Source organism: Ammodytes marinus (assembly GCF_949987685.1).
Source record: "Ammodytes marinus genome assembly, chromosome: 4".
NCBI classification, from domain to species: domain Eukaryota; kingdom Metazoa; phylum Chordata; class Actinopteri; order Uranoscopiformes; family Ammodytidae; genus Ammodytes; species Ammodytes marinus.
This window is the reverse complement of record NC_137233.1, coordinates 13,509,668-13,627,573: the sequence shown is the minus strand read 5'-3', so window position 1 is coordinate 13,627,573 and position 117,906 is coordinate 13,509,668. Positions and strand designations below refer to the sequence as shown.

At 41.3% G+C, this 117,906-nt stretch overlaps 3 protein-coding genes across 3 annotated transcripts in view; 1 reads left to right on the top strand and 2 right to left on the bottom strand.

Moving 5' to 3' along the window:
- The window catches only part of pnp4a (purine nucleoside phosphorylase 4a), a gene marked incomplete at both ends in the record, with an annotated part of 13,385 nt that extends 2,655 nt beyond the window's left edge, over positions 1-10,730 (bottom strand). Inside the window, 5 exons of the mRNA XM_080025457.1 lie at positions 1,259-1,449; positions 1,689-1,864; positions 6,149-6,252; positions 8,832-8,995; positions 10,708-10,730. Coding sequence (XP_079881583.1) covers positions 1,259-1,449; positions 1,689-1,864; positions 6,149-6,252; positions 8,832-8,995; positions 10,708-10,730 — 658 coding nt within the window. The remainder of the gene's footprint in view (positions 1-1,258; positions 1,450-1,688; positions 1,865-6,148; positions 6,253-8,831; positions 8,996-10,707) is intronic.
- Positions 10,731-72,618: 61,888 nt separating this feature from the next.
- trib3 (tribbles pseudokinase 3) lies at positions 72,619-79,019 on the top strand. Its single transcript, XM_080025387.1, has 4 exons — positions 72,619-73,113; positions 75,917-76,192; positions 76,321-76,613; positions 77,141-79,019. The coding sequence occupies exons 2-4, from the start codon at positions 75,917-75,919 to the stop codon at positions 77,628-77,630; spliced, it is 1,059 nt and encodes a 352-aa protein (XP_079881513.1). The 5' UTR covers positions 72,619-73,113; the 3' UTR covers positions 77,631-79,019.
- Positions 79,020-79,406: 387 nt separating this feature from the next.
- atrip (ATR interacting protein) lies at positions 79,407-98,600 on the bottom strand. Its single transcript, XM_080026739.1, has 17 exons — positions 98,327-98,600; positions 97,087-97,433; positions 96,256-96,341; positions 95,503-95,673; positions 95,306-95,418; positions 94,597-94,832; positions 93,698-93,803; positions 93,020-93,205; positions 88,507-88,765; positions 88,218-88,271; positions 87,782-87,963; positions 85,651-85,787; positions 85,396-85,487; positions 82,452-82,538; positions 80,730-80,808; positions 80,446-80,643; positions 79,407-79,941 (listed from the first exon to the last, which is right to left on the bottom strand). Exons 2-17 carry the CDS (start codon positions 97,430-97,432, stop codon positions 79,868-79,870), a joined length of 2,406 nt encoding a protein of 801 aa, XP_079882865.1. The 5' UTR covers position 97,433; positions 98,327-98,600; the 3' UTR covers positions 79,407-79,867.
- Positions 98,601-117,906: the final 19,306 nt, after the last annotated feature.

Here is a 117,906-nt window from a genome sequence, read left to right as displayed (position 1 = left end):
ATTTCTACTGTAAGGAACGTTGTCAGGGAATGGAAGGACACAGGCACAGTTGCAGTTAAACCCAGGTCTAGCAGACCAAGAAAAGTACAAGAGCGGCATATGCGGCGGATTGTGAGAATGGTTGCAGACAACCCACAGATCACCTCCAAAGACCTGCAAGAACATCTGGCTGCAGATTGTGTATCTGTACATGGTTCTACAATTCAGTGCAATTTGCACCAAAACATCTGTATGGCCGGGTGATGAGAAGGAAGCCCTTTCTGCGCCCACGCCACAGATACAGTTGCATGGAGTATGCTAAAGATCATTTAGAAAAGCCAGTTTCATATTGGAAGAAAATGCTTTGGACTGATGAGACAAAAATTAAGTTATTTGGTCTTTATAAAAAGCAGGTGTTTTGGTGCAAATTGCGCTGAATTGTTGAAGGATGTACACATACACAATCTGCAGCCAGATGTTCTTGTAGGTCTTTGGAGGTGATCTGTGGGTTGTGTGCAACCATTCTCACAATCTTCCACCTATGCCGCTCCTGTTTTTTTCTTGGTCTGCCATGCCTGGGTTTAACTGCCACTATGCCTGTGTCCTTCCATTTCCTGACAACGTTCCCTACAGTCGAAATTGACAATTGAAACCTTTGGGAAAGCTTCTTGTAGCCTTCCCCTAAACCATGACAATGAACAATCTTTGTTTTTCAGATCTTTTGGGAGCTGTTTTGATGATCCCATTCTGTTTCACTTCAGCAGAGAGTCAAAGAGAAGTGCAACTTGCATTTATGCACCTAAAATACATTTTCCCATGATTAAACAGACAATTATATGAGGTTCAAGGCTTAACAACATAATCCAACCAACTTTGCGTTTAAAGTCATCAGTTTTACATGCTGTTACAGGCATTAAAATCAACAAAACCACAAGGGTACCCATATTTTTGCACAGCCAGTTTTTCACATTTTATTTTATTTCATACAACCAAATACTGCTTTTCAAAAAATCTTTGTTTGGAAAACATCCCAGTACTTAGCTGTTCCTGGTAAATTAAAGACATACCACTTTTGTCTTTTTTTTGTGAAAGCAGAGTCAATTATAATGCCGGCTGAGAGGGGTTCCCAAACTTTTTCATATGACTGTAAACTCTGCACAGGGGAACAGAGGCTAAGGTGACTGGACCATGGAGAAACCCCAGCATTTAAAGACAACATTATTATAGTTCAGAAAAGATTTTATTGACAAAGGACTTGGTTTCACTGTGTATCGCTTACCGACAGCGTCCACCCCCAGTCTGTGCAGCAGCTTGGCTTCAGCAATGGATTCAAAGTTTGGCCCGCCCACCATGGCATAAACACCCTCCTGCACCAGGTCGGACACGCCCAGCTGTTTGGTGATCTCCATTGCTTGGCAAAGCAGGGCTTTGTCATAGCAACTTGACATGGCCGGGAAACGAGGCCCGAACCTGTAAACAAACGATAAACAATATCTGAAACAAAAACCTCCAAAAACAACACAACAGACTTTAATATTCTGTTGCTATGATTAATGAGTTAACAGAAGTAACATTAGCATTTGAACACAATCATCAACAGTGTTACGAAGAGAAAACAATTTATAGAAAAAAAATTAAATAAGACAGCTAGCTTCATTGTAAACAATGACAAACAACACATAGGCAGGTACTGTATAAGGCCGAGTTACTTGTCATCGTTGGGTCCAGTCAGTGGATTCAGACCGACCAACCCGGGGAAGTTGACATGATCTTTGATGAGCATGATGTTACCAGGTCGGAGACTGTCGGACAATGAGCCGGCAGCGTTCGTTACAATCAGAGTGTCCACGCCCAAAAGCTTGAAGACTCGGACTGGAAATGTTGTCTAATAAACAAGCACCACAGACAGACAAATGTCATTTCCTTTTCATATTAATTTGCCTCATAAACAAAATAAGCTCTATGTTTTGGTTTGTTGACAGTGCTTTCTTTTTCATTAATCTTCAAACTTCTTGGTTTTCAGTCGGTGTCTCTTGACAATATACATTATATCTATCAATTAGATATTGTGTTTTCGGATAAAAAAAAAATTCTGATGTGTAGGACCAAGAATAAATTGTACAAGTCACTTCACAATTGCAAACACAAGTCAAAAATAAGGTTTTGAAGGAGCCTCAATAGAGCGTCCACTAGAGGACAGTCAGGCATTATCAGCATGACACACACAAGGGAGAGAGAGAGAGAGAGAGAGTAAGAGAGTGAGTGAGTGTGTGTGTGTGTGTGTGTGTGTGTGTGTGTGTGTGAGTGTGTGAGTGTGTGAGTGTGTGAGTGTGTGAGTGTGTGTGTGTGTGTGTGTGTGTGTGTGTGTGTGTGTGTGTGTGTGTGTGTGTGTGTGTGTGTGTGTGTGTGTGTGTGTGTGTGTGTGTGTGCGCTAGTAGGGAACAAAAGCAGCATTGAACAGTCTGCTAAAAGGGTTTCATGTGACCGTACCCTTGCATGACATTAGTCTGGCTCTCAAATTTGAGCAAGCACACACACACACACACACACACACACACACAGACAGGTCATGTTACAGGTTCAGTCTCATGCTGCTGATTATAGATATATTTGAGTTATACCAGGGTTGCGTGACTGAGCTGCTTTAGTTAGCTGTTTGTGAGTGTGTGTGTGCGTGTAGTACTGTTTCGCCTATGCAGCATGTCTTTGTGTTTATTTGTATTAATGCTGTGTGCATTAGTTATGAGTAAATGCAGATAAACATGTGCACTGGAATAGTGCGTTCATGTCCATTAGTTTGGTCTGGGAAAATGTGACAGTTGTAACATATGTTCACAGAAACAATAAATCCTCCGCATTAAGAAACACTGACTCAGCAGAACTGTTAACGGGGGAATGAACTTACCTGGCTCAGTTCAACGGTTACAAAATCCCCTTCCCAGTAGCTTTTAAGCTTATTGATTAACACAAAGGGTGGGATCCACTAAGAATAGATTGCATGCACTTATAGCTCCATGATTTGCGTTTAACACCGTATCCATGAAGGAATTTACAGTAAGTATATGCCGGTGTTTGCCCTCGTTTTGCGCTTACATTACTAAGCGGATTTCTTCCTAGCGGACGATAGGCCAGGATTTGATAGTGAAGAATGTTCTATAGTCTGCTTCAGATCCACACAGGCTGGCTGTTACACACAGATCACAGGTTTATGGTGACATTGTTTGTTATAAAGCAGCATTTATTGAATAATCCTGACCGTTTTTTTCTTCTTCTTTTTAATTTTGGAAAACCTATATAAGTAGGCTACACAACGCACTTACCCCCATCCTGTAGCTTTCCCCCATAATAGAACTCAATATCAATTCAATACTAGAACTGCAAGCAGTTGTGAACGGGGGCCAAGCCTCCCACGCGACTCGGGATCGGGCGTCGTCGTCCGCGGCGCCGGCCCCTCGCTTCACGGAATCCGGAGATGTAAAGTTTTTGAATGTGCGATGTTCGGTGTGGGAGTTATAGCCCAAAACGCGTTTTCTTTGCTTTTTGTGGTTTTGGTGCCCCCTATGGATGACATTCGCAAAACTGTGTTATATAGAAAGATGCAGCTCAATGTACCGAACAAGTGGATGTCAAGTTTTTGAATGTGTGATGTTTGGTGTGGGAGTTATAGCCCCACACGCGTTTTCTTTGCTTTTTGTGGTTTTGGCGCCCCCTATGGATGACATCCGCCAAACTATGTTAGATGGAAAGATGCAGCTTAATGTACCGAACAAGTGGATGTCAAGTTTTTGAATGTGGGATGTTCGGTTTGGGAGTTATAGACCAAAAGGCAAAACAATTGCAGAGAAAGATGCTCAAGTGGATAAGGAGATGTATACTTTTTGTGTTTTTGGCGCCCCCTTTTGGCGAAATTTTTCAATTTTTTTTGACGATGTTCATTAGGACAGTACGACCATATTTCTAAAATATTGTCTTGATACGATGTATAGTTTTGGATTTATGATCACTTACGTACAAGGTATTACAAGGAAGCTAATCGGTGAATCTTTAAAGCGCTACCGTTTGGTCTTCCGATGGTCGTAGAAAAATTATTTGACCAACTTTTGCTCGTGGGAGTCATTAGAGCATAATGCTTTTGGTTTCGTCCAAATCGGGCGAAAACTGTAGGAGGAGTATGTTTTGGTGACTGACACAGTTTTTGCGACGTAGCAAAAAATCTTATCGTATCGCAAATGGGCGTGGCCTATCTCAAAAGATGCAGCTGACTTGTGGGCATCTGTGGATATAAAGTTTTTGACTGTCGGACGTTCTGTGGGGGAGTTAAAGCCTCAAACGCGTTTTCCGTTGTTGTAGCGCCACCTAGTGGCCGGGATGTCTGAATTTTTTCGTCTGTGTACCAGGCACGGACCTGGATCTAGTCATGCAAGTGGCATGTCCCAGCCCTTTACGGTTTGGGCTGCAGCACCATTTTAAATAAAAAGAAGAAGAAATGTTCCATATCGAAAAATCGAATCTTTAAAGCGCTAGCGTTTGGTCTTCCGATAGTCGTAGAAAAATTATTTGACCAAATTTTGCTCGTGGGAGTCAGTAGAGCATAATGCTTTTAGTTTCGTCCAAATCGGGCGAAAACTGTAGGAGGAGTATGTTTTGGTGACTGACACAGTTTTTGCGATGTAGCGAAAAATCTATATATACGCAAATGGGCGTGGCCTATCTCAAAAGATTCAGCTGACTTGTGGGCATCTGTGGATATAAAGTTTTTGACTGTCGGACTTTCGGTGTGGAAGTTATACACGTTTTCTTTTTTTTGTAGCGCCACCTAGTGGCCGGCATGTCTGAATTTTTTTGTCTGCGTACCAGGCACGGACCTGGATCTAGTCATGCAAGTGGCATGTCCCTACCCTTTACGGTTTGGGCTGCAGCACCAGTTTTACGTAAGGAATAATAATCCCTACAAGAACAATAGGGTTCCCTGCCCCGCAGGGCTTGGGAACCGCGTTGCTCTGCAAAACCTTCTCGGGCTTGGCCCCCTAATAATGAAAAGTTCAATAGCTTTAAAGAGAGAGAGAGAGACGGCCAGAGACATACAGTAGAGAGAAAGAGAGAGAGAAATGGCTTCATTTTAGTACAAGCCTCTTTGAGAATTCTTTGCAAATTAGGTGCTATTTGCAACAAGGGTTATTTGCAAGGCGGCAATTTTGAATATTCCATGATTTACATACTGTACATGCATATGCAGTTTGCTTACATTTCCTCCTTTGAACGTGCTCTGTGAATTGGACCCTTTCTTTTTCTCTCATTTGCACAGGTTTAGTGCCCGCAAAAGCGGCAATATCCTTTAGTGGATCTGGCCCATAGTATTTAGTTTGTTTAATCCACACAACATTCTTGCATAAAGATCATATTTTTTATATTACAGAGGGCTATGGAACACGCTATTTCCTAGGCCCTACCAATCATTTCCTGGAGTTCTGGCCAAGGAATAGTTTGTAATATAACCTCTTTGTAATTGCTGTTTGTTTTTAAACTTGATAAAATGGAACACTGTTTAAAATGTATTTTCAACAGCAATGTGACAATAACTTTACCTATCGAGCCATTTTTTTCTCTAAATCGCAAGTATCTTTCAAGTCTTCATAGCAACTCTTTTCATTGCTGCTTATGATTTTTCTCTTATGATCCGAGTAGTGGTGGAGTTTAAAAACACCTCATTCTCATACCATGTGTTTTTCTGTAGAAACTGCTGATGCTGTTGTGCATGCTCTTTCTTTTTTTACGGAATAAACAAATGCGACAGTGTGTTGACTATTAAGCTTTAGAGGAGCTGTATGTGGATTTTCTAAAGCTGTTTCAGTCAGTTTGCTGTGGACACATGAAAGTCACATTAATCTTCTCATCTGACGCTCTGCAAAAAGGGGAATAAGTGCATTTCCCATTCCTTTAAAGTTAGGGATACCAACGTGAGTGTGTGTGTGTAAAATAAACACAAAGACATGCTGCATAGGGGAAACAGTACTACACACACACACACACTCACACACACACTCACAAACAGCTAATTAAAGCAGCTCAGTCACACAAACCTGGTATAACTCAAATATAGTGTGTGTGTGTGTGTGTGTGTGTGTGTGTGTGTGTGTGTGTGTGTGTGTGTGTGTGTGTGTGTGTGTACCTTGCAGAGTGAGTGTCCTTCATACATGTGGAAGCGTCCCTGCATGCACACACATGTCTTCCCCTTCAGCTCCCCGAAAACCAGCCGACCTGCATGACCCTGCACTGTAACAGAGTCAGGATCACTGTGAGAGACTGGTAAAGTGTGATACATAAGCCACATAAATGTGACTTGTTAAAGTAGAAGTAAATGAAATTTTGTTGTTAATATACGTGTTAAATCACTCTATTTTCATACAGCAATCACTTAAACAGTATACACAGTTCATTCAGTTTATTTTAAAAAGATAATACAGTAATTAAAACATACTTATGAATATTGTCAATGGATGATGTTTTAAATATCTTCAATAACTTAAATAACAGACAGATAGGGGAGAACGGGGTAATGTGAGACACTTTTTACATACCCCAGCTGTGGGGTAAACTGAGACAGAACAGAGAAATCAAGGGGGTAAACTGATCCACTTATTCCAAATATTCCAAAATTTATGTCGGAATAGTAACAGAATCATGGAGTTTGGTCAATTAAGAAAAACATTTTCTAAACACTTGAAAGTAACTCTGATCAAATACACCATATAATTCATATTCAATAATTAACACTCAAATGACAGATAGAACCAGTTAGATTAAAACACAGTCTGGGGGTCAGAACACAGGACCCTTAGAGCCAGCTAGTGTCTGGGGGTCAGAGCAAAGACAATCAGAACCAGCTTGAACAGCCTGGGACTCAGAACACAGGACTAGACCCAGCTGTCATTTTCCATCTTTTGAGTCTTTGATTAATATTTTTCTGCATTTGTTTTATTGGGATCATTCATTGAATAAATACATATTACTTAGAGTCTATTGATGTTAAGGGTCACTCTCCTGTCCCCCACATACATACGTGCCAAACCATGCCCTTGCTGACACCCCTTCAACCATTCAACCCCCACCTCCAGCCCACATTGTCTTCTGTCTTATTCAAACTACTCCTTGCTACATCAAATATAATGGATTCATTAAAAGAGGGCACAAACACTGTCTCACTTTACCCCACAGCATTTGACTCACTTTACCCCACTGCCACAATTTGAGAAAAAACTAACTCTCGTGGCAATTCAGGCTAATCTTTAGCTTGCATCATCACATGGTTTCATATGTTGGTAGTTCATCAACGTGTATGATAGAAGTTTTTCTACCTGATACCTAGGGGGCAAAACCCCTTTTTTTGGAAAAACAGACATGGAGCGTTGTAAAAGGTTGTTCACCAGAAATGATATCCAGGACCTTCCAGGATCCCAACCTGGGTGGACAACCTGGTCAACTAGCTGCTGGAAAGCTGCAGGGGGCCGACATAGAGCAAATCAGAACCACTTGGGGATGGGCTAATAGGGATTTTTTTAAACTTATAGATATCATTATGAAACTTTGCAAGTTGATTACTGACATTAAAACAACAACTTTTTGTATTACAGTATTTTCCAAAAAGTTTGAATAAATATGAAAAATCATCAATATCTTACTAATGATGCGTACATTTGCATATCTGCAAAGCCCCAAAATCTAGATGTTGGACAAAAGCAGAGTCAATTTGTTTTTAAATTTTTAAAACAAAACAAGTGTCCAATTGCCTGAAGCTTTTCCTAATCACAGTTCAAATTTGATCAATAACCCATTGAAAATGAATTGTTTACACTGTTTTTTCCAAGGGAATGTCTAGCCGTTTCCTAAAATACCAGCTGGAGACTCCAAAAGGACACTTTTGGTCCATAGCACATGAAATGTAACTGTGTAAAAAATTTATTTTCTATGGGTTATTGATCAAATTTGAACTGTGATTAGGAAAGGCTTCAGGCAGTTGGACACTTGTTTTGTTTTCAAAATTTAAAAACAAATTGACTTGGTTTTCTTCCAACATCTAGATTTTGGGGCTTTGCAGATATGCAAATGTACGCATCATTAGTAAGATATTGATGATTTTTCATATTTATTTAAACATTTTGGAAAATACTGTAATACAAAAAGTTGTTGTTTTAATGTCAGTAATCAACTGGCAAAGTTTCATAATGATATCTATAAGTTAAAAAAATTCCCCATTAGCCCATCCCCATTCACCCCCATTCACTTAAACAGTGGTTCTGATTTGCTATGTCGGCCCGCTGTAGCTTTCCAGCAGCTTGTTGACAAGGTTGTCCACCCAGGTTGTGATCGTGGAAGGTCCTGGATGTCATTTTTGGTGAACAACCTTTTACAACGCTCCATGTCCATAAAATCACTTTGCCCCCTGGGTATGAATCAATTTGTTTTGGCACAAAAATCAATAAAAAATGTACTTTTACATGCAAAAAAGACATTTTTGTGAAAAAAACATGCTTACAACATCACCATAAGGTCCTCTCTTTTATGGCCACGCGGAAATGGGAAGGGCTTGAAAACGTATATCTCACATGACCAAAAATGTGTTCGATTGCCTAGATACAGGGGGTGTCTCACATTACCCGATGGCTCACATTCCCCCGTTCTCCCCTACTGTATTAATATGTATAGCAGTTAATCCAAGTGTAAAATATACAGTATATGATATATGAATAAACATGTGATGAACAGCTCTATAGTGTTTAATAGAACTTAAATCAGTCAGTAATCAATCCAACATATTATTTAATTCTGGTGGTATTAAAATGACGGTATCCCACCTGTGCTCTGTGGGAAGCCCGGTATGTCAGAATAAGCGAAGGAGTCCTGACACTTGAGGGCGTCAGCGAGCATGCCCAGTCCAGACCCGCAGATGATCGCCACCTGGGGGCGGTGCTTAGTCTGTGACATCAACCAATCAGCTGTCTTCTGGTATTCGTCATGACTGCAGACAAGAAGAAGAGGAATTCATTTATTGTAACTATCTCTGATTTAGCATCCTATTTTGGCGATTCTGACCCACAATCCAGTGCAGACCTGAAGTGACGTCACATCGACGGAGCCTCCATATGAAAACAAACAGGGATGCGACGGATATAAAAGCAAGAGGCAAGATCAAGGCGCAATCTTATGATGAAATGAATAAGTAAAAGTATGTCCTAAGTGTATGCCTACTGCATCCTAACTACGTTTTTTTTATGTCCAGAAGTGGTATGTAGAATAGAAAAAAGAAAGAGTATGCGATTTGGAACGCAGGGTATGACTTCACTTTGCCACCAGGCCAGACAGTCAGATCTGACCCTGCTTTTTATTTAAATGGAAATTAATTTATGCATGTTGGGTTCAGGTCTAAATACCCTTCACTGTGAGCTGTAGTATTGACCAAAATACTGCAGGTTTAATGTTAATTTAGGGTAAAAGAAACAGTGAAATGAAATGTTTCACAATAGTGAATGACTCACTTCTACTGAACGACTTTGATCAGCATGAAACTCTTATCAGTCCAAACGTTCAACAACTACGTTATGAAAAATGTTGGTCTTTCATAACAAGCTTGCAAGCTAAATACGACACCCAAGATGCATCATGGCAATAAACAATCTATAATTTTTTTTAAAATCCTTCTACTATCTATCTTTTAAGATTGATATTTCTGCCCAAGCCAATTCACTTTTACTTCATGGGTATATTTGGATAGAATCAAACAGGTGCCACATTTTGACGATTCAAATTTTCTAGCTCTGACTAATTTTCTTCTCAATAGCAACAGCACCGATCGCTAGTGTAGTTTGTTAGAGCTCTCCACTATGACAAATGGAGGAAACATGGTTTTCCAGAAACAAAAACGAAATTATTGAAACTTCAGGTCTTTAAAAATTAGAATTACAGCAACAAGAAAACACGCAGCCTGTCCCACTTCACTTTATAGTTCACATCATGTTTTACAGTGTGCTCTTGTTGTAGGAATGAAATACCTACTGGTTCACACTGAAGAAGAAAACACAACTATGGGCTACAAGGGAGTAAGAATTTGACTTCACTAAGAATAAATAAATAATCTCTCTTATCTTTTTTTCTTTGAGCTTTCTACTCAAAAACTACTTTGCTGAACCTCAGTATTGGTGAGTTCCTTTGACAACACTTACATTTTGTAATTTTATATGTTTTACAGAAACCACTTCATCCTCATCAGAGTTTCAAAGGACTTTCCTAAAGCCTCTTCTTGTTTCCACACTATATTGTTCACATATTCTAACTATGAAATGCGCTACACAATAATACCTTTATGGGTTATGCAGAATATCTACAGAATAACTGTGTTTCAGTTAGTTTCCCTGTACTGCAACCAGTAAGAAGTAGTGTTAATAAAGATACTAAGAGTATAATTTATTTCAACTTTACTGTGGAATGGTTGGTTCTTGGTTCGCCATATATGCTGATTCACATCGTTTTATAAAGTATTATCAAGTAAGATGAACAGGTAAAAAAAAAGAATTCTAACGATTTCCAGACTTTTCAGACACAATGTTGAGGGGCCCAAAACCAAACGATTTAGTAAACAATAGTCTTAATTAAAGTTACAAAACAACAGCCCAACCAAATTTACATTTGTTATAAACAAAAGACACAATAGATATTTTCAAGGTTTTTTCTTACCTGATCTGTTCTTTGCTGTGCATGATGAAACGGATGACTAATGTGTGTGTGTGTTGTGGTTAACAGCCTCTGTCACTGTGTGTGTTTGTGTGTGTGTGTGTGTTTGTTAGTAAGTGTGTGGGAAATGAAGTTGCAGTTAGAGTGAAGCCTGCTAGTGCCGATCGGCCTACATATTTACTGGTCACATGCTCCTGATTGGTCAACAACTCATCCATTTATCAGCAGCAGCCAATGGGAATACATTGTTGTAGATGTGTGTGGGTTTGGTCTCTGAATTAAGAATTCTGATTGTGTAAGCAATGGTTTTGCGTCACGTCCCCGCTGACAGTAACTTGCACTTTCTTTCATGATAACTCACACTAACTCTGACCCTGAGGCTCCACACAATCTCACACACATACCCACACACACACACACACACACACGCACACACACACACACACACACACACACACACACACACACACACACACACACACACACACACACAGTAAGTGACTGAATCTTACATCAATATCAACTCTTAGTCTTTAAACAGAAAATGTTTGTCTTCATAATTTGCCTCTTGTACAATTAGCAGGTAATCATTATCAATCAGCTTTTTAGTTTATCGGCGTATTTGAAGAATTTGTCATTTAGTGATTCATAGTCACATTAAATGTTCCAAGTATCTAGCTAGCTCTTCAGTTAGCATGTTAGAGATTGAAAGTTTACTTAGCACCTAATAAGATAAGATAAGACTTTATTGTCTGTTTGCACGGAAATTTGTCCTGCATCACAAATTCCAACAATTATACATTTATACAGGACAGCAAGCAAATGAACGTGTTGGAAGCTGTTGAGCTTTGAATGAGGCATAGTATTAATTAATGTGATTTACATTTAACTTTATTCGCCTATCATGTAGCTTGATCTCTACATCAGTTAAGATGAATTGTCTGCCTTAACTACCAATGGTTAAACCCGAGCTGGATTCAGCCAATCAGAGACAAGATGCTTAACGAGCAGCAGCTCGTCGGTCAGTTCTGCCTCAATTAAAACTCCACATCAAGTCTCATGACCGCTTACACACCTCACATGTTCCCTGCTGATCAGCTGCTGCTAATGAAGCTCATGCGGGACTGATAGACGAGGGCCAAACCAGGACTAGAACCAAAACTTAACCGGATATAGAGAGAGAGAACAGATAAACCCACAGGAACTCTGCCTTCGTTGACCAGTCTGTGTGGTCAGACGAAATGTTTTTTATTTTTTTTATTTAATAAGATAGATTTGGAGAGACAGAGTTGAAAATGGGGCAAAGAGGGGAAGACATGCAGAGAACTGACCCGGGCGGGATTCGACCCCGGGTTTGCTGCGGGGCCTGGGTCCGGGTGGGGAGGGGGTGGGGTGGGGAATGCTCTACCCACTGCCCCATGAGCGCCCCCATTTTAAATGTTTTTAAAGTTCTGGACAAACCATTTCTTCTGATGGACGAACATATGTCGGCACCAGAAACAAACCTAAAATATAACAAAAATCTGTTGAAAATTACAAATCTGAATGAAGAACTGAAAGGTCACAAAAATTAAGTGTGTGTGTGTGTGTGTTTTAACATGAGCCATGGGGATGCTGGTTAGCATGTTAATGAACAGGGCACAGCTGGCGGTTAGAAACAAAGACAGAAAGACTGACTGATTTTATGCTACATTTAGTAGGGGAGAGTGGGGGGAGTTGTGCCAGTTGTTGCAAGGCAAGGCAAGGCAAGGCAAGGCAAGGCAAGGCAAGGCAAGGCAAGGCAAGTTTATTTATATAGCACAATTCAGACACAAGGCCACTCAAAGTGCTTTACAGGGGCAAGATTAGAATACATAAAACACATTATAAAACATTTAAAAGCAAATAAAAGAAGCAAATAAAATAAAAATTGCAGGTTAAAATGGAAACAAAAAAGTCTTCAGACTCGATTTAAAAGAACTGAGAGTTGCAGCAGAGTTTTCTGGGAGTTTGTTCCAGATTTTTGGTGCATAATAACTAAAAGCTGCTTCTCCTTGTTTAGTCCTAACTCTAGGGACTGTAAGTAGACCTGTCCCAGACGACCTAAGGGCTCTGGACGGTTCATAACGTATCAGCATATCAGTAATGTATTTTGGCCCTAAACCATTTAGTGCTTTATAAACCAACATCAGTATTTTGAAATCAATTCTTTGAGTGACAGGAAGCCAGTGTAAAGACCTCAGAACTGGGATAATGTGATCCACTTTTTTGGTCCTAGTGAGGACTCGAGCAGCAGCGTTCTGAATTAGCTGAAGCTGTCTGATATATTTTTTTGGAAGGCCAGCAAGGACACTGTTACAGTAGTCAAGTCTACTAAAGATAAATGCATGGATAAGTTTTTCTAAATCTTGCTGAGACATAAGCCCTTTAACTCTTGATATATTTTTTAGGTGGTAGTAGGCTGATTTATTAATTGATTTAATGTGTTTCTTGAAATTCAAGTCGGAGTCTACGACAACACCAAGATTTCTGGCTTGGGGTGTGGTTTCTAACATAATGGATGTAAGCTGTGCGCTGACTTTTAATTGTTCATCTTTGGCACCAAAGACAATTACTTCAGTTTTGTCGTTGTTTAATTGAAGGAAATTTTGGCACATCCAATCATTGATTTGTTCAATGCACTTACTCAGTGCCTGTATCGGACTGTAGTCTCCTGGTGATATGGTTATGTAAATTTGTGTGTCGTCTGCATAATTATGGTAGCATAATTTGTTCTTATTCATAATCTGAGCTAGTGGGAGCATGTAGATGTTAAACAGAAGAGGCCCAAGAATGGAACCTTGGGGGACTCCGCATTCAATATTTGTCCGCTCAGATGTGAAATTGCCTATTGACACATAGTAGTCTCTATCCTTTAAGTAGGATTCAAACCAGCTTAGTACAGTTCCAGAAAGTCCAACCCAGTTTGCTAGTCGAGCTAGTAATATGCTGTGGTCAACTGTGTCAAAAGCGGCACTGAGATCCAGTAAAACTAAGACAGAACTTTTGCCACTGTCTGTGTTTAAATGGATGTCATTGAGGACCTTGACCAGAGCAGTCTCAGTGCTGTGGTGTTGTCGAAATCCTGACTGGAAAACATCAAAGCAGTTGTTCTTTGCTAAGTAGTTATTTAGCTGTTGATAAACAGCTTTTTCAATGATTTTACTTAAAAATGGTAGGTTAGATATGGGCCTATAATTTTTCATGAGTGATGTATCTAGATTGTTCTTTTTTAGGAGTGGCTTGATGACTGCTGTTTTCAGGGCATGTGGGAATACACCTGTCTGAAGGGACATGTTGACAATTTGTAGAACATCTGATGCCATACAGCTGTGGTGGCGGATTTTGCATATGATGTATGTCTGGACTCAAATGTTAGAATGCTTATTAATGAAATAGGAAACATTTGCTACAGGCCTGTATAGGCATACATTGACTGTGTTTTAGTGTAAACTGATTAACTTAAATGTAGGTTCAACCATCCCCCTCAATCTCCCGTGTGGAGCCAGCCTGACTATACATTTGAAAGAAGACAATGTTCCTGCAGACAGCCTCCTGCTGTTCTGGGTCAGCCTGCCCCACCCACGATTATAATATGAATGTATATCTCAAAACCTGTCTGCCTCCCAACCTGCCTTCCCCTCCTTCCCCCCACCCAGCCTTACCTGTCTACCCGCCTCCCACCATGTCCTTAAATAGTCCATGATTTTGAGTGAACATTGTCACTCTTTGCTGCACGTTACATGTGTTGGAACTAGTGACCTCTCCGCGGAGAATTCTTGCTATTCTTGATTGAAAATAAACCTGATGCTATACACTATATCACCGTTTGCTTGACTTTTCTTACGACACAGCTAAAAACTGTTTTAAAGAAGCCTGTGGGCAGAATGTCAAGGCAGCAGGATGAGGAGTTCAGGTGTTGTATAATGTCCTCCAGGTTTTTGTGGTTTATAAGATACAATTCTGTCATTGAATTTGAATTGGTTTTAAGAGGGAACACATATGTTGAACTTGGTATTGATGCAGTGACAGCTTGTCTAATTTTGTGAATTTTCTCAGTAAAGAAGGAGGCAAATTCATTGCAGGCTCTCGTGGAGAGATGTTCAGACGCTACTGACACAGGAGGGTTTGTTAATCTGTCGACTGTAGCAAACAGGGCACGTGCATTGTTGTTGTTTTTGGTGATGTTGTCAGAAAAGAAAGACTGCCTTGCATTTCTCAGTTCTGAGTTAAACGTGTACAGTTTCTCTTTGAAGATGTCATAATGAACCTGGAGATTTGTTTTTCGCCACCTGCGTTCTGCTTTACGGCACTCTCTTCTTTCTATTCTGACCTGCGGGGCATTTCTCCAAGGAGATCTTTTCTTACCAGAGACAACCTTCATCTTAGTGGCCGCAATAGCATCTATAATACTTGTAAGTTTGCCGTTAAAGTTGTCTAAGAGCTCCTTTACTGAGTTACAGGGGAGGGGTGGTATTGAAGAAAATGCTTGAATGAATGTTTCACTGGTATTTTCTGCAATATACCGTTTTTTGATTACTTTTGATTGATCAATTGTGTGCACAGACATTTTACTCTCAAAAAATAAACAGGAATGGTCTGAGAGGGGACCTACAGTATATCTGCCACTGTTAAGTCTGAAATGTTCATTCCTCTGGAAATGATAAGGTCCAGCGTGTGCCCTTTGTTATGAGTTGGTTTGTCAACATGCTGATTTAGTCCAAAGTTGTCAAGGACACAGCACAGTTCTTTCGCACATCTGTCCTCTGGTTTGTCAGTATGAATATTGAAATCTCCGACGATTAATACACAGTCAAACTCAGTACGGATTACAGACAGCAGTTCAGCAAGGTCATCAAAAAAGCTTGTATTGTATTGTGGTGGCCGGTAGATATTGATGAAAATAGCTCTAGAGGCTGAATTTAACTGGAGAGCCACATACTCAAATGAATCAATATTTCCATAAGACATCTTTTTGCATTGTAGAGATTCTTTAAACAGAATAGCAACCCCCCCTCCTTTTTATGCACTCTGGATTCACTCACAAAATTGTAATTTGGGGGGGGCGGACTCTATGAGAACAGCTGAGCTTTTATCTTGGTCTAACCAAGTTTCAGTTAAAAACATAAAAAGTTTGTGCTTGGTAATAAGATCATTAATTAAAAATGTTCATCATTAATTAAAAATGTTTTACCTGCCAAGGATCTGATGTTTAATAAAGCAAAATTTAGTGGGTTCGAAGCATTGTCAGCCTGATTTATTTCAGCACACTGTGGCTGAAGAGGAATGCTTATCAAATTTGATACATTTACAGGATTTAAGAGTTTCCTGTTACTTGAGATACACTTTGAGAAACAGGGCCCCGGCTTATCCTGTGAGTCGAAGGCGATACCTGTGTAGCCGCGGCCCGGCACATATCAACAAGTGCTGACATCATCAAGGCAAGGCAAGGCAAGTTTATCTACAAAGCTCGATTCAGACACACAGCCGTTCAAAGTCTCCCAAGCCTGATGATGATGACGTATCAGAGGGGGTGTGCGTGGAGGGATGACGAGCCAGGCGCTGTGGCTAAGATTGCGCGGTGGGATCAGAGGGGGTGTGCGTGGAGGGGTGACGAGCCGGGCGCTGCGGCTAAGATTGACAAGTAAAGGGGAAGTGGATTGACGTTGAGGACGGGGAGTACATACGATTTCCATGAACTCCAGCTCAGAAGAGGATGGAGAAAGGGTGGTTGTAGGAGAGAAAGGAGCATTTGACTCATCCTGTAGAGAAGGGAGACACATGGAATAAGATATAAGCGCATTTAAGCTAAAAAAAACAGTTTTCCGCCTTTCAAAGTAAAATTTCCATGTTCAAGGTTTTTTGATTATTGTGTCTGAACAATTATTGACATGTTTGAAAACATTTATTATTGACACATGTTTTAGTGCTCAAGTATGCTACACTTTGAGTCTATACAGTTAGCACGATGTCAGCCCTAAACTGCTGCGTCATGCTAATTATCCAAAATTCTTGGGTTGGGTAGGCTGGCATTCCCAGACCTGCCACTAGGCGCTGGCAAATTAAATTTGCTGCGCCTGTTGGTCTGGACACGCTCTGTTGAAGCTTTATCAAGAAGACCAGAAATCTGGGCTCACGTTTCAATTGGTTCTATCTAATAGAGGCGCGCCAGAGCCCTTTATATGGTACTCTGGGGAGGACGTAACCGGATGACGACAGTGACGTGCATGCGACGTCGAAGCCGTGATAGTAAACATCAAAGATGGCTGCGGATATGTTGTGTGAGTTTGAGACTGCTTTGGCCTCGACCCTTAACGATTTGGAAGACGGCACTCAAATCTTTCATTAGCAAGTAAGTGGAATGTTCTGTTTTGCCGACCGACAACGGCAAACGTTTAATTTAACAGTTTAACAGCTGTTCGCTAAACGAACGGGGCTTACGTCACCTTGTGCATCGCTCTGATTGGTTGTAGTCAGGCCCGGCCCTGGGCATAGGCAGTATAGGCAAATGCAAGGGGCGCATCCATCCGCAGGGGGCGCCGCTACAAAAAAAAGAAAAAAAAGAAATGGGCTACCAAAACTTTATTTGAATTTTTTTTACTAATACTGTTAATACTATAATTTCAAAATATGAGTTAAGCTTAAAATGTGACAACTACTGAGGATAGACAAACTATAAAAAAAAATTGAAGCGCCCTCCCCCTCTCCTCCGATAGACTCTTCCAGATTTCTGGCGATCAGCCAGGTATCTGAACGGTAACTTCACCGGTCGGAACCGGAAGGAAAGAGCGCACACCATGTCAAAAAGACAAAAGCGCTCTCGTGCCATGGGAAGACTGAAAAGGAAAAGAAGAGGAGGAAAAACGTGACAAAGACAGAGGTAGGCCTACAGTGACGTTAATGTGATGAATGAATAGTGTGCTGCATTGTTTTAGCCGTTGTAGGAGCAGTGTGTTAACTTGCTAGCTTACTTTTGGAAGATGGGTAACGTTACTCCCAGCTTAAATTCATCAGAGGCATTTAGAAATATTTTTCAGGTAGCCTACATCCCCTGTCATAATTTGCCAAAGTTTGCACTGCTTGTAATGGTTATTAGAAAGCTATTCCTTTTCCACTATAATTAATGGTTGTCAACCTTGGGTTTATTGTGTTAGTTTACATCAGTGTTAAAAGTGCACAGTACAATAACTGTTAATATTGCATACCTGAGGGAAGTCAAGTTTATTTGTGAGGCACTTTTCAACACAAGGTAAATCAAAGTGCTATACATAAAGCCATGAGATATCATCAGAAGGCTTGATCCTGATTTAATAAAAAGCAGGGGCAAACTTTTCCGTTTGATTGTACCTTACCTATAGCTTTCCATTAGTTACTGCTTCTCTTCACTCTGGTTGGATGCTAAACTGCATTTCATTTTAATGACAAGAGTTTAATCTTATCTAATTTCCATTTTAAAGCTTTTCACCATGTATAAATAATGTAACAACATGTATACTTCTCTTTTCTCTTCAGGTTTTCATTTGAAATACTTTGAGCCACCTGTCCTGCAGACATCTTCTCCACCTTAGCACAGCCCAGTGATGCAGCATGAGGAATAAAGGCTTCACCAATAGACCCAAAGGCAAGAGTAGTCAGACTGTAGCAAGGTGAGGTGAGCTTGTTGAGATATGAAGATGAGGTCTTAACATATAAATGTACACAACTCTCTGTTGGAATTAAGTTAAATAGCAGTTCAGACCAGAGGTCTCTGTCATTTAATTTTGTAATATAGCTTTTGTGTGGAATTATATTCAATGCAAAGTTATGATTTATTGAAACTATACCTGTAATAGATTATAATTTTAAATGTTAACGTCTGCATTTTTTTGTGCAAATCGTAATATTGTATTCATTTTTTAATGTTATGTCACTTGTTTTGTAATATGTTTTTTTTATTTTGTGGGTTATTTTCTATCTAAAATAAAATGAAATGTCAAAGACAAAGCTATCCAGTTCTGTGTGAGTGTATGAACAGTGGTGGACCTGACTGCAATGCAATGGGGGGCGCCAGCTAAAATCTTGCCTAGGGCACCAAATTGGTCAGGGCCGGCCCTGGTTGTAGTGCTATCCAACTGTGTGCAGTGGCATTTGAAATGCACGAGTAGGAGCCGCCCCTTGAGTTGGAAATTACTATTGATCGTGGCCAGACCCTCTATCGTTCAAGATATCAGGGTCTGGATTTCCAGGCTATGGGTTGGGGTGATCTGTGCCAGAAATTTGACCTTCAATCTTTGTAAAATATTTACTTTATTTACTTTAAATACACCTTAAATAAGTAATTGTCTAATGGATTTGTCTCGCATTACAGTTTATGAGATATATATAAATGGCGCAATTTACCCCGCACTGGAGGCAAGTTGAGCCACAAGACAACTTTTTTTCTGAAAGCTATATTTCTCCAACAGTTTATTTCAGATCCAAAGTTATTGTTGCAGGGGATGCACCACATCCTGAAATATACGTACATATTTTAGTTGGAGACATTACTGTCAAGGCCTCACTTTTATGTTTAAATTATGAAAAATTAATACATTCATCCAATTATGTGTTTGATATTGTCATAATTTGCTTTGGAAACAATTGTTTAGCCATGCTAGCAGTGTGGTGAGTCTGCTATCCAGACTGAAATATCAAGTTCAAGATCCTTTATATATATATAAATATATATATATATGTATGCACAACAATTATGGTGGAGGTTCAAAATGGCTTATGCAAAAAACTAAAGTGGATTAATATGTTTGTGTGCAATATATTGATTCTCCTCTGCTCGGTATTGTGATATTGTAGGCTGCTAAATCTAGGTTCCTTTTTTTTTTTTAAAGCGTCACAGTACCTAACAGACAAAAACAAATAAGCAACCGGTCTCTATGGGTTCATGGATCATGCCCAGAAGATGAAAATAACAATTGCCACCCGCAAATTGAAGACGTGATACCATATTTTCTCCTTTTTTAGCGATTTAAAATTCTGATTTCCACCACATCCGTGTAGGACGGAGGGCCATATATTTTCTGATTGCCAAATAGTATTGCAAATAGTCAAATTCTTGTATTAAACTGGGATTTCCAATTTGGAAAAAATTACTCTATGTGTGCCATAACCGTGTGCTTTATAAGTTAATTTACTAATGCTTGAAATGTGTTGTGTATATAGCAATAGCGGAGTTTCAGATGAAAAATCTACTAACTAACCCTCTAACAATTTCTGTTCTAAAGAATCGGATTATTCTAAAGAATCGGATCATCTTCCTGAAATGTAACAGCACTTGTGAATGAGCTACTGCAGATCTTGTTGTACATACTGTGCCCGAGGGTGGATATTTGTTGCCATGCAGGGACCAAACATTTTAATGTCCTGCTTTCGTCCACCATTATAACTTACGTTCTGCCAAATTACATGCGAACACAGCATAACTGTTGCATTGTCACATCATGACATTTATTTATTTTTCATCAAACAATGTTGTTCTACAGATAGCTAAATCAATTATAAAACACTTTGAGGAATCATCATTGAGGTACAAAAAATAAATAAAAATGTATGTTTAATTTGAAGAACTTCTGGCTTTGTTTTATTGAGGGACTGGAACTACTTCACAAATTATTGAATTTGACATTTTGAAAGGTAAATAAGGTCTTTTAGGCGGCTAAGGTGATCGGGAGGTGACTTCGAAAAATCAAGTTTAAATTAGGATTAACTAGTAGACCATCAGAAATGTTATCGGATTTTAAATAAAATTAAAGTCAGCACTTTTGCTGTATAACAGATAAATTTGTGTCATTTGACTTTTAGCTTTTACTGTCACATGTTGAATTAATGGATATATCCTGTGCTCCTCTGTGCTCTGGATGCTGCTGCCTCTGTGTGTTTAATGCTCAGCTGAACGTTCAACATTACTGCGTTCTTCCACCACAGTCAAAATGCGAAAAATGTGACTGCCTCCATTAAAATGTCATTGTCATTTGGATATTTTACATTCTTGCTCAGCTCAGTAGACACTTCACACAACAATGGAGTAGTAAATATCTGTTAATTTGAACTAAACTTTTTGAACAGTTTACATTGGATTCTAATTTGACACAAGTCAAAACTATGGCTTTTTAAATTCTCTAATGTGAAGATCTGAGAACATGATGTCAGGCACATAATGCCCAGTCAGACGTGCGTGTCTGGAACTATAGCACTTGGATTGTCATAGAGGAGGACTACTTAAGTATTATCTTAGATGCCGCACAAAGTCCCAATAAAAAACCCAGAGTCTGTAGGGTCCAATAAGGTAATCATTTACAGGAAAATGTAATAAAAATTGCACTTAACCTGAATGAAATGTTACTAAAAAAACTATCATGTAATATGTTTACACATATATACAAACAATATTTGGTGTGTAAATAATATTAGTTCAATTGACTTAATGAGGAACACGCAGGAAGACAATATTGATTTTCATCAAGCACACAGTCAGTGTAATGCAGTCGTAAAAGATGTCTACTGAGAACTGGAGGATGATTAGAAGTTACACAATAACCGTTTATGACCATGTGAATTTCAACTGTTATGTATGTTTATGTCAGGTCGCAGGTGACATGCCATGTGAAGCTTTTGTAGAGTGTTATAAACAGGGATGTGCAGAAGATGTTAAAGGGGCAGGGGCCTAATTTCATAAAATGCCCTTTTTTCTAAATAAATCAAATAGTTACCTTTCTGAAATGACTACAGATGAACAGATATTAAGATATATGCATTGTAAACAAACTCATGACTGAGGTAAGCTCAAATACTGCTACAGTTGATTAATAATACACGTGAAGAAATAAAGTGTAAATTCTGCTCACATGGTAAGCAGCCCAACTCATTCCCAGCCCTCAGTAATGTGGACAGCCAACACTAATCAGAGAGACGCTGCTGGAAAACCATGTGACAAGTCAGAGAGGACTGGTTAGTAAGTGCATTGGACGGAGGACTCAAGAAGTCATTCCAGGAGAAGATTAGTTGGATAGTAAAGATGATGAGACCACCAGACTCTAATAAATAAGGATACATCAGAATCGTAATGGCGTTTGGCACTGGCCCACGGTGCAATAGGAACGATAAAAAAAAAAAATATATAGAGTAGAATAAGATAAACATAACCTAAACTATTTTTACGTGAGATAAATTCTAAATACTAAGTAATGCAAAGGAATTTTTTCTACAATATAAAACAGTATGTATACAATAGAATAGAAAGTAAAAAGTAGATAAGTTAAATTGAAATGTGCAATGTGCAATGTGATGAACAATATTTACAATATGTGCACTATGCAGTCAACTGGATGTTCATTTTAAGGCATTTTGATGTGTAGTCTGAGTATTAAGAGTTCTTGGTTCAGAGTTCTTAGTCCAGAGTTCTTGGGGGCAATGGGAAGGGGGTTCCGAGTCCAATGTTCGTGGGAGCAGAGGGAAGAGAAGGAAGAGAGGGGAGAGAGTTAAGCTTCCTGACAGCTTAATGGAAAAAGCTGTTACCCAGTCTGGTGGAGCCGGCCTGCAGGCTGCGGTACCGTCTCCCCGATGGCAGGAGGCAGAAGAGGCTGTGAGAGGGGTGGCTGGGGTCACCCACAATGCTGGTTGCTTTGCGGGTGAGGCGGGTTGCGTAAAGGTCCAGAAGAGAGGGGAGGGGAGAGGGGAGACAGCAAGCTGGCTACCTCAAATACTCTGATGACACTGCCATCCTCGCTCTTCTATCAGACATTATACAGTATGTATCAGACTACCTTAACACTGTCGCACATTTCTCATAATGGTACAAACACATAACTTCCTCCATATCAATGTAACTAAAACAAAACAAAATAACAATAGGTACCCCTTCACCCCAGCTCCCCACCCTCATCAACAACGAAACAGTTGAAAACAGTTTTCAGCTTCAAATACCTCAGACTCACACTACTACTGTCAAACACCGGGTCAAACTCACACGTGTAGCTGCAAATAAATTGGTCTCCCCGCACCCACACTGTCAGATCTCAATCTCAAGGCCATCTCATGCATCACATTTACAATAGTACAGGACAACACATACCCAGTCAACTACAATTTCACCATTATGCCCTCTGGACTCAGGTACAGGTCCCTGTTGTGCAGGAAGGCTCACTATGGCAAAAGCCTGGTGCCCACAGCCATATCAGACCTCAACAAAAGGCCAAGGTAAAATCAATATAGTCTCACACTGTCTATTTTGTCTGCATGTTATTTTGTTGTGTTTGTCCCTCTGTCATTATCTGTTAGCGTGCTGTCCATAACTGTACTGTGCTGTGAAAAAGAATGTCCCCTTGGGGACAATACAGTATAATGTCTTACTAATACATACAACAGTATGAACATAATTTGTTAGCCCTGCATTGTATATGGAACATATGTGGGTATAATCAGGAAAATGTAAATGTCCGATGTGACTGTCCTATTTCCATATTAGGTAACGCTTTATATTAAGGTTCTTGTTATAAGCCTTAGTTAATAGGTAATAAGGACCTTATAAGATGCTTATTAACATTATAAGATGCTTATTAACATCAGTTTGTGTTAATAAGAATATATTTAAGTGTTAATAATAACACAATAAACATGTTTACTGTGTGATTATAAGACTTTTATAAGCACTTATAAGAATCTTCTTAACTATTTATTGATTGCTTAATAGCATTAATAAAAGCCCTATGAGTTTCTGATAGCTGTTAATAAAAGCATTACAAATCCATCTATTGAGTCTTACTAACTTACCTATTATGTCATAGTTAAACCTTTACTAAGGATTGTTTGTTGCTTTATGAAGGTGAACACACCTTTATTATTTGTTTATTAGCAGTTAACTATGTTCTAAGAACGATGCTTATTAAGGTTAATAAGTCCTTTATTAAACAGGTAATAATGCATTTCTATGCTCTAAGAACAATGCTTATTAAGTCCAATAAGTTCTTTATTAAACAGGTAATAATGCATTTTGAAGGTACCTGATCTAAAGCGAGAACAATGCTTATTAAGTCCAATAAGTCCTTTATTAAACAGGTAATAATGCATTTTGAAGGTACCTGATCTAAAGCGAGAACAATGCTTATTAAGGTTAAAACGTCCTTTATTAAACAGGTAATAATGCATTTTGAAGGTACTGGATCTAAAGCGAGAACAATGCTTATTAAGGTTAATAAGTCCTTTATTAAACAGGTAATAATGCATTTTGAAGGTACTGGATCTAAAGCGAGAACAATGCTTATTAAGGTTAATAAATCCTTTAATATACACTTTTTAACAGTTAATAAGTACTATATCTTGTCAAGGTGGATACAATGTGAATTAAAAAAACTACATGTAAATACAATGATACAGAGGTGAAGCACAAAAACTTACTTTTAAAGAAAAAAAAACACTTAACAACTGTGCAATTGTAAACATGTTTGTTTGTTTCCCAGAACTTTCATGAACAACATTTTACTAAATGTAAAAAAATAAATACCTTTGTAAAATAAAAATGCTGCCTTACATCAATTCAAGTGTCCAATGATTAAGACTATTAATTTAAAATATTAAATGAATAAGAACAACAAAACAATTAAACGAGTAGAGCAAAAAAAAACTTTCATCAAACAATATTAAAAAAAAACTCTGTTGTAGGTAAAACAATATAAAACGACGTGGGGTTGTATGAGTTGCTTCTGCATATTGAATCTGTAACCTTATGGAGATGGCAATCCTCACTATAAGAATTTGGGCGAAACGTTGCTGTATCAGAAGTCAGCATTATACTGTTGCAGATAGGACAAGCAGAAAACCACATACAACTAATAGATGCTAACCCAGTGGTTCTCAAACTTTTTTTGTCATTCCCCACTTTGGAGGTGGGAATATTTTCAAGTCCCACCGTTCCCCGATTGTGTCAACAAAATAGTAAGAAAATTGGTCAGGCTTAAATGTTTAAAATGTATTGAAATAAAATCAAGTAATACAATTCAAAAATAGATCATTTTATATACAGTATGTGGTAAAAAAAAAAAAAAGCCTTCTTCTGCTGGCCCCCTCTGCAACAGTACAATGCTGACTTCTGCTATACTTCCTCTTCCTCTTCCCATCGTCTGAGGAGGGGTCAGAGGAGTCAGAAGACAACGGACTTGACTCTGAGTCGGGCTTTTCCTTAGCCTCAGGGGAAGGTTGAGTCAGGCTGGTCTTTCTTGTTACTGTATAAAGACAACACAAAGAAACATTGATCACAATTAGACAGATAGCAGACAGGTTACACTAAGCATTTAAGCCATTTGGACATGGAATCTGCAAAAAGGGGTGCAGTATCAAAGTAAATATAGTCTGTAATGGTGAAAATTGTTCGAAAAAAGTAAATATTTTCTTTCATTCAGATAGTTGTCCCTTCAAGAAATAATTCTCTCTCCGTTGTCAGGTCTTTTATTTTTACATCCTGGCATTCTAATTTAAACCTGGCCAGCTCATGTTTATATTTCTGTAGACCCAGTTTGGCAGTTGGGACAATTTGGGCAGTATCTGGGTCAGCACATAAATAACCATTTAGCATTACTTAGCCCCTTCCTGACAAGCTAGCATGACACAACTGTTAATAGATAGTTTGGTTGCAGTTTTTATGATAGTGTAAGCTAAACGTTAGCTCAAAAAGGAAGCTCACCAAAGCTTCTGAAAGAAAGTAATGTAAGCTAGGCAAACAACTAGCAAGCTAGAACCAGCTAACGTTACTATTGTGGCGTGTAAAGACAGGAGTCGGAGGCGGAGTGTCAAAAGACGGAGCTAACTGCTTTAATGACATTAATGCACTTGTCAAGTAACAACAACGGAGCAGACAGTAAACTCCTGATAGTCTCAAAACGCCAACAAGACAAAACAGGAAATTCCCCCAGTATAACAGTTCCCCCGGAACCCCGGAACTTCAGTTCGATAGGTGAATTATGTAAGATCACTACACAAGCCCCCCCAGAATTCACCCATAGTCAAAGTCCCCGCGCCGGAAAGGCACGATGGCCCGGCCGCGACTAGAACGAGTGGCAGGGGCCGAAGAGGGGAGGGGCGTGGCGGGTGCGGCCGGACCAAGCCCAGGACTGGGCGGTAACGGCACCGACAAGGTGGCAGGGAGCCCAGCGGGGCGTGGCAACGGGGGGCGTCCACGGCGCGGAGCCTGGGCCAACTCCAACGGTCTGGAAATGTCCACGTGGGCAGGCTTGATCCTGTCGACAGAGACAGTCTCGGGCCTACCACCGACGTCCACGACCAGGCTCTTATCCCCGTGTCGCAAGACCCTAAACGGCCCGTCATAGGGGGGGCGCAACGGTCCACGGTGGGCGTCGTGGCGGATGAACACAAACTCCGCCGTGTGCAGATTGGGTGGCACCAGGGAAACGGGGGTGCAGTGCTGCGAAGTGGGGACGGGTGCGAACTGCTTGGCGACCTCCAGCAGAGAGGACCGCTGCCTGGCTGCCGACCAGGGTGTCGTGGCGTCCGGAATGAAATCCCCTGGAACTCGCAGCACCTGACCGTAGACTAACTCGGCAGACGAGGACTGCAGGTCCTCCTTAGGCGCCGTCCGGAGCCCCAGCATCACCCAGGGAAGTTTGTCCAACCAGTTGCCGTCCGTCAAACTGGCACGCAAGGCCGCCTTCATGGAGCGATGGAACCGCTCGCACAACCCATTAGCCTGAGGATGGTATGCGGTAGTGCGATGCAGTTTAACCCCCAGATCCCTGGCAACCACATTCCAGATCTCCGAGGTAAACTGTGCACCCCGGTCGGAGGTGAGGTCCGAAGGTGTCCCAAAGCGCGCGACCCACGTGCCGATAAACGCACGGGCCACATCGGAAGATGATGTCGAGGTGAGTGGCACAGCTTCAGGCCAACGCGTCGTCCTGTCCACCATCGTGAGGAGGTGGGTGAAACCATGCGAAGGGGGGAGTGGCCCCACCAGGTCGATGTTGACATGGTCGAACCTCCTACCGGGGACGACGAATGGCTCCAACGGGGCCTTGGTGTGGCGGTGCACTTTTGCACGCTGACAGGACACACACGAGTCGACCCAGGCCCGTATGTCCTTCTTCAGTCCTTTCCAGACGAACTTCTGAGAGACCAGCCTCACGGACGCCCTCCTACCGGGATGGGACAGGCCGTGTATTGCCTCGAAAACAGCCCGCTGCCAGCCGGCAGGGACCAGTGGCCTGGGCTGGCCGGTGGAGAGGTCACACCACAACCTGACCCCTGAGTCGCCGATCGCCACTTTTTCCAGGCGCAGCCCGGTGTCTGAGTCTTTGAGGGACTGAAATCCGTGGTCCGTGGCCTGTTCCGCACTCATACGCGAGTAGTCGAGACCCAGCTGCACCGCGCTGACGATCACTCTGGAGAGGCAATCCGCGACCACGTTGGATTTGCCAGCGATGTGCCGGATGTCCGTGGTATACTCGGAGATGGATGACAGCTGGCGCTGTTGGCGGGCGGACCACGGCTCGGCTACTTTGGACATGGAGAACGTGAGGGGTTTGTGGTCCACAAAAACCGTAAACTGACGGCCCTCCAGGGCGAAGCGGAAATGGCGGATTGCCAGCCAGACGCCGAGCAGCTCCCTGTCGAAAGTACTGTATTTGCGCTCCCGGGGCACCAGCTGGCGGCTGAAAAAGGCGAGCGGTTGCCAGGCGCCACCGTCCCACTGCTCTAACACCGCGCCAACCGCGTAGTCGGACGCGTCGGTTGTGAGGGCCACCTGAGCTCCGGGCAACGGGTGGACCAACAATGCGGCCCGGCTCAATGCAGTCTTAGTGTCCTCGAACGCTCTGTCCCTCTCTGCAGTCCAGTCGACGTCTTGGCCGGGCGTCTTGTCCTTGAGGGCCTCATACAGCGGGCGCATAGTGTGGGCCGCCCGGTGTATGAATCGGTGATAGAAGGTGACCATCCCCAGGAACTCCCGGAGCCCCCGGGCCGAACGTGGGCGGGGAAAGTCGGAAACAGCCTCCACCTTCGACGGAAGGGGGACGGCACCATCCCTGTTGATGAGGTGCCCGAGGAACTGGATGGACGGCACCCCAAAAACACACTTCGCCGGGTTAATGATCAAGCCGTGGCGGTCGAGCCTTGTGAAGAGGGCCCGGAGGTGTGTGAGGTGCTCCTCCTCCGAGGAACTGGCGACCAGGACATCGTCCAAGTAGACGAAGATGAAAGGCATGTCCCTCAGCGCCGAGTCCATCAGCCGCTGGAAGGACTGGGCCGCGTTTTTCAGGCCGAATGGCATCCTGAGGAACTCAAACAACCCAAACGGAGTGACCACAGCTGTCTTCGGGACATCCGCAGGGTGCACCGGAACCTGGTGGTAGCCCCGCACAAGGTCGACTTTGGAAAACAGGAGCTTCCCCGCCAGATGCACGGAGAAGTCCTGAATATGGGGCACTGGATAGCGGTCGGGCGTGGTGGCATCATTTAGGCGGCGGTAGTCTCCACACGGGCGCCAGCCGCCATCCTGCTTCGGAACCATGTGGAGTGGCGAGGACCACGGACTGTCGGAACGGCGAATGATGCCCAGGCGCTCCATGTTGGCGAATTCAGCCTTAGCAACCGCCAGTCTCTCCGGAGCAAGCCGTCGGGCCCTGGCATGGACGGGGGGCCCTTTCGTCTCAATATGGTGCTCCACACCGTGTTTCGTCGACGTGGACGAGAAGGTCGGTTGCAGCAGGCTAGAGAACTCTCTGAGCAGCCGCTGGTACTTGTCACCCTCAGAGAGCGAGCTAGAAAGGCCGTCGTATGTCCCCTCATCGCAGACACATGCGAACGAGGAGAAGGTCAATGCGTCCACCAGGCGCTCGTTCTTGACATCAACCAGCAGCCCGTGTGCGCACAGAAAATCTGCGCCGAGGAGGGGGAAGGAGACGTCGGCTGTAACAAAATCCCATGTGAACCGTTGACCTCCAAAACATAAATCCACAGACTTCGTGCCATACGTTCGGATCGGGGTGTCGTTGGCAGATGTTAAGGGAGGGCCGTGCAACCCGCCGGCGGCGTCGTCCACCGTAGCCGGCACCACGCTCCTCTGTGCACCGGTGTCGCAAAGGAATTTACGCCTGGAGAGGGTGTCCACGATGAACAGCAGCCGGCCCTTTGCGCCTGCGCTCACGGCCACTACTGAGCGCAGGCCTTGGCGTTTCCCGCCGCGTTGAAAGTGCACGGAGAGCGGCACCTTTTTGCCTTGGCCCCGAAACGTGCATGGAAAAAGCATAAGCCCGCAGCGGCAAGGCTGTCGGTGGACGCGTGCCCTCCGCCAAGGGGAGCGCTGCTGCCCGGACGAGTGTAACGGCGTGTCGGGGCCAGCACATCCGGGGCGAAACGCTGGGTGGCCAGAAAGAACCTGTCTGCCTCCTCTGCTAGAGCTCGTGGCTCCGTGATGCATGTATTCGCGAGCGCTGTCTGGACGTGTGGTGGCATGTGTCGCAGGAAGAGTTCGATGAAAAGGAAATTTGGTACCTCCGTGCCCAGCAGGTTTAACATCATTTCCATATGTTCGGAGGGTTTGCTGTCCCCCAGGCCTTGAATGGCAAGAAGACGCCGGGCTCTTTCCGATCTTGACAGTTCAAAGATTTTGAGGAGGTAAGCCTTGAGCCCTGCATATTTATTTTGGGCAGGAGGAGATGTAATAAAGCTTACTGTCCTGGCTGCAGTGGAGCTCCCCAGTGCTGAGACGACGTGGTAATAGCGTGTGGCATCATCTGTAATCCCACGGAGGGTGAACTGAGCCTCTGCCTGTGCGAACCACGTTGCCGCGGACGTCTCCCAGAACTCTGGCAGTTTGAGAACGATGGAAAGCGCCATGCTGTTGCGATCGATATTCAAATCAGTCTCGGAATCTTCAGCGGGACTGACGTCAGGGTCACCAATGTGGCGTGTAAAGACAGGAGTCGGAGGCGGAGTGTCAAAAGACGGAGCTAACTGCTTTAATGACATTAATGCACTTGTCAAGTAACAACAACGGAGCAGACAGTAAACTCCTGATAGTCTCAAAACGCCAACAAGACAAAACAGGAAATTCCCCCAGTATAACAGTTCCCCCGGAACCCCGGAACTTCAGTTCGATAGGTGAATTATGTAAGATCACTACACTATAACATTACATTCTTAAACTTACCAGAAGAGTCATCCTCCAGTTCGGACCTCACCCTCTTATTTTTCAGAGACCTGGTTTGGGGTGCTGACCGTGCTGACGACTCCGACATGTTCTCCTTACTTTCGTGAAACACTTTGTCAAGCATGGCCGTCAAGCTGGCGTCAAGCCATCAGCGACTTGCATACACGGAACTTCCGGTTTTACAACTACCTTCAAAATAAAAGCCCTTTAAGGATCTGATTTGAGCCAACCGATCATACGAGTCATATTCATCATAGATTGTGAAAAATATACTAAGTTCTCGGGGCATCTAATTTTAACACTCACTCAACATGTGTGCGCACACATAGAGGTGAAATAATCACTTCAGAGCAAAAACAAATATATTATGCACTCATTATGCTACATGCCAAAAGACAACATTTTGGAAAGAGGGATGAAAATCAGTGACTTTAGCCTACTAAGATATGGCGCTGCAAACCAAACTCAGAAAACTTATTTTTGAAGGTACTTCAATAAGAAAAACATTGAAGCTAATCAAATACCTTCACCGCTCTAACATTGTATTTGCATGTCGTTTTTCTAATTCTCATTGTATCCTCCTTGACAAGATATAGTAGGGGAAGGTGGGGTGATTTGTGCATTTTGGAAGTTGCAAAACCCCTTGTTTCTAGAAAACCGTGGAAGAAATTGGAAATGTGACCACATATTTAAGAAGAGCCATCCATTTGACTCATCCTGTAAAGAAGGGAGACACAAGGAATAAGATATAAGCACATTTAAGCTCAAAAAACTGTGTTTTGCCTTTCAAAGTAAAATTTCCATGATCAAGGTTTTTTGATTATTGTGTCTGAACAATTATAGACACGTTTGAAAACATTTGACACATGTTTTAGTGCTTTGGTATGCTACACTTTGAGTCTATATAGTTAGCACGATGTCAACCCTAAATTGCTGCATCATGCCTATTATCCAAAATTCTGGGGATGGGGTGATTTGTGCGCAAGGGCCTGGGTGAGTTATAAGTAAGTAAGTAAGTAAAATGTATTTATAAAAGCACATTTATGACAGTTTGCACTGTCCAAAGTGCTGTACATAGTGCATTCAGTAGGTAAACAATGAAGGTAAAATAACAATAACCAAAATAAAAGACGTAAAGCCCATACATCCACATAAACACAGATAGTAGTGCAGAGGTAAGTAAGTAGTGCAGAGGTTAATGGGGAGGAAACACCAGGGTGTACATATGGGTTTTGAGCCTTGATTTAAAGGCAGAAATGTAGGGGGAATCACATTTGTCAGGTGGCAGTTGGTTCCACAAGCACGGAGCAACTAGTGCAAAGTACATTTCTGAGAGTTGTGCCAGTGGCATGGCTGTATACGCTGGTCACCAAAAGAAAGTGATTGTCTACAGTAGCTCAGAAGAGAGTGACATCTCAATTCCACTTAACGACACCACTGATGAGAGTTCAGATGGCCAGAAAGATGATGATGGTGACTTTGTCATTGTGACAAAATGACGCACAAATCACCCCACGTAGTGGGGTGATTTGTGCGACAAGACAACTTTTTTTCCGAAAGCTATATTTCTTAAACAGTTTATTCCAGATCCAAAGTTTTTATTGCCAGGGATGCACAACATCCTGAAATATATGTACATATTTGAGTTGGAGACATAACTGTCAAGGCCTCACTTTAAAATCACTTTGAGTAAAAAGTTGCACAAATCACCCCACCTTCCCCTACTTATTAACTGTTAAAAAGTGTTTAATAAAGGACTTATTAACCTTAATAAGCATTGTTCATAGAGCATAGTTAACTGCTATTAATTGATTAATAAAGATGTGTTTACCTTCATAAAGCAACAAACAATGCTTAGTAAAGGTTTAACAATGACATAATAGGCAATTTAGTAAGACTCAATAAATAGGTTTGTAACGCTTTTATTAACAGCCATCAGAAACTCATAAGACTTTTATTAATGATATTAAGCAATCAATAAATAGTTAAGAAGTGTCTTATACGTGCTTATAAAAGTCTTATAATCACACTGTCAACAGGTTTATTATGTTATTATTACCACTTATATATAGTCTTATTAACACAAATTGATGTTAATAAGCATCTAATAAGGTCCTTATTACCTATTTACTAAGGCTTATAACAAGAACCTTAATATAAAGCGTTACCCTATATTATATATTTATATCACTGTTGGAGTTGGTGGAGTTCATTTTAGACTACAGCTAATGATTATCTTCAATATGGATCAATCTGCTGATTATTATCATCATGAATTAATTGATTGGTTTGTCTGACCAAAAGTAAAAATGTCAGAACTATTAATAACACCATTGAAATAATTGAAGGAAAAGCAGCTAATCTTCCTTGAGAAGCTTGACATTTTTAAATACAAATTGAATATACATTTGTTTTATGACAGTTGACTTATTAATTAGTGACAAATCGCTTCAGCTGTATTTGTATGAACTGTTGGGTAGTTTAATCTATAAAAAAACATAATATTGTATAAACTGTGTTTTGTGTGCACAAACACTAATTTTGAAATTGTTAACTGTAATCTGCAAAGTAACTGAAGCTGTTGGATACACTTAGAGGAATAAAAGGAATACTTAGATGAATATGAATATAACTACTATACATAATTAAAGTTGTAGACCCTGCAGGATAGTGAGGCCAAAAACTCTCAGAAAAGTATTTCTGCAGATTGAAACTTGTGACCATCAGCTCACAATGACAAGTTTTGGTGCCAGTTGACCTCAGACTACGCCGCAGAGAAAACCTTAATCATTTTGGTTTACCGTTGTAAAAGATGTGTGGATAGTTTCTACAAAGGAACTAAATACACAACAAAAACAACACAACAATCAAAGACAATGGAAACGTTTGTGAAATGAAAATGTTTTGTGTGGGAATATTTCCTGTAAAGTGAGAGAGATTTGTCTCTGTAGAAAGAGGCACATGTAGATTACACATAGCAGACCTGGTGGAGTTTGTCTCCCTCTGGTGGCTGGAAGTCACTTTTCTTCACGTCTCATTCAGTCGTGAATCGTGATGAATCTTTTTGTTGACAGAAACAAACAGTGACAGAACATTTATCACACGGCTGCAGATCAGAGTTTATGTGAATCTGAATAAAATAAATCACCTTGGCTGTGACTTCACAGTCTGGAAAAACAGTGTTTGAGTAAAAAAAAAAGTTTCTGTGAACTGAGAGGCATTCACATCTGGAGCATCTTAGTCATTTATCACCAAAGCATGCTACTAAGCGCGTCTGTGTGTATGCGGCGAGCTATTGGCGATTGTGTGTGTGTTGCATCATGCTGAAAATCTGTGTAGATCTTAGTGACAAACACCCATACACACTCTCTCTCACACACTCTCTCACACACACACACACACACACACACACACACTCACACACACACACACACACACACACACACACACACACACACACACACGTGAGATATTCTGGTCAGGTTGCTTCACAGAAAAACAATTTAAAAAGCCCGTTACGGTTACAGTAAATGGCCGGGTTAGTTCAAGTTACAGAAAACTCCCTCCAACTGCCGGAAATTTACGAGAACTTCTTCTAGTCTCTGGTAATTTCAAAGTGAGAGAGCATTGGTCTTGTCTGTTAAATGTTGTTGAATTAAGCGTTTTGAGTCTGAGAAAACAATTTACAGTATCTCACAAAAGTGAGTACACCCCTAACATTTCTTCAAATATTTCATTATATCTTTCCATGCGACAACACTGAATAAATGACACTTTGATACAATGTCAAGTAGTCAGTGTACAGCTTGTATAACAGTGTAAATTTACTGTCCCCTCAAAATAACTCGACACACAGCCATTAATGTCTAAACTGTTGGCAACAAAAGTGAGTACACCCCTAAGAAAATTTTTCCAAATTGGGCCCAAAGTGTCAATATTTAGTTTTGCCAACATTATTTTCTAGCACTGCCTTAACCCTCTTGGGCATGTAGTTCACTAGAGCTTCACAGGTTGCAACTGGAACCCTATTCTACCCATTCATGACGACATCAAGGAGCTGGTGGATATTAGAGTCCTTGCGCTCCTCCACCTTCTGTTTGAGGATGCCCCAAAGATGCTCAATAGGGTTTAAGACTGGAGACATGCTTGGCCAGTCCATAACCTTTACCCTCAGTTTCTTTAGCAAGCCAGTGGTCGTTCGGAGGGGTGTTTGGGGTCGTTATCATGTTGCAGTACTGCCCTGCGGCCCAGTTTATGAAGGGAAGGGATCATGCTCTGCTTCAGTATGTCACAGTACATGTTAGAATTCAATGAACTGTAGATCCCCAGTGCTGGCAGCACTCATGCAGCCCCAGACCATGACACTCCAACCACCATGCTTGACTCTAGGCAAGACACACTTGTCTTTGTACTCCTCACCTGGTTGCCGCTCCACACTCTTAACACCATCTGAACCAAATAAATGTATTTTGGTCTCATCAGACCACAGGACATGGTTGCAGTAATCCATGTCCGTAGTCTGTTTGTCTTCAGCAAACTTTTTGTGGGGTTTCTTTTGCATCATCTTTAGAATAGGCTTCTTTCTGGGATGACAGCCATGCAGACCAGTATGATGTTCTAATGATGCAGAGTGCGGCGTATGGTCTGAGCACTGACATGTTGACCCCCCACCCCTTCAAGCCCTTCAGCAATGCTGGCAGCACTCATACGTCTATTTTCCAAAGCCAACCTCTGTGTACGACGCTGACCACGTGCACTCAACCTTCGTAAACTGGGCCGCAGGGTGGTATTGCAACATGATAACGACCCCAAACACACCTCCAAGACGACCAGTGGCTTGCTAAAAAAGCTGAGGGTAAAGGTTATGGCCTGGCCAAGCATGTCTCCAGACCTAAACCCTATTGAGCATCTTTGGGGCATCCTCAAACAGAAGGTGGAGGAGCGCAAGGTCTTTAATATCCACCAGCTCTGTGATGCTGTCATAAATGGGTGGAAGAGGGTTCCAGTTGCAACCTGTGAAGCTCTAGTGAACTACATGCCCAAGAGGGTTAAGGCAGTGCTGGAAAATAATGGTGGCCACACAAAATATTTACACTTTGGGCCCAATTTGTACATTTTTTCTAAGGGGTGTACTCACTTTTGTTGCCAGCAGTTTAGACATTAATGGCTGTGTGTCGAGTTATTTTGAGGGGACAGTAAATTTACACTGTTATACAAGCTGTACACTGACTACTTTACATTGTATCAAAGTGTCATTTCTTCAGTGTTGTCCCATGGAAAGATATAAAGAAAAATGTGAAGAAATGTGAGGGGTGTACTCACTTTTGTGAGATACTGTAAATGCGCTTTATCAAGGAATGTCAATTTACCATTTAAAGGTGGAGCTAGCGATTCTGGACAACACTTTTAACACTGTTATAATCACTTTTTGTCAGAATTTATGAATTTTGCATAGGCTAAAACAGTCAAATTGTTCCTCATAAATGACCATCAGCAAAAACAACACACTTTTTATATAGTTTTTATTAATGCCTTTGCACGGGCCTATTTCCTAGGATCTTAGACACATTTATGGCAGGCAGACCGGAACATTCTGTGTCTCCCTAAAGGTACTAAATCAATGTTTACTTTGCTTTATCGTCGTCATATTACCATTATTAATCTTACGTAGTCACATTAAAATACATTACCTCATCACAATGCGTCCTTCGGTCTCTCTCTTCTACCATTTTTTTTAAAACACATGCACTGCGGTCACGCCCATGGGCTATTGTGTCTAAGAAACACTACTCCCTTTGTCCAAAGGTGCTGCTAGTTAAAAAACTGAAAGCTCCCCGTAGCTACTTTAACCCTTAGGGCCTGTTATAATATTAGGCACACTTGTACCGCTAAGGTCCGTAAAATGGACATTTCATTGAGGTAGCTATAAAAAATATTATACATTATTTTTTTTCTACTTTTTTTTTGCCAATTCTTTTCCCCCACATCTGCCCTAACTATTAATATAAAATATTCATGAATTTTAAAAGATGTTAACCCTTTAAATGCCAGGTTTTGGTCATGATGCCATCGTATTTTAGATGAAAAAAACTGAAAAACTGAAATATTTTCAATATACTACATGCAAACTAATTTTTTTTGTGTTGAATTATTAGGCCTGTGATGTGTCAATGATGAGCAGCAAAACTGATTTTCAGGCATTATTATTTTTTGTGCAGTGTCAAATACTCACACTCGTACCGCTAAGGTCCGTAAAATGGACATTTCATTGAGGTAGCTATAAAAAATATTATACATTATTTTTTTTCTACTTTTTTTTTGCCAATTCTTTTCCCCCACATCTGCCCTAACTATTAATATAAAATATTCATGAATTTTAAAAGATGTTAACCCTTTAAATGCCAGGTTTTGGTCATGATGCCATCGTATTTTAGATGAAAAAAACTGAAAAACTGAAATATTTTCAATATACTACATGCAAACTAATTTTTTTTGTGTTGAATTATTAGGCCTGTGATGTGTCAATGATGAGCAGCAAAACTGATTTTCAGGCATTATTATTTTTTGTGCAGTGTCAAATACTCACACTCGTACCGCTAAGGTCCGTAAAATGGACATTTCCTTGAGGTAGCTATAAAAAATATTATACATTAATTTTTTTCTACTTTTTTTTTGCCAATTCTTTTCCCCCACATCTGCCCTAACTATTAATATAAAATATTCATGAATTTTAAAAGATGTTAACCCTTTAAATGCCAGGTTTTGGTCATGATGCCATCGTATTTTAGATGAAAAAAACTGAAAAACTGAAATATTTTCAATATACTACATGCAAACTAATTTTTTTTGTGTTGAATTATTAGGCCTGTGATGTGTCAATGATGAGCAGCAAAACTGATTTTCAGGCATTATTATTTTTTGTGCAGTGTCAAATACTCACACTCGTACCGCTAAGGTCCGTAAAATGGACATTTCATTGAGGTAGCTATAAAAAATGTTATACAATCTTTTTTTTAACTTTTTTTTGCCAATTCTTTTCCCCTACATCTGCCCTAACTATTAATATAAAATAGTCATGAATTTTAAAAGATGTTAACCCTTTAATTGCCAGGTTTTGGTCATGATGACATCGTATTTTGGAGGAAAAAACTGAAAATGTTTATTATTTTCAATATACTACATGCAAACTAATTTTTTTTGTATTGAATTATTAGGCCTGGGATATGTCAATGCTGAGCAGCAACACAGATATTCAGGCATTATTATTTTTTGTACAGTGTAATAAACTGACACTCATACCGCTAAGGTACGTAAAATGGACTTTTGAAAAAGGTAGCTATAAAAAATATTATACATCGATATTTTTCCAACTTTTTTAGGCTTGAATTTTAAACCAACATCAGTACTAATCATAAATTGAATTTTTGTGTTAGGAAAAGAACCTCACCTGCAGTCCATGCACATTTTCCACTCTTTTTGTTATTATCCAGAAGTGAACAGTGAACAGTGAACGGGCCAAGAACAGTGTAACAGGGACATCATTGGCTAAATAAAGTTGTGTGTATGAGAGAGACTGTGTGTGTGTGTGTGTGTGTGTGTGTCTGTGTGTGTGTGTGTGTGTGTGTGTGTATCCCCATGACCTAGACATTATGAGCAAAAGGCTAGTGGTTTTCAAGTGGCACTGTTTTCATTCACTCTGTTCCATGTGTAGTTTTTCATGCAGAGGTTCAAAATCCCTCTAAAGATGACTTTGTATAAATGCACAGCACACACACCTACCTGAGGTCCATACACACAAGCATGTGCAGTGCACTGCTTCAAATAAGTTAAAACATGGGCCATCTTCAATCACATCAAAGGTGCAGCCGTCAGAGACACATAACAAGTCGTTGAGCTGTTTACACAGCTGCCATTGAAACCAGAGTTTATACAAAGCAAACTGTGGAACTAGTTATTTCTTACCTGGCAATATGGAGGGAGCCTTTACACAAGAAGTACATAAAGCTTTGCAAACAGTGATGGAGTCTGATTCTGATAGCGAGTAATAGGAATCTGACACAGACAATGGTTGCGTTCCGAATCGCATACTTTCTACTATATAGTATGTAGAAAAAAGATTTAGGATGTCCCGATTCTTATGGCCAGATTTAGGATGGTTAGAAGTACCCGGATGTCCTACTTCATGCGGCCAAGATTGTTAGTGTTGAAAACTGCATCCTATTTGGGCTATTCTGACCCACAATCCAGTGCGCACGTGAAGTGACGTAACATCGACGAAGCCTCCATATGAAAACAAACGGGGATGCGACGGATATAAAAGCAAGAGGCAAGATCAAGGCGCAATGTTATGATGAAATAAGAGAGTAAAGTATGTCCCAATAGTATGCCTACTGCATCCTAACTAGATTATTTTTATCGTCGGATGTAGTATGTAGAATAGAAAAAAGAAAGAGTATGAGATTCGGAACGCAACCACTGTGTCTGAAACCTCCATTAACGCGTAACAGGTGGGTCCGTCCCTGTACCATTCCAGTGGCTGCAGGAGTATATCTCTGTGTATGGGTGTTGGTGGGGCCAACTGAATTCTCCACTACTGAAAGTCAGAGGAAACATCCCAGCTCTGGAGGAGGATTCAGAGTAAATGAAAACAGTGCCACTTGAAAACCACTAGCCTTTTGCTCATAATGTCATAGGTCATGGATACACACACACACACACACACACACACACACACACACACACACACACACACACACACACACACACGTGCACACACACCCACACACACACACACACACACTCCTCAGGGTTAAAGCTAAAGGGAGAGGAAGGGGGGATTGTGACAGTGCTATCTAGTGGAAATAGCCTGTTTTTTCTCCATATGCCAAATATGGTCATAATGACGTAACATGGTGGAGAGTAGTAAAAATGATCAATTCCAAGGTAGAAGCCCAGATTGACACCCAGATATAAAAAAATGCATCAATTATGCTTTAATGGCAGTGTGTTGAAAAAATGGTGTTTGAATGGGTGTTAATGGACGTTTTATGGACCTTAGCAGTCTGAATGTAACTCTTGTTTGTATACAGTGTATTTTAGCCTTACTGTAGGAGCTGAGCTGGAAATAACATTATCATATAAAAATACACTTCCTTACCAGTTTTCATGCCATATGCATGAACACAGCCAAAATTATCCAAAAAAAGAAAAATGAAATGTCCGTAAAATGGACCAACGGGCCCTAAGGGTTAAAGGTGGTTTCAAAGATTCTGGAGGGCACGTATCAAAATCACTTTGTCAAAATCAGTGAATATCTCCTCACGATCCTCTACCTGTCCGTAATGTGTGTGTATACATAATCTGGTGTTAATACAAAGCCTAGGCTCTGTAAATGATGTACACAAAAGGTATGTAAAAGGGGGCAACATGCCTGTTTAAACAGCCTAGGCTGTGTATTAACACTGGATTTTCTTACAGCACACACTTAGCATGGAGAGGTAGAAGATCATGGGGATTTGAATTGATTTTTTATTTATCTCAACTAATCAACAATATTTAAAAGAATAATAAAAAATAAAAGAATAACAAGTCAGTATACAAAAATTTGGTCTAAAAAAATTTGCAAAAAGGTTTACAAATGCAAAAGTTACATTTTATAATGTCAGATGTCCCAGAAAAACAGATGACGTTTTCGCTTCAGAAAGCTTATACTATTCAGTGATATGGGGAGAAGAATAATGAAAATTAACAGATAAAAAAGAAATATAGAAACAAAAAGTCCTTTGTTTCCCTGAGTTTTTTCTTTTTTTTACATAAATTAAAAACTTTAACATAGACATGATTATGCTTTAAATGCAACTCTTACACTATAAATATGACATCATGGCAGTATGAGGTCAACACACACACACACACACACACACACACACACACACACACACACTGTAACTCTTCTGCAATCAGAGGCTGACTTCATCATTCAACCAGCCTGTGTGTGTGTGTGTTCGTGTGTGTGTGTGTGTGTGTGTGTGTGTTGGTCAGCATTGCGTGTTGATTGCACCTCGTTACGGCAGAAAGCAGCCGGATGGTGTTGGAGGGAGTGTGTGTTTGTTTGTTTTGTTTGTTTCAGTTGGAGATGGGCGAGTGTGTGTGTGTAGGGTATTGCCTCAAGTTGCATTTGACGGTTGCACAGGAGAGCACTGAACCACGGCCACACTCACAGACGCACGCACACACACATACAGATATAAGAATGAATATTTGATGTTCATCCTACATTTACACTGTTTACGCTTTTTATTTAAACTGTCAGAGTTTTTATTTTCACTTCTTAATGTTGGAAACTTTTTTCTCCTGTAGAATGTTCTGACAATTAAAACATTTTATTCATAATGTATTTCATGTTTAAATGCACAGAGTCCTGCTGCTAATCATTAAAGCTACAACAAAAACAAATGAACAACATCATGTTGAGATATTCATAATTTATATTAAGTTGGAGAGTTTTTAAATCAGCTTTTAATTAAGGTTCCTGTTTGGAAGTTTAACTTTTGCAGAATGTGAAGACCTAATTAGACCCAAACCGAGAAAGAACAAGCAGCTCCAGTGAGAAAGTGAGCATTACGTGAATATTTTCCTGCACTTATCAGTCATAATTATACTTTCCTTCTTGCTTAGCATAGGGTAAAGGGGTCCCTTAGATATATATGATAATAGCAGGGGGTCTTAAAACCAAGACCAAATGAGCTATGTACTTTTGAACAATAAAAGAGGAGACTGTAAATTGTTTTGGTCTGCTTCCTGGAAATTACAATAAAACCTTGTGTTGGAGGGTGCGCTCATGGTGTAGATGTTAGAATACAATTATGTTTGTGTTTGCATCAGCCTATACTTATGATAATATCAAACATGTTCGTCAAGATGAGAAAAAGACTGACTTAAGACAGCTAGGACTGAGTTTTATGAATACCTTATTCCAAATGATGGTGATGACGGGAGCGCGCAACAACTCTAGCAGGACTCTCATGTTTTCATTACGACATTGGAAATGTGTCTGTGACAGGGAAATCGCTTGCATGTCATTTTGTGTGAAGCCGGAATTAAAGACACTCACATGTAAACACGGGAATTTTTTCTCATCACTAACATCCAAAGTAAAGTCTCACACTGGTTGTTCAGTAAACTGCAGTGCATGTTTACTAAATAAATCCTCATCATAGGGTTAACTAAACCAGACTGAGATTGATATAAAACATTATTCGATCTGAATCATAGATCAAGTCACCGCTCTCTGCTGTTCTGAGTGTTTCATTTTGGTAAATAAGGGAAAAGATCTGAGGGTCACTTGGGGGGAAGAATGTGGAGCTTAATTAGCTGCTGATGCAACACACCTGGGGAGACACTGATGAGGAGACGTCCTGAGAGCTGGATTTGTTTGATTCATAAACTGCGTTAGGAATACAGCAGTGGTGTGTGGGCTTTAATCTCGTCTGAGATAGCCGGTTAATTAGACTGTGATCGCTGTGAGGCTTCGATACGATTGCACGAGGAGCTGGTTCAACTTTATATCAAAATAACTTTTCTTGTTCACTTCTCAGTGTATGTGGCTCTAAATCAATAATGCAAATATCAACAGTAAAACATGGCTAGGCTACTGTATTATAATTATAATTCAATTACCAAACCAAATGTAAATACTCACAAAACTGTCCCCCTCCTCCTGAGTCCAGCAAACCTGCAAAAACATGGAGATTCATGACTAAATCTCCAGAAGAAAAAAATAATAATATGCAATCTTTTCATCAGATTTATAAAGCTGAGTACATATGGTTCTCTAGATACCATGTACACAAGCCCGAGCCTTAATAGGCAAAACATTTCAATAACCATTATTAAATGTGAGAAAGGTAAGCAATGTCTATATCAAAAAAGGGCTTCACAAGGATGAAATGAAAACAAAAGAAACAAGAAAATAAATATTTGAAAGAAGAAGGGTAATTCATTAAAAATGTAATGTAAAAATGCACCTCACATCTCTGCAATAAATGATGCAATCTTTATAGTGTAACTTCACGCAGAAGAAAGCAGTATATTTTTGTTAATATATGTGGGGTATTTTTCATACAGCAATCACGTCTTATACCCTACAGTGTGCGCGGTTCCTAAAGCCTGTTACATAGGCCTACTCTGCGAGAAGAAAGAACAAAGTTCTCGGTGACAGAGCTGCAAGAGCTCTTGTTTAGCTGTTCTTGCAGCTTGTTCTCGACCGTTCTCGACACATCACCCGGGCCGAACTTTCTTCTCGCAGCTTGTCCGAGAACTATTGTGTGATTGGTCAGTCTGAAGTCAATGAAAAAAATCAGCTGGCGCTACTAAGTCAATTACCATGGTAACAATGCGCCGCGGTGAGGAGTTCGGCAGTTGAGTTCTCGTGAAGTATGTCAGATCAGAAAGAACTTCTCGCAGCTCTGTCACCGAGAACTTTGTTCTTTCTTCTCGCGGAGTATGTAACAGCCTTAACACAGGTGTCTCGGACACACCTCTCTGCAGCAAGCGACGAAGAAACCTTTCTGGTTTCCTCACCCTTTAACCAATCAGGAGAGTTAATTTTAGAAAGAGGTGGTTCTTTCTTCCCTTCAAGGCACAAAGAGCTGAATATTTAACCGGCTACAATGCAAAGCAAGTAGCCTGGCATTCCCAGACCTGCCACTAGGCGCTGGCAAATTATATTTGCTGCGCCTGTTGGTCTGGACACTCTCCGTTGAAGCTTTTTCAAAAAGACCATAAATGAGGGCTCACGTTTCAATTGGTTCTATCTAATATGGGCTCTGGGGAGGACGTAACCGGATGACGACAGTGACGTGCATGCGACGTCGAAGCCGTGATAGTAAACATCAAAGATGGCTGCGGATATGTTGTGTGAGTTTGAGACTGCTTTGGCCTCGACCCTTTACGATTTGGAAGACGGCACTCACATCTTTCATTAGCAAGTAAGTGGAATGTTCTGATTTGCCGACCGACCACGGCAAACGTTTGATTTAACAGTTTAACAGCTGTTCGTTAAACGAACGGGGCTTACGTCATCTTGTGCATCGCTCTGATTGGTTGTAGTGCTATCCAATTGCGTGCAGTGGCATTTGAAATGCACAAGTAGGAGCCGCCCTTTGAGTTGGAAATTACTATTGATCGTGGCCAGACCCTCTATCGTTCAAGATATCAGGGTCAGTCGAGGGAACTGCGACATGTTCCCCAGCCTTGCAGACTTTATCGCTGATGCAGGCACGTCATGTGATTTCTCCTCTTTATTTCAATCAGCATCTGAGCACTTGTCAGAAATGAGAAAACAATTTGCAGCTTATTTCAAAGAGGATTATCGCTCTTTTGCATGGGTTCGAGATCCCTTTGTGTGTGTAATGGTTATAAAGATGTGTGTTTCTGAAATGCTTTTAAATGCAAAAACGGATTTAGCACTATCATTATCTGTTATCTATTGCTCTCCCCTTTTTAGATACAATGGGATGCCGGTGAAATATGTGTGTGTAATCTCATGTTTAGTTTAGGATCTATTATTTATTTATTTACTACACCACTTTTCAGAAATGCTAAATTAGATTAGTTGTTGCAGTGTTTCTTTTTTTCACGTTATTTTTAGTTTTATCTGTAGATGCTCTGGGTTCGATTAGTTTAGTTTCCTCGTTCAGCCTGTAGGGCAGTGGTATTCACTATTTTTTTCAGGAGAGCCGCACTGACAGGACAAAGTCAGCAGGAGAGCCATTTTTGCCTCAAAGTATCAAAAGCTATAAATCCAGTCATACATAAGCATGCCTGCTTATTAATATGTAATTCTTGAACCAGTGTTTCCCACAGTATTTTGTGAAACTGAGGGAACTCAGTCCTTAGGGGGGTCCGGGGGCATGCCTCCCCGGAAGAAAATTTGGTACCTTTTAACCCAGAATGCATCTATCTGGTGCACTTTTGGAGGAAAATTAAGAGTTGGGTGACTGTGTACTATTATCTGGAATAATTTGGAGACACTGGGTCACATAACATCAAAGCTATTGAATAATAAATTATTATCCTACTTTTTATTCAAATATTTGTTAAAAAAAATTTATGAATGACATACTATCAATCAAAATGGGTGTGTTCATATAATACCCCCCTAGAATACATTTTTTTTACCTTTCAAAAGGTAAATTCATCAATCTGGTGCACTATGAGAGGAAAATTAAGAGGCTAATTCAACTGTGTCCTATGTGAGCTGTTTAGCAGCCTATTATTTTTCTGGAATAATTCAGAGACATTGGGAACCCTGCCTGATCAAAGTGAACATACAATATGCAGTTTAGCCAAAACACTTCATTTTCCTCGTTTGTGGAGCTTTTCATCTGTCCACCTGGTGCCCAACTGGTTCTGAATAGACATCTATCAATGTACCAGTAACCAGCATGAAATGTTGAAATCGCATCCAAGCTAGCATTGTTGCGGTTCCGTGCGTGTGGTTGCCAGGTTGTTAAGTGTTCTCCAATTTAAATGTCCAACTTAGCGATATGAAACGAGATCTATTTTTTTGCAAATGATTTAATACATTCCATGTTCGTGAGCATGCCTGTGATAGACGGTATGCATAACATATTTTTATTGACCTTGAGTTAGTTTTTTCCCCCACAGCCCAATCTATCCAAGAGCACATTCTCCCTTGTAATGCATGAAAACCGCAAATCTGGCAACCCCGCTGTCAGTCAGCGTACGGCTGAGCAAGTTTAAATATATTATTTTCTAGTCTGTATTTCCACCTTGTAATGCCGTTGTTGACTTATTCTTTTATTACTTATTTGTATGAGAGCAGCCACGTTAGTTCAACAGGTTTGATGTTATAGATCTGCTTGTTTTTAATGGTTTTATGAAATATCTGTATTAGGCAGTCTTTTTTCTCTGACATCATCACCAAAAACAAGAACAATGCACGTGCCCTATTTTCTACTGTTGACAGGCTCACAAACCCTCCTGTGTCAGTAGCATCTGAACTTCTCTCCACGAGGACCTGCAATGAATTTGCCTCCTTCTTTACTGACAAAATTCATAAAATTAGACAAGCTGTCATCACATCAATACCGGTTTCAAGATATGTTTTATCCCTGTGCCCACTTGAAATCAATCCAAATGCCATGCCAGAATTTTGTCTGATTAACCAGAAAAACCTGGAGGGCATTATACAACACCTGAATTCCTCCTCCTGTTGCCTTGACATTCTACCCACAGGTTTCTTTAAAACAGTTTTTAGCTGTATGGCCTCAGATGTCCAAGAAATTGTCAACATGTCCCTTCGGACAGGTGTATTCCCACAGGCCCTGAAAACAGCAGTCATCAAGCCACTCCTAAAAAAGAACAACCTAGAAACATCAGTCATGAACAATTACAGGCCCATATCTAACCTGCCATTTTTAAGCAAGATCATTGAAAAAGCTGTCTATCAGCAGCTAAATAACTACATGGCAATGAACAACTGCTTTGATGTTTTCCAGTCAGGTTTTCGTCAACACCACAGCACTGAGACCGCTCCGGTTAAGGTCCTCAATGACATCCACTTAAACACAGACAGTGGCAAAAGCTCTGTATTAGTTTTATTGGATCTCAGTGCTGCGTTCGACACAGTTGACCACAGCATATTACTAGATCGACTAGCAAACTGGGTTGGACTTTCTGGAACTGTACTAAACTGGTTTGAATCATACTTAAAGGACAGAGACTACTATGTATCAATAGGCAATTTCACATCCGAGAGAACAAATATTACATGCGGGGTCCCCCAAGGTTCCATTCTTGGGCCTCTTCTGTTCAACATCTACATGCTCCCACTAGCTCAGATTATGAACAAGAACAAATTATGTTACCATAATTATGCAGACGACACACAAATTTACATAACCATATCACCAGGAGACTACAGTCCGATACAAGCACTGAGTAAGTGCATTGAACAAATCAATGACTGGATGTGCCAAAACTTTCTTCAATTAAACAAAGACAAAACTGAAGTAATTGTCTTTGGTAACAGGGATGAACAATTAAAAGTCAGCGCACAGCTTAAAGGTCCCATATTATGCTAAATGCACTTTTTAAATGTGTTCCAACACATCCATGGGTCCACGGTGTGCCTAGAGACTGCCAAAATATAAACAAAAATAACAATCTCTCCTGTTCACACTCTCCCCCTTTCTGAAACCCCCACCCCTCCCCCCCAATATACTCCAGTCAGAATTTTCCCCTTTTCTGACCTCACAAACTGGAAAGCCAGAAGCTTCCACTGTGCAGCCCACACCCCTATTTCTTATTGGTCCACGGCCCTGACAGACAGAGGGCGAGGCGTATCTGGCTTCGCTTCCGGACAGGGGGCGGGGGCAGCTCAAAGATTGTATATTTACGAGGGGAGCTGCAGCTCTTTTTAAAAAATAGGCCATTGTGAGATTAGCTGAACATCAGCATAGTACAATAAATTATCTGAAAGTTTTTTTCAGCAAACAATTAAAGAAAAACGTATTAGGGACCACTAAGACCATATAATATGGTGTATAATAGTACCGAAAAGTGTATAATATGGGAGCTTTAAATCTGTTATGTTAGAAAGCACACACCAAGCTAGAAATCTTGGAGTAGTCATAGATTCAGACTTGAATTTCAAAAAACACATTAAATCAATTACTAAGTCAGCCTACTACTACCTTAAAAATATATCAAGAATTAAAGGGCTACTGTCTCAGCAGGACTTAGAAAAACTTGTCCATGCATTTATTTTTAGTAGACTTGACTACTGTAATAGTGTCTTTGCAGGCCTTCCTAAAAAGTCAATCAGACAGCTTCAGCTAATTCAAAACGCTGCTGCTCGAGTCCTCACTAGGACCAAAAAAGTGGATCACATTACCCCAGTTCTTAGGTCTTTACACTGGCTTCCTGTCACTCTAAGAATTGATTTTAAAATATTGATGTTGGTCTATAAAGCCCTAAATGGTTTAGGCCCCAAATACATCGCTGACCTGCTGATCCCATATAAACCAGTCAGAGCTCTCAGATCGTCTGACACTGGGCTACTGACAGTCCCCAGAGTAAGGACTAGACAGGGAGAGTCAGCCTTAAGTTTTAATGCACCAAAGCTCTGGAATAAACTTCCACGGGACTTGAGGTCCGCTTCAACACTCGGCTCTTTTAAATCAGGTCTGAAGACTTTACTGTTTCCGTTTTAACCTGTAATTTTAAATTTTTATTTATTTTTATTCTTTTTAAGCTTTTTAATTATTTTATGTTTTATTTATATTCATGTTTCTCATTCGCTTTTTTTTATGTATTTTTTTAATGTGTGCTCTATTCTTGATGTGTTTTTGTTTTTGCATCTGTAAAGCACCTTGAATGGCCTTGTGTCCGAAATGTGCTTTATAAATAAACTTGCCTTGCCTTGCCTTGCCTTGCCTATTAACTGCATGATCATATCACAGTATTTTTGTATTGCCATGCGAGCCACACATAGAAGTTTGGCGACGTTACAACGTTGGACTTCAAGTCTAAACCTACTGCGTCCACGTTGTTTTTCTATAACCCCCCTTACAGGGGCGTAACATTTGGAGGCGCTACTGAGATTGATGTGGCAAGGACCAGCTGTCCCAGAGAGACGTCCCCGATCATCATCAACCTCTTACATCTACAACCAAGGTGGACAAAAGTGTTTCGTGGTTCAACAGCTGTGTAGCTTGCATGCAATCTGAGGTCAACCGCTGGTGCCAAGAGAGCTGCGTCGTTCACTCTACAAATAAAAGGTTCTGCATTACACTAATACTGTCCACCAGAGATTAAAATGGAGTCTTCGGATCTGGAGGATTTGAAACTAGAAGTGGGCGGAGCCCTGTACACATTAACCAGAGAAGCTTTGATTGAAGTTTGTGACTCTCTGCTTATCGCTGGCTTAAACCTTGAAAAGGTAACAGGCAAAAGTCGACCCTTTCTCATCTCACATATCACAAGCCACTTAGAGAGAGAGAGGAGCTAAATGAGCTTGAAGATCAAGGCATGTCAGAGCTACTGATTCTAAAAGACCAAATTGTCGAGTTGCAACAGACTGCTCAGAAAATTGCACAAGAAAAAACAGCCTCAAATGCAAAACAGACTGATTTGGTGCAAGAGACCTCAGAAGAACAGCGTCTGCTAAAAGAGATAGAGACACTACAGTTAGCATTATCGCTACAAAAAGCGTCAAATCAAAGTACTGGAGACAAAAAGTCAGTGAGTGGGGAAGCTAATGATGCAAGACAAGCCCATGCCACTTCTCAGCAGACCCCTCAATCTCTATCTCAGTACAGTGGAAAAAAGAATTCAAAATATCAGGCCAGATTGGTGATCCGGGCCAAAAAGACAAACTCACCTTCTCCAGTCTAGCACACCAAATCGAGCAAGGCATCAGTAAGGGATTTCCTGAAATAGACATATAGTGGATGCAGTGATAAAGGCAATCGCACCAGGCTTACAATTACGCAGCTACCTAGAAGGAAAAACCAACCTTACCTTACCCAACTTGAGGAGGATTTTGAGATCCCATTACCAAGAAAAGGGTGCAACTGAACTGTACAAACAACTCACCTCGGAGGTCCAAAGTGTTAAGGAAACCCCACAACATTTCCTTATCCGTGCTTTAGATTTGAGACAGAAAATCTTGTTTGCCTCACAGGAAGCAGAGTCTGGCCTAAGATATGATCCAGTCCTTGTACAGAGTATGTTTCTCCACACAGTTCTGACAGGCCTGCAGAATGATAGCATTAGGAGCGACCTCCAGCCCTACCTGCAACAAACGACATCAAGTGACGAGCTGCTCCTTGAAAAACTCAACATTGCCTGTGCAAACGAAGCAGAAAGACAAAATAAAAATAAACTACTCACCCAACAGCGACTGACCACTGTGCACTAATGAATCTAATGATCCACCTGTAAATAAAAGAGAGAAAACGGAACACACCAACAAACCCCAGCCTGATATACTAAATGAACTGAAAGAAATGCGTTCTGACATGGCATTATTAAAGAACATTGGTGTTGAAGTCGCACAAATCAAGGAGGCAATGCAACAGCCTAACCCAGCACAAACACAGTATCTGGCCTCATCTGTTGCTAATGAATGTATCCCTCCTCCTCAGTTCCAGTATCCTCCACAGAACTGCTGGCCCCCGCCAGGGCCAGGACGAAGAGGAGACACAGCTCAATACCAACAAAGGTTCGCACCCCAGTACAGATATCCTGCTCCAAATCGTGCACGCCAGAGAAAATGTGTCGGCTGCCAGCAAAGTGGATGTGAGTATTGCACCCATTGCTACAGGTGTGGAAGCAGTGAGCATTTCCTTGCAGGTTGCAGAGTAAGAACCAACCGACAGGACAATGATGGTGCTTTAAATGGGGAAAGGTCGCTCGCACGGGACAGGGAGTGACCAGTAGCATCGCAAGGTCCCAGCACTGTGCACACTGTGGAAAAAGAGACGAAGAGGTAAAACTGAAACAATGTGCATCATGTAAGAAAGTGCTCTACTGTTCTAGGCCATGTCAAATTGATAATTGGGCTTTACACCAAAAAGAGTGTTCATCACCGTCCGGTATTAATGTAAATACTTACAAAAAAAACAAAAAACAGGCAAAAATGGCTCCATTAGTAGGTGAACAGTACCTGATTGATTGCTTCATCCAAGGTCAAAGTGTCCAGGCATTGTGGGACTCAGGTTCCCAAGTAACGATTATTGATGACCAGTGGAAAAAAGTTCACTTACCAGACACAAGACTAAGAGACATTTCTGAACTTTTGGACACATCAGACGCTCTAGACATAGTGGCAGCAAATGGGGAGAAAATGCCATATGTGGGTTGGGTAGAGGTAACTTATAGCTTAGCTTCAGCGGGGGCTCCCACTACAGAAGTTATCGTCCCCACACTTGTAATGAAGGGAAACATTGCTCGACCAATTATTGGTTCTAATGTCATTGGGCTCATTGTAAATAATATTTCAAAACAGTCATATACTGACAGAGAACACCTGGTTGACACAGTAAAGGCCGAATTCCACCGGCTGCATCTCCGGTCCTTCTCCGCTCCAGCACGGCAGAAACAGTAATACAATTAAGAGCAGTCAGTGGGTGAGTTTCCACCACGTCCGCTGCACCGTCTCCCTGCTCCGCTGCTGCTCCAGCTCTCCGGTGAAATACGCACTGCTTCTATTTCTGCCGGATGCCGGAGCTCACCGCATCAATTTAGCACAGAACACATCGAGATAGACAGGAACACAAGCGCTGACAAAACAATAAAACCTCTGTTTTATTTTCAAAATAAGACACTCGGTGTTCACTGCAGGTGACAATCTCAAAACAGAGACACATACAAGCATGTCCACTGTTCTTTTACTCGTTCGGATGGGAACAATAACCTTCCGTGCGTTCGTTGTTGTGTAAATACCATATAGGAGAATCATATTATCAAGAGCGATCGCCCGTCACTTTTATTACCGCGGGAACTCCTCGGTCTCGCGACTCCAGCTGTTCAGCGGAGCTGGCCGTGCCTGCTTTGAAAACGGAGCCGGTGGGTATTGACGGACGTGGGCGCACGGAGCAAAACCGTTGGTGTGCGTTCGAAAAAAAGACGGTAGTCTACGGCTGTGTATTGATTTCCGTGAAGTAAACAAAAAAACTCTGCCTGACCGTCAGCCTATATTCCCAGAGTGCAAGATATAATGGACGGCCTAGCAGGAAACTCATGGTTCTCGCTTTTGGATCAAGGGAAAGCGTATCATCAGGGCTTCATGGCCAAGGAGAGCAGACTCATCACCGCTTTTGTGACACCGTGGGGTCTTTATGAGTGGATCAGAATCCCCTTCGGCCTGATGAATGCTCCAGCTGCCTTCCAGCGTAGGGCCCTATGAAATCCGTTTTATTTTTTTCCAAATTCCGTTTTATTTTTTCACAAATTCCGTTTTTTCCGTTTTAATCTCATGACTTCCGTTTTTTTACAATTAACACTCATTTCGTCATCAGAACGAGTGTCTAATTATAGCTAACAAATAATATTCTAACAATTTAATCAGATATAAGGCTACATTTAAAATACATCACAACATTGCACTGTTTTTTGTGCTTAAAAAAACGAAAAAAACAATTTTTTGGGTATAGGCTATAACAGAAAATAAAGCCATTCATTTTGTGCTTCAAGTGAAACATTAATATTATTTTTACATAAATAATAAAGTCCTTATAAACTTTTCAAGAAGCTGGACTAGAGTGAATATTGGACAGGCTTTATAGGTCCATGGCTTTTACCTGTGGGACAGCGCTTCACCTAACAGCTGGCTGCAACACCAACCTACAGTGTATTGTGCGACGGAGAGCTAGTTATCATTAGCATCAGCGTTAGCCGACATCACGGCAACAGCTGAATAATGTAACACATTACACAAGTTACACTACATGAAAACAACGGGCTGTAGACGCTAGAGTTATAATTGCGTGTAGGAAACATTGTTGAGACTGGAATTTCGTACCACAGCGGCCGTTCCATAATACAACACTCCCTTTAGCAATGGCTGAATATAAGACCTCCCTGTGCTGTGTATCTGCGGGAGCGAGTGGCATTAATAACTTAAAAACAGTAAACGTTTAACATGATTAAGTGCTTTTAGATGCTTTAAATCATATGCCGAATTTATAAACAGACCATATTATAAATAATTAAGTTATGTACATGTCAGAGTTACGTACATGGATACATTCATAAGTAAACATTGAATAGACAGATTTGTGAAAGGGGTTTGGCGCTGTGTGTTACATTAGCGATCCTGCAGCCAGGCTATACTTTTCACGGCAGTAGTTTGGTCTTTAGATGTCGCCAAACCAAAATTCCTCCCTAGTTCTGCTTTAATTTCAACCGTGTTGTTTCCCTTTGCCTTGGAAATTGAATTTCACCAAAATAATGGCGAATTCCGTGACATTCCGTGTTAAACAGTAGATTCCGTTTTAATTGCCCGATTCCGTGATTCCGTCCGTGTTTTCGTTATCGCGGAAATCATAGGGCCCTACCAGCGCTGCATGGAAGAATGTTTGGAAGGACTAAGAGATGAGATCTGCATTCCCTACTTGGACGACACACTGGTCTTTAGTAGATCGTTCGAGGATCACGTGGAGGATGTGAGGACAGTGTTACAGCGACTACGGCAGCACGGAATAAAGCTGAAACCCAGTAAGTGTGAAGTTTTCAAGCATAAAATACGCTACTTGGGCCGCATAGAGTCTGCTGAGGGCAGTCAAATGGACCCCACTGATACCCTCGCCGTGAGAGCATTAAAGGAGAAGAGGCCACGTACTGTGGGAGAGCTGAGATCAGTCATGGGATTACTGAGCTACTATCGACAGTACATAAAGGACTTCTCCCGCATTGCTGGACCTCTCTATGCACTGACTGAACTGGACACTGGATCAGACAAACAAAGAGACAGAAACGCAAGGACAAGGAATCTAAAAGTAAAGAAAAAAAGGGACACCTTCACACCAACAGATAACATGGACTGACAAACACCAACAAATACTGGAAAAATTGATTGACTGCCTGATTGAGCCGCCTATTCTTGGATTCCCAGACTTTAACAAATCATTCATCATGCACACAGATGCTTCGAATCAAGGCCTAGGTGCAGTGCTATATCAAGAGCAGGAAGGAAAGCTACGTGTCATAGCCTATGCATCTCGCACGCTGACCAAAGCAGAAAAGAATTACCATCTTCATTCAGGGAAGCTTGAATTCCTAGCTCTAAAATGGGCTGTCACTGAACGTTTTCGGGACTACCTAATTGGCTCATCTTGCACCATATACACGGACAACAATCCACTTACCTATGTGTTGTCGACGGCCAAACTGAATGCAACCGGGTATAGGTGGGTTGCAGAATTAGCAGATTTCCACCTAACTATCAAATATCGCCCGGGCAAAGAGAACTGTGATGCTGATGGTCTTTCAAGAATGCCTTGTGACATAGAAACAATGATGGACACATGCACAGAACAAATGTCTTCTCCTTCAGTAGAAGCTACAATACAAGCTGTGGAAACAAAAGAGCCAGCATGCACAACATGGTCCTTGATGGCATTCGAATGTGCTAAAACTGACAAAAGCCCACCTACGTCCCTTTCAAAAGCAGCAATTTGTAAAGCTCAGAGAAATGACAATACTATTGGCCCCGTCATAGCCTGCAAACTGTCAGACGAAAAGCCTGTGGGGCTGCAACTAAATCCCCTCAGTGCACAGAGCAAGTGTTTACTCCGGGAGTGGGAAAAACTCAGCTTTGATAGAGAAGGAATACTCCACCGAAAGACTGCAACTAGAACACAACTGGTTCTACCGGAAACATACAAGACAACAGTACTGAGACAACTTCACGACGAAATGGGACACCAAGGTGTGGAACGCACATCATCACTCATTCGGGATCGCTTCTTCTGGCCACACATGCAGCGAGAGATAGAGCACTACGTCACTCAAAGCTGTGCATGCCTCAAACGGAAAAAACCCTGTAGAGAAACAAGAGCTCCACTTACCTCGATTGTCACCACGCAGCCATTTGAACTTGTATCCATTGACTTTCTGCACCTAGACAAGTGTAAAGGTGGCTACGAATATATATTGTTAGTAGTTGATCATTACACATGCTTTGCACAAGCCTATGCCACCACATCTAAATCCGCCAAAACTGTTGCTGATAAGATTTTCAATGATTATGCGCTAAAGTTTGGTTTTCCCCTCAGAATCCACCATGACCAGGGTGGGGTATTTGAAAATCAGTTGTTTGCACAGCTGAAGAGCCGCTGTGGTGTGATGGGCTCAAGAACAACACCCTATCACCCGCAGGGTAACGGGAAAGTTGAGCGTTTGAATAGAACACTACTACAAATGCTGAAAACGCTGACTGAGAGACAGAAGGCAAATTGGAGAGAGTCGCTGGCCAAACTCATTTATGCATACAACAGCACAAAATGTGAAGTCACAGGCTTCTCTCCCTTCTATCTCCTATTTGGGAGATCGCCAAGACTACCTGTTGATTTATTATTCGGTATAACCCCTGAGACTGGAACACCTGATCATAAAGAATACATGAAAAACAGATGCAGGAAGCATACGAGATCACAACAGCAAACACAAAAAAAAGTGCTGAGAGGAGCAAGCGAAATCACGACAACAAAGTAAGAAGTTCTGTATTGCAAGAAGGTGACCGTGTGCTCATAAGGAATATGACACCAAGAGGAGGAACAGGAAAGCTCAGGAGCCACTGGGAGGATTGCATCCACAAGGTCGTACGTCAGGTGGGAAAAGACATGCCCATATATGAAGTAGTGCCAGAGCAAGGCAAAGGAAGAGGAAGTAGGATTCTGCATCGTAACCTTTTGTTGCCATGTGACAACTTGCCTCTAGAGATTAAGCTAAAACCTACCAAAACAAAGAGACAAATCCCAGCTCAAAGCAATAAAGACAGAGAACAATCTAATGGAGGAGAAAGTGATGAGAGCGATGATGATGATGATGATGACTATGGATACTATATGCCTCAAGTACACACAGACCAAGAGGATACTGACATGGAAATCACAGGACTCTCACAGGACGCTGAAATCGAGCAAAATGCCAATCCTCAGCTGGATCAGCATAGTGAAGATACACTAACAGCAGGCGAGGAAGCATCAAGTGAAGAGGAGCTAGTTCAAGAGGAAGTTGCCTTGGAAGAGAGAGAGCCTGAAACACAGTCATCTGAGAGTCAAAGTGAAAACAACAGTGCAAATGAACAATACCACCGACCTGTGAGAGAGAGACGAGCGCCGAGAGTCTTCACATACGACCAGCTGGGCAATCCCGGTTGTTACAGCACTGCATGTCCAAGTAATGCCATGTACTGGTACCTGCCAGCACACTATGGAGCCATGCAAGCAACACATGAATGGTTGACTCCAGTACAGCACGCCAACTACCAGCCCGCTGTTGTTCTTGGGTACTAAACGAAGAGCATCCACACATACACACACAAACATTCACACACTCATGGACTTTTGCACAAAGCCGAGTGCTAACATATACACACATACCATACACACACATTGATGGACTGGTGAAACAGCTGAGTGCGAACACATGAAGACATGCTACATATGCTCATGAACTGTTATAATAAACCGAATGTGCTTAGATAAAGACTGTTGACAGAATATTCTAATAGCATTGTATCCATTGGTTAACTGCTTTAGATATTGCATGTCAGGAACGACATCTGAGTTGTAGGGGAGTGTGTAATGGTTATAAAGATGTGTGTTTCTGAAATGCTTTTAAATGCAAAAACGGATTTAGCACTATCATTATCTGTTATCTATTGCTCTCCCCTTTTTAGATACAATGGGATGCCGGTGAAATATGTGTTTGTGTAATCTCATGTTTAGCTTAGGATCTATTATTTATTTATTTACTACACCACTTTTCATAAATGCTAAATTAGATTAGTTGTTGCAGTGTTTCTTTTTTTCACGTTATTTTTAGTTTTATCTGTAGATGCTCTGGGTTCGATTAGTTTAGTTTACCTCGTTCAGCCTGTAGGGGAATAGCGTGCTCGCCGTCTCCTCGGCCATTACAACGTTGGACTTCAAGTCTAAACCTACTGCTTCCTCGTTGTTTTTCTATAACCCCCCTTACAGGGGCGTAACATGTGCACATCAAATGAGCTGTCGATTGATATGCAGGAGCAGCTTATTGAGCTGAAGAGTGACAGTAGGCTGAAGGAACTTTTTACCTCCTGCCCTCTCTCGTCATTCTGGGCAGCATTGATGCAGGAATACCCTCAACTTGGTGACATAGTCCAAAATTCTGTCCAAAATGCAGATGATTACTATTCCAGGGGTTGAAGTGGGACGGCTCCTCAGATAAATTAATAAATAAATAGTAGTGCTGTCAAACGATTAAAATATTTAATCGCGATTAATCACATACATTTTCATTTCATTTCATTTAACTTTTATTTATCCTCGAGAGACCAATTGAGGGGTGACCCTCATTTTCAATGACGTCGAGTTCAAAATAAATTCAAAACAACAATACATACAAAATATTCAATGCAAATACATCAAATACACAACAAGTGAAGAGAAGAGAAAAAAAACAAATTGAAACATTTACAAAGTGGTGAAGAGTGGCAGCAATTAAAAGGAATAAAGTACAATATAGTCTAATTAAAACAGTTAGAAGTAGAGTTTGGCAGATCCAGGATAGTCTGTTTAAATTGGCCAAAGGATATGAATGTATTTAGTTTATTTTTTAGCTGTAAGTTGTTCCAGGAGTCGGGGGCACTGAAGCTAAAAGCTGTCTTTCCCAGCTCAGACCGGGCTTGTGGGACATAAAACATAAGCATGTCAGTGGAGCGGGTTTGATAAAGCCCATCTGAAATGTGCAGCATTTCTGTTAAATAACGAGGAAGCTTCCCAGTCAAGGCTTTGTAAATAAAAATGTGCCAATGTGCGTCACATCTCTCTTTAAGGGAGGACCACCCAACCTTTTCATATAAGAGACAATGGTGTGTGTCATAAGCATCTCCTGTGATGAATCTTAAAGCAGAGTGAAAAACAGAGTCTAGGAGTTTAAGACATGAATGTGATGCATGCCGGTAGACCACATCACCGTAATCAAGGACATGAAAACTGCCTCAATAATCCTTTTCCTACTAAATAAAGGGAAGGTGGTTTTATTCCTATAAAAATAGACAATTTTTGGTCGTAGTCGACAAACAAGATTATTTATATGAAAATGAAAAGTGAGTTTATCATCTAACCAGATGCCGAGATATGTATACTCTGTGACTCTTTCAATTAAAAATCCATTCTTTGTAAACATATTAAAATCATTAAAATGTGTAGTTTTTGCTCTGGAGAAACACATATATTTGGTTTTGTCTGTATTAAGAACAAGCCTGAGGTCCACTAGACTGTCCTGTAGGGTGTTAAAAGAGCTTTGTAGGTTCTCAATAGATTGGTGCACCGAATCGGAAATGCAATACAGTACTGTGTCGTCAGCGTATAGATGGCCGTGACAGTTTTTTAGCGATGAAACAATGTTATTTATATAAATTGTGAAAAGAACTGGACCTAAAATTGAGCCCTGTGTGACACCATTTGTAACAGTTAAAAACTCAGACTGGTATCTTCCCAGTTTAACTGACTGCTGTCTATCAGAGAGATAGTCCCTAAACCAGCTACATGCAGACTGATCAAAACCAATGTCATGCAGCCTCTGTAAAAGCAAATGGTGGTCAACAGTATCAAAGGCCTTTGAAAGATCAATAAAAAGTGCTGCACAGTGCTTTTTCTTGTCTAATGCTGTAACAATGTTGTCTACAACCAAAGTCACAGCAGAGACAGTACTGTGGCCTGCCCTAAAACCAAATTGGAATGGGCTCAAAATGGAAGCACTAGTTAGAAATGTTTTTAACTGATTATTAATAAGTGATTCTAGAATTTTTGCGAGGCATGGGAGTTTGGAAATTGGCCTGTAGTTATTAAGATTATTCTTGTCACCACCTTTATGTAAAGGAATTACATGAGCTTTTTTCCAAATTTTAGGAACTATTCCAGAGGAGATGGAAAGATTAAAAATATGGGTAATTTGTTTTGATATTATATGTGTAGAGAGGTTGATTGAAATAAATGTCATAGTTAAGTCGCAATTAATCACACATTTGTATCTATTCTAAATGTTTCTATTTAGGCTACTATTTTCTTCTCTTCTAATGAGATTTAAAAAAAACATTTCCTCAGTGTCTCATTGATACAATCTCATAATTAGCTTTTAAAGTGCACCAGAATGATGCATTTAACGTTAAAATATAAGAAATTTCCGGACCCCAACCCTAAACCCAATGTTCAACTCAAAGGTGCGCCACTGGCCTAGCCCTTGTGATAATAACAATAATAGATTATCTATCTATCTATCTATCTATCTATCTATCTATCTATCTATCTATCTATCTATCTATCTATCTATCTATCTATCTATCTATCTATCTATCTATCTATCTATCTATCTATCTATCTAGGGTGGTGTGGGGGGTGTTGTCAGGGGCAGTGGGGGGGCCCAACAGCAATGACCCAGCTTTGGGGGGGGGGGGGGCACAGCTTGCAGAAGGTTGAGAACTAGGGATGGGCATAATTAATCGATCATTGCTCGTTAAGAATATTGTCGATCACGTGAAATAGTTATCGATCATATAGCCGTTGTGTTGCGTAGTGTGAGTCCGGCAGCACAGCAATGAGTTTCACTATGTGGCAGCACCAAAGACTGTATGGGCAGCAATTAAACATCCTACCAGCAGGGGGAGATACTTAACTAGTAGTAGGAGACAACAGAACAGGCTCAGACAGCAGCCTGCGAGCTGCCGTAGATGGCAAAACAAACAGGAAGAAGTTAAGGAGAAGTTTGGCATCGGACCGGACAGCTTTAGAACCAAAAATAACTAAGTTCATTAAGCATTGTGAAACCTTGTATAAGTACAACACTTAAACAAACCGAATTATGTACCACTTGTACATTTAAGCCTACATCCGACACTGTTTAACGTGTGACGTTAGCGCCGCTAGCATTAGCGTCTAACTTTAGCGTCTATGCTTTCCTAATTCGCCTTCATCAGGGAACTAATTTGCACATTTTGTTTATTAAATTAAGTAACGTTAGGTCCTTTACTACTCAGAGAAACGTGCCGTGCCCTTATGCAGTCTTTGGCAGCATCGTAGGAGGCGCATATGTGTTTAAACTTTAAAGGTATCGTAGCATTGGCTCCTTGTTGGGTCATAGCCTCGGGCTTTAACCATCGCCGCATTTTATTATTATTTTATCTTAAAAAGTTGCCTTGTCTTAATAGATTGTTGTTTGCCTAGAAGATCTTGGAATAAAGATGTAATTGAGTAAAAACCTCCTGTATACAGTCTATGGTAAAAACGCTGTATTTTGGATGTTGGCATTTTTGAATATGTAAAAAAAGATAACGATTAATCGATAATTGCTCGTTAATTTTCCCGATGATCGATCGATTGAATTTCTTAAAATGCCCATCCCTATTGAGAACCCCTGCTCTAGGTGGTGTGACGCTAGGTGTGGAATGTTGTGACGTAGGGACAAGAAGGGGACTGCAAACTGCATTCACTGAGAGGAAGTTGGCTAAAAAGAACTTCTAAAAGAAATCTACTAACTTCTGCTTTGACATCACCTCCAAATCTTCGCACACCTCCAGTGGTTTCACTTCTCACCTAGCTGAGGTGATGGAGAGGTGTGCAGGACCCCGCAAAATCACTGTCCTGTGTGGTAAGATGAGCAGGTTAGCAGCACACTTACGACCACAAATATCACCAGCACCAAGAAGGGCTGCATGGTTTTAGGTAGCTCTTTAAGACAGGTTATCAGAACAAATACACACTAAATTATTCCATCTCTTACCGCATAGCTGAAAAGTTAAAAATCTTGTTACAGGCCTATTAAAAAATATATAAATATTCTTATTTTTAGGTCTATAACAAATTGCATATTTCTTCATCAGACATAGTGTGGAGATAAAGGGTTAGTTACCCAATTTAAACATGGATACACACACACACACACACACACACACATGTCACAGTGGATGGAGTCGTCATGCCAACAGCAGACATTACTGTTGGTTTCATCACAGAGACAATCCCAGGCCGGCCTCACAGTGAGTGTGTGTTTATAGAGATCTACCCCCCACTCCCCTACACACACACACACACACACACACACACACACACACAATATTTAAGTTTCTTATATCTCAGGTTTGCATCATCCCTTGTGACCTCTGAGAGTGAGCATGTGTGTGTGTGGTAGGGGTACTACAGAGAAGACTGAAATGGAGATGCTGTGACAAGATTAGTTTTCATGAGATGAGAGCACCATAAAAAAGAGCAAATAAACTGTAACGATTTTAATCTCTATCTAAATCACACCATACTCAAAGTCTGCAGGTTAGCAGCTCTTTAAGACTATATATGCAAAGCTTTGAGCTAAATGCTAATAGCAAACTAACAATATCAAGGTTATGTAAATGTAATTCACCATGGCTATTTTTAAACCATATATATATATATATATATATATATATATATATATATATATATATATATATATATATATATTAGGGCTGTCAAATTAACGCGTTAATTTCGATTAATTAATCACAGAAAAATTAACGCGATTAAAAAAATTAACGCAGATTATTCGCACTTCTATATTGCCCTTTGACCCGGTGCAAAAGAGGTGAGACCAGGGCTGGACTGGCCATCTGGCATACCGGGCAAATGCCCGAGGGGCCGGCAGCCTTTTGGGCCGGTGAGGTTAAAAAAAAAAAAAAAAAAAACTTTTTTTTTTTTTTTTTTTGGACCCTCGGCTGTGTGACTCGGCCCGGCCCGGACAAGTCACACAGCCGAGGGCCGAGGTCCCTTCCCTCTCGGGAGTGCCATGGACATATAAATGTCCGTGCAGGCTGTCAACTTCACCTGAAAGTTACCAGGCCATTACTCATTATGATTGGTTCTAGGCTAGGCCTGGCCCAATCACACACACAGCAGAGGGCCGCCCATTCAGAGGCTGCATTGAGTTGTATTATCACGCATTCAACTTGTACTCAGTAATTATGAGCATCTGACGATGGTCAGTTTTACGTTCAGGGCCGTCGGACTGCGGACAGGCTTGGGGGGGCCCAAGGCAGAGGGGGGCTGCACCCAAGAAAAAATAAATTATTTTTTTGATTTATATTAATTTTACTGGCTCAATATAGGCCCCTGATCTTTGAAGGCCCGACATTTTTTATTTAGGGGCTATGAAGATCAGGGGCCTATATTGGGCCATTAAAAAATACAAACGAAGGGAAAAAATTCCCGAAGCTGACTGGATTTTTTAAACTTTCTTCTTTCTGCTTTTTGGTCATTCTGTGTCTTTGAATCATTCCAGAAAATAGTACTAAATAGCTTACATAGGAAACAGTTGATTTAGCCTTTGTTTTCTCCTCAAAGTGCACCAGATTGATGAATTTTACTTTAACATTTTAAAAAAAATCTTCCGGGGGAGCATTCCCCCGGACCCCCCTAGAAGGTCCAGGGTCCACGACACAGTCTCCCAAATTCCTGTGAGAAACAATGTGTGTGTGCATGTTTATTAAGAGTCATTAGACCAGGGGATGTGTTCAAGTACGCGTAATAATCTGGTCATTCATCAATAGAAACATTGTGTTGTTATCTGGCTCAGAGAGGGACCAGTCACTCATACGTTTTGGACTATAGACAAACAAAGCTTTTACATGTTTGTATTGTAAGACCGCCTCTCAGAGGGCCCATCAGGACTTTCTGTATAGGGGCCCAGAATTTGGTGCAACACCCCTTCCTCCGCATATCGTATAAACGGTGGGCTGCCATGGCCAAAAATGCCAGGGCCGATTTTTTGTCCCAGTCCAGCCCTGGGTGAGACGATAGCGGAGCTGCACCTGTAGTTTGCGGAGATGGCCCGCAGGGATTAAAGAGTAAAGAAAGAAGCAGGGGAAAGGGGCCGAGGGCTCTATGTTATGGGAATACATCTTATGTTATTCTCGCAGTGTCTGTGCATTATTGATTTAGTGGGTGCCTAATTAACAATGTAGGTTCAAAACAGTAGGCCTATCTCTCAATCTTCCTCGTGTCTCACTTTTGTTTGCTAGTTGAGATCGTCTCAACGGACACCCGCCCCCTCTCACTCTTCCTAGCATATGCCTGTCTTTTTTTTTGTCTGTGTGTGTGTGTGCGCGTCATTTAGCCTGCTTGTTTTTTTGTGTTTTTTTTTTACTAGTAGTTCCTAAATATATTTAATGTAGAAGCCTGGCTGAGGGGAGGAGACAGAAGTTACGAGAGACAGAGAGAGAGAGAGAGAGCGAGAGAGAGAGAGACGAACGGTAGCCTATAGGCCTACAGTTGTTTATAAACAGGCATAAAAGTGTTATATAAGTGTGCGATTAATTTAGATCAGGGGTGTCAAACTCATTTTCACAAAGGGCCGAATTACGACATGATAATCACACGAAGGGCCAGACATGTCGCTTACTGACATGCCTTCTTTTTATTCCAAAAATCAAACAACATATCTAGGTATATAACCTGCGTACATACGGGGCATAGGCTAGATTTCGTTTACATATTTTGGGGGACAAATTATAGGTGGGGGGTATGGGGGTGCTCCCCCAGAAATTTTTGTGCGTCAAACACTTAATTTCCTGTATTCTGGTAGATGTTTCTGTTTTCTGTGCCTTTTCTGCATCAATTTATTGTGGAAATGTCTTTATTTTTCTAAAGGAAAAGACAACATTCAGGTTCCTGGTGAAACAATTATAAAGGACTATAATGCAGTAAGGCTCTCAGGCATTCTGGATTGAGCCACAATATGTTTTCTCTTGGATTTTTCAAAACTTTCTGCACTTTCAAAACATATCACGTTTTTTTATTTTATTTTTTTATAGGAATCATGACCCAGCACCAGTGTTAACTATTTATGACACTTTACATTGGTAATGAAATGCAAAGCCACCATTGGAAATTAAAGGGGTGGGCTATCAGCGGCTATCTAACGTTAGCTAGTGAGCTATATTGTAACTTGAGGCAAAAGTTAGAAACCAGATAATGTTAGCATTCTTCCTTAGATAGTTGACACAATCAACCATCATATTAGCATGCTATTTAGCCACATAGATTGGCCTATTTACAGCCATTAGAAAACTGACATCTTTTCTTCAATGCAAGTTCATCAATTCATGGCTTACAATCCTGAGCTGCGGAATTTTCAGCAGACATTCCTAGTGGTAAGCTGTGCGAGTGTCCTAACAGTTGGGAGCGTGTGCGACGTGGGGATATGGCACAGGCTTCGCATGAGAGAGAGAAAAAAATAAAAAATAAAAAATCATTTATTTATTTATTTTTTCGCGGGCCGAATTTAATGGAATTACCAAATTGGTTCGCGGGCCAGATTAAATATTGAAACGGGCCAGAGTTTGACACCCCTGATTTAGATTAATTAATCACAGAGCCTGTAATTACTTAGATTAATTTTTTTAATCGCTTGACAGCCCTAATATATATGTATTAGTGCTGTCAAACGATAAAAATATTTAATCGCGATTAATCGCATTAATGTCATAGTTAACTCGCGATTAATCACATTTTTATCTATTCTAGCCTAAATGTCCCTTGATTTCTTTTTGTCCCATTATTTCTTCTTATTTTAATGCTCTTATCACACCCATTCTCTACACCCTTGTAATTCAGTGTATTTCTTCTAAAATATCATCATTTGCAATTCAGTGCAAATAGCCTACAATGTAGATCCCACCCCCCCAAAAAAAAACAGCATAGGCAAACTAGTTGGAACTTTTTTTTATTTAAAAACCAAACCATAAAACAACATAGGCTATATAAAACAAATAAGTATTCAGGCTAAATTAAACTGGTTGTTGTAGGCCTAAATGTTCGGGGAGTCTTTCATCCACGGCTTATTTCAGACTGTGTGGAGTCGACACACTATACGCCTGTGCATGTGGGGTGGTTGCTATGCCGAGGCTTCAGTCGCCCTTCGTAGCGAAAATTAAAGTGAAAATGAATGACTGCTGGCTGCCACTAACATTCATGGAGGTTTTGTTGTGCGCGCAGGGTTATAACAAGTAAGACTTCTGCAAATGACAAGCTTTCTTTTCTGTTCTTTTTCCGCGAACTTCCAGACTCACACACGGAAGAAGCTACTAGTAAAGGTCACGCAGCTGAGCTAGGAAGTGCTAGGTTCCGGTTTCTGCTTCAAAATAAAAGTCAGAATTGACTAGACGTTTAGCCGTTTTGCCAGTTAAATGATTTTAATGTGAAATTACGCTATAGGACATGTTCCGTTTGAATTAACAGTAACTTAACTGTGAGCCATATGTATAGTTTGTGGTGTTTCAGTTGTTCTAACATTACTAGTTGATTCAACAGCATGTTAAAAAACCACAACGTTTGCTAGGCGATGACGAGCGTTAATCGCGCGATAAAAAAATTATCGCCGTTAAAATAGGTTTGCGTTAACGCCGTTAATAATACGTTAAACTGACAGCACTAATATATATAGGCCTATATATATATATATAGCCAATTCCCAAAAGGTTGATGTATCACACCCAACATGGTGAGTATGAGTTGTTACCATCATAGTGGAGGAACAGGGAACTGCCTGTGCCCCCTTCATACCTTCCAGTACAGCTCTGTAAAACAAATCTTTGTGAAATGAGATGTCTCACTAAAATATCTTTATTGTAATGTTTTTGCAGCGGTCTGTATTTGTATTCATGTCTGCGGAATTTACAAAAAGATAATAAAACTAACCGACTACTCAGCCAAATAACTAACTTTCTGACTAACTTACTAACTCAGTTTTGTGACGATGCATTTTTCTAGCAGATCTAAGGTTAGTATAAATAGTTTTTTTAGATTAAGGATGAAGAGGATTTACTCAACCCATAAACACATTATCCTTCACTTTATCACACACAATAACATTTGTCTCTATCCAAAAAGGTTCATTTATTCTAACGTGACAAATTAACTGTTCTTCTGTGGAAGACTGCAGGAGGTTTAGAAGTCGAAGCATGTCAAGGTACTCAAAGTTAATACTAGTTTGTATACAAAAACATTAAAGTTAATATTTGCCTCTGAAGTGTAGTGGTGTAGAAACCTAAAGTTAGCATAAAATGGAAATGCTCATATAAGGTCCCTAAAGGCCAGGACACACCAGTCCGACTACCCGAAAATGGAGACTGACTATTCAGGGAGCTCCAGTCTTCCCGTCGCGGCCGAAAAAGTGCAAAGAACACACCAAACTGACTGCTGACTTTCCGTACGCTCTGCGCTTGCGCGGGACGTAATGTCTCCATAACAGCAGGTGGCGCTAATCTGTATTGTGGCCCGAAAAAATACGGAAGCCGGAAATGATGGGACGGCTCTCTAGACCATAAACATAGATAGAAATACGTATTTATATTTATGGACCATAAAGAGCACCATTTTTAGCAGAGAGTGTCGAGCATGGTGTTGAGCAGTCAACAAGGGTTGCATGTGAGTACTCGCTGAACGAAACAAACAAACAAACAAACACATTAAAACGATGGCTAACTGTTGTTAGCTGTTTGTGCTACCCGCCTCACTTCTGGGCTTCACTGATTCGCTAGCCCTCCACAAATCAAATTGCTCCAACTGAAAGACTGCCCGCCGCCGGTTCAATCGGCTCAAAAGAAGCCCGACGACATCTACGACGACCGATTTCACGGCACACACCAAACAGATTCGTGTCCCCGCCCCCTCCCGACTCTACGACGGCGATTATCGGGCCGGTGTGTCCTGGCCTTTATATTTTAAGACCTACTTAGGTACATTATTTAAAAAACGTACAAGTGAGCGTATTGTCTGGCTTGTTGGAAGTACATTTGTACAAGCAGTCTAGTAGTAGTGCAGTACAGTAATGTACAGTAAGCACCAGAACATTTTACAAGAAGAGAAATCTCAGACCACCGAGTCATATTTTGTCACCCAACCACCCGGAGCCTTGAACTGCTTCTTAAAGCTCCCGCTGTTCGCCAAATAGCCCATTTAACTCAGTGTGAGACTCCCTGAGGCCCATTAGAACAGGATGCCCTGCAGCGACACGGGGAGAGAGAGAGAGAGAGACCGCCACCAGAATATAGTGCTCAGAGACCAGGCAGCAGGGCTACACAAAGGAAGAGGATTTAAAGCTGTAACACACACACACGCACGCACGCACACACACACACACACACACACACACACACAGCAGCCTGACTTAGGTAGAAATCAAAGCCTCAATGTCACAGCAACACAGGTCGTACAGGTGATAATCCTGGAAACGAGGGGATTGGCAAAGACGACGTTGCTGTGTGTGTGTTTGTGTATGAGTATGAGTTTGTGTGTGTACGTGTTCTCATGGCAGGCCGTAGTTGAGTCAGACACTTGGCCTCTGATTTCATCACATCGGTTATGAAAGAGACAGTAAAAAGTTTAACACGCACATAGTGTACACACACACGCGCACACACACGCGCACACACACACACACACACACATTTCCTCCTCCTCTGTTTCTTCAATATTTCATCATGTGGCGTAAAAACACACAAACCACGCGGAGATAACCTGCAATGTGTGAGTGTGTGTGTGTGTAACCAGGTCAGTCAGGCTCTTTACCTGTCGCTTGGAATCTATTCATTCAGTGCAAAGCTGACAACACACACACACACACATAGAGGACATGTCCATAACAAAGATGTGACCTCGCTTCTGTCTCGGCTTCCTGCAGGGATTAATCTGCAGGTTCACTCACGTGTGCAGACGTCCATGTGAAGAGTCTTTCAGTCTGTAATTCTTCCTCCTGTCCTCTCAGGCTGTTATAGTAACTCATCTGTCTCTCTTACGTGACTCCAATGTAACCGTCCTCGCTCTGAGAGAAAATCCCCTATAGAGCTCATAATTTAACAGCAAAACAAAATCAAGCAGAGATCTTACAAAAGTTACAGTGTCTTGGTAAGGACAAATTGAATGTGTTTCTGTATTTGATTCTCTCTCTTAGTAGCATGTGTTGTCAAACTGGTGACGATGAATGTTTCCTTATTTGCATGTGGTTTCCAACACCTTAACAGTCTGCAGGCCCTGACTTTTTTAAGGACTGAACTTTGCTGAGTACATAGCTGCTATGTTTAAGTGGGAACTGGTTTGACATCTATTTGGAAAGCTGAGATTCTTGTGATTCGATTGATGCAAAACATTTCAAGATACGACAGCATGTACAATCAACACCACCCCTTAACCCCAAGTTAATTTCATAGGAATGCTAGGAGGTTAGGCTACAATGTGTCTATCTCTCAGGGCCATAGTACCCAAGCAGGTGTTTGCAGTTATGTTGCTGATTAGACGGCTCATGTTGAAGTTGATGTGTAGTGTTTTGCAGGGATTTACATGAGGTCATTCTGAACTAGTGAGGCTGATAAAGTTGTCAATTGCACCCAAAATAAACTAAACCCTCACACAAACTGTTTGAATGCCCCGCCTCATGAAGGGTCCATCAGAGCATGAAGCACAAAACGGATGAACGGTTTTGACCCCAAAGCCATGACCACACTGAACTATTTAAAGTTATTAATATGTTTTTAACTTGTGTAATACATACTGCTCACATGAAATATTTTATATATTTTTCATTTGCAATACCAATATGCAATACTGTTGCATCACAAAGGTTTGCTATGCATATAGTAGGGGAGAATGAGGTAATGTGAGACATCAGGTAATGTGAGACACCCCCTGTATCTAGGCAACGGAACACATTTTTGGTCATATGAGCATTATGTTTTCAAGCCCCTCTCATTTCCCTTGGCCATGAAGGATAGGACCTCATGGTGCTGTTGTAAGCATGTTTTTTTTCACAAAACAATTTTTTTTGCATGTAAAAGTAAATTTTCTTGCTGTCAACTTAATCAACTGTTGTGCTAAAGCAAATTGATTCAGGTAGAAAAACTAATATGATACATGTTGATGAACTACCAACATATGAAACCATGTGAATTGCTAAGAGAGGTAGTTTTTTCTCAAATTGTGGCGGTGGGGTAAAGTAAGACAGTGTCTGTGCCCTCTTTTAATGAATCCATTATATTTAAGGTAGCAAGGAGACTAGTTTGAATAGAGACAATGCGGGCCGGAGGTGGGGGTTGAATGGTTGAAGAGGTGTCAGCAAGGGCATGGTTTGGTTATATACACAGTATATACACAAATACAATGGGATTTTTTAAATCACTGTTTGAGCTAGTTGTTTGTTGTTAGTTTAAATAGGATTATGTGATTAATTATTTAAGGTGTTTGCTTCATAAAAGTCAGATTTGTGATAGTAATTATTTCGTTAGGTATTTGTTTAGTTTATTATTTTGATTGTTCAATATATATAGTTTTGCATACAAATAGTTTTGCTTTGTTGTTAACTTGGTGAAGCTGTCGGCACATCGGTTTGTACATAGATATAGGACCAGCATGCAGAGAGAAAGAGAGAGAGAGACAGCACAAGGCAGCATGTTTTTAGTCATTTTGTTTGCTTGTTATAAATAAAACATCGGAGAATCAGAAACCCTGCTCCGACATGAGTTTTTTTTTGCATTCATTAACCATGTTCCCTGTGGTGTGATTTTAAATTGAGTTGGCCACAACAATCCCAATCAATCTTACTATTCAGTCACAAACAAATAGGCTACTGTAATGAAGAGCATGAAGAGACGGATGATTGTTCAGTGATTAGTTGATCGGATGGATTCTCTTCAGGAAAAAGCTAAACCGTGTCACACGTGTCCGAATGTGGAACAAACTGAGGTGAGCAGATGAACAAGAGCAGCAGGCGAGTGACTACTGAGCCAAAGACTGAACCTCAGATTAAGGTCAGCAAGCAAGACTGTGATTGGTCTGTACTGTTTATAACTTAATAATACAAATAGTGATCTGGCCTGCACTAAAGTGTAATAATTAAACAATTAAAATAACAATGTAACCTGTAAGATTGAATTAATTAACAGCTACTCTACACACATATAATAATTTAACAATTTAATATACAATTTAGCCGTTATTATTATGTACTGTATACAGTGCTGCTCGAAAGTATGTGAACCCCTTGAGCATTTTGGAATTTTATTCAGTTAAACCATTATAAATACATTTTTATCAATACCAGTATTTTTTATATGAAATAACAGATGTTTGTGTATCAATTCAACATTTTTCTTTTCCGAAAATCAATTGTTAAAACAGATAAAACAAATTATTTGCCAACTTTTGTATGTGCAAAAGTTTGTGAACCCTGAGCTGCATTGCTTAAATCGAGCAGGTAAACACAATCAGGTGGGCCAAATTGAGTGATGAAATGGACCAATGTAATGAGAGATCTTTAGGGAGCAAATTGGGCAGCACTAGATAGAACAGAGATCAAACCAGGTCAGTTTAGGCCCACCAAAGTGAACCCATAGAGGTCAGACACCTAAAAGGGAAAGAAAATCTCAGAGGATCTTAAGAATAGAGTTGTGATGTTGCACATTTGTCCGGGGACAGCTATAAATTGATTTAAAACAAGTTTGAGCTCCACCGGTCCACCTTGAGGCAAATCATCTAGAAATGGAGAGCTTAAACAGTGACAGAACATCTGTCAGAAGTGCCACAAGAAAAGTGATTTTTCTGGTAAAGGCCAACTCAAACATTACATCTGGAGATTTGCAGACCATTTGCCACCACCGTTCTTCACTTGGTAGAAAGCTCTCTTGGTGGCAGGCAGAGTTGCGTTTTAGCCCAAACATGGAGGTGTTGGTTATGACTAAACAGTTCAATTTTGGACTAATCTGTCCACAGAATAGACTTCCAGAAGACTTAAGGTATCTCCAGGTGCTCTCTGGTAAAGCAAGAGACAACTGTGACAAGCAGTTTTGTTATTTTTTGAGAGCAGAGGCTTCTTCAGCAACCTTCCCATGAAAGCCATGTTGATTGAGTTTTCTTCTTATTGTGGAACCATCTGTCCCAGAAGCTGCAAGAGGGGTCTGCAAATCACTACATGTAATGTTTGGGTTGGCTTTTAACTGAAAAATCACTTTTCTTGTGGTGCTTGTGGATATTTTTGAAGGAAGTCCACTTCTAGGCAGATGTTCAGTCACTCTTAAAGCTCTCCATATATGATTTGCCTCGTGGTGGATCGATGGAGCTCAAACTTTTTTTAAATCAATTTATAGCTGTCCCCAGACAAATTTGAAACATCACAACTCTATTCATGTGATCCTCTGAGATTTGCTTTACTCTTGGGTAACTGACCTGAATGGGTTCACTTTGGTGGGCCTAAACTGTTCTGGTTTTATATCTGTTTTATCTAATGCCGCCCAATTTCGTCCCTAAAGATCTCTCATTACATTGGTCCATTTCATCACTCAATTTGGCTAACCTGATTGTGTTTACCTGCTCGATTTAAACAATGCAGCTCAGGGTTCACAAACTTTTGCACATACAAAAGTTGGCAAATCATTTGTTTTGTCTGTTTTAACAATTGATTTCCGGAAAAGAAAAATTTTGAAGTGATAAACAAACATCTGTTATTTCATATAAAAAATACTGGTAGGCCTATTGATAAAAATGAATTAATAATGTTTAAAATAAATAAAATTACAAAAGGCTCAAGGGGTTCACATACTTTCAAGCAGCACTATATATATATATTTTTTGCATTTGTTAATCTTGCAATCGAACTACTTTTGGGAGAAAATATTTATTGTGCCACATTTCAAACAGACAAATCTGACACATTTTGAAGTCACTATACCAAAAGTTTTTGTTTTTGGCTTTTTTGACACTAGAACCGCCACGGGGTCAATTTGACCCATGGCGGTTTTTCAACTGCCCATAACTATACTTTTACGAAATATTGAAGCCCCCAACTCTTTGACTTTTCCTAAAATGGTGTTGTGATGCTCTCCCTATGGTTAAATAAAGTCACAATTAAACTGGATTAAAAAAACATGCATTTATACCTAGAACCGCCACACTGGGTCAATTTGACCCGCACAGGAAAATGGAATATTTTTGAGCAGGTTGCTAGGCAACGGCATTGTTTGGGGTCCGCGATCTGACAACTGTACGTGCAGTCATTCATAAACACTTACAATAGATAAGAGATGAAGATAAATACCTAACAACATTAGAGTTACTAAGTGAAATGAGTGATGCCAGTCTGATAGCGAGAGATCTGAACTGAGCGCTGTCTTCCACACACCACAGCTCGCAGCTCAACTGACAGACAGCTGACTCTGAGTGCTGTCTGTGAGCCGGACAGAGAGCGTCGGAGGGATCCTCCGCCTCAAAACGTCAACGTGGGGAAAAATTAATGAATAATCAATTAGAGCTTACCTAAAAATAAGTTTGCCTTGTTACTGTTTATTGTATTTAGGATTTTAGCTCATTTGGACGCTGTTTTGACCTTCTGTTTTCATTACTAGGCTATAGCCTACTTGCAATATTATATCTACTTTCAGTTTCATTAGCCTACTGAGTCGCTACGAAACGTGATTAGTGTTCTTAAAGATACTTAGATTATAAAACAAGAGGTCCAAAACACAGATGATTATTAAACAAACTAATTTATGACTTTATATCACACTAGAAATGCACGGGTCAATTTGACCCGCCTGGCGGTTCTAGGTATTTAAATAGAATGCTGGCGGTTCTAGTGTTAAATGCTACCCAGTGTGTCAGTGTACAATTAAATAATGTCCCTGAAATAAAACAAGCATCTGTTGTTTAAAATTAAATCTGATGTCTTCTCTGTGCTGTCTCTGATATGTTTAACGTACAGCCTCCTTCACATACCAACTGAAAGATACACTCACCTGTCTGCCTGTGTCTGCTTAACTTAACTTGCTATGTGAATTGTGAACAATATTTGTCGGTAAAAAGGATGTTTTTTTTTGTTAAAACAACAAAGAGATGTCTCACAAAATCATCAAAGGATGTTCCCTATAGAGAAAGTAAAAAAAAAACTCTAAATTGCAAGGATACAGTGTTGTTAGGCTATTTCTCATTCTCATAACCGGAAATCTGTCAAAAAGATATCATTTCTGTTTTAAAAAGAAATCTAACTGCCTGTGTGTTACCACCATAGATAGTATAGGTTACCACGCAGGTTGGGTACATTTTATGCTACCTCATACTTAAACTACTCCGCTACATTTCAGAAGAAACTATATCCACTACATTATCGGTTGACATGCTACTTTGACTCAGATTAATTCTAACAAGTATATTTACCACCTAACGATGCAATATTATAGATAAAGATAAAACTGTATTAATCAATAAACAAAGTGGTAAATAAGATAAAGTTTAGTGATTTACACATAATCATTTACTTAGTTACATTATATTATACATTAGAACTGTTAAACATCATGTGCAATATAACTGTTCAGCTTTATGTGCATATGCCTATCAGTGTCCATTAAATGTACAATATCACTGTTAAATGTTCACCAAGTGTAAAACGTTCTTTTTTATAGGCCTACTTATTAACTATATCAGACTGTCAGCTGATTCACTTTCTTTTGTATACCTGTTTACTAATTTAACCGACTGTTACTCTTTTTAATACACTGTTAGTTAGGCCTACTTACTTTGTTTACCATTTATTTTGGATGATTTTAATATGCCCTATATAGCCTATACTCTGCACTGTCCTTTGTTGTTGTAACAACATAATTTTCCCCTCTGTGGAAAGAATCATTACCTTATCTTATCTGTTCTTGTAAAATAATATTCACTGTGAAATTGAAAGTAGGTTACAATTAAAAGTTGCGAGCCCCTTCTATCTAGCCTATAATTATGTTTATTAATAAGGGATCATATCGAAACTGCCATGTTTGGTCTCGTGCCAGTTTTCTGACGAATGATCGGCTCGGGATTGCAACATCTAGGCCCCGCCCCCCGCTGGATGACGACACCGCACGAGGAATCAACGTAACCAAACCAAACAGACAGAGGATCAGTCCGGCTGGAGAGTCTGCGGAGGAACAGGGTCAGAGCAGACTGTCCGGGGACTCGGACTGGCTCTAACATTAAAAAAAAAAAACCTAAACACGGAGGTTTAATTTAAACTGGAGTTGACTCGCCTCAGCTCCGGATATTTGTATAAATACCAACTTTAATGTGTAGCCTACTTTTTGCTCAACAGTTCCGGTTGGAGTTCGACTATTTTTTACATATAAACGGAAAAGCAGCTCCACACCCGGCAGCTGACTGACGACAGGTTGCGCAACAGACAAAGACGTCACCCCCGGAGAGTTCGCTCCAGTTCTCCCAGTATAAGAGCTGCTGCTGGTCCCAAAGCCGGAGTCACACTTCACAAGAAAACCCTTGTTTTTTAATTTATTTATATGGCTTCAGCAACTTCCGTTTCAGAGACAGACAGAGACCATCAGCTCTTCACTGACTCTACTGGGTTTCTACTGGTTTCCTTGTTGAGCTGCTGCAGTCTGTCAGTTTGAAAAGCACAAGGTAAGAAACTGACCATGTGTGTAGCCTTACTTAAGGTACAAAATACTTTTGCCTTTGGCTTGAAAGTGTAAAAAAAACATCCTGATAGCTACTGGAGGTGGTTGTGCTCATTTTGAATATAGCTTTTGGTTTTAGTTTAATCCTTTTAGTTGATGTTTTGTGTTAAATGCAAAGTATAACTAAAGCTGTAGTGAGCTGCAAACACTAGGCCTACATTAATATGAAAACTGTAAGCTAGGGATGGCCATTTAGTATTTTTTCTTTAACCGGTTAACCACAAGAATTAACGGTTATTAACCGGTTAACCATTAAGATTTAATGTAGCCTATTTATAGTGAAATACCTGAAGCATTATAGCAGGCTCCCAACCTTTTTTTGTTTATTAATTTAAAAACTATTCAGGGACCAGTAGCCAATTTAAATGCCTACAATTTGACATTCACACGGCACCTTGTATGTTGTGAGAAGAGGTCTAGTATGCGAATGTAGGAGCCGAAAGTGCAATAAGTGACTGAAATGTACATACATTTACACACACACAGGCTTAGGGGACGGGTAGCCATTGCGATATCAAAATAAGAGTCCGGATTTGAGAAAAATTAAAATGAATTACATTTTTTTTTAACCGTTTAACCTTTAGTATTAACCGGTTAAAGATCTTCTTAACGGTTAACCGGTTAACCATGGACATCCCTACTGTAAGCTATTTAAGTAACAAACTTTATTTGTTTAGCACTTTTCTGAAAAAAGCTCAGTGTGCCCAGTTGTCATAGAGATGAGTCTGTTGACAAGTGAGAAGGACATTTCCTCCATGGTGTTTCACCATTTGGGAATCAGCTGAAAGTTCTGGAAAAAGCCAAGTCAGAGGGCCATGAGTTGGGTTTCAGAGAAATATTTGATGCCACTAAAGGACGACTGGGAAACTGGGAAGCCAGTGAGTCGCCATTCAGGCTCAATTATATTTCAAACAGTTCAAATGGACAGAATACGTTCCAGCAACCTCTGCAATTGTTTGATATGTTTATTTATTCTGCTGTCAAACACATTTAAAACTTTATTGTATGTTTGCTGCAGCCTGGATGAGCACATATATGATTAAAACAAAGTAGCCTAATAGTGACAGTGACTCAGTTACAGCAGATGGTGCTTAAATGAAATGATAAGAAGCAAAACAAATGACAAAATTAAAATATATAAACATTGAATATGATTAGGACAGCGCTGTAACATTTGAACAAATGTGAGTCTTGTGACCCTTTTGGTCTGATCAGTAAGTCATGTTTTCAGAGTAGCAGGAAAAAGTTAGTGAACAATACCTTTTAACATTTAAGAGATTGAACAAGTAGGCTACTGATGATACTACTAAAAAAAACTGCTGACAGACACTACCCTAATATCAATAATTCTACTACTGGTACTGTTAAATTACACTTCATAGTAGTGCAAATAATACAGATACATATATAAGTTACAATGTGAACAGAGCAGATTGCCCATGAAGACAGGAGGAACACTTCTTGGAAAGGCTTTGTCTAACTCTGAAAGAGGACTAAATAGAGTTTAGTAGAATCTAGTCTGTGTTTTTTCAGTCTGAACTCCGATTGTGCAACAGGCCAGAAAGTGGTGGAGAAATCCTTCACAAAGCTGACGAGATGAGACATCAGGCAACACAGATTCACTCTGGGTGTGTGTGTGTGTGTGTGTGTGTCAGGGGATGATGTTGCCTCGGTGACGCTGTGACTCAGGTTGTTTCACCAGAGTGAAAGCAGTATTGGCCAACAGCAGGTTTTCACCACAGCGACCGCAGGGCAGGCTCAGAAAAACGTTAAAGAAAGAAACACACACTTTGACTCAGAATATGTGTGTGTGTCAGCTGTTAACTGTATTTAAAGCCTGTTTAAACTATAAACTGTTGTGCTCTGATGCAACAGTCTGAAAGTTGAAGCGTCCGTCAGCTTACAGGAAGTTGCATCATGAAGCCTATAGACACGTTAACAGTGTAACATGTGAGCAGCAGAGACGCAGAAAACAGTGAGATGAGAAACTAATAAAACATTTCATACTGGACTGGAAAACGTTACTGAAGAGGGTTTAGTCGAGGGAGGAGCAATGCTCAGCAGAGCTGTCTTCTGCAGAGGGTGCTGTGGTGCAGGAATAAAGTTTATACCACAACCAATTCTTGAATAAAACCAACTATAATTACATCTCTTCTTAAATAAAGGAATTCCACAATAAACAATCTACATAGAATTTATGTAGCTTTTCTGAGCTTTATACTAAGTTTGAGCTCAATGTTTATTTGTCCGGCTGCAACTTAACTGTTCTCGTTCTTGTTTTGGATCAGTAACTGCTGGTCGTCTAAATAGTCAACCGCTTGCTAACAAGTTCACAATCAGTTTGTTTTTTTGCTGCCACTAAGTAGCCATACAACTGTAAGTGGGTATCAGCTTACTCTGAATTATAACTCTTATTATATGTCTGTAATAAATGATCAGGATTTTTTGTTTTCAGCTGGTTAAAACCTGAAAAACCAACTAATCAAATGATATTCTCATAGACCTCAGCTATAGTTTGTGTCTTGTGCCAATTGGCAAATTTGGGCGTTTCATCATATAGGATAAAGCTGTGCACTTTATCACCTGGAAGCATTTAAAGAGTTGCACTCTTTCACACAAAAAGTTCAGATCACTTTTGTTCCTTAAACAGGAGATAATATTCAGCAGCTTTACTGCAGTCTGACATCATATCAAGTTTTCAACGCCTTAATTAACCTGATGATGTCACATTGTTTCTCCAATCACAGATGAATGTGGGTGTGGCCGCAGCCCGGTCTCAGCTGTGTCTGAAGAGGCTATTGGATGAGCCCCAGAACAATTTACTGAAATGCAAAGTGGCCCGTCTCACTCCACAGCCCCCAGCCACTGGCCTGTCTCCCTGCCTCCAGCCCAGCAGCCCCACCCAGTCCCACCAGAGCCAATCAGCATCCAGGGTCGGACAGTACTTCCTGTTTGAGCGCTGTGAGGGGGAGGAGACTTACAGGGCCGCACATGCACACACCAAGCAGCAGTACACCTGCCAGGTAGACCACCTGCTATTGCTTAAACTAGCTTAAATACAACAGATACTGCTGTCAGTAGCTAAAAATACACAGTGAAAAACAGTTTATCATGTTACCTTAACTTTCCGTCGTGGTTGTCATGGTTCCAGGTGATTCCTCTGCGTGGTTACCAGGAGCGGTTGGCTGCCTACGCCCGGATCAGTCACCATGACAACGTCTGCTGCCTGCAGGACGTGGTGATTGGCCAGGACAGCGTGTACGTCTTCCTGCCCGGTCACCATGGCGACATGCACGCCTACCTGCGCAGCAGGAAGCGTCTGGGCGAAGAGGAGGCGGGGCTTCTGTTCACCCAGATGCTGAACGCCGTCATGCACTGCCATCGCCACGGAGTTGTCCTGAGAGACCTCAAGCTCCGCAGGTTCGTCTTCATTGACAAATACAGGTAAGACTGACGAGTACTAAACTACTTATACTCACAATACACTGTAATGCATATTGCTATATCCACATAGTTCACTGAAAATTTAGAAACAGAACTGAAATGCCAGTTGCTTTGTACGATCTGGTCTTCTTAATGAATCACAGTGCATTTATTATTATTGAAAATGTAGCTAACAAATTGATTTATAAACAATTTAATTCAAAACTTTAATTCAAATTCAAACCCGGCAATTCGAGGCAACTAGCCATATTACTTGTAGTTCAAAACCAGCTTTAAACTTGATTTTTTTGTTTTTGTTTTTTGTGATTTTTGGAGCAAACGACACTATTCAGATATCACCAAAAGAAAATTCACAATATATTGCCTCTTCAATTTTTTAAGACCGCCCTAATCAGGGGAAAATAAGCATCAGTAGGAATACATATGAGCTTTAATACCTGTTATCTAGAGATTACTATTACTGTTAATAGTAGATACTTCTGCTCTAATGCTGATTTAAGTATGGCCCGTTTGGTTTCCGTTTGCAGGACGCGTCTCGCCCTTCTCGGCCTCAATGACTGCATCCTCCTGCACGGTAACCATGACGACGACTCTCTAACGGACAGACACGGCTGTCCTGCCTATGTCAGCCCTGAGCTGCTGACCAATGGGAGCGGGTCTTACTCGGGCCGCGCCGCAGACATCTGGAGCCTGGGCGTGTCCCTGTACACCATGCTGATTGGACGATACCCGTTTCAGGACACACAGCCCACCGCACTGTTCGCCAAAATCCGCCGCGGAGCCTTCAGCCTCCCTGATTGGCTGTCGCCACAAGCCAAGTGTGTGATTAACTGCATGCTGAGAAAGGAGCCCGCAGAAAGGCTGGTGGCCTCCGAGCTGCTGATGCACCCGTGGCTGACCAATCGCTGTGCGCCACATCACAACACTCCCAAGACGCATCACACCTCACACAAACCACTACAGAACAAACAAGAGGAAGACGACCAGGTGGTGCCAACATGGACAGAAAAACACTAACACACACATGTTTATACTAGTGAGGACATGAAGTGATACAGTTAAACTCCCTAATTTGACCACAAACATTAAACTCAACCTGCTTTTAGGGGTGACTGTTTTCTCCAAACAGCCTTAAGAGGTCAAAATCAGATGTTCTCACTCAGAGTCAAAAACCCTAATTGGTACTCAAAAAGATAGATATACTGCACCACACACACACTGACTACAGACAGTCTCATCCTGGATTACTTGACCACCTCAGGTGCCTTATTGTGTTTCAATTCAAGCTCCGCCTCTGTATTAATGGGGCGTGGCCTTACAGAGCGACTGCCCCACAGGCCTAAACCTCATTTCCTCGTCTTCCACAAATCAATCGCTCTGCAGATGATTCTGAAACAAGAACGGATTGTGTGTTCCAGACGTCAACTCGAAAACGTGGATGTTCCCCTTCAACACAGAGATAATCTAAGGACTCATTGATCATCTGGTTACATGATCATAATTTCTGATCTAAGAAGTTGATGAAGACGCCATTAGTTTTTAAAAAGGGAACTAAAATGTGACAAAGCTTATTTTTTTTAAGTGTTTACATTTCCCAGTTGCTCCCTAGAATTATCGGTCAGTGTTGGAAAATAACCAGAAATAAATAAATAACTTGAGAAATTAAAGAAATTCAGCATAAAGTGGTTTGAATTCAATTCAGCTTCATTCTGGCATTAAAGCATCAAAGTGTCTCGTATTTTTCTGATGGTCACAGTTTTAAGGGAAGCCCAGTGCTGCCACAATCTTTAAAAAAAAAAATTCAGGTTTGTTTTCTCACAACTTCACTTAACACTTGACTTGTTTTTGTTCTGCAGAACTCTAATAATAATTGTATTAACAGGCTTATTCTGGGACACCTCTTCTTCTATGTGACAAAAGTATCTCGCATCAACCATCATCCCAAAATAATAACACTGTAAATTTGTGAGCATTAAATACAATTTCTGAAATGTACCAGTAAAATTAAATTTCAGGATTACAGGATCCACCATGTGTAGAATAAAAATAAAAATTATGAAACTGTAATTTAACTTAATGATTCCTGACACACCAGTCCTTTGATCGATCGCTGCCCGACAGACCTGCAGTCAGCTGACAGGATGCCTTCTTCTAGTGTCATTCAGACCTCAAGTTACAGCTAGAGAATAAATAAAGATGTTTCACACACTTTTCTGGTCCCAAACTGGTTCTTGTTTTTTCCATCACTGAAATCTGACACACCAAATTTGCGTATTAATAATGCTATTGTTATATTGTCTTAAACAATTTGTTGTATTAATGAAATGCTGGACATACATGCCTGAAAATAATGACATGTATTAATAGCAAAAAGAAAGTAATAAGGATGCGATTTAATAATAAAAACTTTCTTCGCTTTGAATGGCTCTCTTTGATTTGAAGATTTGTATCCAGCCTTAGCTTTACAGATCGACAGACTTCTGTACTACAGACTATTAAATAATAACAAAGCAGGCAGCCATTTAACTTCAGAGACGAGGTCACAGCAAAGAAAATGAAACGGCCTCAAGTGTTCAAGTTATAACATTTTACTTAACTCTACGACGACAAAACCTGTAGGGATTAGACACTATAGGCAGTTTCTCAGACACCTGTAGAACATACAGAACATAAACCTCTAGAAATGCAATCTCTTTAAACTGCTGCCCCAACAAAGTGTAAAAACCACTGCATCCCGTAATGTGAGGCGTAACATGCCGACTATTTCTTGTCTTCCTGAAGTCTGTTGTTTTCCGGTAAATGGTAAAAGGGGTATTTAAAAGTTAGGTGGACATTTTTATAAGGCAAAAGTATAAAGCAGTTAAAACATTAAAAAATAACTGCACTGGTAGGAGTGCAGTGTAGGAGGGACCATAACCAGACCTTAAATCCAGTGTGAAAACATAATGAAAGTGTGAAATCACAGAGAAAAGTTGCAGAAGAGGAAACAGGGAGAAGGAAAGAAACGATTTGCTTAACATGAACTCTGACAGCAGCAGCTTTTCTCACCTTCATGTTTTATTATTTAATCCAATCAGACAGCAGAATAAATCCTGAGACTGTGTGTCACTCCAGTCAGTCCCTCATTTCTGTTCCATATCCACTTCAACAGTCTCTTTTCTGTCTTCGTCTGAAATATCCAATCAACAGTTAATAAACGGTCCAGCTTGTCTTCTCATTGGTCACTGATGCAGTCCGTGGCAGGAGTCGGCCAATCAGGAGCCGGTATCAGTGTCCATGTCATCAGTATCATCGCCCTCTGAGCGGCAGATCTCCTCCAACGCCAGCTCTAACAGACAGGTAAAAGTAAACATGAGTCAGTTTTCTATAGTGATGTGAAATTACATTGCCAAAATATAAAGACACCGTCCTGAAAAAATCACACATCAGTTACATTCACTCAGCATTGTGGCTCGCAAGTGCTAACGCTTCTGTCACCCTCACCCCATAAGTCATATGCAGTCACGTATTTACAGGTTTTGAATTTGGGAAAAAGAAGTACTGATAGGCAGATAACCTGAATTAGGTGAGAATGTATCCAGAGAGAAAGCATCAACATTTTTTTCAAGGGCAGTTAGAACTACAGCCCATAGTAATTAACATGAAGAATATGTTTCTAGTGCGGAAATGGTTTGATAACATGAACCTTTACAATGAAATAAAATTATGCTATGGTTTGTGTGTTGTATGACTTGATTAACTTACAGGGACACACTAGATTAACTGTTGGGTGTGTATATGTGAGTGAGTGAGTGAGTGAGTGAGTGAGTGAGTGAGATTGTGTGTGCGTTACCTTCGCTCTCACTCAGCTCTGGGATCTTCCTCAGCGTGTCTCGTACAGCGGGGATGACCTGGTCGTACATGTGCAGCAGTGGCCTGCAGCTCTGGGAGAAGCTGCCGTGATGCAGCAGCAGCCAGTGCAGCAGCAGCAGACACTCTCTGAGCAGGGACGCCGCTGCGCCCCGCCACCATGGCAACGAGGGGGCCGGACCTACATGAAAGAAAGAAAAAAACAAAATAAATGACAATTTGTCTATAGAATAATCAACTGTTTTTAGGGAGCCTTTGAATACCAACCTGCCGTGTCCGTCGGCTCCTGAGAACCACGAAGATCCAACCACTGACGATGGAAAACAATCACCACTGTCTGTACCAACTGAGAGATAGAGAGAGAGAGAAAGACTTGTGTAAAAAGCTGCACCTCAAAGTTTAGTGTCAATATACAGTGCGTTCCAAATTATTATGCAAATGATATTTTTCTCAGATTTTCCTAAACAGTCGATGCAAATTACAGTCAGTATAATTTTCAAGTCATCAACCGTTAAAGTATGATTAAAATTTTATTGAACAAGCCTCCAAATGATAACGGTATTTTTTTCAAAAATAAAAAACTCAAAATGCACCATCCCAAATTATTATGCACAACAGAGTTTCAAAACATTTTATAAGTTGTAAAGAAATCAAAATGGTAATTTGTTGAATTTGCAGGATGTGAAAGGTCATATTTAGTGAAATCAAAAGCTATTTCAAATCAAAAACATCTTAACAGGCCAAGTTACATGTTAACATAGGACCCCTTCTTTGATATCACCTTCACAATTCTTGCATCCATTGAACTTGAGTTTCTGCTTGAATATCTTTGCAGGATGCCAGAATAGCCTCCCATAGCTGCTGTTTTGATGTGAACTGCCTGACAACCTCATAGATGTTTTGCTTGAGGATGCTCCAAAGGTTCTCAATAGGGTTGAGGTCAGGGGAAGATGGGGGCCACACCATGAGGTTCTCTCCTTTTATGCCCATAGCAGCCAATGACACAGAGGTATTCTTTGCAGCATGAGATGGTGCACTGTCATGCATGAAGATGATTTTACTACGGAAGGCACTGTCCTTCTTTTTGTACCACGGAAGAAAGTGGTCAGTCATAAACTAAACATACTTTGCCGAGGTCATTTTCACACCGTCAGGGACCCTAAAGGGGCCTACCAGCTCTCTCCCCATGATTCCGGCCCAAAACATGACTCCGCCACCTCCTTGCTGACGTTGCAGCCTTGTTGGGACATGGTGGCCATTCACCAACCATCCACTACTCCATCCATCTGGACCATCCAGGGTTGCACGGCACTCATCAGTAAACAAGACTGTTTGAAAATTAGTCTTCATGTATTTCTGAGCCCAGTGCAACCGTTTCTGCTTGTGAGCATTGTTTAGGGGTGGCCGAATAATAGGTTTATGCACAGCTGCAAATCTCTGGAAGATCCTACACCTTGAGGTTCGCGGGACTCCAGAGGCACCAGCGGCTTCAAATACCTGTCTGCTGCTCTGTAACGGCATTTTAGCAGCTGCTCTCCTTATCCGATGAATGTGTCTGGCAGAAATCTTCCTCATTGTGCCTTTATCTGCACCAACCTGTCTGCGCTCTGAATCAGCCACAAATCTCTTCACAGTACGATGATCATGCTTAAGTTTCCGTGAAATATCTAATGTTTTCATACCTTATCCAAGGTATTGCACTATTTGACGCTTTTCGGCAGCAGAGAGAACCTTTTTCTTTCCCATATTGTTTGAAACATGTCGCCTTCTTAATAATGTGGAACGTCCTTCTTAAGTAGATTTTCCTTTGATTGGGCTCACATGGCAAACTAATTATCACAGGTGTATGAGATTAATTTCAATGATCCAAGGCATCCTGAGACACAATATCATACATGAGTTTAATTGAAAAACAAAAAATTTGAAGTTTATGACACTTCAATCCAATTTGCATAATAATTTGGAACACGGTGTATAGATAGTTTTTACCTCAGTGTAACATGGACAGGTGCTGCGCTGGCTGGTTGTCCAGCTTTCTGCTCTCTGAGTCATCAGTCTGCTCAGCAAACGAACCACCTGAGACACAAAAACAACAATGGAGTACAATGCAAGAACAGTGGATTCTTAAATAAAAGCTTATTTCAACTATTAACAGATGAAGACGAGCCTTAGTAAAACCATTAAGTGCTGGAATTACCTTTATTAAAAACTATTAAGATTCAAATAATATATTCTGTATATATTCCGTCAATACAGCAACAGTCATGTCATATTAACCACTCAGTCATAGCTGATATCACTTTCATTAAAAAATAATTACATCAGTTTTGTTTCTTTTTTTAAATTTATATATTGTCATTGTTTAGACTCAATACGGACCGAAAAGGTAGGTTGAGTGATTTCCTTACCTACCCTTTTTCCTTATATTTTATTCATAGGTGCCTCAGGATCTTATAATCTTTTTTAAATTTAGTATTGGGGGTGTTAACCAACCTGTTTTATTTTCTTTCACTTTGTTTTAAACAAAGCAGTGTGTTGCTCACTGGTGTAAAAGCCTGAGAGTCCATGTCACAAACTCCACGCAAAAGTTTAAACCAATTAAATGTATTCAACCAAACTTATTGAAGCCATGCTGGGATGTCCAGCACATGTGCGGTGGAGTTTTTTGGATAGTGCAGGGTGAACAGAGACAAGGCAGGGTGGATGACAGCTGAAGAGAGAAAAGGGAATAAGCTGATGGACCAACTGTTAAAGCCTGGAGGAAGTGACCTGGATCAACTGAGTGAACTAGGTCAGCTGGTGACCTTCAACTGTTTAACCAATTATCAGCCTGTCGTATAACAGGGAGGGATGTCACATAGCTTCAAACTAAAAGCTTGTTTAATTGTCTAATGTCTTTGTTGGACATTTATTTGGAAGCAATCCCTTTAGGACCACATTACACAGTGACTGGCCAGGTTTGTAAAGGAGGGAATGTAGTCAGAGGCATTACGGCCAATGTACTACTTAATGGGAACCACGTGTTATTTTGCGCACAAACATCAGTTCACACCCAGTGTTAATTTTGGCAGCAAATTCTGATTTAGTCTTAGTCTTAGTCTTTTGAATATCACACCATTTAGTCTTAGTCCTATTCTAGTCATCTAAAATAGTTTAGTCTTAGTCTAGTCTAGTCTACTAAATATAAGCAGATTTTAGTTTGACTAAATCTACAGCGGACTTCATCGACTAAGTGTTTTTTTCTTCATTGAATGATATTAAGGTTTGAATATGCAATACAGACACAGATTTAATGGTTGTAATACAAAACATGTATTCTATTTCATTAGTAATAATCTCACATAAAATCAGTGTACCTGACTGGATAGGGGGGACGGGGGCTTTAAGAGCCTGTGCCCGGGGGTCCATTATCTCATGATCTGTCTATGAACCAACTGGATTCCACAATCTTTTTTTCTTTTTGCGGGGAGCATGCACAAGCATTATTTATAAAATAAAATAAAATAAAGAAAATATTTTTAAAAAGTGGGGGGCCCCACACTAGGTCTTGAAACGGGCCCCGAGATCGTTAAGGCCGCCCCTGGGCAGCAGCAGCAGCACGCAGTTGAGGTGCTGATAAATTTGAGCAACTGCGCCTTCCTTTAAGCAACACTGCTGCCGCTGTGTGTGTTCGGACTTCTTTTGCATCAAAGCCTTTTAGATAATACAATTAGAGGTTTTAATTGAACGCTGTCCATGTGTCGGAGCTGATTGTAACTTAAAAACAGAAACTAACGGACGGAGGCGGCAGTTTCACATGGCTCTGTGTATTCAAACTCGAGACAGAGCCTACTACAAACAGATCGCGGAACTTAGCCGTTCCCCTAGACATCGTTAACGGGCAGGATATCCCTGACTATCATTTTTGTCCATCATACCGCAGAGTTTTTCAGCACAGCGGCTCACTCCACCCGCTCACACCTGCGCGGTCTCCCGTCGATTTTCACCGACACAGGGTTGCATTCGCTGCTTTGCACTGATTGGATTTCTTCCCAACTTGTCCCACAAAAAGAGTAGTTCTGATTGGATCTCTTCTCCATTCGTCCCGCCCTAACAGTTTCGTCTAGTTCCTATTCGTAGACTATAGTGTCAGTTAAATTAGTCTTCGTCATCACATCTGCCTTTTTATTTAGTTTTTATTTAGTTTACGTCCGTGAAAAAGGTTCGTAGACGAATATTTTTCGTCATAGTCTTAGTCTACGAAATTAACACTGTTCACACCGTTTATATATCAGCTTGCACGTTTTTTTTAAGCACAAGTTTTTATACGTGCAAACTTTTAGTAGATAAAGCCCCCCCCTGGTCGGACAAAACCAAAACAGAATGAGTGTTCATATTTCTTAGGGTAAACTCAAGACCTACCTTTTTAGTTTAGCTTTTCATAGAATTATATTTAAACTATGTCATTTTTATTTATTTTTAATGATTCATTTGATTGAATTAATATATTATATAAATATATATACAGGTATACTGTATATCCTATATTGCTTTTTTATGAACTTGTTTAGTTATTACTTCTATGTTTATCCAGGCTTTTAATTCAATTAAATGTATTTAATCATATTAATTTATATATCTCACTCTTTTTCTCCCTACTCATATTTTATCTACTTACTCCTCGTATTTTTTATGTATTTTATTTTCTTTATTTTTATCTTCCACTTTAAACATTTCTTCTACTTCAAATGCTAGGAGTTCAGTCTCAGGTGTTTCGTCAGGGTTTTCTATGATAGCGTTTTCTCAGTTCTGTTTTAACAGTTCTTATTTCATGGATTTTGTCCAATTATTAATAGTTTCATGCAAAGTGCTAACATTTGATTTGATAATGAAACCATAAAGCTTCTTTACTACTGTTGGAATATGTGTGTGTGTGTGTGTGTGTGTGTGTTACCTGCAGGTCCAGCAGAATCCAGTCTGTTTGTGTTGCCTGGTCGTCTGCTCTGGTTCTGATGAACTGGAACAACTTCAGGAAAACACACGGGTCTAGATAAAAAAAAAATCAGATGTTCAGCTGCTGTGAGGTATTTAATGTTTATGCAAATGGTGTGGAGGAGAAACTATCAAGCTAAATTAAGATTGAGTGAGGCAGAGTGGTTCCTAAGGATATAAATGATTCATCACAGAGGAGTTAACAGTTATGTATCACCATGCTGGGAGCAGAGCTGCTGGGCCGGTGTCTGGTGGTCCGACATCGACGTGAGCAAAGAGACACACTCTGAAACTGTCTGTAACCTGCTGTCTGCTGACAAACACACACACAGCGCCTGCAGCACACACTGCAACCTGAGACACAAGACGACAGGAAGAAACAGATGAGACCAGTGTGAACTAATTAACTAGTTCAACAGTAAGAGGATCAGGTTTAATCATTTTAGTTGTTCGTGCAAGTAGTATTTTCTATGAATCTCTTTTTGTTTCTGGATTAAAAAGGAACAATAATTTATGGAAAGCTGAAATACATTTATTATTAGTTTGGCCCAAAGTAGGCCTTTTTAGGCTAATACTGATAATGATACATGAAAACAAAACCTCTAATAACGACACATTGGCCGATATGTGTGTCTGATGCGAGTTATGGCTCTCAGTAGAAGTGGTGACATGTTGTGCACAAACTGCACTAATGAGGTACAAAGGGTATAGTAGTCTCATCATTTTCTGTCAGTTTATTTTCGGAAAAATAAGCTTCAACTTCAAGTGATCTTTACAGAGTTCAGCTGTTCATATTTCATTAGCTATTTTTACTCTCTGTTACGTCACCACACTGACTATATATCATTCCTCCTGGTAGTTTACAGTCTAACATTAAATAACGACTGACAGTAAGTCAAAAAATCACTCGAACACACATGCACGCAGTTTCCCTCCCAGGTAAGTATTGCATCATATCACATGTGTCTGTGGCTTTGCTTGAGAAAACTCAAGAAAAGTGTGATGACGCTTCATTCAGCTCTCACACATTAAAAAGAAATGTTCTGCTGTCAGCAGGAAAACATGGTTATTAACTAGGGCTGTCAAGCGATTAAAATAATTAATCTAATTAATTACAGGCTCTGTGATGAATTAATCTAAATTAATCGCACACTTTTATACCTGTTTATAAACAGCTGTATAGCCTGCTACAGTTTGTTTCTCTCTCTCTCTCTCTCTCGCTCTCCGTCTCTCGTAACTTCTGTCTCCACAACAGACAGCGCTGCACTGCCACAGATGCTTATGCCGATTAATTCACCATCGTCGTACTCATAGGCAAAAATATTGACACACACACACACACACACACACACACACACACACACACACACACACACACACACACACACACACACACACACACACTCACGGGGCGGGTGTCTGTTTACGCGGGAGACGAGACAGCTAGCAAACAAAATTGAGACACACGGAGGAAGATTGAGAGATACTTTTGAACTTACATTGTTGCACCCACTAAATCAATAATGCACAGACACTGCGGAGAATAAAGTAAGATGTCTTCCTACCTTCATGCTTATTTGCCGGAAGCATCCCATAAACCGTCCATAGAGCCCTTGGCCCCGCCCTTTCCCCTGCTTCTCTCTTTACTTTTCTCCCTTTCACCCGTGCGGGCTGTGTATGCAAGCTACAGGTGCAGCTTCGCAGCACTTTTGCACCGGGTCAAAGGGCATTATAGAAGTGCGATTAATCTGCGTTAATTTTTTTAATCGCGTTAATTTTTTTGTGATTAATTAATCGAAATGAACGCGTTAATTTGACAGCCCTATTATTAACATGTGAACTCATCATCAACTTCAAAACTGAGCAGTTCTCTCTTCAGCTTCTCTTCATCATCATCATCGTCATCTTCATTCTTATTAATATTTGCGTCCCTCCTCTGGAAGCCCAGGGATACGTTAAACATTTATGGAACTACTTTGTTAATTTAAAAGTTATATTAGAGTGCAAATTATGGATTGCTTTAAAGACCTTACATCTGCTTATATCTAACATTCTAGCGTGTTTTTAACTAAATTAAATTATAATTGATAAATGAATTCCAATGATGTGTTTCAACATTTTAATTAATCTTCATACACTAGGTCTGCTTTGTAAACATCTTATGTCACATATAATCATTTCAATCATCACATTTCTTCTCAAATCTGCTCGCCATACAATATAGAGAAAAACAACGAGCTCGACCATGACGTTTGACCTCCTTACTGCTAGTTGCTAGTAATAGTGCCAATCAGGGAAATGAGCGTAGGTTAAAATTAGAAAACAGCTGTACGAGTGTGTGAGAATACCTGTCAGTGTGTGTCTCTGGCGTCCTCTCAATCAGCACACAAAGTGTCTTCATGGCATTGAGGACGACCTCCTTTCCCTGTGAGCCTCCGCCATCACCTAGCCCCACATCACACAGCCGCAACATTGACTGCAGCAAGGCATTCTGGGAGCACAGACCCAGACCTGCAGAAGAGAACCTGGCCTAAGTCCAGAGAGGAAGATTTGTTTAGGAAAGTTTTTATTTAAATGATGGTGAAAAAATATCTGTCCAGCAGGATTGGGATAAGGAAATGACACATTTTGAGCTCTTCCAAGTTATTCTGACAAATCGTTATTTAGTTTAATTTCACAAAGTACATATTTTGATATCACACCTGCTTATTGTACAGAAGGTGCAGAGGGGGAAGTTAATGAAGTTAAATACATTGCAATAAAGATTGTTGATTCTGTTTGTACCTTTTTGTCTGCATCTCTGCTCTGACTCTCCTTTGACAACACAGCATCCACCACCTGGGAGCATCACAAAGATCAAAATCCAAATTATACTTATATTCTTTCTGATTAGAATTAAAATGTTCTCACTGAAAGAAAATAAGTGATGAAAAAAAAACAGTTGGGACCATAGCTATATAATGGCACAGTGTTGTACATAACAGACTGGACAATGTGTACTTTGAATACTAGCTTAGAATAAAATCATCCAGTTAGTAAATTAGTGTCTGTATCGTTGCTGTTGCGCCATTACCTCGTCACTGTGGGCCAGCACAAGGTAGAGGAGCCTCAGAGCAGCCAGACCAGTGTCCTCTACGCTGAAACGAGTCAAAACAGGCTCCTGCAGTCTCCTCCCTGCTCCAGCTCTGTCTGATGGCAGCGAGCTGGATGACGCAGTAGAGTTTGAACCACTGCTGCCGGCAGAGGTTGAGCGCAGTGAATCCAGAGCCTGACAGAGCCGAGACAGGTGAAGCTCCAACAGAGGGAGGAGGAGGACCGCTCCGGGACACGTCCTACACAACAAAAACATTATTTAGGTAAGTTGCAACATTATTGCTAGGATTTATATAGTCACACTTAATGTTTTTGTCAGGGCTGGCGTGGTCAGTAAGTTTGAAAGTTTATTTCTTCAGGTTTTTTGATTTTTTTATATATGAAAAAAAAAGTTGCAAGGAAATGTAATGTAAACGTTGGCTCGTGTTTTATTGTTGGAAAGTCTATGAAAGGTACAGTATAAAATATGAGTTAACAAAGCATTTCCTTATGGTTTTATCTTGTTTGTTGTCTGTTGTTTTAAAGTGTTACTTCTGTGTGATGACAGTATTTCAAGTTTACAGGGACTCAACCTGTCATTCTGGTTATGGTTACATTAGTACATGACCTTATTGTGGTGTTTCGCCATGTGATTTGTTTGTACTGCTGTTACATCAGTTGGCCACAAGAGGGCGCTGCTGTCCACATAATCGCTCAGCTTTAACCATGTTGGGCAGCAGATGAAAAACCCTGCATTCCATATCGCATACTCTTACTTTTTTACTTTTTTTCATACTACAGCTGATCATAAAAAGTACGTAATTTGCATGTAGTAGGCACACACAAGTGGGACATCCGATGTGCAGTGGATTGTGGGTCCCAATCGCCCAAAAAGCATTCGGATTTCCACACTAAATATTGTGTCCGGATGTAGTAGGGCGGGTTGTAGTAGGGTGGGTTTTTGAGCATGCTGCATCTGGCTACAGGAAGTGGGACACCCTAAATCTTTTACTAAATAGCAGGGACGTATGGGTATTGGAAACAGTCAAAGTTTCAGCACAGCAGCTGTAGTATCTTAGTTTAGTTTAGTTTTATTTATTCGTCACATACACAATTGCACATTGTTGTGATACTTGAACATGATGTAACTTTTTACTTGTGCATATCTTGTGACATTTGTATTTATTTTTGTCATAAGTAAAAGTAGGAAATGTTTAATGAAACAGAATAGAATGTGAAGGCTCATCAGGTTAAAGTTGACCAGAGGAAGGGGGAGGACCATAGGGCCATAGGAAGGAGTAGGGGAAGGACCTTATATGGCCATACAGTAGGAAAGAGGGAGGGGGCTACCGGGGTCCCCCATGCAGCTGTTCCTTTTTCACTCCTCCCTCTCTCAAAGCTCATTGGTTCTCAGTTCACTACAGGTCCTTCTCATATAATTAGCATATTGTGATAAAGTTGATTATTTTCCATAATGTAATGATAATAATTGAACTTTCATATATTTTAGATTCATTGCACACCAACTGAAATATTTCAGGTCTTTTGTTGTTTTAATACTGATGATTTTGGCATACAGCTCATGAAAACCCCAAATTCCTATCTCAAAAAATTAGCATATCATGAAAAGGTACTCTAAACGAGCTCTTAACCTAATCATCTGAATCAACTAATTAACTCTAAACACCTGCAAAAGATTCCTGAGGCTTTTAAAAACTCCTAGCCTGGTTCATTACTCAAAACCGCAATCATGGGTAAGACTGCCGACCTGACTGCTGTCCAGAAGGCCATCATTGACACCCTCAAGCAAGAGGGTAAGACACAGAAAGAAATTTCTGAGCGAATAGGCTGTCCCCAGAGTGCTGTATCAAGGCACCTCAGTGGGAAGTCTGTGGGAAGGAAAAAGTGTGGCAGAAAACGCTGCACAACCAGAAGAGGTGACCGGACCCTGAGGAGGATTGTGGAGAAGGGCCGATTCCAGACCTTGGGGGATCTGCGGAAGCAGTGGACTGAGTCTGGAGTAGAAACATCCAGAGCCACCATGCACAGGCGTGTGCAGGAAATGGGCTACAGGTGCCGCATTCCCCAGGTCAAGCCACTTTTGAACCAGAAACAGAAGCGCCTGACCTGGGCTACAGAGAAGCAGCACTGGACTGTTGCTCAGTGGTCCAAAGTACTTTTTTCGGATGAAAGCAAATTTTGCATGTCATTCGGAAATCAAGGTGCCAGAGTCTGGAGGAAGACTGGGGAGAAGGAAATGCCAAAATGCCTGAAGTCCAGTGTCAAGTACCCACAGTCAGTGATGGTCTGGGGTGCCATGTCAGCTGCTGGTGTTGGTCCACTGTGTTTTATCAAAGGCAGGGTCAATGCAGCTAGCTATCAGGAGATTTTGGAGCACTTCATGCTTCCATCTGCTGAAAAGCTTTATGGAGATGAAGATTTCGTTTTTCAACCAGACCTGGCACCTGCTCACAGTGCCAAAACCACTGGTAAATGGTTTACTGACCATGGTATTACTGTGCTCAATTGGCCTGCCAACTCTCCTGACCTGAACCCCATAGAGAATCTGTGGGATATTGTGAAGAGGAAGTTCAGAGACACCAGACCCAACACTGTGGATGAGCTTAAGGCCACTATCGAAGCATCTTGGGCCTCCATAACACCTCAGCAGTGCCACAGGCTGATTGCCTCCATGCCACGCCGCATTGAAGCAGTCATTTCTGCGAAAGGATTCCCGACCAAGTATTGAGTGCATAACTGAACATAATTATTTGAAGGTTGACTTTTTTGTATTAAAAACACTTTTCTTTTATTGGTCGGATGAAATATGCTAATTTTTTGAGATAGGGATTTTTGGTTTTTCTTTACTTTTTTGCCAAAATCATCAATATTAAAACAATAAAAGGCTTGAACTACTTCAGTTGTGTGTAATGAATCTAAAATATATGAAAGTCTAATGTTTATCAGTACATTACAGAAAATATTGAACTTTATCACAATATGCTAATTATATGAGAAGGACCTGTATATAACAGCCCGTTTGGAGCAGAACAGGGCATTACAATATACCCTATAGTTTGTCACACTCTGTTCCAGCAGACTCTATCTGTCCCTTCAACCATGGAGTCAGAAGAAAAACTTAGAAGCGTAAGACTAAATCTGACGGGCATGCACATACCTCAGGTTATTTTAAGCTTTACAGCAAATTCAGGAAATTGACCAAGTAAACATCTATTAGGGGAAAAAATAACTCTATTGAATGAGTCATAAGGCATATAACCTCTTTTATTTTCCTTTCTTGTCCATTTTATGTAATATACCTATACTCTCTTGTATTTTGTAAATAAAATCCCTTAAATGTTGTAAAGCCTCAGTTGTGAATTAGTTTATAACTGGAACAGAAGGACTTTAGGTATAGGTTTTTTCTTCAAATAGATGGTTCCGTCCTCGGGGAGGTAAGTACAATTTGAGCCCACACTACGGCACATTACTGATTTAAAAACACATACAACTTTATAAAACTAACCTCTCTGTAAGGAGAGAATATGCTCTAATTCCTTCCCAGGTTTAACGCAGGCGTTCAAATTCTGAAAATAGTATATCTGTTCTATTTTTAGGAAGCAGGGTTAAAAAGCATAGGTTGCATAAAACTGAATATAATAACTTGTGAAGGATATCTTCTGTCTGAGAGTGGTGAATGAAATAAATACATACGTCTTCAAACGGGTATAAGTTTAGAGGATTTATTTTCGGATAACGACCGTAAGAGGAAAAAAGAGGAAGATTTTCTGAAGCAAATATAAAAGGGTTTATACTACACAGAAACCGGCATCATCATAAGGATGAAGGGGTTCTGAGGAAGTAAAACGCTGAACAACGTGGTCATTTTCCTTTATTTTAAAGTATCCCTGGTAGTCTGGAGGCTGAACCCTGCCCTTTCGCCGCTGCGGCCGGGGTTCGCTTATTGGAGCGGAAACCATAGTGAGAGGGGAAATTTCTTTATGAAGAAAAAGGTTGCAATTAGACCCCGGTGTTACAAGTTAGTTAATACTGGTGTATTAGGACATAACTGATAGACATTAGATACTAACTTATCATTCTAGATCAGACTTTTCCGGTTTAGATCGCATCAACATGGAAATGCGTCGTGAAATTCTTATGTACCAGTCCGGATGTAATTCAACTATATAAAGTGTGGGGGCGCCCTTAGCTCAGTTGGTAGGGCGTCCCCCCCATGGGCCTCGGCCAGCAGCGGACCCGGGTTCGTTTCCAGCCCGCAGTCGTACTCGGCATGTCACTCCCCTCTCTGCCCCATTTCAACTCTGTCTCTACACTATCAATAAAGCATAAAAAAAATGCCAAAAAAAAACTATATAAAGTGTAAGATTATAATAATGAATGGGTGGTGATGATTGGGTAGTGGGCTAAGTGACATTGTCAGTCTGGTTTAACAGTCTGATGGCCTGAGGAAAGAAACTCCTCCTCATCCTCTCTGTGTAGTATCTCAGCTCTACCTTTTGTTTGTGCTGCTGGCTGCAGCTTCTGGTTGGCTCTGACTCAGCATGTTGAGTCCGGTTACAGCCAGACTCTGGACCGGACTCAGAGCAGCTCTTCGGGCTTCACTTTCAACACCCCCGACACCGCTGGCTGCAGTATCCGAGTGGAGCTGCAAGCGGGCTGTCATACCTGCTGACAGCCCGCTGAATTCATAACATATAAAACAGCACATCAGTTAGTATTCAAAAACAGTTCAGCTCCTTTGTGCTTGAGCTGTAATGGGAACTATTATGGTACTAAAACTCAAATCACTGCTACTATTGTTGTTGAAACCGAGTGAAAAAGGTATTACAAAAGTTTAAAATTAACCTGACAGATTAATTAGTCATTTTGACAGATTAATTAGTCATTTTATAAAAATATATAATGTGGTTTTAATAAGCACAAATGCCTTTTTGTTTTTAACTGTGCTTCCTCGCTGAAGTAATGGAGAGTTAAATGCCCTGCTTAAGGGCGCTTCAGGATAAGTAACAAGGATGATAATTACCAGATTTATTCTGCCATAACTCATATTGAACCAATATGATTTTTTTCTAAAGTTACTGCAGCAGACTCATGTGTTTAAATGAATACAGCACTACACTGCACATAATATTCAATGTTACACCTAGCACACCACAGTGCAGGATATTTACCTGGACGTCAGGTGAATGTCAGTCAAACTCATGGAGAGAAGGTGAGAGAGGCCGAGGCTGCTGGGAGACAAAGGCTGCTGGAGCAGCAACCCCAGGAGGACGCCACCTGGAGGACAACACAGAACAACACTTTCCAAAAATGTCCTGATATTGCATCTGACCCTCGTCGCATGGTAAATGCTGTTATTTTTCAAACTCCAACTACCATATTATAAAACAGGTTTACTGTCAAATATTTTAAGCCTAACTCCGGATAACCTTAATGACAGCACTATGGCATCATTGAGGATGTTTTTACTGACCAGACAAAGTTCTCCTCAACTCAAACACAAAATGTAATTCATTTTATTAGTTTATTTTTTTTGGATGATGAACTGCCTGTCGAGAAAATGTATGTTAATCTTATTTCTTTATTAGAAAAATTCCAGATACACGCCATAAAATTTGCAAAACAGAAACAAAATCTGTCTATAGGTCTTATATAAAACCCCCCTGGAAACCTTTACAATACTGCACAAACTCTCTCTGTGAGACCTAGAGCCTTAAGTAATGAATTTGATTTGTAATTTATTTAAATTTTTCATTGATTTATCTATTATGTTATATACAATTACTCAAGCTCAAGTTGTATTTTTAGTGTTTTTTTAAATGTTAAAGCTGTCACAAGTTCCTCTGTGTAAAAGTCCTTGTCCAGAGCGGTGGTTTTTCATAGTCTGAGCATTATTCTTCTTGATAAGCATCTAACATTTTATGTCTAAAAACTATGAAATGTACCTTTAGTCTGCTGTAAGTGATTGACTGACTAAGGTAAAAAAAATAGAAACCTGTCATGAAACAAAAGAGATTTGAATGAACTATGTGGCAGGTAATGTATTTCCATTAACCCTCTACTGACTGACCTCTGTGCTGCATGTGTGCAGGTCTAACGGAGAGGAAGGGGTCCTGACGAGACGCTTCCTGTCTGTCCCCAGATCTGCTGCTGGACCCCCCTCTGTCTCCAACGTCTCTCCGCGTCTTCACCGGCGTGGTTCTGGCTCCAAACGTCTCCTTGGTGATGAAACCATTTCCCATTGGAGAGGAGGAGCTGCCACCGCTCCCATGATGCAACTGGATGAGACTGTTCAGTCCTTTAGGACTGAGAGGAGAGAGAGAAAGAGTGAACAGCCAATCAGATTAGAGATGATGACAATCAATCTCTGTGACTTGACATAAATATGACCAGTTCAAAACACACACACTGGTCAGTCCAAAGGGTTTATTCTGGAGTCACAGCTGAAACTGTTTCACTAAATGTGACCATTGCCCCCCACCCCGCCAAAATAATAAAATTGCCCTTTTCTTGTTTTACTTCTCAACTCGACACTGTCAGTAAATTTCACAAACTAAGTTTGATCAGCTGACTACAGAAGATGTTAAGGCCACGGGAGAAAAAAAAACAATAATTTTCCGTAGCCAACTTACATGCTAAAGTCCATGGTGATGTCTTCAACTGATTTGTTTTGTCCAACCAACATATACTGTAATCGGTTAACAATTATATAAAACTGAGAAATACATCACAAGACATTTAAGTAATTATCAAATGTGTCGTTAATATTGACCACTGACCTGTTTCTAGTCAGTGGAGAGGAAGTCTTGTTTCTGTCTGAATTGTGCAGTTTGGTCTTTATCTCGTTGATTTCTGCTTCTTTAAACTGCAGCTCCGACTGCAAAGACTGAACCTAAACATAGACAAAATGCCGGCGTTATTATAATTTTATTCTGAGGATTATAATTGCTGCTGTCTATCTATGCGTTGTCCTAACCTTCCTGTTGAGCTCCTTCTCCTTGTCGCTCTGTTCTCTCTGCTTCTGAGTCTCCTGCAGGATGTGGTTCTGCCTCTGGGCCTCCTTCTCCTGCTGAGCTCCTTTCAGAGAATCCCTCAGGACGCGGATCTCCCCGCTCTTCAACACAATCTCTTCCTCGACCTCCTTCAGCTAATTACATACACATTTACAAAGGCATGGTTATCAAGGGGTCTATGCTCAGCTGTTACAAGTCACTGAATTTGACATTAAACCAAACCCATAGTAAATACGCTGTTTGTAAAACCTCTCCCACATCTCGTTATCTTAACATTATCCTTAAAAGGTTTGTAGTCAACACTTTTTTGATCCAGATTGAATTGTGTCTGTAACAACGACTATCAAACACTGTACTGAAACAACTTTTTTATTACTGCCATAATATATTTTGCCAAAATATAAATTGGAATATGTTGTAAACACTAAATTGAGGCTTTTATTCATTAAGACTGGACTTGAAAAGGATGAAGTACATTTTTTATTTAAAAATTTCAATGAATGAACCTTACCAGAACCCTGTTCAACAAAATAAGAATGTACAGAAACACTTTATTAATGTGATAATCTCACATGCAAATGAGTCAGTGATTGTGGTTCTCTGCTCCGAATATGAATTATTTTTTTTTCACTGTAATGATCCTTTTGTATATTTCATTATTTTATTTATTTATTTTTATTTCAAGTTTTATTTAGTTCAAAACCAGCAAATCCCACCTTCCTCTTCAGCTCTGCGTGCTGAGCCTCCAGCAGACAGTAGGATCCATCTGATATGTCTGACCCGAACGGTTGCTGTCTGTTACCTGAACACACAAAGGAGGGTTAGGGTTACTTTATTATTAGTATATTAATACATCCTGCTAGAGTGCACACACAAAGGCAGTAATACAGTCAGGTCCATAATTATTTGGACATTGACACCATTTTCATCATTCTGGCTCTGTACACCACCACATTGGATTTGAAATGAAGCAACACTTCAAAAGGATGTAACTGAGTTAGTGGCCAAGAAAGGTGTTTGGAGACAGTTACTCCAACCAACCATAAAATCAATCATCTTCATTAAGCTATACTTTTTTTCAAGAAGTAGGAAATCTGTGGTTGTGAATTCATCTCACAAAAAGGTACACAACCCCGTTAAATGCACTTTTTAAACCCACATTGGCAGCGGTTTAATAAATGAGTAATATTCTACTTTCACTGTTTGCCATTATCCTAGTCTACAATAGTCAAATTACTTTGACAAAAAACTGCTTCCTTAACACTGATTAGCTGATATCGTTACAGTCCAATCATTATTCATATAGATCTGAGAAATTAAGTGAAATCAATGGCTGCCAGAAAGGAAGAAAATCAACCTAAATACGGACGAATGCTCTGGAAAACTGATCATTAGGAATAAAAAAAAAAGGACATAATGCAGACAGCTGGTGGGACTTCAAATCCATCAGGCTTTGTCCTATAAATATGATCATATTTTGGTCCATAAGACCATTTCATCTAAATCGGTTAAAATGTTGTGTTTTTTTTCTTCTGCTCTAGACTCACCAAGAGGCTCTCTGCTTGTTATCCCAGCAATCCCTCTGTTGCTGATACCCAAACCAAACGTGTTCTCTCTGCTCTGATTGGTTGTGGCTCTGCTCATGGATTTGACTGGCCCTGCAGATTGCGGCCGGGCAGACGAGCCGTGGGCCAGCTCTGACGGTTTGGTCCCCGCTTTAGGCCCAGGACCAGACGCAGCGGCCGAGGTGATGGCCTGCGAGGCGATGATGTCAATCTCATCTAAGTCATCCTGGGTGAAGTCCTCGTCACCTCCAAATGGGTCGTCAAAGGCCATCGCCGTCGCTACATCCTGGTTCAGGCCTCGAAGGCGCTTGGTGGGGGGGCAGTTCATGCTGTGGGGGAAAAAGGAAAAATACAGTTTAGCCGACTGCAAACAACTGTTGGTCTATAAATCTGTATAGTGTTGCATAATAATCAATATTGATTAAGCATTGTACATTAGGAAATCAGTTGTAGCTGGCCAAAAATTGACACGGAGGTGAAACTCCTAAAACCTAAAAGTAGAGCGAAAATGTCATCACTTGGATAGGTTTTGGTCAGTAACACCTGCTTTATTTGCTCCGAGACAATTGATAAATATGGGGCCCTGGGATACAATCCATAAATCCAAAGAAAAAGATTTTGGGGGATTACGAATTAGTTCCATTCACAAATTGGATATATATTGCCTTCCTACATTATTTCCAAGGTCAGTTAGTAAGGAATATAACAGACCACAGAGACCAAGGGCACACTTTTCCCCCATTCTGAAAATGAATAAGATTAAAAGACACAAGGTCTGTAACAAAACCACAAGATCAGCCAAAGTACACGTTATTTTGTTCACTCTTACCACATATTTACAACAACAAAAAAAGTTGTTTTCTGTGTGGCTATTAGTTACTACATTTTGCATTATTTAATCATTTCAAAGGGCAACTTCAAAAACCTCACTCCTACTTTCTGCTTACCATTGCTATGTTTGGACGCACTTTCAGACCGTTTCTGGTACGTTTTATATACTGGCACCTAATTTTATTCTCGTTTGGTGCAGAAGATTATTGTCAATCAGCAGTAACATATACGTTTCTGCAAGTTGATTTTCGTATAAATGAAATGAAACCAGCAGCTAATGGTGACAGTGATTATGGGCTTAATAAATGGTAAGCATGTTAATCCTTACTGTGATGTGTGAAATCTTCTAAACCAGACAGCTTTTAGATAACTAGATATTCCTCCGTGTTACCTTGTGTCCCGCTGATGCTGTGTCGCTCCTGTTAGCTGTGATTCCAATGACAGGCTGTTAGCCCAATGGACCTAGGGATAGCCCGCTAAAGCTAACTCGGCTCACTCCGTCAGAGCATCATTTAAATGTCGTTTAACACTTGATGAAACGTGGTTAGAGGTTTTTGATAATGTTATTCCTCCAGACGAGGCACCAGCACTAACTCAAATGGTTAAATAGTTAAACAGTAGCCGAAACAACACGAAAATAAAGTTTTCGGCACCAGTGTGTTGATCTACCCACTTCGGTGCCGCTGATGATCTGACCAATCACAGCGCTGCTCCGACTGTCCGACCAATCAGAGGTGGCCATGCGCTACACTGGTTGCTGTACAGGTCCCTGTGGCGGACATACTGTACTAAACTCGCAAGGTTGCATGAATGAATAAATACAATCCCACCCCCCCCCCCCCCACACACACACACACACACCCTATTTTATTTTTAATTTTTTCAATTTTACAACGGTCACAAGACACAAAGAAAGCAGAACATGTCACCATACTGTATAACAATACCATTTTGAGGCTGCCAGTTTACAAAGTAACGTTAGCCTTCTCAAAAGTAGCCTTATCAACACCTCATGAGTGAGCTAGAATGAGCAAATAGACACCACACTTATTCACACAGGCAGAAGTCTCTATGGGATTGGAGTAATGTGGCGCTGAGCCAAAAAAGGCCCCCAAATTCTAAATACGAATTTGTTCTTCTTATTATTCTTATTAAGGCGCAATCTCTCCATCTGTAAAACGGACTCCATATCCTTAGGCCATTGTTAAAAACATGGTGGATGGGTTAGGAGAAAGAGCTTCAGCATTGTTAGATGAAGATTAGCTTATAAATCCCATGACAAATCAAAAGTTCATGTAAAGCAACCAAAGATAGCAAGTGCATTATTTGGAAGCTCTTTCTCAAGGTTACAAAACACATCTGTATAACATCAATTTGATGTTTTGGCACTTTGGTCACACACTTTAAAGGGGACATATTATGCAAAAACTCGGGTTTAAATGTATATTTCCGAGGTCTACTAGAAAAGGTTTTAATGGTTTATGGTTTAAAAAACCCATTAGTTTTCTACCATTTCCCATTTCTTCATCGCCTTTTCCAGCCTCTTCAGGGGCCTCATTTATAAACGTTGCGTACGCCCAGAAGAGGGCGCACGCCAATTTCTAAGCAAATATTGGGATTTATAAAAACCAAACTTGACGGGAGATGTGCGTTCCTCCACGCAAACTCTGACCCATGCGTACGCACAGAAAGTGGAGAAAGGAGAAACGGCGACTCCGTCGGCACATGTATGAAGTGCGAGAACGAATGTGTTTGTGTAAAATTTATCCAGATAGGCCTATTATAAGCCATGTAGGTCTATCATATATTGGGAGTTCCTTTGCAAAACGGATGAAGCCATTCTTACAACTAATGAACAAATGCCTCCACGGATTTTTCCATGGAGTGATACCAACAAAAACAAAACGAATTAGGATCTTAAATAGCCTACAAACGGAGACATATGAGTGCAAATAAAAACAAAATAGCAACGTTCGAATAAGCTCTGCAGTTATTAAAGAATAACCTATCTGCATGTTGTGGAATTAATTCTGATAATATTGAGGTGGAATACAGCCTATTACTTTTACACTGACGCTGTTCTCGATGCCTCAGTCAGGCAGACAGGAGTGCACCTTTTCATACACTAATGATAAGCCTACTGTACATCACATAGGCTACTGTGATTTTTTTCACGTCTTTTAGTCCGTTTTATCTTTGTGTTTTTCTTTGTGTTTAAGCACGTCGCAATTGTGTTTTGAAAGGGACTGTGAAGTTTATTATTAACCCTCCGCCGCCCGTCACTGCCCCGGGATGAATTCTCCGAATCTGTATCTCATGGGGGGTCTCAGTGCCCCCCGCTCGTGGCACAAACACTGTTGTGTGAGGATATGCAGTTGTTTGCGTCCACTTTTATGTCGGATCACTTCTTTTTATTTCGGCCACAGCGTTCACAGAGGTCGCCACAGGCTGCACTCTATCGCCTTTACGCTCACATTGCCACCAAACTATATTTTCCCTGTTCGCCACTTCTCCAACGGGTACTTCGGGGTGACCGCAGTGATCCACACCGTGTGGAGTTTATTTTTCCATTTCCCTTTCAGTCGGCGATTGCCACTACCGCCTTCATGCACTCAGTAAATGATATTAATTCGGGCGTGTCGATGACTATGTATGGGTAAATATGGGCGGTACGTGAAGCCCGCAAAGGCTGCGCCACATTTAGAGTCGATTGTGATTTATAAAGGGAAACAGGCGTAGGACGTGAGTGCGCACTGTTTTATAAATCCGAATATTTTTGTTCGCACGTACATCCTACATTTCTTCCGTACGCCAGCTTCCACGTGAATCCCACGCAAAGCTTTATAAATGAGGCCCCTGCTCTCTATTTCAAAAGGTTGGTATTGACATCTACCCCCCTTCGCAAAAATCCTAGTCTGCTCTGACTGGTCAGATCTACATGGGCGTGCATGCACCGCCCTGCTCATTTACTCTATACCAACCTATATGGGCATGGCACACACCCAGCTGTCAGTTTTGTTTACTTTTGGCCAATGCAGCATGGAGATCGATGTTACCATGTTTAGCTTCATTTCTACAGCAAATGTCAGCACACTTACCACTTCTAAACCAAAAGCTTTACAACTGAACCTGGTCAGGCAGGAGTCTGAGCTGAAAACTGTGAAAATTGCATCAAGATTACTGGTTTCCCTGACATTATCCTCAGGTAAATACAGTTTAAATATGTCACAGTCAGTAACAGAATATGAGCTAAGTATTTATGCAAAAACCTCCTAACTTGTAACATACAACGTTTTATGTATGTCTCTACAGGCTAAACTGGGGAATGATCTACAACCCAGTGGAGTGAAAAAGCTTTGGTTGTGAAGCCATGCTGAGGTAACATGTATAGTAATGAGGCAGGAAAGGAATGTATAATGTCAAGATTCACTGGAAAGGCATTATCTTTTGTAAAAAAAAAAAAAGTATAGAAATAATTAGTCAGAGCTGCAAATTATCTGACACCCTTTCAACATCTAATAGATAATGTATCATTTGTATTGTGATCACTCATTTATAATAAAGTTTTACTGTTAAATGTATTGTGTTGCTAACTGTCACTGTTTGCTTCGTGTAGTAAAGGATTACTTGAAACTCACATTTTCATAGTCAGGATGTTGGACTAGTTTTCTGACCGATCTACATGCATTGACTTATACGTTTTTTTAATTCAACCCTTTATCTCTCTGAAGATTTCTTATAAAACAGTATCATTACATTTTAAAAAGACCAAAACCATACTTAAAAATAAAGCAGTTTATTCATAGCCAGTGAAATAGAAATATAAAGTGTACATATCAAACAGAAGCAAAGCCATAACTTGTATGTAACTGTCCAGTTGTTGCTGGTGGGCCCTGAAGAAGACCACCTGTCCCATCCAGTGAACAGTCTCCTCTGATGGAACAGATAGTGTGGTCCGTCAGGTCATATCTGTAAAACATGACACGTTCAATGTTATATCATGTAGCCTAGCTGAAATATACATCATACATCTGTAGTTATGGCAAAGCTACAAACTAATGAAAATATATTTTTTCTTCAATTATTAAATAAGATAGGCTTGTAGTGCTTTTACATAATTCACCTATGGAACTGAAGTTCCGGGGTTCCGGGGGGACTGTTATGACTGGGGGAATTTCCTGTTTTGTCTTGTTGGCGTTTTGAGACTATCAGGAGTTTACTGTCTGCTCCGTTGTTGTTACTCGACAAGTGTATTAATGTCATTAAAGCAGTTAGCTCCGTCTTTTGACACTCCGCCTCCGACTCCCGTCTTTACACGCCACATTGGTGACCCCGACGTCAGTCCCGCTGAAGATTCCGAGACTGATTTGAATATCGATCGCAACAGCATGGCGCTTTCCATCGTTCTCAAATTGCCTGAGTTCTGGGAGACGTCCGCGGCAACGTGGTTCGCACAGGCAGAGGCTCAGTTCACCCTCCGTGGGATTACAGATGATGCCACACGCTATTACCACGTCGTCTCAGCACTGGGGAGCTCCACTGCAGCCAGGGCAGTAAGCTTTATTACATCTCCTCCTGCCCAAAATAAATATGCAGGGCTCAAGGCTTACCTCCTCAAAATCTTTGAACTGTCAAGATCGGAAAGAGCCCGGCGTCTTTTTGCCATTCAAGGCCTGGGGGACAGCAAACCCTCCGAACATATGGAAATGATGTTAAACCTGCTGGGCTCGGAGGTACCAAATTTCCTTTTCATCGAACTCTTCCTGCGACACATGCCACCACACGTCCAGACAGCGCTCGCGAATACATCCATCACGGAGCCACGGGCTCTGGCAGAGGAGGCAGACAGGTTCTTTCTGGCCACCCAGCGTTTCGCCCCGGATGTGCTGGCCCCGACACGCAGTTACACTCGTCCGGGCGGCAGCGCTCCCCTTGGCGGAGGACACGCGTCCACCGACAGCCTTACCGCTGCGGGCCTATGCTATTTCCATGCACGTTTCGGGGCCAAGGCAAAAAGGTGCCGCTCTCCGTGCACTTTCAACGCGGCGGGAAACGCCAAGGCCTGCGCTCAGTAGTGGCCGTGAGCGCAGGCACAAAGGGCCGGCTGCTGTTCATCGTGGACACCCTCTCCAGGCGTAAATTCCTTTGCGACACCGGTGCACAGAGTAGCGTGGTGCCGGCTACGGTGGACGACGCCGCCGGCGGGTTGCACGGCCCTCCCTTAACATCTGCCAACGACACCCCGATCCGAACGTATGGCACGAGGTCTGTGGATTTATGTTTTGGAGGTCAACGGTTCATATGGGATTTTGTTACAGCCGACGTCTCCTTCCCCCTCCTCGGCGCAGATTTTCTGTGCGCACACGGGCTGCTGGTTGATGTGAAGAACGAGCGCCTGGTGGACGCATTGACCTTCTCCTCGTTCGCATGTGTCTGCGATGAGGGGACATACGACGGCCTTTCTAGCTCGCTCTCTGAGGGTGACAAGTACCAGCGACTGCTCAGAGAGTTCTCTAGCCTGCTGCAACCAACCTTCTCGTCCACGTCGACGAAACACGGTGTGGAGCACCATATTGAGACGAAAGGGCCCCCCGTCCATGCCAGGGCCCGACGGCTCGCTCCGGAGAGACTGGCGGTTGCTAAGGCTGAATTCGCCAACATGGAGCGCCTGGGCATCATTCGCCGTTCCGACAGTCCGTGGTCCTCGCCACTCCACATGGTTCCGAAGCAGGATGGCGGCTGGCGCCCATGTGGAGACTACCGCCGCCTAAATGATGCCACCACGCCCGACCGCTATCCAGTGCCCCATATTCAGGACTTCTCCGTGCATCTGGCGGGGAAGCTCCTGTTTTCCAAAGTCGACCTTGTGCGGGGCTACCACCAGGTTCCGGTGCACCCTGCGGATGTCCCGAAGACAGCTGTGGTCACTCCGTTTGGGTTGTTTGAGTTCCTCAGGATGCCATTCGGCCTGAAAAACGCGGCACAGTCCTTCCAGCGGCTGATGGACTCGGCGCTGAGGGACATGCCTTTCATCTTCGTCCACTTGGACGATGTCCTGGTCGCCAGTTCCTCGGAGGAGGAGCACCTCACACACCTCCGGGCCCTCTTCACAAGGCTCGACCGCCACGGCTTGATCATTAACCCGGCGAAGTGTGTTTTTGGGGTGCCGTCCATCCAGTTCCTCGGGCACCTCATCAACAGGGATGGTGCCGTCCCCCTTCCGTCGAAGGTGGAGGCTGTTTCCAACTTTCCCCGCCCACGTTCGGCCCGGGGGCTCCGGGAGTTCCTGGGGATGGTCACCTTCTATCACCGATTCATACACCGGGCGGCCCACACTATGCGCCCGCTGTATGAGGCCCTCAAGGACAAGACGCCCGGCCAGGACGTCGACTGGACTGCGGAGAGGGACAGAGCGTTCGAGGACACTAAGATTGCATTGAGCCGGGCCGCATTGTTGGTCCACCCGTTGCCCGGAGCTCAGGTGGCCCTCACAACCGACGCGTCCGACTACGCGGTTGGCGCGGTGTTAGAGCAGTGGGACGGTGGCGCCTGGCAACCGCTCGCCTTTTTCAGCCGCCAGCTGGTACCCCGGGAGCGCAAATACAGTACTTTCGACAGGGAGCTGCTCGGCGTCTGGCTGGCAATCCGCCATTTCCGCTTCGCCCTGGAGGGCCGTCAGTTTACGGTTTTTGTGGACCACAAACCCCTCACGTTCTCCATGTCCAAAGTAGCCGAGCCGTGGTCAGCCCGCCAACAGTGCCAGCTGTCATCCATCTCTGAGTATACCACGGACATCCGGCACATCGCTGGCAAATCCAACGTGGTCGCGGATTGCCTCTCCAGAGTGATCGTCGGCGCGGTGCAGCTGGATCTCGACTACTCGCGTATGAGTGCGGAACAGGCCACGGACCACGGATTTCAGTCCCTCAAAGACTCGGACACCGGGCTGTGCCTGGTAAAAGTGGGGATCGGCGAATCAGGGGTCAGGTTGTGGTGTGACCTCTCCACCGGCCAGCCCAGGCCACTGGTCCCTGCCGGCTGGCAGCGGGCTGTTTTCGAGGCAATACACGGCCTGTCCCATCCCGGTAGGAGGGCGTCCGTGAGGCTGGTCTCTCAGAAGTTCGTCTGGAAAGGACTGAAGAAGGACGTACAGGCCTGGGTCGACTCGTGTGTGTCCTGTCAGCGTGCAAAAGTGCACCGCCACACCAAGGCCCCGTTGGAGCCATTTGTCGTCCCCGGTAGGAGGTTCGACCATGTCAACATCGACCTGGTGGGACGACGCGTTGGCCTGAAGCTGTGCCACTCACCTCGACATCGTCTTCCGATGTGGCCCGTGCGTTTATCGGCACGTGGGTCGCGCGCTTTGGGACACCTTCGGACCTCTCCTCCGACCGGGGTGCACAGTTTACCTCGGAGATCTGGAATGGGGTTGCCAGGGATTTGGGGGTTAAACTGCATCGCACCACCGCATACCATCCTCAGGCTAATGGTTTGTGCGAGCGGTTCCATCGCTCCATGAAGGCGGCCTTGCGTGCCAGTTTGACGGACGGCAACTGGTTGGACAAACTTCCCTGGGTGATGCTGGGGCTCCGGACGGCGCCTAAGGAGGACCTGCAGTCCTCGTCTGCCGAGTTAGTCTACGGTCAGGTGCTGCGAGTTCCAGGGGATTTCATTCCAAACGCCACAACACCCTGGTCAGCGGCCAGGCAGCGGTCCTCTCTGCTGGAGGTCGCCAAGCAGTTCGCACCCGTCCCAACTTCGCAGCACTGCACCCCCGTTTCCCTGGTGCCACCCAATCTGCACACGGCGGAGTTTGTGTTCATCCGCCACGACGCCCACCGTGGACCGTTGCGCCCCCCCTATGACGGGCCGTTTAGGGTCTTGCGACACGGGGATAAGAGCCTGGTCGTGGACATCGGTGGTAGGCCCGAGACTGTCTCTGTCGACAGGATCAAGCCTGCCCACGTGGACATTTCCAGACCGTTGGAGTTGGCCCAGGCTCCGCGCCGTGGACGCCCCCCGTTGCCACGCCCCGCTGGGCTCCCTGCCGCCTTGTCGGTGCCGTTGCCGCCCAGTCCTGGGCTTGGTCCTGCTGCGCCCACCGCGCCCCTCCCCTCTTCGGCCCCTGCCACTCGTTCTAGTCGCGGCCGGGCCATCGTGCCTTTCCGGCGCGGGGACTTTGACTATGGGTGAATTCTGGGGGGGCTTGTGTAGTGCTTTTACATAATTCACCTATGGAACTGAAGTTCCGGGGTTCCGGGGGGACTGTTATGACTGGGGGAATTTCCTGTTTTGTCTTGTTGGCGTTTTGAGACTATCAGGAGTTTACTGTCTGCTCCGTTGTTGTTACTCGACAAGTGTATTAATGTCATTAAAGCAGTTAGCTCCGTCTTTTGACACTCCGCCTCCGACTCCCGTCTTTACACGCCACAGGCTACTAATAAGTTCAGTATAGCCCTTGCTCAAGAAGCAACGAGTTCTGAGTGATACTGTGCTTTTTGAAATATAATGGACTGGAAACAAACAGCAGCAGAGGCAACTTACAGTAGGCTATTCCTGTCTATTATAGTGTACATAAACACTGGAGATGTAATAGGCCTACTGCTGCATGTACCACGACTGCTTGTATAACTACACACTGTATACAACAAACAAATACTATTCAGTTTCCAACACACCATACAGTTTCCCCGTCTGTTTTTCACACAGGGGCTGTCACGGACAGACTCACAGATCTAAACGTTAGCATAAAGCTAACGGTTAAGCTAGCGGACGCTAACGCTAACTACTTAACCCAGCGGCATTATTTTGTTTCAGTCGGCGTTGGTTATTATAGGAGGGATAAATCAAAGCACGCTACACACAATGAACTCATAAACGGACAGATTTGTTTTTTTTAAATAGGACTACTTACATTTCCAGGGGAGAGATGGTGTCTCTCAGTCTTCCAGGCACAATCTCCTCCACACTCCAGTATAACGGCAGATCACAATAGATTGCCAACCTTTGCTGGGCATAGCCTAACAAAAAATTAAGTAAATCGATTCAGCCCCGGTCTGCTTCGAGGCTGGGGTGTGATGGTAGCTTGAGGATGAGCTAACACTGCAGCTTGCTTCTGCTCTGTTGTTGCATTAGCAGGTGCAGTTCCAGGTGTGTGTGGTTACCAACAGGGCGTCTTGATTTGCCAATCAACTGCCGAGTTTCTGGCGAGCTTTCCCGTGGGAGTATATGTTAATGAAAACCGACCAATTTCGTCATCAGTCGGTGTTTTTTGGAACAGACCTTCAAATCCCCCCTTTTTCGAAATAAGCATCCCAGAAGAAACTGACATATTTGTCTTCTTGAAGCTTGTGTGTGCTGGTAGGGACCCCAATAACCAAAAAGTGTGCCCAAACACCGGCAATGTTTGTTTTTTCATAATATGTCCCCTAGCCATGCCTCATACCAGGGCCGGCCCTGGGCATAGGCAATATAGGCGAATACTTAGGGCGCATCCATAGCCTACATAGGGGGCACCGCAAAAAAAACATATAAAAAATGCAAATAAATTGGCAAAATAAATAAAATAATTTCAGTGTGCACTTGCTCTTTTATTGCTTCACGCCCACACTATATGGTAAGAGTTAGATGAGTGTATTGTGTGAATTTTTCAGCAACTCTCTTCTCTCACCTGGACGGTCACGACTCTGTTACTGGGCATTTAAGTGAGGAAGTCAGCCTGACACTGTAAAGGTGGGGGGACAAATAAATAGATTTTGAAAAGTGAGGGTGGCATTTCTCAGTGGAATCTAAAATGTATATTTTTAATTAAAAATAAGGAATGTAATTATTTGCAACATTTTAGCACAATGTTGGTAATTAGCTTCCCCAGTTTTTAGCCACATCATCGTTCAAAGTTTGGTAGACGTCAAAATTAATCCAGTTACGATCACTCTCCTCATAGAAGCTTCTCGAGGCTTCTCGGCAACAGCAAGTGTGCTTTCCATTTTTAGACATAGACAGGTCTGTGTGTCACAGCTGAGGCTCCACAGTGTGTATGCAACTCTAACACAAGCTCACTCCCTCTCCACCTCCATACTTCAGTACAGAAATGGCATAGCTCAGCGGCAGGCATCTAGATGCCCTCATCATCATCATGACACACACACACACACACGCCGTGGCAGGTCTCCTCTACACAGATTTAGCTCTTCATGTCTGAACAAAAAAATTCAGTGAATGAGCAAAGCGACACACACACACACACACACACACACACACACACACACACACACACACACACACACACACACACACACACACACACACACACACACACACACAGGCAAAGTGGTTACCATAACAACCCACCAGTCAAAGCAGGGTCATTGAGTGAATCGAAATGAAGCCTATGTGTTTGTTACTGCGGAGCGAAAGGAGCAGCTGTAACTCTCAAATGGCTGCTTCTGATTCTGTCAACTGTGGATTTAAGACTGATCGTGTCTGTCCTCCCTTGCAGTGTCCCCTTTAGAACTGATTGGATATCACTCTGTAGTGAGAGCTGTCCAATCAGAACACAGGCTTTGTTCACATTAAGGTGGGAAGGATGTCCCTGATGATGTGATATTACAGTAATGGACGGATGTAAACCTTTCTCAAATGGGAGTCCCCCGTTCAAATTTGACTGTTTAACTCAACATTTAAAATTCCCGAGAATGTGAGACACTATAGGTTCAATTTACTATAGGCCTACACTGAGCCCTGCCCCCTTTTTTCTGTCGCTACGCCCGTAACACACAGAGAGAGAGAGAGAGAGAGAGAGAGAGAGAGAGAGAGAGAGAGAGAGAGAGTGGGAGAGAGAGGAGTGGTACAAACTTTTTAAGGTTGAAGAGTATTAACTGTTCTTTTATAGGACAAATTATTATTGTTGTAGTACAGGAGTAGTTTTTCCCCTGCAAGAGGACAGACTGACCGGCTAAGAATCTCCTCAAAAATTTTGAATCTGGAACATTTCATGGTTTAAGCTAATTGTATCTTCTTTGTAGGCTACATTAAAGATGGAGGTGGAGATAAGATATTTATTTAAGTGATGTGTTTCATTGAATGTTTTTAACTACTTTGACATGCTGCAGCCCTTATAGCCTATATTATTCTAATTATATAACATTTAGACTTGTGCTACTGTATTTTGAAAGTGATATGGAAATGTTAATACTGTATAGGTCTGAGCTATTAAGACTGCTGTAGACTTTTACATCAAGTGATTTGGGTGCTTATTAATGTCTGAAAGGGGTCAAATAAATAATATATTTTAAACATCAAGTTGACTATGAAGGAAAAATACATGGTTGTCATATGGCCATCTCCACTAACACCAATAAATGTGGTACATTAGTGTTGTAATCTATTAGGAGGACACCACATATTTAAATAATTAGTTTTCTTTGTTATTGCCAAATTATATGATCATTTACTGCAGAACATCTGAACAACAATGTTATAGATTAAAATGAACATAGTTTGATTAGATTTATTGCTCTCTCATGGAACTGCCATTTTATATCAGTGACATGTTGAAATGTGTTGGCCCTATTTATTAATCACTGCTATAATTCCTACAAATCTTCCAGTATTTGTGTGCTTATTAAGTTTAGCACTTTCAAATCTTTTTGGCATGCAAGTCAAAAACCCTTCATCTACTCCTTGTTTTTACATGTTCATGTGTTAAATTATTGGCCACAGAAGCATGTCACGGACATGAATATTAACAGGTGTTCTCATGCTGTTGAAGAACCCTGTCACTGCTACACAATTTGTGAAATTGCACCTTTTTTAGTTTTACTGGATCTCAGTGCCGCTTTTGACACAGTTGACCACAGCATATTACTAGATCGACTAGCAAACTGGGTTGGACTTTCTGGAACTGTACTAAACTGGTTTGAATCCTACTTAAAGGACAGAGACTACTATGTGTCAATAGGCAATTTCACATCTGAGCGGACACATATTGAATGCGGGGTCACCCAAGGTTCCATTCTTGGGGTTCTTCTGTTTAACATCTACATGCTCCCACTAGCTCAGATTATGAATAAGAACAAATTATGCTACCATAATTATGCAGACGACACACACATTTACATAACCATATCACCAGGAGACTACAGTCCGATACAAGCACTGAGTAAGTGCATTGAATAAATCAATGATTGGATGTGCCAAAATTTCCTTCAATTAAACAATGACAAAACTGAAGTAATTGTCTTTGGTGCCAAAGATGAACAATTAAAAGTCAGCGCACAGCTTACATCTGTTATGCTAGAAACCACACACCAAGCCAGAAATCTTGGTGTTGTCATAGACTCCGACTTGAATTTCAAGAAACACAGGTAACACTTTATAATAACTATCCGTTGTAACTTGTTAATAGATCATTAGTAAACTCTTAATTAATGATTATTAATGATTTGTTAAGTGTTTGTTAGCAGTTTGTTAAGGATTTATAACAATGGTAGATAGTTAATAGCTTAATAATTGAATCAGTTCATCTGGGAGGTAATCCGAGATACTGACGAGGCTGAAATAGGCTATAGACTATACACAGTGCATGGGCAACTGAGGGCAGCCCCATTTTCAAATATTTTTAAATAAACTCAATACACACTGTGCATGCCATGGATTTGAACGTGACGTGATCAGTTAATCTCGGATTACTTCCCAGATGAACTGATTAAATTATTAAGCTATTAACTATCTACCATTGTTATAAATCCTTAACAAACTGCTAACAAACACTTAACAAATCATTAATAATCATTAATTAAGAGTTTACTAATGATCTATTAACGAGTTACAACGGATAGTTATTATAAAGTGTTACCGAAACACATTAAATCAATTAATAAGTCTGCATACTACCACCTTAAAAACATATCAAGAATTAAAGGACTTATGTCTCAGCAAGATTTAGAAAAACTTGTCCATGCATTTATCTTTAGTAGACTTGACTACTGTAAGTGTCCTTGCAGGCCTTCCAAAAAAATCTATCAGACAGTTTCAGCTAATTCAGAACGCTGCTGCTCGAGTCCTCACTAGGACCAAAAAAGTGGATCACATTACCTCAGTTCTGAGGTCTTTACACTGGCTTCCTGTCACTCAAATAATTGATTTCAAAATACTGATGTTGGTTTATAAAGCACTAAATGGTTTAGCGCCAAAATACATTACTGATCTGCTGATACGTTATGAACCGTCCAGAGCCCTTAGGTCGTCTGGGACAGGTCTACTTACAGTCCCAAGAGTTAGGACTAAACGAGGAGAAGCAGCTTTTAGTTTTTATGCACCAAATATCTGGAACCAACTCCCAGAAAACTTGAGGCCTGCTGCAACCCTCAGTTCTTTTAAATCGATTTTCTGTTTCCATTTTAACCTGTACTTTTTATTTTATTTAAATTTTTTACTTATTTTCATTCGCTTTTAAATGTCTTCTAATGTGTTTTATGTATTTTAATCTTGCCCCTGTAAAGCACTTTGAATGGCCTTGTGTTTGAATTGTGCTATATAAATAAACTTGCCTTGCCTTTTCATTTAATTTCATTGACAGGTCAAATGAGTGGTGGAGCAGTCGAAAGTACATATGCAAACATATATGTGTAAGTGTTTCTACATCTATTAATAGTGATTGGTGGCCTGTGCACTTATGCCCAGTTCCACAATGATTACGATTTGTAAAACAGAGTCAGGCGTATCTACAGTATCTATCTATCTATCTATCTATCTATCTATCTATCTATCAGTTTGTCAGATGCTCCAGAATTAGGACCTCTAGTATATACTTGAGGGTCTACATCTCCTTAAGCAGCATATGTTGGCGGACCAAGGATTACAGTTTTTCTCAGTTGCTTTGGTGCTTTACTCAGATCAGAATGAAAATTCTCATAACTATTAATTTCAGCTCCGCAACATTTAGTCATTTGAGCACATCATAGTAGCAATTTCTCCTTCCTCTGAACAAATTGCAAATGCTTTTGGACATGTATCAGTTGCTTTCATACAATTCTCTGCTGTTTTATAACATTGTCATTTGCTTATGTCATGTCAGTCACAATGAACTATACTTATGGATGCTGAATAGTCGTTCCCAATAAAACTAATAGTCTCATAGTATTTAGTAATTAGTCTAACTAATTAGTTGTAACCAATGACTTTCCTCGCTGCATTGCAAGGGATAATATCCGTTGTGATGTAGATGAAAATATGTGGCCAAACAGATAGGAAATGCTGGATGTGCCAGAACGATTTACCTATATATGTTCAGTTACAATATGTCCTGTTATATTGTTCACATTTGTGCACAGCTCTACCAAAAGGGTGTTTTTTATGTTTGTTCTAAATAAGTGACTGAAGTGTATTATTTTTCTTTTGCACAATGCTGCAAAGAGCATATACAGTAAAAATGTGTAACATATACGTATTCAGTGTCTTGTACTCACTTACTCCCGTAACTACAGCAATGTGTAACTTTACTGTAGTTTTCAAATGGCTGTACAAGTAGTGTATAGTGCTGTCTTGAGCATTTTCAGGTAGTGTCACCGAGTTCTGACCTTTTTTTGCATTGGAAAACACTGAGAGAATAAACTGTCATAATGAAAAATGACAAAGCCATTTGACTATCTTGTTCATAAACGATGGTGTCAAAACTTCTCATTTTGATGACACTGGCAGTTTCATTGACATGAATACTTGCTTTTGAGGAAGACTATCCATTTTGAGCAAGTGACGTACATTTGCAGGTTATCCACTAGGTTTTGCAGTTTGCACTAATTGTTTTGAGAAATGCACTAAATACTGTGCAAATGTTAATAGTGATGTGAGAAAAGCACCAAAGCGACTGAGCAAAACTGTAACAGCTAGAAGATGGATGGTGTGTTTCCTGTTACTGCGAGCATCGCTGCAGTACATGGCTACCTCCTGCACATGCAAAGCTTCATGACGAGTTTCTGTCAGAGAGGAGGACATCCAGAGGGAAACCACCACGTGTGATTGGCTGATGAGCCTTAAAAGGCCACCAATCAGATACCATCCTCACTGTGTGACTGCATGTGTTTCCCTCTCCATCTATGAACACACAGTGCGCATATTTTTATGTTTGCAGCGCTACATGCATGCATGAGTGCATGTGTGTGTGCGTGTGCAAGATGCTGAATCTATATTTGGAGCTGTGAAGGAGGGGGAGGGGCGAGGTTAGAAATGCTGAAGAAATAGATGAAATAAGAAAGAAAGAGATATATAGGAAGAGAGGAAGGGAAGAAGACAGATGCTGATGAGAGGGTGATAGTGAAAGGCACACTGAGGAGAGATAGACGGAGAGAGTAAGGAGGAGGAGGAGGAGGAGGAGGAGGAGAGGAACTGCTGGAGGAAGCAGCAGCATCGTTGTTTTTCGTAGGAATCTAGGCAGCTGTCCTCTGTTGCCGTGACGATGGGCTGTTGGCTCTCTGGACCGTGGATGAGTGACCAAACGGTGAGTGTCCAAATAATTGCCTCAATGGTATAAATCATACTATGTTTGTTTTAGGACTTCTCATTTGAAGATGGAATTGAGCTCTGTGAGACACATTCTGGTTTGTGTGTGTATGTGTATCTGTGTGTGTGTGACCATGCAGATGCATTATGGCATCATTTTGTGATTTCTGCAGGACTCTGGATATGTATGTGTGACCATAATTAACCCAATTAATGTGTTTTTAAATATAAAACAGTTATGTCTTATGTATCTGTACAAATGTGGAATTGTGTAGTGTGTATGAATGTGGTTCATCTTCGTCATCTCCATCTGCAGTCGTTCGGCTGCCATCCTCTGTCTCTACACACAGGTGCCATTTTGTTCTTCTCAGCTTGTGGTGTGTCTGTGTGTGTGTGTGTGTGTGTGTGTGTGTGCGTGTGTTCGTGTTCAAGTATGTGTGTCTGGTTGAATGTATCGGAGGGTGACTCATGGTTGTGATGTGCAAGAGTTAACAATACTATTCATGCGTCTAATTTGATGGCTGTTGAGCTGCATGTGTGTGTGCCTGTTTGTAAAGCAGGAGGAGGTTTATGTTGGCTCGATATGTTAACCCTTTAGTGCAAAAATGGACAGCATATGCACATTCCTTTTTATTCAAATAGCAACATTTTGACCCTAAGCATAATGGAATAAATCCATTCATCTGAAGAGTGGTGTCTTGTGGCCTAGTTCCATATTGTGGATAATTTTGAGTTTTCAAATAGTGTGCTCAGTGTAAAAAAATAAAGACTAAATGGCGGTGCAAAAATGGCGGTGTGCAGATTGGATGGGTTTGTGGTTTATAGTTTACACCGTACATTCACAATGCATGGATGGATTCAATAATTCCTCTAGTGATTCAGTCTGTTACTTCTAATACGTTGTTGGACTTGTCAGAGACAGACACAAGTACGAATAGTGCAGGAGAGGCTGTTGACTTTTAGAACCTAGTTTTTGGTCAAACTCTCAGAAAACTGGATCCTACATTTACCACAATGCACCTCTTTGATTGGACCCTTCCTCCCTGCTTAAAAGCTAACACTTCTTTAAAACCTCACACCTCCAGCTGGTAACAGGCTTTCTGTGGTACTTTGATAGTCTTCAAACTCAAGCTGGCCTATCCCTGATGACATAACTATGGCATCATCAGGGTTGTTTTTTATAGACTAGTCATAAGCCCCTTTTACACAGCCAGTGAAAGCCGGGAATATGCCGGCCTTTCGGCCCTCCGCCCTGCTGTATAAATGCGACAGTTGCGGAACGAGGGAAGAAAGGTGCGAGTGATCGTTCCGGGAATTTTACTACCTCTGGGGGTAGTAAGATTCCCGACACGATCAGTTCCGCCTCTCTGTTTAAATGCTCCAGCTTGTTGTTGCGGAACAGGGGGGCGTTTGTCGTTCCATAGTCTACGTTCTAAACATGCGACCATGTTAGCAGTTGAAGGACGTGTGTTTAACATTAACCACGGCGGCCTGATGTCCCGTAAAAATCACCAAATAAAAGGAACGGTGCATAATCTAGCTGATCATAAGGTCCGTTGCTCAATCCAAACCCCCGCGCTTCATTTTGCAGAGTGTGTGAGTCTATTTCTGCCCAGGAGAAGTTGTACAATGGAAAGCTAGGCTAAGTAAGGGATAAAGTAAAGCGAACGGGTCACTTGCTAGAAATAAAGACCGACAAGCTGAAGCAAGCTCTTGTTCAGCTTGAAGGTCGACCTAGTAACGGGGGAATAGTCTGCTCGCCCCGCTAGACTGTCTGCTTCAGCTGACTGAAGGCTCCGGCTCAGCTGTTAGCCACAGAGCTACTGTTTTGCTAACACATTCCGCCGCCGCTATTATTATCCTAAGTCTGAGCGTATATCCACACTTTATTTCTGTCAGTGATGTTGGACTCAGCGCGTAGCGAGATCAACTGGCACATCGTGGGGACAGTAAAATACGGCCCTCTTACTGCAAGCTCCAGCACTTCTGCTCTCAATTCACCGGCCATTGTTGTTGTTGCGGCGCTAAATGTTTACGTCACACCTGACGCTGTTTACAAGCACCTCTTTCATTCCGGAGCGCTGTGTAAAAGGGACTACTGATGCGCCAGTAGGCCGGCGTTGCTTGGTTCTGTGTAAATAACACAGAAGCAAGCAAAGCCGGCATATTGGAGTGATGTTGTTCCGTCAATATGCCGCAATCTCTGTGTAAAAGGGGCTATAGTTTCTCCAGTCTGCTTCAGGCTGAAGAGGACCAGTCACTTAGGCCAACTGTGACTTGTACATGTGTAAAATAAGTTGCAGTCTCTGAAGGTCACTGTGGATTCATATGAAAATATCAATATTGTCATAAATCAGTCCTACTCATTGATTTTGAGGTACAATATTAAGAGAATTAGTTGACTTTGCAATTGCAAACGTGTTTCTGGAAAACTGCAGCTACAAGGAGCCTTCAAGCCTCTTTTAGCTCCTAGTTTTGTTTTTATGACACATTGCTTATTTAGTTCTCCAGCACAAAACAGTACACAGACAAAGTTAGCTCCTATCTGGTGAATACAAGCTGAAGATCAACATATTTTCCTCAGGAGTTATTAAAGACCAAACAACAGTTATTATTTCCATCAGGTGGACACAAACATGACATGACAAACATCACATCCCCTCTTTACCAACCTCTGCTTGTCTCAGGTGAATGGGCGAAGTCTAGCACAACTGAGCCAACGAGATGCTCTACGAATCCTTGCGGCTAGTCAGCGTCCAATCACCATGCAGATCAAGGCTCAGAGGGGATGTGGCACTGAGGCAGACAGGGGAACCTGGGAGCCCCTCCCCCTCAACCTGCAGCACCTCAACCTGCCTCTCCCACGGAGGGGGGCGGGTCATAATGCATCTAGCCCCTCCTATCAAGACAGGTAAACGTGTATAAAAGCTAATGCGAAGTAGATGAATGTCTATAAAGCAAAACAATTTAGGGAGTAGCTCTGTGACATCTGTAGCATAAAGTACATGTTCAGGTATGAAGAAATGCAGGTTTAATTTGGTTGAAAGATCAAGTGAAAGAAAAATATGTAATTATGTCTGTGGTTGTTTCAGCATTTGCCCAACATGCACCTGTACATAGTTTCAAATTGCTGAAAAAGGGTATGCAGCTTATGGGTGCACAACAAAAGCAAAAATATGATATGAGATATTCTTTTAATATCTGAGAAGAATTTACTGTTCATGAAATCCACAAAAAGAAAATTGAGATATATTTAAGATTTCTTCAACATGAGGGGAATTCTTTTTTTCAATTTGAAAATGTATCTGCAAAGTTCTGCAAAGTTTACATCTCGAAACCTTTTAATGCTCGTAAGCCCGGAGTGCACATGTAATATTGAAATGTTAGCATGAAAAAAAACCAATGTAATATGAACACAGAACCAAGTCTGTGTCTGTTTCGGAGTATATTAGGGTCTTCGGTTCTGCTTAGTAATAGGTTGAAATTATTCTTAAATATGTCATAATTCTTTGTTCTTGTCATCTGTCTCAGACATTATTACAGCCATCTGTCTCTGCCACAAGATCATAGAGGACGGTACAGCTACTTGTCAAGCTCCCCACGAGACACTGTGGACATCGGCCACCAGGTGACACAAAGACACACTAACACACACACACACAACCCAATACTTACATACAATTTCAATTCAATTAAAAAATAGTTCTATATGAATTACAATTAAAGGTGAAGTAAGCGATTGATTTATGTTAATATAAGTGTTAAATAGCTCTTTATTCATACAGTGATCACTTACATAGTGTGCGCGTTTCATAAAGCCGAACTCTCAGTCACCCGCTCTGCATGTAATCGTCAAATAAACTTTTCGGGGATCCCGAAACTGATATCCAACCCGTCTCACTGCCGGTGCACGCGCAGAGCGGTGAATGTTTATGCGCCTACAATGACGGAGCAGGTAAAAATCCTTCCCAATGTCTGTTTTGATGGTTTTTAATCATGTTTTATCACACTTACTTATCTGAGATGATGCTAGATAACTCGCTGCTTGAAGACCGCACGGCATTAATGTGGTGACGTGGGGACGAGGGAGGGGACTGCTAACTGCAGTCACTGACAGGAAGTTAGCTAAACTGACCATTCCGCTTACTGAACCTTTAAAGAAAATATACAGTGGATATCACTCTTGCTTGAGTAACACAATTTATTTTAATTTTCAAATGCTTTGAAATGAATGATCCTTTGCAAGATTAAAATTTTAATGAAATGCAGCTCAATTCAGCTCGGTAGCTCTGTCATGTTGTTAGTTTCGAGCGGTTTCGAGTCAAGCCTGTCTCATGTCAAATGCGGCAATTGCTTGTTTGTGTCTGGTCTGTAAAGTACACAATCAAGTCTAAAAGTAAAATGTCAGGCCAAAAGAACAAAAACACAGTTCTGATTTAGCATTTGAAGTATGTAAACTTTTCTACATTGGTT

Bases quoted from the DNA above. Each gene is read 5' to 3' on its own strand.
- atrip (XM_080026739.1), bottom strand. From the start codon at position 97,432: ATGAACTGCCCCCCCACCAAGCGCCTTCGAGGCCTGAACCAGGATGTA. The intron at 95,419-95,502 runs GTTAGGACAACG...GTCTATGTTTAG, and splicing joins AGAAGGAGCTCAACAGGAAG to GTTCAGTCTTTGCAGTCGGA. The intron at 80,644-80,729 runs GTTGGTATTCAA...TCTTTCATGTAG, and splicing joins GGAGCCGACGGACACGGCAG to GTCCGGCCCCCTCGTTGCCA.
- trib3 (XM_080025387.1), top strand. From the start codon at position 75,917: ATGAATGTGGGTGTGGCCGCAGCCCGGTCTCAGCTGTGTCTGAAGAGG. The intron at 76,193-76,320 runs GTAGACCACCTG...TCATGGTTCCAG, and splicing joins AGCAGCAGTACACCTGCCAG to GTGATTCCTCTGCGTGGTTA. The intron at 76,614-77,140 runs GTAAGACTGACG...TTCCGTTTGCAG, and splicing joins GTCTTCATTGACAAATACAG to GACGCGTCTCGCCCTTCTCG.